At 42.2% G+C, this 131,457-nt stretch overlaps 2 protein-coding genes across 5 annotated transcripts; one reads left to right on the forward strand and one right to left on the reverse strand.

The window, feature by feature from the left end:
• The first annotated feature begins 330 nt into the window (after positions 1-330).
• On the forward strand, positions 331-31,086 carry LANCL2 (LanC like 2). Of its 2 annotated transcripts, none has more exons than XM_042834209.1 (9): positions 331-546; positions 10,213-10,330; positions 15,009-15,216; positions 18,144-18,291; positions 19,141-19,287; positions 22,774-22,956; positions 24,921-25,097; positions 26,852-26,924; positions 27,925-31,086. In XM_042834209.1, exons 1-9 carry the CDS (start codon positions 346-348, stop codon positions 28,038-28,040), a joined length of 1,371 nt encoding a protein of 456 aa, XP_042690143.1. In that variant the 5' UTR covers positions 331-345; the 3' UTR covers positions 28,041-31,086. The 2 variants fall into 2 exon arrangements, with proteins under 2 accessions (XP_042690143.1, XP_042690144.1); XM_042834210.1 differs by lacking the exon at positions 331-546 and adding an exon at positions 1,010-1,145.
• Positions 31,087-34,639: 3,553 nt separating this feature from the next.
• Positions 34,640-99,564, reverse strand: VOPP1 (VOPP1 WW domain binding protein). 3 transcript variants are annotated; one of them, XM_042834251.1, is made up of 5 exons: positions 99,468-99,564; positions 61,101-61,159; positions 44,294-44,371; positions 41,903-42,039; positions 34,642-37,503 (listed from the first exon to the last, which is right to left on the reverse strand). In XM_042834251.1, the coding sequence occupies exons 1-5, from the start codon at positions 99,516-99,518 to the stop codon at positions 37,322-37,324; spliced, it is 507 nt and encodes a 168-aa protein (XP_042690185.1). In that variant the 5' UTR covers positions 99,519-99,564; the 3' UTR covers positions 34,642-37,321. The 3 variants fall into 3 exon arrangements, with proteins under 3 accessions (XP_042690186.1, XP_042690187.1, XP_042690185.1); XM_042834252.1 differs by lacking the exon at positions 61,101-61,159 and having other exon boundaries at positions 34,640-37,503; positions 44,332-44,371; positions 99,468-99,522; XM_042834253.1 differs by lacking the exon at positions 99,468-99,564 and having other exon boundaries at positions 34,640-37,503; positions 44,332-44,371; positions 61,101-61,157.
• Positions 99,565-131,457: the final 31,893 nt, after the last annotated feature.

A 131,457-nucleotide genomic window follows, 5' to 3' on the forward strand; every position in this document is an offset into this window, starting at 1 on the left:
GATGCCGCCGCGCTCGCCGCCCCCTCGCCCCGACTGACGGGGAGGCGAGGCGGCGCCCGCGGTAACGGCGGCCCCCGCTCGCCGCGCCGAGCCGAGTCGCCGCTGCTCGGGGGCGGCGGCTCTTCCGCCCTGAGGCGGCTCGATGTATTGGTGGCCGCTCCTCGCGCCCCCGCCAGTGCCTCGGGGCCGCTGCGGCCCGTCCGACTCCGCGCCTGTCGGGCGGCGGCCGTAGCCGGGAGCCGGCGCCGGCTGCGGAGCCGGCACCGCCGCGATTCGCCGCTCCGCCAGGCGGAGCGCGTCCCCGCCGGCTTGCCGCGCGGGGAGGCGGGCCGGGGGCCGGCCGAGATGGGAGAGAGCGTGTCCAAGAGGCTGAAGCTGCAACTGGGAGGCGAGGCGGAGATGGAGGAGCGGGCTTTCGCCAACCCCTACCCCGACTACCAGCCCCAGGGAACCGCAGCAGCCCACGGCGCGGCGGAGGCCCAGCGGGATCGCGCGCTGCTGCCGCCGGCGGCGGAGGACGCTCTCCCCTTTGGCGCGGACGGGAAGGTGAGGGCCGGCAGGGAGCCGCTCTGCGCGCCTCCGGGCCTGCTGCCCGTCCGGGCCGCCCGCGGCCTGCGTGCGGGGCGGGCCGGGCGCCGTGCCCGGACTCGGGGCTGCTTGCCCCGAAATGGGTGCCGCTTTCCTGCGGTACCGCCTGCGGCCCTCCCAAGTTCGGCTCAGGAAGTGTGTGGACGGGAGAGGAGATACGGAGCGGCTCCCCGCCGGCCTCTCGCGGCCCGGCGGCGTCGCAGCCGCCCTGCGTTGAGCAAGGAGGGGCTGCGCACAGGTGGGCGGCAGCGGTGCTCCCGCTTCGGGTATCGCTGCGCCGTTCCCTTCAGTGGTGACTCTTAAGGCATGTGGTTACGTTCCCGAAAACGCTTTATTTTGGGTGGCCTGCAGGAGGCCTGTGCGGTAACGCTGAGGGCAGTTCTACTCTGCTTGTTTTCTTGACACCGTGTGCTGCTGGTGAGCTGCTCTCCCACATGCATCTCAGGCAAAAAATGCTTGGGGTGTTTGCACACGAGTTGGTGTAAGCTACGGAAGGAATGTCATCTTTCCAATGAAGATACTGCGTGGTGACGCTGCTGGAAGTACAAATGCGTAAGGTGCAGAAGTAACTTTTCTCACTCACCTGTGCTTGGGTGAAGTGCAGTGCATGTGAGCGTGATAAACCTTAGCAAGGCACATGCTAGCTCTTGGTCAGGGTGAGTTAGAGCTTTTACTAATTGTTGGGAGTGGAGTGAATGAAGCTGTGTGGGTGCACAGAAAGGAGCACTCTTGGGGTTTGGTTTCTTACTGTTTGAGCTCGTTCCAGCTGTCAAAAGCAGATCATGGAGCTTGAAAAGGTTTAAAAAGCAAAGGTAGATTTGTGAGTAAAGTCTTGTTTTTGCAGAAATCCTAGACAGTAATACCCAGCATTAATTTTTTTTTTTTCTTTTCCTTTTTTCCTTTTTTCTTTTTTTCTTTTTCCTGGAAAGAACTGTGATTTCTTTTGTATTTGGCTTAAAGTATGAAAAAACCTATGGCATGTTTTGAGTTGGAGTATGAAGACAAAGAGGGGGCTTTGCAATGTTCAAAAGCATGGAACTCCTCTGGAAAAAAAAAAACAAGTCATCTTCTGTGTTGCATTGAAGCAGTGTAGTTACAGCAACTTTCAGCAGGCCTACTAGGAGTTTTTTCAGCTCTGTGTTTTGCTGGAGAGAGTAGATCTGTGCCTACATTTTCTTTTTGTTTCTGTATCTGCAATTTCTGAGTAATGATTCTGTGTATTTCTGGGTTAGAGCATGGCTTGGAGTATGTTTGTGTGTATTTATACTGTTGGCAACATTTGCCTCTAATCAGTCCTTATTCCATACTGCCTTTCTGAGACTTCCTGGTGGGTATTTTAGGGTAGTCATTTTGATTTGCTTTGATTTTTTTTTTTGTGTGTGTTTGTTTGTTTGCTGTATTGAACAGACACTAGTCCTGTCAGAGGAACATCTAAGGCGTCTGTGAGGGTGAAAGGACTTTACACAGGTTGAGAGACTTACTGTTCTGTAAACTGTTTTGTGCACTAGCACAAATTTCCGAAAAATGAAATTAGCCTTCAGAAGCTCTATGTGCATTGTGTCTTTTTTTTTTTTTTTTTTTTCCTGCCATCTGCTGATGTGTGCAATGGTGAGAATTGAGTGACTCACATAATGACAGCGAGAACTGTATGGGGTTCTGCTGTTGTCACAGAAGGCACTGCATTATTATGCCCTCCGTTTGATTTCATAAGCTGCCATATTTGCTATGTAAAGTTAATCCAGTCGATAAAAGGACAAGGAGCTCTTCAAGTCATTGTCCAGAATGTGAGACAATTGGGGCAAAGTGCTGCGTGTGGATGTGTGTGCTTATATGCATAGGGTATATGTAAAGAAGTTAGAGTGTGGGAGGAAGAGAGGAGCAAACAGGATTTTGGCCTGCTGATTTACTTTTTTAAAAATAGTAGCACTAAAAAATGTCTATTTTGATTAAATATGTATATATTCCATAGCCTTTTTCATTTCTATTTGAACTCTATAGCGATGCTTTTCCCTGGAAGTGTACCTATAGATGTCATCTTAGGGTGGTCCAAATGCTTTCAAACTGGAAATGTAAATAGCTAGGGGCAAAGAAATAAATAGCTATAAATTGAAAGCAAAGCATGCTTTGTAGTTCATGGAGGTACAAACAGTTTATCTGTTTAGTTTAATTTAGGTTTTAATTTGGTTTAGTTGCTTTTTTGGGGAAAGTATTAGTAATTGAAAAGCAGACATTTTGGTATTTTCCTTTGCATCGTAGAGAGTTCTATTATGAGTTCTTCTGTTCTTAATGGTGGCTGTAGAAGTGTATGGGCCCCTGCAGTTGGGAGCCAAAACATAACTGTCTCGAGCAGTACAGTGCTTTGCTTTCTCCTTCCACTTGAACTGCAGCAGAAGCAGCTGGGAGAAGTTATCACTTTGCAGGGATAAAGAATATTTACTTAACTTTTGGGTGGTTAATTCAGTATCCCATTCTGAGAATTTAATGGCTTTTCAGTCTTCTTCCTCTTGTGCAATAAAGAGGGGGAATAAGGCCTAAATTTTTTTCCATTGCCTTACTCTTGGTCCCCCTCCTTGCAGTTCTTCCTGTGTTGGTTGAGTTGTCTCACTGAGAATTTCATTTGTTGTGCTGGGAGCAGCAAGGTCTACCTGCTGTGGGACTGACTCTGCAACCACTTGCACTAATGGGGATTGCACCGCTTGTGCAGTGAAGGCCAAATTGAACCTCTAGTGCCAAAAAATGTTTTTTTTTTTTCCCATCTTTTTGTCTGAGTTGTGGGATATTCCCAAGTTGTGGCATCTGCATTTCTTTCAGACTGCTGCTTTGTTTGGCCATTTTCTGGTGTCCAGAAAATGCCAGGTGTGTGATATTGTAATATTTTAATAGGCTTCTGAATATGACAAGTTGTTTTCTTGTTGAAGGAAAGTTTATTTTAATTCTTGTGAGTCTTGGTCAAAATTCAGGCTGAGAATCATTTTTATTGCCCCTCACTGTGCATTACTGAGGACAGCGTCAGTAGTCTGAGAAGAGAAGCTGCTGCTTCTTTCTTACACTGCATATTGGCATCAAATACCATTTAGCACTTCTATGATGCTTTTTGAAGATCTTTCCTAATTTTCAGGACTGGCTTTCATACTTTAATTGGCTTTTAAAACCTGTTTGGCTTTAGCCAGCCAGTTCTGAATAAATACACACTTTCTTAGACTAAAACCAAAGTTCTGATCATATTTTCTTATATCTGTCCTGTCTTTGCCATTTTCTAGTTTCATCTTGCAGACATGTTTGCTAATATTCTCTGACTAGTCACATGAGCAAGTGCAATAGGAGATACTAGTGTTTTTTGGTGAAAATAAATGAAATTGTAATATATATGGTAATTGAATCTGACTACAGGACATTTATGTACTGTCGAATTCACTGTGTGGAAGTTCCTGCGCTCTGTGCACCAAAATAATTTAGACAGTACTGGGAGAAATTTTAGCTTTTTTTACAGCTTGTGGAACACTGGAAAATGTTCGAGCTGAGGTGGAGACTTCTGTGTAGTGAGTAAATTTAAATCCCACTCACAGTAGTTTTTTTATCTTCCTGCCTGTCAAGAAGTAGCACACTGGTATTAGGCTACCTGGAGTACCAGTGGTGTTAGTAGCACTCCTTTGCTTTATCATCCTCCGTTTCCCAGAACATGGGATAGTGTTCTTCAGCATCTGTCAATCATGTTAAATTGCATTTGTTTTTGCTATCAGTAAATAGAAGCTTTTTTATGATGATCTAAAATCGTACTCTTTTTTTCTCCGGTCAGTCACCAGTGAAACATATAGCTTATTTTACATGTAAATGCATTAGATACAGCCTCATTTCTGTCTTGCTTTAAATAATTTGTTGTGTAACATGAATGGACTGCTGGCTTTCCCTCTGTTCTCTGAGGTAGGGTGTTATGTGCATTTAAGGTTTATTCCGAAGTTGACATTTGTAATAGTTTGCCTATAGCTAATGGTTCTCTCTTCCTCCTCCTAGCCCACCACCCTCTTTTTTTTTTCTCACTATCACTTGCATGAAACTAGAGATGGCACTGAAAAATAGGGCAATATGTTCTAAGACAGCAGTGTTTCAAGTAATTTGGTTTTGCAGAAATGGAAGAACGTAATTGAGCAGTAGCAGAGACCCATGTTTAACTGTTTAATGGGCTGAGTTACGAGAAATCGTTACCTGATATTTTCAGAGGTGAAAAAATGTTACTGTTGGAGATGTAAAGGTGTTTTGATTTAGGTAGAAACAAAGTAAATCTCGTTTTTATCTGCAAAAACGTGGGTCACTTCCCAGCTCAACCCTTTGGATTCTGCTCTTGGGCTCTTTGTTTCCGCCCTTGTTTCTGCTCTGCTGTTGCAGGAGCTCTGTGGAGTGAGCACAGGATCTCATTCCACTGCAGTAAGCGTATGCTGCAGCACATGGAGTGTAAGACCTGGCTACCTTAGTGTCACTGGCAGAGTTCCCAATGACTTCACAAGTGCCAGGGTTTCATCTTTCAATGGAATGCTGCCTTTTGATTTTTTTTCTCCTGCTCTTCCTTACCGGTGTCTGTCATGTCTTTTATTATGAAACCTAGGAAATGTGGGATAGGTGAGTGGATGGTGAGGTAGATTGACAATAGGCTGATTGGCAAAGCTCAAAGGGTTGTCATCAGCGGATGACCTGGATGAAAGGATTGAGTCCACCCTCAGCAAGTTAGCTGATGATATAAAGCTAGGAGGAGTGGGTGACACAGCAGTGTCCGCTCAACAGCACCTGGACAGACTGGAAAGTTGGACAGGGAAGAACCTGATGAGGTTTAACAAGAGCAAGTGTGGAGTCTTGGACTTGTGTGGAGTTTCCTTCTATGGAGATATTCAAGACCCATCTGGAGAACTATCTGTGTGACCTATGTAGGGTACTTTCTTTATTGGGGGAATTAGACTCAATGTCTTGAGGTCCCTTCCAACCCCTGTGGTTCTGTGATTCTCAGCAGGCTGATTTTTGAGTGAATCCCTGCTGTGGTGCCAGCTTGAGGTTTATTTTCTTCTTTGTGAAAGACTCTTTGACCTCCTTCCCAAAAAAAAACCCAGCACTGTAGTCTCCTGGTCTTCACCAATATTGAAGTCACTTCTCTCTGAAATGCCTCTGTTCCTAATCTGATTTGAGCTGAGATGAAATAGAGGAGTTTTGCTTGTTTGGTGGATAGTATTCTGGCCATCTCTTTGCTACTTCTGCATAATCATTTGCTTCCTTTTTCAGTCCTCAAAAAGAACTCATAGTGATAGAGAAGAATTAACAGAAAGACAGTTGTTTTGGGAACAGATGGTGACAAGAAAGACTGAGATGTTGGCAGCTATTCAGGAAGCTGAGCTCAGTTCTCTGTTGTCTTGCCATCAGGCTACACAGGTTACTTAGATGCATCGTGATGCAATTAGATGATGAGAGGTGTTCTTGAAAAGCACCCTGATATCTAAATATCTTTGAAAAAATTAAATGAAATAACTCATCCTGTGGCTTTCAAATCAGACTATTACTATCCACAGAAGGAGTGCCATGGGCTGCCAGTTGCTCTGTCAGGTTTACATAAGCAGTGTGGTATGCTTATGTGAATCGTTTGAAGCACAAGGTGTGCAAATATGCGTACTTTATTTTAAAGCTTGGAAGACTTCTAAGCTATGTGCTTCACTTCATTTCCTGAAATCGTAATATAAAGCACGTATATTGCAACTGCATGTTCCTTCATCAGTGATTGGTGCTGCTTTGTTGTAAAGCCACAGCAGTGCAGCTGAATGTAATGAAGAAGTTATTCATTAAGAATTGGTGTGTCAGTGCAAGTGATAATTTTTTAGGAGATTATTATTTGCATCGAGATGTATTTGTGCAACTAAAGTGCCAGGTTTACAAAAAAAAAATCACTGAAGTTCTTTTTAAGAGTTTTGCAAAATAAAAGAATGCAAATAGAGGAAGGAAGTAATGCGGAGAACAGCGTAATTTGTCCAACATGTCATTAGTGCCAAAGCTGAATGGTGGTATGCTTACATTCCTTAAGTTCGTAGTAGCTTTCAGAAGACTTTTTATTGGAGTGTAGCTTTGCTTTCTGGATCCTGACTCAGTGCAGGAGGAAAGGTACTGTGGTTCAAATAAGTCAAAAAACAGTTAATTTGCAAAACAAACATAGCTGTATTTTTCTGCACTAGTTTTGTTTCATGAGCCTTTCTTGTTAGACAGTATAGTTCTGGGTTCTTATGGGTGTTTCTGGCAACTAGCACTCATCATTTGTATTTTGCTGGTCTAAACGTTGAGCAGTGGTTGGTGATATGTTATTCCTTCAGCAGCAGGGGGAGTAACTCAGCAGTTGCATTCCTGGAGTGAAGCATTTCTTGTGAGAGATACTCTTCAGCCCGTGTTATCACTGTGTCTTGTGAACGTGGAGTAAATGTCATACTGGTTAGCGAAGAGCAGGTATCCTGATTTTTGTTTTTTTCCCCAACAAGAATGAGAATAGTGAGTTGCTGGCAGAACAGGCAGAATGCCAGCTGGAATCATCCTCACAAAATGAATATGCTTCTCCTGAAATGAGCTCAGTGCCAATTAGTGTGCCTTATGTGTGACTGTAATGCTTCCATAAGATTCCTTGAAGGAGGTTTATAAACCTTAAAAACCCACCTTTCAACATTAATTTCTTTATGTAATTAATCTCTTGTATGTAGGCATTTCTTATGAGCTTATAGTGGAATTCTATCAAATGAACAGTAACAGTGCTCTGTTGTTACAGCAGCAGCAAGAAAGAAAGTGGTGGAGGAGTAGTTATCTGGGGAAAACTGCTGTCCTTAACCTGTCCACACTGACATAAACTTGTGATTAGCTTTGTTGATAAATGATTATAACCATAATTTAAAAAATCCTTTCGTTTTTGCTTTTCCTAGCACTGAATCAAGATAAATGAGTTACAGTTCACATTCTGGAGAGAGGGAAAGGCCAGCCTTAGCTGAACTACTTCTATGGAACTGGTGTTTCAAAAGAGAACCTAGTTGTCCTGATGTCCTAATTCTTTCCTCCTGCCTCTTAAGTAATTTGATCTGGTGTTTGATTAATAAATAACTCATTTTGGTAACAGCAGGTGTATTGTCAGAACAAGAAGGTAACCAGCCTACTTGTGATGTGCAGTAGGTAAATAAACTTTGTAAAACCTTTGTTCACTCTTGTGAGATAAACGGAACTGTGCCTGCATGCATCAGCTCCTGCTGCTATGCCATATGCCTAGGCTTTGGCACAGCTAGCTTTGGAAGGAGAGAAGCCCTGCCTTTGTGTTTTGTTCAGTGGGCTGGCTGAAAGGGCTGGGGGTGGGTTTTTTTTTGTATGGACAGTATGGTTTCCTAACAGAAAGATGTTTAATGCCATATCAAAGCTGAAAAGCAGATGCCAGCTTCTTACTGTATTTGGTTCTACTTCTCAAGTTATTGGAGAATGCTAAAGAGAGCTCTTGCTGTTTCCTAGGATAGGCTGGAGTGATATTTGTGCAACATGCTGTGTAATGGCACAATTTCCCTCCCCTGTCTCATCACTGTAAAATAGATTTGAACTGTTGACCCTAGACATTTCTGAGTGTGTCAGAGGACTTGAGTGATTCCTGCTATCTTTCTGATTTCTTTATCAAGTGAATGTCAAGAGGACAGGCTGAGAGAACTGGGGCTGTTCAGCTTGGAGAGGAGAAGGCTCCAGGGGCACCAGATAGGAAGCCTTTCAGTATCTAAAGGGGCACTATAAGAAGGAGGGGGACAGACTCTTTAACGGGGTCTGTTGTGACAGGACAGGGGGAAGTGGTTTCAAACTAAGGGGAGATTTAGTTTGAGTAGAAGGAAGAAGGTGTTTTGTTTTGTTTTTTAACAGTAAGGCTGGTGAGGCTCTGGAACAGGTTGCCTGAAGAGGTGGTGGATGCCCCATCCTTGGAGACATTCAAGATCAGGCTGGACTGGGCTCTGAGTGGGCTGATCTAGCTGCAGATGTCTCTGTTCATTGCAGGGGGGTTGGACTAAATGACTTTTAAACTTCAGAGATTCTGTGATTCTGTTTTTGCATTCATTGCTTGAAGCTCCGCTCTGAACAGGATGCAAAATGCGTGTTCTGAGTTATCAGTGGCACAGCAGCACTTGGGATTTGCCTTTTAACTGAACTCCTCTCCTTTTGGAATGTGTTGTAATGGAACAAGAGCTTGCCTTCCTAAATGAGCTAACTTCACTTTCTATAGTGAGAAATCATAGATGTAGACGTGTTTAAATCAAGCAAACCTTCACCAATCTGACTTGTTCTAGCTGTTACTAGGGAGTGTGCTGGGAAGCAAGTGTAGAAGCATGATTCAAGTGTATCAAGCACAATTCAGAATGGAGTGGCTAATTCTGTCTGTGACAAGTAGCAAAACTGTATAATGCTCTTTTTCTGGATGCTGATGACCACTTTGTTGTGGTACCTGGGTTTGGGGGATGAGAGAGCGCTGCTGGCTTTCTTATTCCTAGAGAAGTTCTATTCTTATTGTTCCTGCCTGGGTAACTAAGACAGGGAAGACAAGTGACACATGATTGGATGTTTCTATAGATGGTGAAAAATTAACATTCACGAAATATTTTTTTGCCCTGTGAAATTAGCATAGATCACTATCTTGTCAGAGTGGTGTAGCTATGTGATACTGATAAAGCTTTTCTTACAGCCCAATTAGCAAGGAAATTTTTTATTTCTTCTTCTCGGGTTCTACTTAAATATAATAAATAGTTTTAATAAATGTATTAATAGCAAAAGTTAATTAGCAAGTCATATTGTGTATAATAAAACATTTTTGAGTATTCTTCCTGATGTCTTCACTGCACATGTAAATCTATCCTGTGATGGGACAATTATTTGTTAACTGACTATTTCCATGCTCCATAGTCTTAAGGGAATAATCAGTAATGCGTTGAACCCACACATTATGTTTAACAAGAGGTGGCAAGATAAAGCTATGTAGTATTTAGCATATAATTATCTGTAAACTTTTCTTGCTTGAAAGTAAAAGCAAGGAACGGATAAAAACAAGGGTTTGTTTCTTCAACTTTGTGCCAAAGGGTAAAAAGTATGAGCTAGAGCTGCCAAGCTGCTTTTACATATCTTCGTGCCAAGCTTATTTTTTCAAGTGGTTATTCTTTTATAGCTTGCTGCATTTAACAACCTTCTCTCATGATAGAGTGTGCCAATCCTAATGGTATTTGGTGGAGGAGAGGAGAGCAGAAAGTAAGAGGGAGGGCATTTTATGGCTAGATCACTTGCCTTTTGTATGGTGATCACAGACTGAGCAATCAGTTAGATTTAAAAATAAGATATGAATAAATTATGAATTATATCATTTAAAGTGATGGCTTTGATTTTGACTTGGTCTTAAATACAAGTATTTATTTTCCTTTAGCTATTTCTTTGACATTGCTGATTGCTGTATATAATATTTATTCTGCAGTATTTTTTTTTGTTGTTGTTGTTTGGTGGTTGGGTTTTTTTTGTTTGTTTGTTTTTCCAAACAGAAAAGTGGAACACCTGGCTTCTTGGATTCTTTCCTTTTTGCCTCACTCCTTTTCTCCTTTTTCCTGTTCACAGGTCAGTGCTCAGTTCACAAAACGGATCCAGACAAAAATCAAGGACCTTCTGCAGCAAATGGAGGAAGGGCTGAAGACAGCAGATCCCCACGACTGCTCTGCCTATACCGGCTGGACTGGTGAGAGAGCTAGACAGTGAATGAAGAATGTTTGTTGAATGGCGTGAGTGAGTCTTTTCGCAAAAGGACCTTTAGGTATCCTCATAGGAGCAGTAGCAGAACTCTGATACAGTATGAGTTACTTTCTTTTAACTCTATAACGTTGGTCATTGTTGTCTGCAGTGACTTCCATTGGCTTCAGTGGACCAACAATCTCATTATAGAGAGTTAATAGGCTTTTGTATATTGAGATATTCATTTTGCAAAATGAATGGATTTTTTAAGGCTACTTCTTTTGAATTACCTGTCATTTTTTTTAAGGTTTTATTAAAATTAGTCATTTTCACTTTTTTTGCTCAACTGTCTCAGTTTAAAACCATTCCCCTTGTCCTATCACCATCCACCCTCACAAACAGCCGTTCCCCCTCCTGTTTATCCGCTCCCTCCAAGCACTGAAGGCCACCATGAGGTCTCCCCGCAGCCTTCTCTTCTCCAAGCTGAACAAGCCCAGTTCCCTCAGACTTTCCTCACAGCAGAGCTGCTCCAGCCCTCTGCTCATCTCAGTGCCTCCTCTGGACCCGCTCCCAGAGCTCCACGTCCTTCCTGTGCTGGGGGCCCCAGGCCTGGACGCAGCGCTGCAGATGGGGCCTCACAAGAGCCGAGCAGAGGGGGACGATCACCTCCCTCTCCCTGCTGGCCGCCCCTTTTTCATGCAGCCCAGAACACAGCTGGCCTTGCGGGCTGCAGGCGCACACTGCTGCCTCATGGCCAGCTTCTCGTCCACCAGGACCCCAAGTCCTTCTGCGCAGGGCTGCTCTCAAGGACATCTTCCCCCAGTCTGTATCAATACCTGGGATTGCCCCGATCCAAGTGCAGCACCTTGCACTTGTTCTTATTGAACCTCACTGGGTTCACACAGGCCCACTCCTCCAGCCTGTCCAGGTCCCTCTGGATGCTTCCCTTCCTTCCAATGCATCGACTGCACTGCTCAGCTTGGTGCCATCTGCAAACATGCTGAGGCTGCACCGGAGGGTAGTTTGGCTCTGCTGTTTTGTCTGTACAAAAATGTTAAAATGAGCATGTGGGAAGGAGTGGAATGGAGGTAAGATTGCAAAATTGTGAATTATATGAAGAGAAATATGTGTGTGCAAGTGCTGTTTATCCCTAAACACCACTGTTCTTTTACTTTGCGGTACTAATGCTGTCAAAATATGAGTGAACCCTACTGATCCTTTAGGCAGAGCCTGCAGATGTCAAGCCTGACACAGCCACTGCTCTTCAGGCTGCCAAAACACTTTTCCATCTTGGCCTCTAAAGTGCTGCTTTGCAATCACAATGGCAAATTGTATTCCTGCTCTATCTTATGCTTTAGACATTCTTCTGATTTTAGCATAGCATGTTTGATGTGTGCCATGAGGAGATCTGTTCTGTTATCTCTGTCAGAGAGGGGGAAGCAGCCTGAAAAGGCTTTCCAGGCTTTGCCCATGCTTAGTCTTAATTTTGGCAGTGGAAATGCAAAATTTCTTCACTTTCTTCTTGATATTTCAGCACAGACAGTACTGTGGGTGGGTGAGTGGGGATGTTTTAGACAATTCATGTGTAAACGATAGATATGTTTCAAGGTCTAAGACTGGCTGGTGAGTGAGTGCAGCAGATGTCAAGTGGCCAAGAATGCCCATGATATCTTGGGTACATGAAAAAGATCATGGCCAGCAGGTTGAGGGAGCTTATCATCCCCTTCTACTCCGCGTTAGTGAAGCCTCATCTAGGATACTTAGTCCACAACTGGGCTCTTCAGTTCAAGCAAGACAGGGAACTACTGAAGGGTCACCTGCAGAGGGCCACAAAGATGGGGCCTGGAACATCTCCCTTTTGAGGAAACGCTGAGAGATCTGAGGCTTGTTCAGCCTGGAGGAGGGAAGACTGAGAAAGGATCTGACAAATGTTTATAAGTATCTAATGGGGGGAAATCAAGATGATTTAGACAGACTCTTTCCAGTGGTGCCTAGCAGCAGGACAAAGAGCAGTATGCACAAACTGGGACATAGGAAGTTCCACCTGAACATGAGGAAAAATTTTTTTTACTGTGAGGGCAACAGAGCATTGGAACTGCTCAGAGAGGTTGTGGAGTTTCCTTGTCTGGAGATATTCAAAACCTTCTGTCTCGCTCCAATTTATAGGAGAAAAAGGAGGTTCTTTTAATGTACGTATAGCCGACAGTGAGATTAAGACGCGGCAGGTCAAATGTTAGCCCAGCCAGTTTATTACAAATCCTAGTCGTTTAGGGAGATGGGGAAGGGAAGATGGGCAATAGAAAAGATAGGAAATAAAAGCAAGGAGTCTTTGTAGGAAGCAAGAGGAAGATAGTCACCACCATGGATTCCAGCTTTGCTTGTAGGTTGATCTTCAGTAGAGGTGGGTCATTGGGCGTTGTTGTTCAGTTGACGACGATGATGGCGATGACGGAGACAATGGAGAAACTTTCCAATTGCTGTACAAGCTTATAAATAAGTCTAAAGTGGTTGAGTCAGCTCCTTTTGGAGAGACAGCTTCTGGCTTTTGGATCTCTGCAGGAACTCCTTTTGTTCCCATCTTCTGGGCCTTGCCAGCAGATAAGAGGGAGTATGGAGGTGCCCACTTGTATCTTGCCTTCACAGCATACAATGGTATTATCCCCCAGTCTCCCATAGCAAGCAGGAGTTATTTGGTCACAGGCCAGGTCTTCCACCAGTAAACAGTCCTGAGTACTCTCTTCTGAAGGCAAACAGCTCCAAAGAAATGCTTTTAAATGTAAAATTGTCCACACAGTGATGCTGACTGCCACACAGCAACATCCAACTCTCATCTCCTAGATAAGTCAGTCTTATTGCAAGAAATGTCTCAGAAAGCATACTTTGAGCCAAAAACAAAGAAGGGTTCAAACACTTGCCTGAATGCTTTCCTGTGTTCCTACAGTATGGAGCCTGCTTTAGCCAGGCGGCTTGGATGAGAGATAGCTTTGAACCCCAGCAACTGTGTGATTCTAACACCATGACTGACAGCAGACATTACTGAGCATGTTGAAAGTTAGTTATAAGCTAAAACTAACACAACCATTGTTAGCTGAACAAGTAATGCACTCTAATGAGAATTTTTTTTTTTTCTGTTATATAGAAGGATTGCTAATTACATTTGCTTCAAGCTGTAAAATTCTTGCAAGGTTTCTGTGGAATTGCCTCAATAAAAATACTAAAATGGTCTGGATTTTGAAAAACTTAATGAAAATACTTTCTCCCCAAGCTTGCTTCTTGCAACGTTTTGCTTGAATGTGAAAATGAGAAAGTAAAAGCCAAATCTGAAAAGAACTGCCCTGCTTGCTATGTACCAAGTCTTGACAAATCTTAGTGGAGGTGAGCAGTACTGAATATTGGCTGAGCATGTACTTTGGAAGCATCTTCAAAATCTTGGAGTGCTTATTGTTGTCACATACCAATATTAAAAACCATGGTAGAGTCCATTGTGCTTATATCCTAATACCAATACTGTTTGTATGTGGCAAATGTCTTGGAGCATTTTGCACAAGAAAGGGTTGAATAATCTTGACCTCATGGCTAATTTCTGAACACAGCCTTGATCTGCATATTTGGTGCAATCTGTGAAAGAATTGTAGAAATGCCAGTCAGGCCGACAGCCTCAGAGGCAGTGTTTTCCTGCCATTGCTTTGATGAAGGTGATAGAAAATAGGCTACAATCTCCTGTGCCACTGAGTTGGCCTAAACAAGCTCTGTAGCAGCCTTCTCAGAGTCATCTGTAAATGCCTTTTCAAGGCTGACCCAGAGAACATCTGAGCATGTACCACTGCTCTTATGATTCCATTCTTGTACTCCTCAAAAAGCGTCTCTATGGAACTAAGTGTGTCTAGTTTGTGCTCCACTTTATTCATGGCACAGAAGAATCTCCTCCCTGCTCAAAAAAGAGGAGTTTGAGTTGCAGCATGGTCGGAAGATACATTTATTGCTTCTATGCATGTATACTTCTAGTTGGCCAAGAAACATCTGCTTAGAGTTGTTTCACTTCGTTAAAAGCTGCAATGATATAGATTAAAGGTTGAGTTTTGTTTTGTTTTAAATGAAAACTATATAATCATTGTAATGGAGTAAAGCTTGATTTAACCTTCCAGCATTCTCTTAGGACTTGTTGCTTTCTGGCTTTTACAAGCTAGCTTAAATCTTAAGGTGGTATCATGCCATTGTGAAATTCATTCAGGCGTTATAAACAACTTGGCAACTTGAATCCAAGAACTGCTTAAAATATCCTTTTAAAAATCAAATGGGAAATAGGTCATTTTTTGCCTATAACAGATGAGTATTGTAAAGTGAGTGTGCTTGGTTGTAGGTATACTTGTTACCCTAAGATTTTGAGTTTTAAGTGATTTCTTCTCCAAGCTTTAGTACCTGAGTCATGAATTGTCTTAATTCTGTGCTAATAGTGGATGTTCTGTTGGGCTTCAGTCTAACAAATTTAGATGTTTGTCATGATCCAAATAGAAATGTAATAAAGACAGACTGATGTGTTCCTATTGCAAAGCTAGGACCCTTAGCTGAAGTGCTTTAACTGACCAAATATCTCTTCGATTTACTGTTCAGTGGCTCTAAAGATGGTAATGTGATGTATTCAGAAGGGAAAATTAATTAACCTCTTTCTCGTGTGTTTTTTTCAGGCATTGCCCTCTTGTATCTCCAACTGTACCGTGTCACAAAGAACCAAAGCCATTTGCAGCGATCTCTCGATTATGTGAAGAGAATCCTTCGCAATCTGAATGGCAGACGAGTTACTTTTCTCTGTGGTGATGCTGGGCCGCTGGCAGTGGGTGCAGTAGTTTATCACATGCTGAAAAATGAAAGTGAATCTAAGGAATGTGTTGCTAGGTAAGTGGTAGAAGGTGGGAAAAGCTATGACCTTCTTTTGTGGAGTTCAGTAAAATTAGCAATTTGAGTCATGGAGGACAAGATTAAAACGTGGAGGTACCTTCTGTACTTTCTGTACTGATGTATTTTCAGTAGAATACAGGATTGACTTTTAGCATTATTAAATCTGGCTTACACTTGTATTTAGTGGGTCACTGAGCCTTCTAAGTTGCTCTAAGAACAGAATGTCCTGGACATATCTGTAGTGCATGCACATCTTCATTTTTGTTACAGTAATAGAAGTTGCACACCTTTCATTGACAGAATGTATTGCTTGTGCAGTATGTGATGCTTTCTGTAAAGCACATGTTAGCAGTTTTGCAGCATGCCTTGCCCCATCAGAATTTGCATACTAGCTTCATGTCATCATCTCTAGTTTATGTTTGAGCATATAATCCATCTTTTTGTAACCTAGAATCCTAGTTTGAATAATATCAGTTACTGTTCCTGAATGAATATTTAAGTTTTGAAGTGAATGAAAGGTTTGTTCCTTGCTTTTAGAGTTGATAGTTAGATTAGGCATGTCATTTTAGATGCAGTTAGGAAGGCAGTGTTTCCGTAAGGCATGAAGTATGACTAGAGCAAAATGAGATCAGCAGTAAATCTTTTAATCTTACCTGCGCTTGGGAACTCCTTTCCAGAGGACTGAGAAGGAGGTTAGTTTGAGTATTTGCTTCTTTACATCCTTCCGTTCCCCCCCTCCCCCCCAACTCCCCTTTGTTTCTTTGTTTTTGTTTTTTTTGTTTTTTTGTTTTTTTAGAAATGCCAGGGATGCTCTGAAAGCAATAGCTTCTATTTTATTATGTTGGCTCACAACATAAGAGGCAGATGTTGGTGGCATGGCAATAGAAGATGAACTTCCCTGCCAGTATTCCATTACATTTTGTTGCCACATGACATGCTCACATGGGAACAGAAAGAAAACCATGTGCAAGTTTGTCATGATCCACTGAACCAGTACTAGCTTGAAAGTGGCAGTTTCTTGAATTGCATCATGACAAGATATAGTTACAGTTACATAGTTATGTAGACACCATTACAGGCTGGAATCCAAGTGTCACTCCATGGGGTGATGACATATGAATTCCCCATAGAGTAAAACGTTCAAGATGCAGTCCTTAGTGGCTAAAGTGATGCATCTTGTCTTTTGGGGTAGAAAAGGGCTGATCCTTTTGGACTCCCTGGAACCTGGGCAGACCATCAACTCTTGACTGCTACATTGTAATGCTGACTAAGCTAAAGGCTGGACTTCCACAGTCAGGCCAGAGAAGATAGTTTTTGTCTTGCAGCGTTATAATACCAGCCCCCATTGAAGACAATGGAGTGTATTGCCAGTCTTGACTGGACTGTCCAACCCACCCACTGCATAGTCTGAATGTGGCACCTTCTGACTTCCATTTGTTTGGGTCAATGAAGGATGAACTATGAGGGCAGTGTTTTCCTAGAACAAGACAGTTGTGAAACAGTGGATTTCTCTGCTGGTGAGGATTTTTACAAGCGTGGCATGCAGGCTCTTGTTCATCACTGGCAAAAATGTATAGCTACTGGTGGTGACAGTGTTGAAAAATAGTGTTTTGTAGTTGAGAACTTGCTCTATCAGTTTTATTGTGCTTTTGGTATGTGTTGTAGTTACATGGAAATCAATAGGAGGTGTTACTTTTGGAGTGACCTATATCTATTCAGGATATCAGCAGTGAGAGTTGCATTGTAGATGTCAAAGTGTATATATGATGGCACTTAGAACTTTTTACCTTGAAGCTGTCTAGCTATAGTATGACTTGAAAAATAAAACCTAACAGTGGGCATTTAAAAGAAAGTAATTTAATTGCAAGTCCAAAGAGTAGTTCCATGAAAGGAATAATAACAGAAAGCTCTTTTTTGTGGGTATCTTTTCACAGTTATTAAGCAGTGACAGTGTGAAGAAACCACTGAGGTCTGTGTTTTTGCTCCAGCATGATGCTAACATTTCTGCCAAGTAATTGCTATTAAGGATATCTGGGAATAGATCTTCTTCTTAATCCAGATTATTTTTTCTCCTCCCCAAATTTAAAATGTGATTATCTCCATGGTTTAATCTAATAGCTAGTTTTAGTTAGTGAAAAATAAGAACAGAGAGAGAAAGAATGGGAAGGATAACAATTTCTCTGCTTCTCAGTTTGAAAGCAGACTGGTAGAGTAATAGCAGGAATGCTCAGTGGAGCATGTGAGAGTTGCAGTGCCCAGCCCAAGGTGTTTTTCCGCTACTATAGGCCACCAAACACTTCTGCATAATAGCAACACTCTTTCTAAACTGTATTATTAATCATTTGAAAAAATGCGTATCCAGGGAAGGGGAGTGCAGAGTGTTTTTTTTCTCCCCTCTGAAGCATCTATAATTAAGAGTCCTTGCTCAGGTGAAATTACTAGAGGTTCCAGTTTTCATCATTCTTCCCATTCATTTATAGCTACTTTTACAATTTAACTGACATTTCTTTTGATTGATGTCTGAGATCAGAAGTGATGTAACTGCATCTGTGAATCTTTTTGCTTCAGTGCAAATTAGTTGTCAGATAGCATCTCCAGGTTGGTGTTCCTGGTCTCTCTTGGAATCAGCGTTAGCTCTAGATTGGAGTAAGTTTCCAGCCCATTACCTGTATATGTGTTTCTCTCTGCCTGGAAGCCACTTATTTCACTATACTCACTGGCTCCAAGTTGCCTGTCTGTCAGGGACAGCACATATGTATTACTCTGGTGTGTAGAGCTGGCAGCCAGCTGAGGAGATGATGAAAGGAAGTTATGGGACTTAAGTACTGTAACTGCTTCTGTTTTGATGGTTTGTGCAATGTATAGGCCAGTATAGTGTCTAGAGAAGATGCTTTATCTCACCCTACTGTTCTTGTCTGATGCAGGCTGTTACAGCTGCAAAGGACAGTCATAAGCATGGATGCTGAACTTCCAGATGAGCTGCTTTATGGCAGAGCTGGTTACCTGTATGCCTTGCTCTACCTGAATACAGAAATTGCTCCAGACACTGTTCCGCAGTCCATTATCAAAGAGGTAGGACTTTTCTTCTGCCATACACTGTGGCACTGTGGAGAGAAAAAGGTGATGACAGTTACTTCAAGTGGGATACAGGTACTATAGAGCAGTAACGGGTAATAAAGAAGGAATACTGGCTCACCCCTTCCAACAACCTGTGACTGCTCAAGAGAAGTATAGTCGCTATCTAAGAGATGCTACTTCTTCAGCTGTTAACCCATAAATGAGGGTGAGGAGGAGTGGATCCAGGCTCCACCCCTTTAGCCATGCCTTCTCACCTGATGCTCAGCCATTGCTTCAGGCTGTGACCTGGCAGTTCCACTGCACAGAATACTTGTGCAATTGGACTGGAATCATTCCTCATGTAATTCAAGGGATTAGGAGCATGAGGCTGGAGAGGAGAGAATCTACAACTACAAACTCAGTCTCTTTTCCTGCTGCCTGGCTGGGATTGAAATGGAAGCTAACGTGGCAGGTCTGCAGGTAGCTATGGAAATGGATCTGCTGTGAAACTGGGCTTGGAGCAGTTGAGGGTGAGAAATCGTTATGGAAAACCTGGAAAACCTTAGGAAAGAAGTGTGAAGAGGGAGAATTCAGTGGGGAACGTGCATGTCTTCTTCAGATACCAGAACCAGAGAAGGCAGGCCTGGAAAAAACTGACGAGAAGCTTTTAAGATTCAGTTTCTCTTATAAATCTAAGTGATTCTGTCAGTGAGGCAGAAACTTCCTTCTTACCTCAATACTCAAGTCCAAAGGAATATCATGGTCATTCTGTTTATTGTGGCTTATATTCAGTGTGATTCTAGTCACGACAAAACTCTCTGAATCAAAGCAAATGAGATGGAAGAGATGTGTTTTCTTTCTTAGGTAATAGATGCCATTATTGAATCAGGGAAAAACTTCTCGAAGGAGGAACGTAAAACAGAGCGTTGTCCTCTGTTATATCAGTGGCACAGGAAGCAGTACGTTGGAGCGGCCCACGGCGTGGCTGGGATCTATTACATGCTAATGCAGGTAAGAGTGTCTTCTGTGGGCTGGGATGAAATGCCAGTGATGTCTTGTTTTGCATCAGAAGATCTCCATTTCAGGTTTCAAGCATGCACAGTGCAGTGTTGTGGTAGGTCAGGGATTCAGAATTAGGAGTTAGACCCTGCAGCAAAGAACAGCACTAAAAAAGGCCCCAGTGGCAGAAGAAAACTGTGGCTTGTCTATCCTTGCATTGGTGTGAAATAAGCCTTGCCTCTCAGCATCAAGGCTTCTCTAATGCTCCTGTTAGACCTCCGTCTGGGGGACTCATTTTTGTGCAGTTTACTCCAGGATGTCAACGTTGTGTTGTGCTTGCATGGCAAGACCTATGTCCTTGCCCTGAAGTAAATGAGGTATTTGTGAATGTGTGTGGGTTGCATTTGAGAGCATCAACATTCTGAAATTTTCTATCCTCAAGAAAGAGAGTCAGGTACTCATCCTCATGTTTACTTTTTCTTATACTTGCAGTTAGGCAAGCTAAATATTCATTTAGCTCAGCATCCATCACTCTTCAGTTTTTGCTATTTTACTTTTTGCTATTTTTCAGTGAGTGATCACTGCCTCCTGTCCTTCATGTCCTTTTTTTCTTCTGTGACTTATTTTTTTCCTACCGTGTAGAAGTTTAAGGAAAGTAGTCCTTAATCACATATTCAGTATGGTTTTATTAATTTATGCTCTTCCTTTTCTGCCTCTCTTCTCTCTCTGCCCCCAAAAAATCTGATGTTCCTGATTGTGTTTCTGACCCCTGCTCTTCTCTTCATGTTTTACTGAGATACCTCTCTTTTGTACACCTGTATATCGTACTTAAATCCCTTCTTCCCCCTGCTTTTATATCCTCAAATAGTATTATGTTTTTCAAGACAGACCTGTATGTCTGTTCTTTTGTTGTACAGTCTGGAAGTAGATCCCGTATGTTTCATTACAGAAGTTGGCCATAAAGCTGTATCATACAATTTTCTGGTTTTGAAAGATGCTGCCGGTCTCTGCATCATCGTAAATGGTAATTTTCTGATCGGCTTATGGAAAATGACTGTCCTTCAGGCAAGTGGAAGGAATGTACATCCTCACCTCTCAGCCTAAAGATCTGTACAGATGCTCTTCGCAAAAGTGACTGAGGTAGCATTAACTGTTGCTACTGCTCACCATTCCTCTTTTGCAAAAGATGCTGTGACTTTTCTGCGCCTGCTTCAGATCAGCTCACGCCACTTCTACCAGTAGTTCATGCTAAAGCAGCTGACTTTGATGTGGAAGTGGCTGTTGCTCTGCTGCCTGGGGTCTTCTGTACAGTGGACATCTGCTGATGCCTCGGGATGCTCTAATTTACTGTGTCCTTATCTTCACTTCCTGCTGTCCTTGATGGTTTCTTGGTGGTTCACCCTTTCCAGCTATCTCATCTTACCTGACTTCCCTTTTTTTTCACAGGGTTTTCTGAGAAACATCCATTTCTTTAAAGAAGTCTTTTTAAAGACTCCATCCTTTATTTGCTATTCAAAGTCTGATACCACAAATGCAGTGTGTTCTTGTTTAAGCTCTACTCTATCTACATGGTAAAATCATAAATGTCTTTTCCTTTACATCTAATTGCTGTTTTTAAGAATTACCACAAAGCCATTGTTTATGCAGCATTAGATTACTGTCTTTTCACTGTACATTAGACATTGTGAGTCATACAGAGTTGAGTCATCTGCTGCAGATGAAGATGACGTGTCAAAGTATGTCCTTCCCCCCATCCCTCCTACTCCATGTGAGGAAAATTTGTCTGTATATTCAGCAAAAAAATCATTATATGATTTGCTGGGTGGTTGTTTGGTAACAGAGAAAGCATCCAAATTAGCACCTGAGATACAAAGACCACCAATTACTGCTTCTGTGTAATATCTTTGTGAGGGAATGTGTCTAGGATCTTCTCATAGACAACTACAGTGAGCGTAAGGGCTCAGCAGTGTTAAGTAAGTAATCCAGGAGGCAGAGGAGGTGATTCTATAGCTGGGAAATCTCCAGCTCCTTCACTGATGCTGAGACAAAAATATCTATTTGAGTATCTGTCCTCTTGGCTAGATAATGAGGACACATATCAGTAGGTTACTTTTTTGCTATTGGCAGTTAGGTGCCAGGAACCTCAGCAGTTCAGGAGAAAGGGACTTGCTTGTGCATAGATCTTCGTAGAAGCATAAGGTGAGAAGGTATGTAAAGAATTCTGTTCTTGTGACAGTCATAAGCTCACTTAAACCCTGCTCTGTGCTTGCCTTGAACAGCTCAAAACTGAATAGCACTTATTGCTGGTGCCTGTCTTACCTTTTGCTGCAGGATTCCAATATGAAATCAGAATCCTGAAACAAAGATTTTATGAGACCTTCCATACTCTGGGCTTATTAACTCCACGGTGTTCTTAATGAGTAGCTGATCTATATTCAGGTGTCCTTGCACTCAGAAAAGGACAGAAGGGGAATTTGCTTTAGTGATATGGTGGGCAGGAGTCCAGCATAGCTTTCCTAACTGAGGTTAAGTAGAGATTATTTCAGATTACTGAGAATATAGATACTTGAAGTCATGTAGCTGTAGGACTGTGAATGATAGCAGCATTCTTAGCCCTTGAATGCGAATGTGCTGGTAGGAAACAATAAAATTGTATGACATAATCAGCAAAGACAAGTCATTTATAACCAAAATAGACCAGTTATTAGCTTCTGTAGACTCCCACAGTTGTTCCACCAGTTGCTAGAACTCATTAAATTATCCAGGCTGTGTAAAAATAGAGAGCTTTGTTATGAAAATACTGTGAAGTGGGCCGGTAGAGGAAGGAATATCAACTAAGAACAGCTACAGACCGGCAGACACTGAGGAAGTGCAGTTTGATGGATACATTTGCCTTTTGGGAAGGATGTAAACTAAATGAAAGAAATAGATTATTCTGAATCCTTCTTTCCTAAGGATGAATGCGTAGAAAAAAGATACTTAATTGCTTTGAGAAGTAGCTGTTGCTTCTGACATTAGAGATGCAGTTTTATAATCCATAGCTTCATGGAGTTCTGTTTGCAATGGAAAACTTCAACCTTAAACGTTTGTCAGGTTTGTCCACGTTAGTTATTTTTAAAATGGATAACCCACTGTGTTTTAAGTAAGCATTATAAGCAACTAATCTATAAAACTGTCTTCTTCCTGTGAGCACTCTCTCAGTATTAAGATATAAACAGAAGCATCTTGAAGGCTGCGTTCTGTTCTCAGTTCTTCTGTAGTCTTTCTGTGTCACCTCAAGTAAGACAGGTAACAACTTGGCGTCCCAGTTTCTTTATGTTTGTTGTAACACTCTCTTTGTAAGGATATTGTGAACAGACACTAATTAAATCTGCCTGAAGTGACAAAGGATTTTGGATCAAGGGCGTATATGTAGAGTAATGGAAAATAGGGCACGTAATTGTTGTTACCCAATTTATTACTACTTTGATTTTGTTTTTTTTTCTGTGTTGTCTTTAGCCAATTGCAAATGTGGATCAGGAGACCTTGACAGAGTTGGTGAAGCCAAGCATTGACTATGTGCGCCATAAAAAATTCAGATCTGGGAATTATCCATCGTCATTGAGCAATGAGACTGACAGATTGGTTCACTGGTGCCATGGTGCCCCTGGAGTCATCCACATGCTCATGCAAGCTTATAAGGTGAATCATTCTGTGTTTGTATAAACCCTTTTTTTTTCTTTTTTTCTTTTTTTTTTCAGAAGGACCTGTACGTAGGCCTGTTGGATTCTAAGTCCTGTGTTTTAAGTCTTTCTGGATCTAGGCTTTCAAATGAGAACCCTGGGCTAGGCACCTAGATATCTCAAAGTTCTATGTACGAATGTTTGTAAAGAAGTAATAAATAAAATTGCTTCTTGGGATGTGAGTTGTTAATAGACTTGAGGCTTTCTTGAAAAAGCGCCAACGTAGTTCATCAGCTTGATATCAGAATCCTGGTTTTGAGCAGTTCTGGCCTAAGTTATTTTAATCTTCATCCCAAGCATTTTAAGAATTATGTTGGTTTTTAAAAATGTAGGTTCACGTGTTTTGCTAAAGAATGTCTTTCTGAATTACTCCATTATTTTGTGACGGTACTTCAGAACTTAATGTCAGAACAAAGATGCCAGGCCCATTCTAGGGCATAAATGTAACTCCCTAGGTATCATGAGCCTCCTGCTTGCTCCTTTCCATCCTTAACTAGATTGGCTATCTTGCTTGTGTTGTGCGCTTCTGATTTGCATGACTTTTGAAAGTGTGCCATTTAATTAAATTTATGCAAATTTATTTCTGCATTTGACAGCCCTCTTTGGCAGATTCCTTGGTTGGCTTTTGGGTAAGCTGATAAAAAGCAGGTTTTGTTTATGGAATAATTACTTACGCTGCTACCTGTGAAATGTGAACTCTTACAGCACTGCTAAATGCAGCAGCAGTCACATTTGCTTTTGCTTTGGACTGTAGTAGGAGGCTGGCTTATCACTGCAGACCTTTCCAAGATGAGAGAGGAATAGGACCAAGTTCTGCTTAGCAGTTTTCCTTTGTCCTCTTTTTCTGTGACAAAGTGATGCTTTTTCTCTTTTATCTGCTCTTTGAAAGATTAAGAAAAATTGGAGTATGTTGTGCTGGCTGTGCTTTCACATCAAGCACTGGGACTTCTGATAACAGACAGCAGCATTAATCCTGGAAATCAAATGCTGTTGCCAGACCTTCATTTGAAATGTTACTACTGAGTAGCTGACAGACCTGATCAGAAAGGGAGATCTTCTTTATCAAGGTTATGGATTTACTAGAAACACTTAACATTCAAGATCTTACATTAATAAATAGCATCTTTGTAGAGGATGCCATCTGCAAAAAAACATCTGCAGCAGTGTATAAATTATTCTTCTTACTTTGTCTTGTTAATCTATTGTGTGACTCAGGCACAGGAGAAGAGAGTGTTATGTAGATGGAAGTCTGTGGTGCTGTTCAGCTAAGCTGCTGAACAAAGAAATGCACTTCAGTATATTTTGTAAATCTGATCCTTTGCCCAAATTGGCTTTACCTCTGATTACTTCCCATGCAGGTACTAACCAAGGTAATGGAGTGCTTCTACTTCTGCTTGAGATAGAGAAGAGAGCCCTGTTCTTTGCAAAGTGATACTCTTGCATTTTTTGGTATGGAGTTGAAAGCAGGCAGTGAATAACCAGTGAGAGTTACTCAGAAGCATGAGAACCTAGCTATTCAGGACCAAATTTGATGCCCAGTGTTGTTGCATTTCTTGGAGACAAGAATTATATTTCTCTATTTCAAATCAGATAATGTAGTGATTTGGGACTGGGGGAGGGGAGTATAAGAGGATCATGTACCCTTCAAACTGATTACAGCCTGTGGAACCAAGGGCCATGAACTTGTGAGTTTTTTCTTTGGGATCCTCATTTCAGATACAAAAGCATTAACACTTTCCTTTTTCCATGCAGGGAAAAAAGAAGCGACTTAGAAGAAAGGCAAGTCTGTGATGGATGGAGTCTTAAAATTCAAAAATAAACTGTATATGAAAAACTCCACCCCTACAGCAAAGCGTTTTCCAGGTGCATCATCCTTTTGTTTTTGTTAATACTGCTATTTATATGTTTGTTTTTGTTCCACAGACTTTTAAAGAGGACAAGTACTTGAAAGATGCTATGGAGTGTAGTGATGTCATCTGGCAAAGAGGTTTATTGAGAAAAGGCTATGGGATCTGCCATGGTACTGCTGGCAATGGCTACTCCTTCTTGTCTCTCTACAACCTAACTCAGGACAAAAAGTACCTCTACCGAGCTTGCAAGGTGAGCTTTCTACATCCCAACAAAATTACTGTTCCTTTTCCTGCATTTCATTTCATGTAATTTTCCTTTCATTTCTATGTGGTAAATAGAGTGATCAAACTAAGTTACTGACTGTTGCCTTTGAAGCTAACTCAGTGGGACAAGAGCGTAGCATCACATATTCCTCTTAACTAATGCTTTGACTAGACAACTTCAACTCTGCTTATGTGGACACTTATGTCTTAATATGTAGACTGAAAAAAATACCCTAAATTTTTTACACCACTTTGCTGTGGTGTAAATGTCTGAAAATTAGCTTGCCTGAACAATAAGAGATGAATGTTATGTGGTGCTAATTATTCCCTTGAGAGCTCTACTGTCATCCTCAGCTCCTCAAGCGATGCTGTTTGTAGTCTTTTGTAATTATTTGTTTTCAGACTAGTGTCTGGGGCTTTCAGAGCTCTGAATTGCAGTTATTTAACTGCTCATTTAGATTTTTTTCATTAATACAAATTGTAGAGAAAGACATGCTCAGAATTTTTCTGCCAATCTAGTTTCTGCTGTCAACTGCTATCAGCTCTGATTATGCTAGCAATTCTCAAAGAAGAAAGCTTTTTTTGCCCCTATTTCTTGATCTCAAAAGAGCTTTTTGTTTCGTCTTCTACTTAATTTACTGATACTGAATTTCATATTGCATATACAGCTATTTAATAGAGGTTTGTTTAAAGGTAGTACAATGGGAGATTTGATGAGTTGCATCTTGGGCTCTTATAGGTGAGCCACATTGAAAGCTACTGCTTTCATTTCTACTGTCAGCCTGTCCACAACCAGCAGAGCTTTAAAAAGTTGATATTTGTGTCATCTTATATTCACCTATGTACCAGCCATGAGGTCACCTGTACACATCCTAGAAAATACAATAAACCCCTAACACTGCCATGGTAAATATGTGACATTATTTGTGGACTCATCCACTGCTGAAGTGTGAGCTACACTACTGAGCATGCATGGCTCTCAGCACAGTTTCTGTGTCTTCCTGTCATTCACTGCTGTATATTTTCAGGGAGCTCTGTGCAGTGCTGCCAGTTTCCGTTGCTCTGCATTTCTTGACCGGAGGAGCCCTGTAGTTCTATGATGCTTTGTTTTGTTGGGGTTCTGGGTTTTTGTTTTGTTTGTTTTGTTTGTTGGGTTTTTTTAGATTCAGGACAGAGCTTCCAAGGTCTGAATGGCTCTTTCTTGATGACTTTATTTATGATGATTTTTTTCCTAAGACTTGGGGGGAGAAAATAAATAAAGCTATTAATGGCAGTTGGAGATTTAGTATTCTAAGTCAGTGTATGGAAGTGGAAGAAAACAAAAATGCAGTTAACAGCTCTTTAAGTCCTTAGGAACTGGATGAGTTAAGCACTGAGACATATAAGAACTGATGTTATATTAGAAAATTTCTGACTTAGAAACTGTTTGTATCTGTTCTTGCAGTATTTCTTCACTGGTTTGTTGCACAGGTTATTTAAAAACTGGGAATTAAGTACAGCCCATCTAATTATGTTGTTGCAAAGTTGTAACTCCCACTGTTGAAATACATGTCTTAAAGAATAATTGCATCCTTGTCACGAATGAAGTGGGATTAATTAGTCTTGTACTGTGTTGCGTCTCTGCTTACACTATTTTACATTTAGTACCTGTGAAAATGTCTTCCCATGCAGGTTTCAAACTTGCATTTAACGATCTTAAATTTAAAATTAATCAATAAATACATTTTATGTTTCCCACAGTTTGCTGAATGGTGTTTGGAATATGGTGCACATGGATGTCGTATTCCTGACCGTCCTTATTCTCTTTTTGAAGGTAAAGTGGTTGTATTGCAAATAGTATTGTGTTGTACAGGATAGAAGGGCTACCTTGCAGTTTTGGGACATGCTTGGGAGTTTGGAAATATTTTCCTAGAGCTTTATATGTTTTCTTTATTTGTAACTTTTTTTCTACACCGTATCTCATCGCTAAGTTTTAAAACACAGTAGCAAGAAATCACAGATAAAGTAGGATATAAAACAGTGCTGCTGTTCTGAGAGCAGTGAGCCTAATGTGCCACCTATCACAAGTAAGTGAAATTACAGCACACAAAGCAGGTTTATTTTACAAGTAAACCAACCCCAGGCATAAACACAAGAGAGCAGTAGTTGTATGCATCTCTTACAAATACAGAGTTATTGTGTTGATGTTTATGGGGAAGAAAGGACAGCGTTCTTATCCCTGGGGGATCCCTTGTAGGCATTTGTAGAAGGAAGAGGCAGACAGACAGTATGTAGTAGAAGAGCTTTGATACTTGATGTGGAGCAATGCCAACAGTAGTCAGGATGATTTCTGCTTCAGTGTTGATGCGCATTTTATTGCATTTTTTTAATGTAATTTTTTTTAAAGACCTCCTTGTGTCAAATTTGAGGAAAAAAAATACTAATTTTTTTTTCCTTCCTGCTGCCCCCTTCATGAACAAAGAATGAAGGGGTGTATCACGGGAGTAATAAAATTGCACCTTTGCTTTTGGACTCAGGAAGTGATCAATGAGAGTTGCTCAAAATGTGAGAGATGGTCCAAACTGGGATTTACTTTTTCTTAACTGAAGTAGCACTGAGATTGTGCTGCTAAGAACAGTAGCAGAGATAAGCCTGTTTCTGCCTTTGAGCTTTTCAAGCGGAAGTTAGTTTCCTAGGCAAATACAATAAACTTGCCTTTCTAGAAGTTGTACGTTTACTCAGAAAAGATTTAGCAAGGTGCTAGATTGCCTTTGCTGTCAACAGCGATATTTCAATGTCCCAAGATGCAAAAAATCTGTCTCCTTGCTTTGTAGGTATGGCTGGAGCTATTCACTTCCTCTCAGATATTTCAGTACCAGAAACTTCCCGGTTTCCAGCGTTTGAACTTGGACCTCAAAGGAGGGAAGACAAAATGGAACAGGACAGCTAAAGGGTTCTTTGGAAAGTAAACACATGCCAAAAGAGATGAGACTGTTTAGTGCCTCTGATATAGAGCCAACGTAACCCTAAGCTGATTGATGGATAAACCGTTTCTCACTTCTCCTGCCCCAAGGGACATGAAGTCCTTAGAGCATGAATTGAGAGAAGCTACATTTAAGTTCTGTTAGTGACACCTTCACATGCAGAACGAGGGAAGTCAAATTTGCACTTTCTCTCTTTCATTGTATTTGTCTTCTTCAGGTCTTTGACATGACCTGCATGTTTATTGGTGTTGTCTGTTGATTCGAGTCTGTTGTTGTTAGCAAAGAGCTGTTCTCTGTGTGAAGCTCCATCCTGTACCTTCATGCATGACCTGTAACAACAGTGTTGCTTTCTGCAGTGTGGTTAGCCTGAGAGCTCCACTTTATGCCAGAGAGTTCACTGTAAGAGAGTACTCAGCTTCACTAGTGAGCTGACAACTTCAAAAAGAGATGGAAAACATGCTTTTCTTCATTGCTTTCTACATTTTTCTCCTCTACAGTCCCTAGGTCATGGAGATCAGCCTTGCCTGATGAATTGGTATGAGGCCTTCTCAGTTTTCAGGAGTGTATCAGGTTAGATGTGGCCTGTGGCCTGACTTTTCTTTTCTTTTGCTGTTTTAGGAGCCTTTTTTTTTTTTTTTTTTAATTTTTCAGAGAGAGAGAGTGAGAGAGGCTGCCTGCACCTGGTTTGTGTGCTAGGGGGAGATGCTTATCCCCACCTTTGCATGTTAGGAGCTTACCAAACTGCAGGCAGTCACCTGAAGTAGCCTCCTGCTTCCAACAAGAGAGAAGGGACAGTGTAACTACGCTTTTCCACTGTGGTTCATGGATTTGTAGTAAATCTCTCTTCAACAGCACATAGCATACAGATGAAGTCAGCACTGTATCTCATGCTGGAAAATCAGGATGACTATTACTACTGACTCAAGAAGGTGGATTGTTCCAGGCCTTTCCCTCCCTCTCCTTACCCCATTGCATTTATCCCATGCTGTGTGACAGAAGTGATAAATACCAGCTGCTTGTGGAGGCTGCAGAAGATCAATAAGCAATATATATGCCATTGCTAAGAGCTGTAATTGAAGTTTATTTTGTCTTAAAATCAAGACAGAAAAAGCGTTTTCTCCTTAGTTTTTGACTGAGTTGTTAGTGCTTTGCTTCCCCCTGCTGTGCGGTGGAGTTGTGGAGTATTGAGTCTTCTCTCAGCTGTCAAAGTGTAAGTTCTGCCTCCGTGTGCTCATACAGGGTTCTTTGTCTGGGAGAAGTGGAACATACTCTTAAGTAGGTACATCTACAACGTATTCCTGTTTTCCAGATAAAGAAGTATGCATGCTATTTGAGAAGGGTAAGAGTGGCATTCTCTCATTTGCTCAAATTCTGTTGTCATCCTCACCTTCCTCACAGGCCTTGTTGTGTTCTGCTATCTCAGGTGCTTATTTTAACCAGTACCTTACATCAGGTGAAAATGTGACAGGTGGCTGGGACTCTGACCTTTCAGGTGCCCATTGGGATATCTGCGACCATGGGCAACTGCTGAATCCTCAGCGTTTGTGGTCAGACTTGGAAATGCATGCCTGTACCTGCATGCAGGGAAGCAGGAGGCTTCCCTGAACATTGACCTGTCTGTTGCCAAATCCTTTGGGGTGCTAATGTTTTCTGGATTCAGTTCTGCTAGGCGATAGCAGCAGTGCCAGTGCTGAGAGAGCTTAATGTCTGCTGATTTGTCAGTTAAGATTGGGAGCAGTGAGAGAGACTTTTACGCTCCTCTGAGAGTAGATCTGCTGGGGCACTGGGCCCAGATGCATTTGTGCAGCCAGGCAAGAGGGAAGATTCTGAAAGGCAGCAGGGAGGAGGGTACTGCGTGGCAAACAGCTGTGGTGAAGTGACCCTGGTCAAAGAGGCGGAAAGCAGTGGGATCAGTGAGGGATGGGGAGCTGCTCGCGGGAGGCAGTGTGCAGAGCTGCAGTGTGCATGCTGAGGCAGAACTCTCTATTTTTTCTGTCATCTCCCTGGATTACTGCCTGTAATCCAGGGAGGAAACTAGCTCACAGTGAAGCCTGACAGAAAGCCTAGCAAAAGAAGACGTGGAGGTTTAAAAAAAAAAAAAAAAAAAAAAAAAAAAAAAAAAAAGAAGAAGAAAAACACTACCTGATCCTGTTTCACATCCATTCCCACCCCTTCCTTCTCCTTCGTCTCCTCTACACCTGTAAAGTGCATGAGGTGGGCTAACGGGTGGGATGCATTCCTCTGCCAGGTCTGCAGGAGCTCCTGCAAACGCAGCACAGAAGCCACCCACCTTCCTGGCAGATCCAGGCCTGTCTTTCATGACCAACAAGCTGGGGGCGACAGGGAAAGGCTTTTTCATTCATTTGTTGGGAGCCTTCTTGGCTGCTCTGCTTGGGATGGCACCTGTGAAATATGGTGATGTTGGCTGGCTGGTATTCAGGGAGAATTGAAATTCCTGGCTTGTTTAAAAAATGTGGGTGCACACGCATGAACTGCTTAACAGTGAGTAGAGACCAGAGGTGCATGATTGCCACAGTCAATGGAGTGAGCACGTCCTCTGTGTGCTCCTGCACTGCAGCTCTGCTGTGGGGTGAGGCCCAGCACCAGGTTCTCTGCAGAATTATCTTGGAATTGAGCAAGGCTGGAAATGTGGTATATCACAGAAGGTCTGCGAGTACCTGTGCTTTGTCTTCCTCACATGGCTCTCACTGCAGCTCCTCCCTTTTGTATGTTACACCTTGTGATATCCAGGCAGCTGTTACAAAGTGTATTGTGAGAAGGGGTGGAAAAAATACATTTTAACAAGACACCATTTTCAGAAATCTCATCGAACTAAAATGTGGAAAATCGCTAAATATTCCCTGTTTTGCTTTGTCCATGTGTAGTAGTCCATCTGTTGCAAAAAGCCGTAGTGTTAAAAATGGAGATGTTCTTTGGGCAGAAAAAAGAGGAAAAAATGCTGATGTGTTGTTCTTTGGCTTTATTAGTAAAGATCAAGTTATGTGGTGGTAATCTGTGTGCTGTTCTTTTGTGTGTTGTATGATTTCCTTCCCTTCCACAGTGGTCACTGGGAGCGGTTCTCTGCTCAGATTGCTGAGCTGCTTCCAATTTCAGAGTCCTGCAGGATGAAACAGTGGCCAAAGTATGGGCAGATCTCTTCTTAACCTTCACTTTTTTCTTTTTCTTTACTCAGCTTTACTGAGCTTTTCCCTTTGGTCAGGTCCTGTTGGACAGTTTGCAGCTCGAACTGTATTTAGGACCGGGTGGTTTTTAAGAACAAATATATGAAACATCTGTCTTGCTGACAGCTTTAAGAAAGCTTGACATTTTCCCTTAGCAAGGACTTAACAGAATTAAACTAAGTATTCTGCAAGCAAGAGGCAGTATTTCTACTTTCACAAAGCCAATTCACGGCCCTCTGCTACCGAGAGCAGCTGCTGCTGCTTCCTCCCCCTCCTTATTTAATAGGCTCTAGGTACAAACCTGAAGACAATCTAAAAACACTTTCCTCCATCTTATGGCAGCTGTTGCCAGGTAAATGTGGTGGGACTTCCTAATGCAGCGAGTCATGGGTTCAAAGTGCTGTTTTCAGGCAGGAAGAACTGAGGTGTGTGAGGGCAGAAGCAGGAGGGCTGCCTGCTGCAGCACAGGCTATGGCTGAGCAGCACTGCCTGAGCCCTGTGCTGGTGCGGCGCTCAACAAAGCAGCCACTTTCTCCTAGTGGCATTGCATTGGCATTTTCCTATTTGTTTCACGTTATTTACAGGGGCAGGAGTTCTGTCTGCACCCAGTAGAGCAGCTGCAGTTTGCCAGGAGCATCAGTGACCTGTGTTCAACCACTGCTGCTCCTCCACAGATGTAAATGTGAAAGTAAAAAGAAGTACTTAGCGCTGCTCACCAGTTCTATAAACCATATGTAACATTTCAGCTCGGAAGTAAGTCCCTGTGATGCTCTTTCCTCAAGCTTTTATTATCACCTAATCGTAAGAGAGATGTGTCAGGAAAATGAATACCACATTCCAGGTTCTAAGAATTTTTTGTTCGACTTCCAAAAATTCCGTTATTCCAAAGAGATGTAAAAATGTCCCCTATCTTTTTTCAGAGGTTCTGCTCCACCAACTTGTTTAATATTTTAAAGAGATTATTTATAATTTCTTCATTTATCATTGGTGCTGTTAGAAAAATAAATTCAAAGCTATTTAAAGAGGAAGAAGTTAAAATTTCTACTCTATTTTCATAGAATTACAGAACGTTTTAGGTTGAAAGCATCCATACAGTTCCAACCCCTGTGCTCTGGACGGGGTGCCAACCACTAAATCAGACACTAGAACCAACTGGACCTTCAACGCCTCCAGGGAGGGGACATCCACAATTCCTTTGGGCAGCCTATTCCTGCACATCACCACCCTCGTACTGAACCATTTCCCCTGACATCTAACATAAACCTCCCTTCTTTTAGTGTAAAACTGTTTCCTCTGGCCTCATCACTTCTACTAGTGTGGAAGGTTTATTTCTCCTCCTGTTTATAAGCTTTTAAATATTGAAAGGCCGCAGTGAGATCTCCCTGCAGGCTTCTCCAGGATTTTCCTCCTCCCCTCTCCTCTCCTTCTCCTCCTCTCCTCCTCCCTTTTTCCTTTTAAGTTCAGCAACATATGTTTCCCATTTAAAATGTACTTTTTCTTATACGAGTGTTTTGGCTTGATTTATAACCAAAATAGTTAAAGGAAACAGGTTACCAGTTTCATTAAAGAAGAACTGTTAGGAACACTTCTTCCGAGATACATATACTATTGCATCTGTAAAACCTTGATCTTTATACAGCCGTTAGCTGATTTTTCTCAGTAAAAGTCCTTTGATCCTGCTCTTTTTCTATTAAGTAATAATGCTACCTGCTACTGGAAGTTTAGTTTCGGACATGCAGAATGTAATTAAGAAACTTTACATAATCTCTTTGAAAAAAAAAGGTAGATTAGCATTTCACATATTTTCCTTTTAAGAATATATTTTAACAGACAGTAGCAGGATTCCGAAAGAATGTCTTTCTACATTTTGAAGACTTGTGAATGTCCGCAGGAAATTAAGCTGGATTCTGAGTAACACTAGCAAGCTGCTAATGTGCAGGATGTGTGTCTGGAACTACCTGGGCATACTGTAAGGAAAAAGATGGGAATAAAGGAAAGGTTCATCTGGAATCTGTGGTATTCCAACCTTTACACTTTTTCTTTCATAGAACTTACTGCCAAAAAAAAGGAGCTGCAGGATCAGGCTCCCATGGCCTCTTCTTCCCTCAGAATGTTCGTGTTCTGGGAGAGGATGAAGTAGTTTTAGAACACTAGTATAATGTACGTAAGTATGGTGTGTATCTGATGTGTTCATAACATTCTCTTGTTGCACTAACTCTTTGTAGAGAACTAGGTACAATCTGATGTTAGGCAATTCACTGTTTCTTTTTCCCACTTGGGCTCTTGCAGGGCCCAACTGACAACACCTGGGTTGGAGAGGGATAAAAAAAAATAGAATACCACTCATAGGTACAGGGGGTACAGGCAGAGGTCTGACGAGTAAGTAATCTACTGAAAACCCAGGCGTTACAGTGGATGCCATACTAAATGAGAGCCAGCACCGTGCTCACCTCATGAATAAGGCAGACCATACCATTGGTGCTGGTGAGTCTGCCCCTGGGTTTCTGTGTCCAAATTTGGGGCCTCTCATTTCAGAATGGTTGCTGATAAACTAGTGTGGATCCAAAGAGCTGCCAGGATAACAGCGTGTAAGGGAGAAGGATGGAGCTGGGCTGGTTCAGTCCAGCAGAGGCGGCTGAGGGGAAGTTTCACAGCATCACACCTGCTGGTGGGAAGCTTATCAGCAGCAATGCACGGTCGTGTAAGATGGTCTAGCCCAAGGCTATACCAAGCAAATACCAAGCAAACTTTTTGTTTGTTTGCTAAAACATTAAAAAGAGAGAGCAACAAAGCCATAAAACCAGCGGGATGTCCGACCTTCTTGTTGTGAAACTAATCTCTTAGTGAGTTCTCAAGGTGTTCATCAGAGATTTTTGATGAAATTTTACTTTCCCCGTGCTTCGTTCTTAGGAAAAATTGCTAAGAAATGTATGTACTGCCAAAAGCAATTATATTAATAAAACATGACTTGAAGCAGAGGTTGTTTCTTTCTTGTCCGAGAGGGTTTATGAAGGTCTGGTAAAGAGACACAATCAGATCAGTGAGTGGAGTATCTGATTGTAACTCTATACATTCCATTTGAAAACTTGCAGGTGTATTTATGTCAGCAGAATGCGGAGGTCACAACTGCAGCAAAATGGCACGGTGCAGGGTGAGCACAGGCTGAGCTAGGGGCCTCGTGTGTTCCTGTCCAAAGTCAGCTCTTAGTGCCATGAGGTGGTGCATTTAGCAACCCAAAACAGAGCTCAAGCTGCCTGAACACCTATCTTTGGATAAAGATTGGACCAAGAAATGACTGGGATGATACTCAAGAAATGTGCTAACTCCCATCCTGGGAGCAGCACCTACATGCACGTGTCCAGCAACACAACCCATTTCTCCAGCCAAGCAGCACTGATGAGCAAGATGAGCAAGTTTGTGGCATTGCTCCCTCCATACTGCAAGTAACAGAGCTTCACAGCTCAACACTGACATGCTGTGGTTCTACAGGAAGCACTTCTGCTATGTGATGTGGAGGCTCCTACCAGTTAACTCATGGAAGTTAAAAATAACACCAAAAAGCAGGGATTGTCCAGGTGATGCAGAGCACGAGCCAGCAACCTGGAAACTCAAATGAAAACAGTACCAAAAATGAGACCAGGCCTGTGGCCATGTCTAAGAAATTGTGTTTGCTCATCCTTCAGGAGGAAATGTGATGACTGCGCACCTGGAGGCACGAGCTCTTGCCACTGCTTATGCCCTGGTGCAGTCCCACAGGAGGAAGGCTAGCAGAGCCCAGCCACCATTCAAATCCTTTGCAATACTTCACTGAGGCAGACTGCTACAGCAGTCCAGACTTCACCAACAAGCCTCAGGATGGGCATACCCAGGGCTCTCCTCACTTGAAGCGCTTCCCACACCAGCACAACATGCCAGGTGTAATGAGTTAACTACCAGTGACACCTATTCTCTGGGAGATGTTTCACTGGAGGTTTTCCTGCCAACAGGGACTAGGACCCTCCCACAAGGGCCAAAGCAACACGCCTGCCACCCAGCCTCTGTTGGCAGAGGGAGAAGAAACCAGAGAATGCCACAGAAAAACGAGTGTATGAAGCTGCCTGCCACAAAGAATTTCACAGCTGTGAAGAATGAACATTGGCTCTGTCCTCCTTTGTGCACAGGAGATCACAATTTTAACTCCACTCATTAACAAAAAGAACTTCAAACAAACGCCTCGGTAAAGAGCGAAGAAGATGATCAGAGGTACAACACCATCTAAACTTACTTTAATAAAATCACAGAATCATAGAATCACAAGGTTGGAAAGGACCTACAAGATCATCTAGTCCAAGCGTCCTCCCATCACCATTATTACCACAAGCTACTAAACCATATCTGCATCTCCTACAAAGAATCCTCTCCTACGAAGAAAGGCTGAGGGAGCTTGGTTTGTTCAGTCTGGAGAAGGCTCTGGGGAGATCTCACTGCAGCCTTCCAGTAACGAAAGGGAGCTTATATACAGGAGGGAGATTGACTTTTTATATGAGCCATTGTGACTGGACAAGTGGTTTTGAACTAAAAGAGGGGAAATTTAGGTTTGATGTTAGGAAGAAGTTTTTTACTCGGAGGGTGGTGAGCACTAGAACAGGTTGTGAGTACACCATCCCTGGAGGTTCAAGCCCAGATCTTGGGCAACCTAGTGGCTGGCAACCCTGCCCGCAGCAGAGAGGTTGGAAGTGGGTTGTCTTTAAGCTCCCTTCCAATTCAAACCATTTTGTGATTCTATGAAAAAAAAAAAAAAAAAAGAAAAAGAAAACCTGTCCAAGTTTTACAGGCAATAAAAGCCTGAGACTGTAGAAATACCAAGAAAGCCCATCCTCCAGTCCACCAACCCAGCTTTGAAAAACGTGAATACTTGAATACTTTCATACTGGTGATAAGACCTCGACCAAATTTAGAGGACATCTCTTTTCTTTTTTCCTCACACTTTTTTTTTTTTTGCACATCAGATTAAGGAACTTCTTCAGCACAAGTTCCAAAGAGTTATCTATTTGTCCTAGAGAGGAGAGCATTTCACAGATGTGTCACCCAGAGGCGACAGCTCTACTTCACACTCTTTGTGGCAGCAGCAAGACCGTAATCAAAAGTATTATTTATCAGTGACAAAATTACCATCAATTTCAAAGGGAGCAAACTTGGAAATGTGCTCCCACTCCCTCTTAGTGTAGCTGCTTTCTAATTTAATGAAGAAAACTCTATGTATTTCAGTATTTCTAATCATTTAGTCTAGAGGCACGAGCACAAGTCATTCTGAGATTATAGCACTTGCCTCTCACCACTGATATTTAGGTCATCATCCGTTTCATTCAATCTCACTGCTGGCAAAGCAAGCGTAGCCAGGATGAAGCTCACATAGGCAGAGTCCAGCTTCTGGCCAAGAAACACTCAGCTCACGGTCCTCCACTTTCAAGTGCACCATTTAAAGCACTGAATCCCCAGTCCTAGGGGCACTTGGCAAAGTTTCTTCCATGACCCAGTGAACATCGGTGTCCCAGCCACTCAGCGACTTCTATCACAGAGCCTCTGTGGTGTGCATCAGAACTGAGTTTTACAAGAAAACCGTTGGCAAAAAAGATAGGGCTACCATTTCTGGTAAAAGACCTTTTCTATTTTTACCCTCTTTCTCTGTAATTTTCCCTAAGTGAAGACATTTCCTCCATTTTAGGAGAATGCACATCAATCTGGGGTGGCACAAGGAACTGCTACCGGTTGTCTGCCACAATGTAATTACAACTGTGGGTCAAACAAACAATAAATAAAGAGAAAGACATACAGGTTTTAAATATAGATTTCCATTAAAAGCATTACAAAGACAACTTATTTCATTTTAAAGACAAAGAAAAAATCCACTTCTACTGCAAAAAAATCACCCCTTTGCAAGGAAATTTAATGAGGAAAGGTTCAAGATAGGAAGGGAGAGAGGACATGGAAAGCTAGCAAATGTTCAAAGGGGCAGATGCCCACCATCCTGGTTGTTTTGCAATGGCACCTTCTTCTCCCAGAGTCAGGTCAGAGCCACAGAGTCCTCATGTGGAGGATTTCACCACCTGCTCATACGGAGGAGGTGGTGTGTTGCAGTAGGAAGGTGGAGGAGGGTAAACCGGGTTTCCTTGGGGGGAATTGGGCTGGACATGGAAAGCCATCGCCATGGGATTCATCACAGGTCCGCCTGGGTCTGTGTAATATGGCACTCCAGGTTGCTGTGACCCTGAAATAACAAGAGAGAAAAGGCATCAACAACAGCAGCAGGTAGAAGCCACATTCCTACAGGGCTGAAGAAAGTGTGCCTGTGCTCTGCACACTCAGAGAAGTCTTCTCCACATGTTCATAGGAGTAAGGACAGGAAACTAAATTCCTCCCATCCCAGTGCAGGACCACCTTCACTTACTGAGATTTCACCAAAACGTTTCAGTTTTGCATGCTGTAGAAATAACTTAGCGAAACAAAGGGCACTAATGTCACAACCAAATACCAGCTGAAATGGAGCCCTGCTCTGCTCTCCAGACAGAAGAACTGCTGCAATACAGAAAGGAGAGGCTTGAGATCCCAGATGGACTGCAGCTCCTGACTGAGGTGGAAAGTCTTCTCAGACAAAAAGGACATCACAGCGTGTTCTGTAGCATATTGTATGTTCCTGTACATCAGAATACATCTCAAACAGAACATTTCCCTTTAAGGAGGAATATGGCCACAGAGTAAACTGTACTGAATGAGTTCTTTGCTTCAGTCTTCACTGGTGGCCAGGATTACAGTATTTCTCATGTCCCTGAGCCCTGCATCCCTAAACCTCCAGGTGGGGACCAGGGTGGTAAATCCCTCCCCACTGTGAGGGCAGAGGAAGTCCGAGACCCCCTGATGAGACTGAATGTGTACAAGTCTATGGGCTGGATGGCTGCATCCCAGGGCTCTGAAGGAGCTGGCTGAGGAGTTTCCTGAGCCGCTCTCCATCATATCTGAAAAGTCGCGGCTGTCAGGTGAGGACCTGGATGACTGCAGGAAGGGTCACGTCACTCCCATTTACAAGAAATGGAGCAAGGAGGACCCGGGGAACTACAGGCTTGTGAGTCTCACCTCTGTGCCTAGGAAGATCATGGAACAGATCCTCCTGGATGACATGCTTGATCCCATGAGGAATGAGCGTGTGATCCAAGATAGCCAGCACAGCTTCACCAGGGGAAGATCATGCTTGACCAATCTGGTGGCCTGCTGTGATGGAGTGACAGCATTGGTGGACAAGGGAAAGGCAACCAATGTCATTTAGCTGGACTTGAGCAAGGCCTTTGACATGGTCCCTCACCACATCCTTATCTCCAAATTGGAGGGATGTGGATTTGATGGGTGGACCACCTGATGGATAAGGAATTGGATAAAAGGCCGCAGACATCATCAATGGCTCTGTGTCCAGGTGGAGGCCGGTAACGAGCGGCGTCCCCCAGGGCTCTGTGTTGGGACCAGTGCTCTTCAACATCTTCATCAGTGACAGCGATGGTGGAATTGGGTGCACCCTCAGCAATTTGCTGACAACACCAAGCTGAATGGAAGGAAGGGATGCCATGCAGAGAGACCTCGACAGGCTGGAAAGGTGGGCAGGGTGAACCTGATGAGGTTCAATACAGCAAAGTACAGAGTTTTGCATTTGGGCTGGAGGAATCCCAGGCATCCATACAGACTGGAAGGAGCGGTCCTTGAGAGCAGCCCTGCAGAGAAGGACCTCGGGGTCTTGATGAATGAAAAGCTTAACATGAGCCAGCAGTGTGCATTGCAGCTCAGAAAGCAAATGGGATCCTGAGCTCCATCAGAAGAGGAGTAGCAGCAGGGACAGGGAGGTGATCGTCCCCCTCTGCTCTGCTCTTGTGAGGCCCCATCTGCAGTGCTGTGTCCAGGCCTGGAGCCCCCAGAACAAGAAAGACAGGGAGCTGTTGGAGAGGGTCCAGAGGAGAGCCACAGAGATGATCAGGGTGCTGGAGCACCTCCCCTACGAGGACAGGCTGAGAGAGCTGGGCTTGTTCAACCTGGAGAAGAGAAGGCTGAGGGGTGACCTCATTGCAGCCTTCAGTCCCTAAAGGGAGCCTACAAACAGGAGGGGAGTCAATTCTTGGAAAGGGTAGATAACAGCAGGACAAGGGAAAATGGTTTTAAGTTGAGGGAGGGAGGATTTAGGTTGGATGTCAGGGCGAAATTCTTCACAGAGAGAGTGGTGAGGTGCTGGAACAGGCTGCCCAGAGAGGCTGTGGATGCCCTGTCCATCCCTGGAGGTGTTCAAGGCCAGGTTGGATGGGGCCCTGGGCAGCCTGGGCTGCTGTGAAATGTGGAGGTTCGTGGCCCTGCCTATGGCAGGGGGTTGGAGATTCGTGATCCTTGAGGCCCCTTCTAACCCAGGCCATTCTGTGATTCTGTAAACAAAGCAAAAATCTAAGTTGAAATCAATTATTGCTGGCTAACAAAGTGGGACAAGATTGCTCAGCACAGATTAAATGTTTTTAAGTTAAAAGAAGGGAAATTTAAGTTTGATGTCAGAAGGAAGTGGTAAGGCAGAGGGTGGTAAGGCACTGGGACAGGTTGCCCAGAGAAGCTGTAGATGCCCCATCCTTGAAGGTGTTCAAGGCCAGGTTGGATCAGATCTTGGGCAACTCAAACTAGTGGCTGACAGCCCTGCCCATGGCAAAGGGGCTGGAAGTGGATGTGAGGTCCCTTCCAAATCAAACCATTCTGTGATTCCACGAATGTGGAAAACATCCAGGATTGCTGTGAGACTGATAAAATTTCAGCTAAACAAAGTAGAAGAAAAATTGGTAGGCTCAGCTCAGATTCCAGTAATAACAGTTCAGCAGTAATAACAGCTTGGAAATAGGTGGAGCATGCAGTTTACCTAAGTGTTATATTGTGCTTATTTTATACTTGTCCACAAATTATATTCTGCGAGGTGTTATGAAAAACTAAAATGATGTCCTGAAATTAAATCTGCTTCACCAATTCACCAAACCAGCCAATGACACTCCTTGTTTACTTAATCTTGGAGCTATTTTTCAGGCTTAGGAATATCCTCCAGTTAGTTCAGCTCTCTCCCATCCCTCCACTCCTGAGAACTCTCTATGGAGAAACGTGTGAAATGAGAAAAAAAAAGCTGAATGGATGCTGTAGGATCCTTAGGATTAAGGAAAAAAAAAAAACAAAAAACAACTTGAGATTTTTTTTTATATAAAAGAGTGAGTGGAGTCTTAGTTTGTGTCTGTAACATTTTTATTCACTTAGAGCTGTGACAGAGAGGGAGAAATGCATGTCTATGACCACATGCTTAAGAATGTGCTCTTAAGAAAAGAGCATGCTATGAACAGCATTCCAAAGTCTGTACTCTGCATGCAGGTGTCCAACTGCAGTCATGATGGAGGAAAGAGCCTGAATGCTCCAGTCTCTGTACCATGCTTGTCACAGCTCACTGGAATGGCTTTTACGATAGTTTTCTGTTGAGGTTGTCTAGTATGGCATGGAGATATAATGGTTTAGAAAACAATTCTTTAAAGAGAAGTCTGAAGCACCACGAAGCACCACATTTTCAGAGGGATCTCCTCTTCAAAGAAAAATATTGCCTTTTACTTACACTTCCAAGGCAGTGTAAAACTAGAACAAATCACCAGTTCCTAAAATCTTGTCAGAAAAGGTAGTTACCCTCTGGCTTCAGCACTCTTTAACCCGTCTTGTGACGAAACGACAGCCCAGGGGGAGAAATGTCAGTATACCAACTTTGCCTGCCTATGTGTGTTTTCATGGATGAGTGCTAGCAGAGGCATGTGCCATCAGCAGCGTGGTGATAAGCATCTCATTTTGGCCTTCCTGGGGGGGGGAAGAGACAAATACCCAATTGCCCACTCAGATATGATCCCAATGCCTCACGTATTTCAACTAGAGACAGATGGATTTTAAGTGCTCCCCCAAGGTGCCAACATCTCCTTACAGGTGAGTCTTATTTTGCAGGATTCTCCCAAGTGGGAGACAGCCTAAGTCTAAGAAATAAGAAACTTAAAACAGTATTGCCAGAGGAATCGTCACTATGTGGATCCTCCTGATGCTCGCAGCCATGATGGACCAGCAATCAGACTAACAAAGGGTGAAGGGCAACTATATCTCAGAAAAAACAGCACAGAATACGGAAGACAAATGGAAGAACAGTGTTTGGCTTTCCTTCCCCTCTGTCAAATTTCACCAATTATATTTAATGATACTTAGAGCTCTCTTTTCCAAATTCCTCACATGGAGGAGATATCACTGTTGATTTTGGGTATTCATCATTTCATCTGCACTGCAAAGTGAGCATTCACTATCCTCCTTCCATTTACGGGGACACTACTGTGAAGATGCTAGGAACCACAACAGAAGTCCTGCTATTCTAGGTCTCATACATACTGTTGTGCATTGCTGCTGTACGGTACCATTTGGAAGGCAGAACTTCACTCATCACAGGAGGTGACTGAGTGGGTCAGTGCAGGGCAATTCCTATTCAAAATCCCCCAGTTCTAAAATACAAACACTCTCCCCCCAAAAACATGCTTTTTCAATACCTTGGCAAATGTAAGAAATTAGTGAAATTTGTTTGATGAACATTTTCTGACCTGATGCAGTGTTGACTGGTTGTCTGGTGTAAGACACATTAAAAGTAGGTTCTTCTACAAGTGGAGGAGGGTACATCCGTCTTCGGATAAAGAAACCAGCTCCACAACAGAACAAAACTCCCATCATCAAAAGGAACCTAGGCAAGGAGAAGAAGGAGATCAAAACCCACCTGCATTCAGGGAGCTCTCAAACTGAGACTGTTCAACAAAAGAGTACCGTCTATCAGCCAACAACCTATAACTTTTATCAGGGTTTCTTAAATCACAGAATCACAGAATCATTAAGGTTGGATGGGTTGTCTATGTCACTTGAGATAGCTATAACTTGAGTTGCTTATGTACATACTGTGGACATTTCTTGTCATTTGTATTATTGTTGAATATTTTCTGGCATATAAAACACAAATCCGAAACTGAAGTGCCTTGAACTTTTGGAAAGTTCAGATTCTTATCTGACTTATGACAGTGGATTGTGAAATTGAAATGCTAGGCCCATACAGTTTCAAGCTGCATACCCTAGACCCAAGTCTAGCTCTTAGAGCATCTAAGCTAGTCAGTAGATTTTAGGGGGACTGGCTGTACAAAGAGGAATGCTAATTCTGCTCATCAAAGAAGAGTGCGTTAGACTTAGGTCTAAGTGTGGCACTGAAACAGGCTGCCCAGAGATGTGGTGGATGCCCCATCCCTGGACACATCCAAGGCCAGGCTGGAAGACGCTCTGAGCAGCCTGATCCAGTTGTAGATGTCCCTGTTCGCTGCAGGGGAGCAGGATTAGATTACCTTTAAGAGTCCCTTCCAACTCTAAGGATTCTATGATTCTATGCTCTTAAATGAGTAAAACTGTAATTTTGACTCCCATGGAAAATATGGCAGCTAACACTCAAGCTCAAGCAGAAGCATTCAACAGTGAAAATGACAGAATCACAGCCATGTCATATTTTGCTTTGTACTTCCTAGCCAAGATATATATTTCTAAGGAAAAGGCCATCATTTTGCTTCTGTTCTTGTCTGCTTCTTTTCCAACCTGACTAACCCCTCCTGATGATTGCCCAGCTCAGATGCCCTGCGTCAGGAGATCTTCGTCTTTGAATAGAGACTTTTTCTGAATCTGAGTACTTATCAGACATCATAGCGACTGTGGCCTTGAAGCTAGGGAGGCTATGATAACTGTGCACTTTTGGAAGGGTTGGATGCAAGAAATGGATTTTATTATTCTTTTTTCCTCCTTAAGTTGGCCAGAGGCAAGCCTACACACCATGCTTATCTCCTACAGAGCACTCCCAGGTGCCTGAGAGGAGCCATGGCGCTGAACAACACTAAGATACATTTTATAACAGGATCAAATTTTGTTCTTCTTTCTGCAGTGGACACAAGAGCAGAATGAGGAACTATTTCCCTGAGCCAAAATTAATACATTTCTTTTTGGCAGTGTTCCTGCAACGGATTTGTTCTGAATAGGAAAGCGAATTCACAATTTTACTCTACGGATGCAGATGCAGAACTCCTCAGTTACATCCATAAGGATTGTACTCTGAAATCCCACTGCCAGCTTTCGGAGATCTCTATATTACTTAAGGCTCCTGTTTTTCAGTAGTTACTCATTTCAATTTTTAAGGATTTTTTTAAAGCAGTCTTCAAATTCTACATTAAAAAAATGCCTAAAATCAGGTTTTCTAGGAGAGCTTTTGCTTCCTCTCTACTGTAATGGGAAGGTTTTATTCAAGCGCTTTAAAAAGTTCCTCTCTAAAAGAATTTACCTTATTTTTTTGTTATGCATATAGAAGTTATTAGTTTAAGGTTTATCCACATTACTGAGCTGCTGGTTTCACAAGCTTAAACTTTTCTGCCTTCTTCTCCCTTGTCACCTCCAGTGACATTCTCATTTTAACTGAAGCCTCAATACAGAGAACTGTCATGACATGTTCAAGACATGAAGCACGGAGACTGTCTTAAACCCTGTATGAATGTACAACTCTCCTTACGCAATCTTCTTAAAAAATTTTTAAATTTAGTGCCCAACAAAAATGGACAAATGCTGCCATCTGGAAGTAGCTGGGATGGGTGTAAGGATAAATGTGAGACCACTGGCTGTGTAGACCAACGGGATGCAGAAATGCGAACAGCCAACCTGAAACAAGTATCCTCCTTTTCGAGTGTTTCCTCTACTCATCAGAAAAATTTTTTTTACTGCTTAAGGTATTACAAAATCATGATATAACTGATTATAACTGAAAAAAAGGAGCCCTTTCATTTATGCGTGCACATTACTGCACACTTGTACCTTTTTTACTTTACATCACTAGGGCTGGCGATACCCTGGTTCTGATCCTACAAGCAAGACAAGAACAGGACACTGGAAACATTACAATCCGGAATTTAGTTGCAGCCTACCAAAAATACCATAGTCGCTGGATAGAGAGGGCTCTTACACAGCATCTCGAACCACAGCAGTCCTCATAGGAGCGACATCTGCACAGGAATAGAGAGAAGGTGGTTGTTGTTCACAGTAGAATAAACAGCATCAGAGTAGGGAAGGGAATATAAACTCAACATTTCCAGCAAATTCAGTTGTATTAAATTGACACTACAGAGCCTGAACTTGCACAGCAGTCTACAACACAGATGCTGCTCGCCCAGCCCCAGAGGCTTTATTTACAACCCTGCCCTGAGCCTAGGAGGCAAAATCTGCAGCTTCTGCCTGCTGGCACAGAGCACAGCTGCACTGTTCCTATGTCAGGCACCGCTGTCTATTTCGGGCTGTGAAGGAGCCAGCCCCAGCCTGATCTACTCTGACACACACAACCTGCACCCTGACGATGTCCCCGGAGCTGCTGCTGGTCTAGGAAGTTGCAGAACAAGAAAGAATCAGACTCAGCTATCACTTTGCACTTAAACCTGTACCGTGCTCCTCACGTCTTTATTCTCATACACTCACTTGCTGAGTCTGTCAACCTGTGTCAGATCTCGGAGCTACCACTAGGAACAAGGTCAAACTGAACTGAGTAGCAGCAAACTATGTTTGGCCAGCTGGATGAAGGTTGGGATTCACATGTAGACAACTATGGCCACAATTCAGAAGCTTCGTACCTTACTGAAACTGCCTGTTATTGAAACTGCCTTTCCACACGCTTCTTTTAAAGCCAACTCAAAACAACTGAATTTAGCATTTAATGACACGTAACAGGACAAACTACAAGGATAAGTGCTGCAGACATCAAGCATGAACAATTTTGGGTTTTGTTCACTGCAAAAGACAAGAGTTGCAAGGTAAAAACTGCCAGATCCCTCATTCTCCACAAAGTGGCAGCTTCCCAGCACAGAAAACTCCAAGTGCAGTAAAACTTCAAGTGCACCATTACAGACAATTTTAAAGGCCATTGTTATTTTCCAGAAGTTGCAGCACACAGCAACTGTCAGCAACCCCATTACTTCAGTAGGCTTTCCTACAAGGCTAGTAGGCATTCCCCATTTCATGGGAATGGAACAGCTTTAAAAACATTGTAGCACTGATCTGATAGCAAGCACAAGGTACAGCTTCTTCCTGACCAAAGCCAACACATGGGTTAATTGCAACCTCTGAACAATTTCTACAGAAAGTGCCATTTCTACAAGGAAACATGCCACATGCGCAGCAGTATAAAGGACAGAGGTGAGGCAGAAACCATGTGACAGTCTTAGGTGAAAATATTCAGATTTAGCAAATCACACACCAAAAGGAAAGAGGTGGGTACCACAAGTAGATCTATCTTTTTAACAGTGTTTACTTCTGTATGTTTTGTATGTTAATTAAGTTTCTGGCTTCAGATAAGTTGCTCAACTAAATAACTGTGCTCCCATATTTGTAAGCAAAGCTGAAAAAAGAAGAAATCAATTGGCTAATTGTATGGATAATTACATGTTTGTGTGCTCAATTAATGTGCCTCCACTCACAATATTCATCAAGTTACACAGGCTTCAGCCTGCAGTGGGGGCAGGAGAAGATGCACTATGAACACACAATCACCATTTTGCAAGGGAAAGAAGTGTGTGCTCTTCCAGTGACAAGCAGACAGGATTTCTTGTAATAAGCCTAAGGATCTGACACTCTGATCGGCCCGCCAAGGTCTGCTTGCGTACTCAGACACACTGTTTGGGAACTGAGCACAACTAGCTGCCAAAGCCAGAAGAGAAAATACCCACTTTCCTGAATCTGAACTCTCCAGTCTCCAACACCTCTTCTTTAAAGCTTGCCTTGATCCTAACGGTGGCTGAAATATCACAGAACTACCAGCAAGACTTAGCAAGTCAGCATTAACCTTGGGTCTTATCAGAGCCAAGAAATTAAGCATTGCTCTACACTTCCCCCTGAAGGGATCAACCCAAGAGGAGCTTTCAAGACCAGTCTTAAATACATTAACAAAACCAGGCTGCCCACCAAATTGCCATGCTGATGCAGCATGCATCAGAAAAGCAGAAAGGAAATAGGAGGCTGTAAATCCGGCAGGAAGGAGCTGGAGGTCTATTCTGTGGGCCAAGTGTGCTAGTAAATAAAAACACTTCTCACCAATTCTTGTTGCTATGCATTTTAAAAGAGCAATTTGTGCTCAGATTTGTGAGAGACGGAGCGAGTTTCCCTGCATCACCAGGGGAGAACCTTCTTGCAACCTTTCTTGAGGCAACTGAGGCCAGAAAACAGAAGGATCTGAAGATTCTGTAGCTGTGCCTCCATGTGCAGGGTGCACGCAACTGGGACAGGGAGCAAGTGGATGCTGCACTGTGTAACTCGAAAGCCCCAGTATAATTTCCCAGACCAAGCCTCAAGAATCTGGCTTTATTAGTCTCCAACCAGAGTCTCTCAAGACTGACTACACACATTCCTCCGTGATCCTTACCTTGCTTACTTTGCATCTGTTTTCTCTAGAGCAAGAAGGGATGGGAAAAGGCTATTTTAAAATTTGTAACTATGGTCATTCCAATAACCAAAATTAAAGAAAAAAAATAAAAAATATTTTTTTTTTCTCTGTACGATTCAGCAGAGCACCTGAATTCACTGTTTACTTTTTTCTTTTTTTTAACTCTAAGGTATCTAGGTTACAAGTCAGCATCATTTTTAAAGTCTCAGTAAGTCTCATAAAGTCACATAAAGTCTCCACTGCTGAATGTTTATGAAGCTCCTAAGACCACTGAACGGCAAACAAGCAGACCATCAAGAAGTTCTGTCTCCTACAAAGATGACAGCACTTTCAAATGGCTGAAAATGAGATAAGAAAATTGAACAGTCTCTCCCTGCAGCTAAGTTTAGAGAAACTCCATCTTACTGTAGCCAATAAGCTTTGCACGGTGACTGAGCCAAGTCTGAAAACTGCACCTCCTGGGTCGATCTCTGAAGTTAAACCATCATCATGACTCAAGGGAAATCCCTTTGAAATCTGACACAAGTAAAACTAACACTTTTTACCCATAAAATGAAACAAATGCTCCATTTTTTTCCGTCTTGGTTAAGAAAACATGTATGTAGGAGTCTGGAATCAAGTGTGATATCACGATCCCAGGGTGCTGGCTGCCCAAGCAGACTGAAGAACAAATGGCCATTTGCTGGCAACTGCTGTTCTGGTACTGCTTGAGAGCTCTGCTTTTCTTCTGTTCTTGATTCAGTGTTGCCACGAAAAAAACAACACAGACTCTACCAACACTGATCCTAAATTACAACAAAATTAACTTACCTATAAAGGACATTATTATTTGCAGGCAAAAGAAGATAATAAAATCAGCTTATTAATAGAGCAACATACATACTTAAGCATGATCAATCTCTTGATGTTCTATCTTTTGCTACCAGACAGCAAATCCCAGAGGAATTAAGACCCTAGCCCAGAAGAACGAAGCAGACACATCTATATTTAGTGAACTGATAGGCATATTTTTAAAATTATTATCTTTGAGCATTGGCTCTTCCTAACGGAGAAGAGCTGGCGTTGCACAGTGCTGGTATGTTTTCCACCCAGCAATCTCAACAGCCCCCTACTCAGCCCCCTGGAACATCTGTCTGCCTCACATATGGGATTAAAACTTTCAGGCAGTTTTACCTAAAAAAAAAAAAAAAGAAAAAGAAAAAAGAAAAAAGAAAAAAGAAAAAAGAGCTGCTTGTCAGCTGTGTATTTTGGGTTTTGTCTTCCCTAAATTGAACGTGCAAGTTACAACAGAACTGTGTTCCTGAAGAACGAGCTTTAGAATCAACCTGGTCTGGCCTGTGCTCATCTCCTACAGAAGACTATGCTAAAGCCAGTTTCCTTCTTTCACATATAAATGATGACATCTGTGACATCTTCCTTTCCCAAGGGCAATGCTTGTCTCATTGATCAACATTTAATCCATTATGTAGGATGAGGCACTAGTTGCTGTGCTAACCTGAAACTTGGAAAGCATACATTCTCTCTTTTTAAAATGGCCCTGCCAGTGATTGATGAGCTAGAAGGTACATTTCTTCATTCATAATTCAGAAGAGTGAAATTAATGCATTTCCATCTCTAATTACTGGTATTGCCAGCACATCAAAGATCTGCTGTGTCAGGAATCAAAGTTTCACTCCGATAGATCACAGCAACAATCTTTTTGTACGGATTTGCACTTAAACCACAAAGCCAAATGCTTTTCTTTTCAAAGCATGAATTTTCATGTGAAGGTACGGCCTAAGCCCCTAAAACAAGCCCTGTACTTACATTTGTTCTTCAGATGACAACCACTCAGTGAAACGGTCCAGAATTTCTTTTCAATTTATACCCGCTCCTACACAGATGAACAAGTTCCTTCCCAGCAGAGTTGCTGCGGGAAAGAACTGCATCTAAAAACAATTCCCTGATTGGCACTTGCTGAAAACCAGAGAAGTTAAAAAGGTAAGAAAGGATTACAGTCTGCAGTGCACTGTATGGTCACAGTGGTTCTGACAGCATGTTCCCCATAAAAATAATTCCTTTGAAATGCATGCTGCACTATTCTTGGTTTTTCTCTCTAGACTGTTGGTGTCATACATGCCAAAACCTAATTTAACACTGAAATGTCTGACCAGCAATGTCTTTTGGAAAAGTAAAACAAAACACAAATTATTAATCTACAGGTAGGGGCAGAAAGCTGGCTCAGAATGCAGGGACAGAGGAAGTGAGCAGGAAAGAAAATCACAAAACCTCCACAACAACCAAAAGTCCTTTAGATGCAGTACATTGCGTGGGTTCTAACTAGCGTCCTATACACGAGCCTGACTGTAATTCCAAAGAAGACTGCATGCCAGCGATAAGTTAAATGATTGCTGCTTCATTTAAGACCCCTTGCTGGTAGCAAGAATTAAGTTTACACAATGGATTGTGTAGCAACAGACTGAAACTAAGAAATGAAAGATTTGAGGGAAATGGCTAGTAGCATCAGAAGAAGCTAAGAGAGCCTCATAACACTGGTATAAGCAAACACCAGAAGGGGACCAGAAGTGGAAAGGATGAACTGCTGAGACTGGGCCATGTGCAAGAAGACTGAAGGCTGAGCCCACAAAGCCGCTCAGTCTGCTACTGTTAACAGATCGAGGTGTACAGCTGAAATCTGCATACATTTGCTTGTTCAAGGAACAAATACATTTCGTTTTGTTTTGTTTTTGTCTGCTTGAAACTCAGCTGCCTGTCTTGAAACTCAGCCGGGATACAGTAATGCTGAACTGAGAAAAATCAAGCACGGAAACCAGACAGGAAAACAAAGGAAGCTAACACCACAATCAAACAGAATTCTGATGAAGCCTGGAGGCCTGGTTGTGCTAAGATTAAGGAGTGACACCGCTGAGCTCAATAGGGCCATGCTGACATAAACATTAGAATTGGACCTGACGGAAAAGGAATGAGGATCAACAGAAGGTGTACAGAAAAACTGAAAGAGGGGAAGTTGTTTTTCTATCAAGTTTATTTCACCATCATTAACTCATTTAGGGCTGGGAGGCTGGCTCCACCATTTTGCTGGGGGGAGGAGGGCTGTGTTGCTGCTTTTCAGCATCAGCACGTTAAAGGCCTCCTCGGTAGGAACAAGTTTTCTGCTATAGTAAAAGGCTCTGTGGGCACTCAAAGGGGAATGGGATAACTATTATGTCTCGTAGAGTGGGGCAGAAAATGAGGCAGGTCTGAGCCCTGAGGTGGTTATACTAGGGGAGAGAATGCCATTCTGGATGTAATACAAAATCTTACACCTGAATAAGTTGTTTTTCTGTCTTTTTTTTTTCCTGCTCTGTGTTCTCAGCAAGCATCATTGGGTCTCATTGTAACAACAGAACAAGAGGCAACAGGCAGAAAAAGTAACACAACCAGTTCCATACAAACACTGTCAGAGTGACAGAGCACTGAACAGGTTGCCTAGAGAGGTGGGGGGGCTCCTTCTATGAAGATACCTAAAACCCACCTGCATGCCTCCCTGTCAACCTGCTGCAGGGAATCTACTTCGGGAGGTGAGGGAAGACTCGATGACCTCTTGAGGTCCCTTCTAACCCCTGCAATTCTGTGATGCAATTCTGTGCATGCATTCCCATCTTTCAGTAAAAAAGGAGTTTTCAAAACAAAGCCACTGCCTCTACTTCTACACAAGGAAAGACCTATGTGGTTGACTGAAGATATGGGAAAGACCACCAGATGAGGAGCAATGGAGCATTAAGGAAGGAGCTTAGCATCACAAGTAGGGTGCAGAAGTTATCTCGAGGAATCAATTTTTTCCATAGCAGCCCACTCCATGTGAAAGTTCATGAGTACATTCCTGAAAACACTGAGTCCAATCCAAGTGTCTCAGCTATCCAATCTATTCAGCAGCAAGTGGTTTAATCTCTCAACAGAAAGATGTTACAACACAAATGCCACATCCCTCCATTGATATTCTTTCAAATGCTTAAGGAACTATAGCACATGCAATGTCTCTGGCTGGTGGAGCGAAGTGATGGGCAACATCTGCTTTCCAGCCTCAGTCTTAGAGGTGGTCATGTCTCTGCAATGTCTGCTTATGTGGCCTCATTTCCAGGAAGGACACAACCCTATCATGGCTACCCGCACTTTCAGGTGCTCAGCACCCTAAGGCATCCATGTCGAGCATGCTTACGCACATATACACCACAGACAAGATACCTTGGACTAGGAGAGATCTTTTAAATGGCCATCTTAATGTGGGTGGCTAATTTTCAGAATCAAGAATTTCAAGGAGACCGCAGAAAATCACAGAAGAAAACCTACTGCAACTACTTACGTTTGCTATGCAAAGGTATGCACCTCTCCTGATGAAATTTTGGGCCCCAGAAATTGAAGTAGATTGAAAATCACTGGCTCACTACCTAAGCGCAACAGTCTGTTTATCTCTCTGACAGCCATTGGTTTTGCTTGGGTGAGTCGCTCCTGTTTCTCTTCTTTTCTTATACATAGCAGAGCTAACTTCTGAGTGCATGCAAGAACAGTCCCTTGTAAAATATGGGTCTGATTTTGGCTTATAACTACATAAATATATAAATTACATAAATATATACTGCTTCGTAGATTAATGCAGTTGTGACCTTGGTAGAACACCTGGTACTTGAGAGTAAAATGCTGCTCCTGGTAACCAGCAGAAGCACAGTTAGTCAGGTACATCATAAATCACCCAGCTTTTAACTACTTCAGGCAATGTAAGGCTAGAAGGCCAAGAGGAGGAAAGGGGCTTTTCGGTAATTTATTTTTTTTTTCTCCACAGAGTGGAAACAGAGACAGAACTGGTTATTTGCTCAGACTTGATTTTGACACAAAATTTTCACAAGACAAGATACTTGACCCCTGCCTTTCATACAAATACGAAAAATACGAGCAGGCAACAGCTGTATAATGGATTATTTCTCATTCTTTAGGTGAAGGGCTTATAAACACTGTATTTATGCAGGAACTCAGAAGAGTATGGTAAAACCTTGTCTGATTGAATGAGCAGTATTTCTCGGCTGTTCCTATCACACCAGCCATCCCACAAACCCTCTACCCTGTGGCTTACTGTATCCTCAGCTCACTCTTCTCAGACCCAAAGTGGAAAGCCACTCTGCAAAGGTAGCAAGTCTCCTGTTGTTCCAGCCTGAAATTTTCTCTGTTCCTCCTGTGGTTTTGGGCTTTATCTACTGATATACAACTCCTCAAATGGCCTTTTTTTCTTTTTATAACATGGGCTGCAGGCCTCTCTTTAGCAGAAGAAAGCAGAGAAACAGCCTGATTTAAGGCTCCAGAAAAAGGAAGACATAGATAAACTGTATCATGACTGTATCAGTTCTTACTTTTCTGGAGAAGACAGTGTAAATTTCTCATACCAGGAGGAATATGGACTTCTGATTAATCTAGCCCCCTATTAAACACAACATCAGTTCTTTGTATCTCAAAGTGCTCCCAATGGTCAAGCTTCCCTACTGCATCTAACTCCGTATCTGCTTTCGGAAACTGTAAGCAGCTTGCTGGTAGCAGGCAGGGGGCGTGCAAGAATTTGCTATCTGCCTAACTTTAATATGCTTATGTATAGAAAATCTTTTTCTCCATGAGGCCACCACAGGACCAAATACAGAAAAGTACATGGGTACTAATGACAAGTAGTAGGGCACTCATCTGTTCTAGTTAGGTACATCAAGTCTTTCACACTTTTCATTCAAGGTCTCCCTGTGCAGAAAGGCTTAGAAGCATCAAGGTGACTTTAGGGTTGAGTGATCCTTGATGCAGTTCACTGGAGCTCAAATCACCTATAAGCCTTCCCATCCCACAAATAGGAAGACAGAAGAAATTACCTTGCACCAGGATTCTTAACTGGAGCATGGAAAAGTTCGTGCTCTGATGAATATTTCAAGGCAAATGGCTATGTCTGGAAAAGCTGAGGCTCACTCATGGGAAGTCACAACTGTGGAGGTAAGGCGGAGTAGGACTGCATTTCCTGCTCCACCGTGAGCAGAGGAGAGCTGGGTTTCAGTGTTCTCATCTCCTAGATAAGCATATCAAAAAGAGACCTTTCCCTTTCCCTCCTTCACACTAAACTGCCTATATCTGCTCAGCCCCCACTTCTGAGAGATCAGAGCTTCAGACCTTAAGCAGGGCAAGTCACCTGCTTGACAGCCTGTGAAAGCTGAGATACAAAACTCCTTTCCCTTTGTCAAGAGCCATTCTTATTAAGGCGAGTTGGTTCCCAGTTTGGTAGTCTGACTGTCCCCGGGCTGCACAGACTACAGACATCAGAGAAAATTCAGCTGTGTGGCAAGGCATCCAGAAGCTGGGTGATTATGATGTTCATGACTGCAACATCAACAGATCCATCAACATTGAGGGATCCTAGCCCTTTATTTCAAGTGAGGAACACACTCCTGCAAGGCACAGATCTAATGAAGCTAGCTGTGATGTTCTGTACCTGTTTAGAACTACACAGGAATGAATAAAGGTGGTGGGGCTTTATTGCCTTTATATACAGATGGCCTGATAATTACTGTCTTCTCTCAGTACATAAGCCACGTACTTTCATTCTGGAGTTGAATGTACACAAGCAAACAAGTCCTTTCTCTAAATGTTCACTCCTACATGATAACCCTGGCCCAAATCCAGGTCTCTGTTTCCATACTCTGCCAGCCATTCAAGGTGTCTGGAATCATACAAAACTGCAGAGGTGGTCCCTTCTTCCTTCCGATGCTGGTTTCAAGTCAAATGGAAGAATAAATCAACAACTGGCTTACTGCCCTAACAGCGCACCTGCTGACATTTTATTGCAACTGTAATTGCAATTGGAAAGCAGAGTGTATCATCAGAAAAGCTTACTTAATTAAAAGCAGTAAACATAGCAGGATGTGGAGCACAGAAATTAACTCCCACAATGCAACATCCCCATATCTAAACTGTGGTGTTTCCTCTGTTCTCCTGTATACTTTCGACAAAAGAGCTGTTTCCTGAGCACTTGGAGCAACAATGAGGGAGGACATCTATTCTACTGTTATCTGGAACATTTCTCAGATTCTTGGTAACACAAAAATATTGTTATAGACTGGCAAGCAACCAAAGAGGACTTCTAAACCCAAATGAATATGACCATGTAACAAATGCAACAAAAATTAATCAGCAAAGGAAGAGAAATCAGTGGAAATGCACAATAGATTTATTTCAAAAGCCGCAGCAAAAACAATACAATCTGCATTCTCCAAAACAACAAAAAGAATTGGCTGCTCCTGAACACTGCAGATGCTTGCTAATATTCATAGAATCAAACAATCATAGAATCATAGAATGGCCTGGGTTGCAAAGGAGCACAGTGCCCATCCAGTTCAACCCCCTGCTGTGTGCAGGTCACCAACCAACAGCCCAGGCTGCCCAGAGCCACATCCAGCCTGGCCTTGAATGCCTGCAGGGATGGGGCATCACAGCCTCCTTGGGCAACCTGTTCCAGTGCCTCACCACCCTCTGATGAAAAACTTCCTCCTCATATCCAACCTAAACCTCCCCTGTCTCACTTTAAAACCATTCCCCTTGTCCTATCACCATCCACCCTCACAAACAGCCGTTCCCCCTCCTGTTTATCCGCTCCCTCCAAGCACTGAAGGCCACCATGAGGTCTCCCCGCAGCCTTCTCTTCTCCAAGCTGAACAGGCCCAGTTCCCTCAGCCTTTCCTCACACAGAGCTGCTCCAGCCCTCTGCTCATCTCAGTGCCTCCTCTGGACCCGCTCCCAGAGCTCCATGTCCTTCCTGTGCTGGGGGCCCCAGGCCTGGACGCAGCGCTGCAGATGGGGCCTCACAAGAGCCGAGCAGAGGGGGACGATCACCTCCCTGTTCTTCATGTTCAAAACACTTTTTGTTTAAGATTTATATTAAAGTTCTTATACTACTTCCAAAAGGAAAATTAAACAGTATTTAACATAAGTTAAATATAGTATTTAACATAAGTATTTAACATAAGTTAAATTAACATTTCCAGTTGTCTGCTGTATGCAGTAAGCTATTTTCTATGGCAGAATCATTTAAGCCTAAAAATACTGCACCTCCGTCTTCCCATGTTTTTAGCATTAATTCAGGTCCCATGTCAGATAAGAACTAGAAGAGGTTACAAGATGACACACCTCTATGCTGCATCTGTCCTTCCCATCAATTATAGCATTTTTTTCCAAATAAAGGTTCCTTGTTTCTTTTTGAAGATCTTTCATGTCGAAGCCCACCAGTAACCCTCCAAAACATACTCACACAGACTTGGTTAGCTCCAGTGTAAAGAGTCAGTGCTCAGGAGGTGGAACAAGGGCTACAAAGGAAACAGGCTACAAAGGAGTTTAGAAAACATCACATGCACAAACAGTGATAGCTTTAAGAAAGCCAAATGTCCCCTACGACTGATAACTGCAAGGGACACCAAAGTGCAGCAAAAAGAGCTTCCACACCTACACGAGCAGCGGAAGAAAAAGCTGAAAGGAAACACAGACCCTCTGTTGTTGCTGAGTGATTTAGTGACAGCAGAAGCAGATAAGGCTGAAGTATTTAATGCCTTTTTCAACTCACTAGCAACATCTCCTAAGTCTCTGTGGTTATAGGTAGTGTTGGAGATGATGAATTGCCAGCTTGGGCAACCTGTTCCACCTGGGCAATGATGAGGATCACGTCACAGGTTACTTACATAAACATACAAGACCGTTGGACTAGAGAAGCTTCACCCAAAGACACAGAGAGAGTTAGCAAACGTCCTAACACTTTTTAGCATCTTCAAAAAGTCAGAGACTTCTTGGGGGGAGATCCCCAGACACTGGAAAATGCAAATTTTTTCCCATCTTTAACCTAGGCCAAAAGGACAATCTGGAGATCCATAAGCCAATCATACTTACATCAGCTGCTGGCAAAATAATAATAATTTTAAAAAATCAAAGACCAAGTTCTCCTGAGACACATTTATGGGCATATGAAGGAGAAGAAAGGTACTAAGAACAGATGGCATGAATTTACTAAGGGTAAATCGCTCCTATTCAGACTGAGGGGCTCTGGACAAGCCAGAGAGCTGGACGGGTTTAAAAAAACCCTAAACAACTAGTAGGACAGCAGGACTCAAAGGACAGTGGCCTATAGGTCACACTCTCCCCAGAGAGAATGAAAAACCACTGGTAGTGCTGCAGAGATCAGAAGTCATCCTGTTGACAAACGTGTCAATGGAATTAAGATACACTCACCAAGTGCATGAGATAAAAGTAAACTTCGGGATGATCAGCTAGTGAGCTCAACAGCCTGAGAGGAACCTCATAAAAGAGAACAAAGACAAATGCAAAAGCTTTGCTTGTGGGAAGGACAAACATCTTGCACAGAGCAGCTCTGCTGGAAAGGCCCTTGGGGTTACATTAAATAGCCAGCTAAACACAAGCCAGGAGTGTGCCATGGCAGCAATAAAGGCCAACCGAAGCCTAGTGAGTTAATCAAGCAAAGTAATTATCATCTTTCACCAAGCACTTGCTGGACCGTATCTAAAATAATATATTTGACTTTGCGGCCCTGGTAAAAAGAATGACATTGATCACCTGCAGTAAGCTTAGCAGAGGGCCACAAAGAGGTTCAGAGGCCTCATCTGTTCTGTGAGGAGGCTGAGGAACGTGAGCTTGTTCAATCTAGGAAAAAATGGCTTCAAAGAGACCCAAGAGCAACCTGTGAGGAGCCAGGAGGTTATTGAGAAGATGGAGTCAGGCTCTTCCTGGTGGTGCAGTGTGGGACACAGATAATGGATGCAAACTGAAGCAAAGGAGGTTCTGACTTGATACGCAGCAAAAAAATGTATCTACCATGAGGACAGAGCATACTGTCCAGAGAGGCTGTGTCATTTCTTTCCTTTCAAGTTTTCCAAGACCCAACTGGATAAAACCCTGAGAAACCCTGACCTGTTCTGAGCAGGAGGTTGGACTGGAGATATCCTGAGAACCTTTCCCTCTTTTCCTGACTATTCTCTTAGCATATCACATCATTAAGAACTTCAACACACCATTATTCAACAGGATGATTTGAAATAATAAAACTATGCTGGATAATGCCAAAATTCTTTTCTCCCTCGAAGTTACCCAAACCCCTTACTGCATGCAACTACCTCACTGACCCAGAAACATTACCCATGGTATTTCCATATCTCCGGACACGTACTTACACTCAGAAACATTTGTGTTGCTTTATTAAAATGCCACCAAGTCTGGAAAGGAAAGGTTTAGAGAAATGCAGGGCCTAGCATCTGGAATTTATCACGTTGTTAAATGCAAAGGTAGCTAACAACAGGAGGAAAAATAAACCGTGAAGATCTATGGGAACAGTCAGTCCTATCTGGAACATACTTCACCCTGCAATACACAGGGTACACTGTGTACATCCACAAGCTGAAAGTTGTAGGCCTTACAATAGCGCTGAGGCGATGCGTGCTGTAGGTTGAGCAGCAGGGAAGAGAGACAAAAAAAAGAAAGGGAAGGTCTCATAACCTTGCCAGGGGTTATATCTTGTTTCTGAACACAGAGTGTTCTAGGGAATGTAGTTCTTCTCTTCCAGACCAGTGCATGGAACTGGAACATTAACTCTTTTTACTCCCAGTGCACTACATGTTACGGTGTGGAATACCGATAATCAAAATCATAAAACCATGACACAGCTTCAATTCTGAATTGCCTTTGGTGCATCTAAACAAGTATGTTCTAATTTTTTTCAGCACAGGAGTGGATTTTTGACTAATATTTTTCTGAGTTTATTTTATATTCACTTCTTTTTCCTGGTCTTAGAAATAAATATTTTGCTAAAGTAAAACAAAAGTAACCAAGTGACAATATCTCATGACTCAGACAACCAGTTGGTTTGGTTAGAGAAGTAAACTAAGAATTCTCTTGGAAATTCACTTCATCAATAGCCAGACAGCAATGTGTCTCTAAAAATCCTTGCAAGTTTTCATAGTGGTTTCCACTCTGAAATAAGCTATGTCTTAAGCTTAAACAGATTCACACAGAAAACGTAGAAAAGTTTAGAAAATGAGAGAAACATCACAGAATCATTGGGGTAAGAAAGCACCTCTGGAGATCATCCTGTTCAACCCCCCTGCTCAAGTAGGCTCCCTATAGTAGGTTACACAAGTAAGTGTCCAGGTGTGATATGAATCTCCAGAGAAGGAAACTGCACAGCCTGTCTGCGCAGCTTACTCCAGTGCTGTGTCACACTCAAAGTAAGCAAGTTCCTTCTCATGCTCATGTGGAACGTTTGTGTGTTCATTTGTGCTGCCCTTGTACTGTCACTGTGCTCCACTTTTCAGAGTTTGGTCCCACCAGCACTTCAGATGTTTATGAGCATTGATAAAATTCCAGTTTCTATGGCATGAGTGAGTTGACTTAACTCAGTCATGGGTAAAACAAATGTCAAAGCAACAGGGCACTGTCCTAGGACACTAAGGTTGGTGTTGTGTATCTCCTTCACAATGCAGACATGAAAAGATAGCACAAGTAGGAAGTAGCAAGGGATCCTATCTAGCAAGAAATGAAATTGCAGAAGCAATAAATCAGGAAACTCCAGGCATTGATTCCCTATAGTTTCGGTGCAAGCTCCCCCTTTAATCCTACAGGGTTTATACACACTCAAACAGCCTCGCCCTGCTTCTTCCCAAATTTACCCTCATCTACCCTCTGAGCTTTATCATCCCCAAATTCTTACCGCCTTTCTTTAGAGTTTCTTCTTCCTCACTTAAACTCATAATCACAGTAAAAATAATGGCGTCAATAAGATGCTCATCACCATCACAATAACCACTGAGCACATACATCCCACCACTTTCCCCTTCCTTTTTCCATTTACTTAAACTGTCCAGCACTGGACAGTGTCACACCTTTATGCAATACCTTGGAAAACGGGATGCTAAGTGAGATAGTAGAGGCTTGCAAATTTGTCCATGCAGACAAATTATGCACAGGCTTGCAAACTCCTCTCTGTTTGATGTCTGTAAACTCTCACCAAATAAGGCCTCAGTTACAAAGGTCAATCTATAACCTGAACTTAGGAATTTGAAATTTACTACACAGGCTTAATAGGCCAATTAACTTCTCTGCCCTGGGTGGCATAAAGTTAACTGCACATGCAACGTATGATACACATACAAGGGGGAACATGTATTAGGCAGATCAGGAAGCTGTAATCTCCAAGTACTTCAGCCAATGAAGAAAGGAGAAGGAACAATGTAGTCAGGAAGAGGGGATAAAAAAGAAGCTGCAACCTCTGGTGGGTTGAGAGACATGCCTACAGAAAAATGCCCCCAGTAGTCTCTCTCTTTATTTGAATAAAGAAAGCTGAAGACTCTCCTCTGGCTCTTTTTGGGATTAAGATAATTGAGCAAGCCTATCAGAGCAAAAGAAAAAATTCCCAACGTGTAGTAACTATCACAACAAACATAACTACAGTTTGCATTCTTCTGACTTGCCTGACAGCCAATATACAACAGATTTCTTTCCATGCTAAAAAACAAAATAAAATCTCTCAAATCTTTGTAACAACAACATATATATATATATATATATATATATATATATATATAAAATCCCTTTCTCAGTTCTCTGTTTAATTCACAACTGTCTTCCTTCCCATCTTCAAAGCTGTGTGCAGTTTCAGTTAGCCTCTTTGATGGACTAGAAAATAAACACTGTTTTTCAGCAAAGTAATCCATTTCAGTGCACAAAAAAAACCCACAGTAAACTGGTAATCAGATGGAAACCAATTAAGAAGCAACCTTGCGTGCATCAGATCTATTGCAGAGACTGAGCCTCCCCTTTACACTTCCTCTTCCACAAGACTCAGTATCTGTTTACTTGTGGCACAAAGAGTTTGAGCTAACAACCAAAATCCAAGCAGCTTCCCCTTTATATTTACAAGGAAAACAAACACTACAAAAATACATGGGCAGCAATGTAAGCAGAACACCAAGGGGAAGATGAATAATGCACTCCTGAACGTCAAGTTACTGAGGGATATTCATAACATCCCAGCTTCTTTCCCACATTGCAACAAAATAAAATGTAGGTGGAACCAAAGCCCTGCTGTCATTAGAATGCAAAGAAAATCATTTCATTTAAATTCACTCATATGTTCTAGCCAACCATTTATGCAGAAACATTTTATGTCTTGTACATACAGTTCAGGTCATTCTCAACATTTCAGTCAGATGAAAAATAGACAGTAAATTGCAGGCAAAAACACTTCCTCAGCAGTTAATATTCAGGATCACAGATAATTAAACCACAGAGTGGTTCTGTCTTTCAGGGAGCTTTATTTCTTGCCTGGCTTCCTGGCTGTTTTTTGTCTCTAGCGCTTCTCTCCTGCTTCTGGCAGATGAAGTGGAGGTGGAGAAGAAAAAGGAGGAAGGCTCCTGGGGAGATCAGGAAATTACAGTAATTTCCTACCTGTGAGCGGGGAACAGTTTGCTCAGGTAACACTGACCTGTTGCTGCTACATACTCCTCACCCCATTTATTTTTTTTTAAACTTAGGTTTAAAAGATGTTTGTAATTATAAAGTTACATAACCCCAAGTCTAGTGCATTTATCTCCTTTCTGCCCCCAAACACACAAGAACAATAACCGCCCACTCATACATTTCATCCACCTCTTTACTGTTGCTGTGAGCAATTTAAAACAAAAAACTGCAATTTAGAAAGATCCTCAATCATGCACCTACAGTTCATTGGCATTTAGTTAACACCCAAACCTGATATGAATATAGATACCACCCATCAAAATGACAGTTAATGCCACAGACAATAAATCATCTCAAATCCCTAAATTAAGCAGCAGTATTACCATAGGGACAAAGATACTCTTGGTATGCTCCTTGATTACCTTCCCTTGTTCAAAACAAAGAGAGAACTGTCCTCACACAGCTCCACTTATGTTTCCTTTCATCATTCTGAAAAGAGAGCTGTTTAATATCCAACATTGTGTTTTCATCTGGAAAGATCATCTGAATGCATGGGGAAATGAGTCTGTATACTTTTTTTTTCTTTTTTTAATAACTAGAGGGGAAATAGATCAGAATAGATGGGGAAAGTGAGGAAATAAAATTTCTTGCACATTCATTTTTAAATTAGACGGGGAAAAGATCTCAAAAAAGTTATGGAAAAAGTATAATCCATGAAAGAATAACATTCTAAGAGCTGAAAGAATCTAGTTATCTCTTGTTCACTAGAAATCACAAAAAGGAAAGTGATGACTACTTACATATAATAGGTAGGATATAACCCTTCAAAGTACCAGCAATGCTTTTTGGCCTCTGTACACTACAAAGAAAGAAAAATACCTTATTAATATTTACACAGAACAAGGTGCAATTATAAACACAAGCACTGAGTGTTTATAAATACTGTTATTTTGAGCAATTTGAAAAGGTGTCTTTTCCCAAAGACTTTGCAATCTTGAAACATACATCTGGGAATTCAGTGAATCTGAACTGTGACATGCCCTGTTCAGGTTCAGATCCTTCACGGTGGGCTTTGTCTATGGGGCCTCAAAGGTTAACATGATTCATGACTATAGTTAATAGACTCTGTGCACTGCATGCATTGCCTGATAAAGTGGTCTCTTAAAAGAATATGCAGAATTTAAGAGCTCACTGTGGCTGTAGTCACTTAAGAGATCTCCATCATATGCTGAGTTTAAAATGCAAGGCATAAGATTGCACAGTGAAATGCAGGAAATTATCCATCTTCACGGAATTCTCTACATGCAGAGCCAAGCTTGGAAAGGAACAAAACAGAGATCCAACTTCACCTTCCTACATCTTGGAAATGTTTCAAGTGTTCATTTAATGACCTGGGAAAGGAAACTGCTTTCTGCAGCGAAGGCCCATTGTTGTCTTTTGCAAACTGTCAGCATATCCTTGCTAAGGGATGGTGACAGGCATTTTCTCGGGGGGAGGGGATGGTGATGCAGGCGGTGTGAGAAATGCTATCACCACAGGCACCACTGGAGTGCAGACAGCAGCTCAGAACAATAGCGACGCTTAAAAAAGAAAAACAAATGTCAAGCCCAAACTATATATACAAGGCAGAAAATACTTCTGCATATCCTGCTGACAGTGCTAGCATAAAGTGGTGCCTCCCTTGCACATATAGTTTCAGAAGCTCCACCACAAACTGCATTATCTGATCACATACAGACTGGGGATTCTGGGACACCTCCACAGAGCAGCAAGAAATCTCTCCTGGGATTTTAACAATAATTCTCCACGCTGCTCACACCTGACACCCAAGGTCAGAAAGCACTTGCACATCAGCAGCACTTGGATCATTCTTCATGTTCACTTGGCAACTCACCTTTAGATCATAACTCATGTAAGCTTACTAGCCTCCCCGAATCCCAGAATACTAAGTGAATCCAGTTAAGATTAAGTGGTTTTAGATCACTGATTCTTACTCCTCACGAATAAGAAAGGCTACAAGCTATCTAATGAGCATTTGATGAGCTAAATCACAGATGGATCAATTGTAGCCCCTAAAGACAAACTGCTATGGATTAAATTGTTAAGACAAGTACAGAGAGGGGAGTAGGAGAAGAGAATGCTGATGCGTACGATCAGGTCTGACTACCAATCCTATGACAGGCTCCCACCAGCTCCAAGAAGCACACCTTTTGGTTCTGACGGAAGAACTAGAACTTTTTCCTTCAGGGAAATCTTTGTTCCCTTCTCAAATCTATGCTGCAATGAATGCAGGGATTTGAAGGAGGGCTCTGTGGTTTCTGTTGGAGATGCTGGCGTTCAGAGAGCTGTCTTCAAATTTTATAGAATCACAGAATTACCAAGTTTGGAAAAGACTTCTAAAATCATCCAATCCAACTGTTCACATAACACCAATAATTCCCACTAAATAATGTCCTTCAGTACTAAACATTTCTTCCACATCTTCAGGTATGGTGACTCTACCACCTCCCTGGGCAGCTCATTCCAGCACCTGACCACTCTTTTGGAGAAATCTCCTAACTTCCAACCTGAATCTCCCCTGACACAACTTGAGGCCATTCCCTCTAGTCCTATCTCTAGTTATGAGTGAACAGGCCCACCACCACTTCACCACAACCTCCTTTCAGGAAGTTATAGAGTGCAATGAGGTCTCCCCTGAGCCTCCTCTTCTCCAGACTGAACAATCCCAGCTCCCTCAGCTGCTCCTCATAAGACTTGTGCTCCAGACCTCTCACCAGCTTTGCTGACCTTCTCTGAACAGGCTTCAGAGCCTCAATCTCTTTCTTATACTGAGGGCCCCAAAACTAAACACAGTACCCAAGGGGCAGCCTCACCAATGCCGAGTGCAGACAGATGATGACTTCCTTGCTTCTGCTGGCAACACTATTTCTGATAATGCATCAGGATGCCATTGGCCTTCTTGGCCACCTGGGCACACCGCTGGCTCATGTTCAGCCAAACGTCAGCCAACATCCCAGGTCCATTTCTTCCACACAGTCTTCCAGCTATGCTGCCCCAAGCCTGAAATGTTGCCTGGGGGTACTGGGAACAAAGTGCAGGACCCAGCAATTGGTCTTGTTGAATTTCATCTCATTGGCCTCACCCCAGCTATCCAGCCTGTCCAGATCCCTCTGTAGGAACTTCCTACTCCCAGGAAGATCAACAGTTCCTCTCAGATTGGTGTCATCTGCAAACATACTGAGGGTGCACTTAATCCCCTCATTCAGGTCATCAGTAAGGATATTGAAGAGGACAGGCACCAATACTGACCCCTGGGGAGCACCACTCATGGCTGGTCAACAGCTGGATTTAATTCCATTCACCACCACTCTCTGGCTATGGCCATCTGGTCATTTATATACCCAGCAAAGAGTGTAGCTGTCTAAGCCATGAGTTGCCAGCTTTTCCAGAAGAATTCCGTGGGAGACAGTGTCAAAGGCTTTGCTGAAGTCTAGGTAGACTACTCAACAGCCTTTCCCTTTTATGACCACAAGTTGCTCTTGGGGAGATTTAAATGAGATATAAGGTATTTTTCTCTCAAAGTGTGGTCAGGCACTGAAATGGCCTGACCAGGGAGGTGGTGGAGTCACTGTCCCTGGCAGGATTCAAGAGGCATCTGGATGATGTGCTAAGAGATGGTTTACTAGCTTAGTGGTAGCAATGGTGATACGAGGACAGTTGGACTAGATGATCTTGTAGGTCTTTTCCAACCTTGTGATTCTATGATTCCTTCATCTACGAGGCAGGTCTCTTGATCACATAAGGAAATCAGCTTGGTCAAGCAGGACCTGCCTTTCATGAATCCATGTTGGCTGAGCCTGATCCTCCAGTTGTCCAGCACATGTACTGTGATCTCCCTCAAGACAGTCTGCTCCATAACCTCTCCTGGCACCAAAGTCAGGCTGACAGGTTCCCTGGATCCTCCTTACGGCCCTTGTAGATGGGAGTCACGCTGGCAAGCCTCCAGTCCTCTGGGACCTCTCCGGTTATCAGGAACACTGATCGATGGTGGAAGGCAGCTTGGCAATAACCTCTGTCAGCTCCCTCAGCACCCTTGGCTGAATCCCATCTGGCCCCATGGACTTGTGGCAGTCCAGAGCAGTAGGTCTCTAACTGTTTCCCCCTGAATAGCACGGGGTTTATTCTGCTCCCCATCTGAGATGTCCGGGTCAGGGGGCAGAGTATCTCGAGGACGACTGGTCTGACTTTTAAAGATAGATGTAAAGAAGGCATTGAGAATCACAGCCTTTTCCTTATCCTCAGTGGTCATGTTCCCCAACAAATCTAGTTAAGGACAGAGATTCTTCTTAGGCCTCCTCATACTGTTAATATATTTGTAAAAAAGTTTCTTGTTCTCCTTTACCCCAGAGTCCAAGTTGAGTTCAACCTGGGCTTTTGCCTTTCTTTTGCCCTGCAGTCTGTAAAAGACTACCATCAGGATGTCAGCCTTGTTGGCCCTCCCCTGATCTTTACCTGTAGAGATTCAACCTCATCATCCCCAGCACTGAGCTCAACAACACTGAAGTACTCTATAACATAGAGAGCCACATCACTACCCCTCCTTCTTTGCCTGTCCCTTCTGAAGAGCATACAGTCATCCATTGCACCACACCAGCTGTGGCAGTGATCCCACCATGTTTCCGTGATGGCAACTAAGTCATAATTTATCTGCCACACAGTGGCTTCCAGCTTCTCCTGTTTCTTGCCTACGCAGCATGTATTGGTGTAGATGCACTTCAGCTGAGCCCCTTGCATAGCTCCCCAGTCTGTCATCATTCCTCTAGGCTTATTTCTAGCAGGTCTGGTTTTATCCCTTGCCCCCTTCATATCTACTTTAAAGCCCCTCAATGAGCCCTGACAGCTCCTGGGCTAAGATCCATTGCCCCCTTTGAGAAAGGTGAGAACCATCAGTAGCCATCAGGTTGAGCTCAAACCAACCCATGGTCGAAAACACCTGAATTCTTGCAATTGCACCAGCTTCTCAGCCATGTATTTGTGAGAGGTGTTTTCCTGCTCAACTCAGTATGCCCCCCTACCACTGAACAGATAGAGGAAAATATGACCCGCTCCATTCACTAACCACCCCAAGTCCCCTGAAGTCCTTTTTGATAGTCCTCAGGATTTTATTAGTGACCTCATTGCTGCCAGCCTGAATTATCAATAAATGATAATAACCAGAGGGGAGAGTCAGACTATGAAGCTTCCTAGAAATATCCCAGACCTGCGCCCCAGGGAGGCAGCACACTTCTATATGGGTAGGCCCTGGCTGACATGCAGGGCCCTCTGTTCCTCTCAGAAAGGAGTGCCTATGACAATCACCCTTCTTTCCTTCTAGGCAGAGGCAGCCCTTGACAACCTTGTGGGTGAACCTCCTGCTGCATCCTCACTCACCTCTCCCTCAAGTTCCAGAGCCTCAAACCTATTACAAAGGAGAACCTGGGGAACCGAGGTAGGTTGGGATGGGGATTGCCTGTGATGCTGAGCTGGAACCTGTTTCTACGCCTCCTCTTTTCTTAAATTACCTCCCTCTGCTTAACAATGATAGGGCATGGGGCCCATCAATGGAAAATTTGTTTTATTCCCCTCTATTATCCCACCCCTTCTAAGCTTCCAACTTCTGAAAGCCTTCTTCTGAATCTAATTATCAGCATGCTGTTTCCTATTACTCTGAATTTAGAAGTACAAGTTTCTCTTGGCATCACTCTGCAAACACATATCCATTGCAAATTCAGCAGGCCTGCTGCTGATACAGGGCAAAACACTTTGGCTCTTCTCCTTCGAAAGTGGCAAAGCAGCAAGCCCTGGCTGAAATCCCAGTCATGCCCTTGGGAAGCCTCATTTCAGTCCAGTGCCTGGTCTGGAGCATACATTGCAAAATGTTTTTCTTCCTGCTAATGAACGAACATGATTCACTGTTTACCTCAACATCCTCAAAGCCTTTGTCAGTCTAAAGCATTTTAATTGACATTTTCTCAGCAATGTGTCTGAGCACATGGAGCCTGCATACCCTTTACAAAGGTAAAGAAGGCGTTTGCATTCAGTATTCATTCTGCTGCCCTCCTACCCACATTTCAATTTCTAAAACAAACTGGGAAGATTCCACTTTTCCATGCTGTAAGAAATCTGTAGTGCCTCTTATTTTATTTTGACTTACCTGTTTCAGACAGAGAATATGCTTACTGCTATCACAGAAATGGACGTTTTGCAAATATTTCCTTCTAGCTTACAGGGCTTAGATATGCACGCTAAAAAATCTGGTGCACAGACCTTGTTTCTATACGGGACCTAGAACAGCAGGCACCAATCCTGATTCTGCATTTTTTAATACCATAACAATATGAATAACGCACGGAAGCTCTCAGCTCTCCTACAGAAGAATGAGGAAAACAAACAAGCAGACCTCAAATGTAAGCAGCAAGGCAGAATCTGGTATATGTTACATGTATGTACATAAGACCAAGTGCTGCAGCTCCTGCATTTAGAGCTCCTCCTGATCTCCATGGCAACATTGATAAGCAAATCCCAACATAAAGCAGTAGGCTACTAACCACAGTCTCTATGGCTAGCTAGCAGATCTCACGGGAATTCACTGATAATAAAACAATAACACTGGTGGTGCCTCTAAGGATCTCAATACATCCTCGGAAGCAGACTGTGATCACCAGTCTCATGCTAAGTACAAACATTCTGGCAAGCTGTACAAGCTCATGGGAGACATCTGCCCGCAGCACTGGGCTCTGATCCTCACTCAGTCTTTGCAGTCTTGTGCCTGTGCAGTTGTCAGAGAGAAGGCAATTAGGAAACATCAGCTGGCAGCAATCAATTCCAGTCCACACACACATAAAGGAAAGATCAGTCTTATTACTGCAATTGGAATGGATCTCAGACAGCAGGCTTGGTGCCCACTCTGAAACCTCCTGCCACCTCCTGCCACCTCAGAGTTTTATGACATTCTCTCTGAAAAGACCATTTACCCATTCACTAATAGCAAAACAAGTGTGTGCATGGTTTTTAAACTGGACGTAGGTAGAGCTCTGTGGAAGCTATCCACTTTTGCAGAAGAACTTAGCACATTTTGCTTATAAAATTCCTCCTCTTATGCTGTTTAACAATTTGGTACTGCTATAAAATATAAAAACAAGACAGTGTGTCAATTTTTAAATGAATGAGACAGGTCTAATTGGGTGTGCATATGTAATTTTTAAAGAATAAAAGGCATGTGAATTAGCCAGATGCTCGAAAACCTGCCTTAAGATTGTGTATTTGAAGAGGAAAAAACGTAAGACTTATTTATTCATTTATTTTAATAAATCAGCATCTCTTGTAACCTGTTTTTTTTTTCTGATAGATTGCAGCAACAGGAGCTGCAAGCCATGCTTTTCTGTGGCTTCTAAATTCATTCGCATTTCCTCTAAGAAAGGAAATGTGCTTTCTGCCACAGATTGAAATTGCAAATGCTGCTGCTGCTAGTAAGAACAATGAAAAAGAGAAGTTACTAAAACATGAAGCAAAAATTGGCCTTGATCACACCATAAAATACAGTGTGAGCACACAGGCATGCACACGATGTGGAGGAAGACAAACCAGGTAGACTGCTCATTAAATGTCGGAAAGTGTTCCACAGATCATTAGTTATGCTTTGTAGGGCTTGCAGGAACACTGTCTAGCAGAAATATCCTCTAAATTGTAGATAATTATCTCTCTGTTCACAGGACAATAAAAGAGAATGGGTCAATTAATTAGTCTTTGCAGTCAAGGGAGCCATGGATTTATGCATTTTGCTTTTACTGGAGATTTAAATTATGACAAGGCAACAACAATTACAGCCTTATCTGTAAATAGTAAATACTCTGCAATACAAGTAGAATCATTTTTTGTGACAGGTAGCAATGAAAAAAAGCAGCTTGCTATTGACAGACATGTTTGTGAAGGGCAGGGTGGGATGATGATCGTCTGTATTCTGAAAGAATGCTGAGGCTGGGCTGGTAACATCTGTTCAAAGCCAGATTCTGCAAAAGGCACAGGTCTGCTATTGATCTCAGTCAATGAAATATATCAGCTCCGAGTAGCTGAGGGCACCATTCCTTCTTTTTATCCAGAGAAAGATGCTACACACCATTTCCCTTAAGGGTTGAAATAAACAAAATAGACAAATTCTGGAAAAAAAGTAGAAATTTAAGTGAGTGACCTGCCATCCTGATAGGACAGGAATGGCTCCCAGTGTTCTAGCACGGCACATCAGTGAGCTGCTGCCTCACATTCAGCTGGGTACACGCTGTGCACTAATAGGGGCCAGGTGATCCAAACTTCATTCTCATGGCTACAGTCTCTGCAGTTTTGCTAGGATTAATTCATTTGTATATGAACAGGAAGAAAGAAATAAAAGCATCTAAGAAATGGAAGAAGACCTCTTTGATTCTGAGCATCACATGACATGTTGTTAGAAAAGGATTTCCTATTCCAGCATATAGTGAGACCTCCATCTTTCACATAGCCAGACCAAAACCAGTCACTGAGGAAGTGGGAAGGACAAGACATTCATGAACACATATCCCCATTGCATCTGACACACAACCAGCTTTGCCTGAGTACAGAATCACAGAATGGCCAGAGTTGGAAGTGACCTCATGGATCATCAAGCTCCACCCCCCACTCTCCCCTACAGGAACCAACATCCACATTTAATACCAGACCAGGCTGCCCAGGGCCCCATCCAACCTGGCCTTGAACACCTCCAGGGAGCAACCTCTCTGGGCAGCCTGTTGCCTGCCGCCTATCTTGCACAAGATTTGTCACAGGAGCCACTTGCCGTAAATGCCTGCAGGTTTACTGGTCACATCACTTGGCAGCTGTTCAGTGGAGCCCAAAGTACAGGGCTGTCTACAGTGTGGCTCCAGACTAAATAATTGGTTCTAGAAGGTCCATTATTGGATAGGAATCACAATGCTTTATAAGATTTGACCTTTAGAATTTTATCAGTTTTCAGAGTGCTATCCATTTCAGTGCCTAGACGAGAGCTGAAAGAAGAGATACAAGCTGCTCATTAGATATAGTGCACTAAAATCAGAGAGCCTTCTCCATGCTGAGTTTGAAAGATTGGATTTACAGAGACAAGATGAACATACTGCACTTCCACAGCCAATAAAAGAGCAAAATGTCATCCATTAAGAGTACATACAGAAAAGTGAAGACTAAGGGTGAAAACAATTTACTACAGAAAATACATTCTGATTTAGCCTTGTCTGAATACATCAAAATTCATCCCCACTTTTTCCCTGGTAGCACTAACAGATGAGAGTAAAAGTAGCCCATCTCCAATCTAAGATAAACTGAGCTTGCAAGCCAGGTCACTTGCAATTGCAAGAAACCCACTTGTGACTCAAGACAAAGCAACTCATTCCAAAAATCAGGATTACAATAAGTTATTTTTATCTCCTAAGCTAATGAGAAAACAGGAGGAAAAGCTGTGTATAATACGATGCTGACTCTTCTGTCCTTCACTTTCTACTCTATGTAGCACTGAACAGAACAGATACTACACCAGATATACAGTTGTTCATTCAAAACTCCACGTTATGTAACTCACAGCATAAAGAATAAATTTTCCTATTTTTCAGGAGTTGTTTCTGTCCTCTGAGAAAAAAAAGGAATATTTTCCAAAAAAAATTCTTAATAGAAGCAACTTGTCTGTCCTTTGCAACAGTAAAATTTCAGCACAATAAGCTAATTTGTTAGTTCTTCTAGTGCTAAGAACACATGCATTAATCATTGTATTTTTTGCACAGAATCAAAAAACTCCACTTTACATTTAGATCGATGAACATTTCCCACAAAAGAAATATAAATATCCCTCATATTAAATTTCATTTCAACTTTTTTTGTTGTTGTTCATTATGCAGCACAGTGCAAATGCACTTCAGTCCTAGAATTATGCAGTCTCACCTGAATGCAATCATTTCATAAGTGAGCGAGGGGAAAAAAATAGTAACGAGGAAGAAAGGGCAAGAATCTTCAGCACCGCGGACAGCGCCCCGCAAAAGGCCGCCCGGCTGCTGGAGCACGAAATAATTGAACGGAGTAACCGTGCCGAGTCTTCTTCAGACTGCCTGCGAAACCAGCTATGATACTTACTGCAGCAACGTGAAGTATCCAACTTGGCCGGAAGGATGTCGAGACAAAAACTGCCAAGAGATCCTCTATACCAGGACTTGCTTTGTTTTCCTATTTCTACATCCACTGACTCTGCAGCTCTTAGACATGCATAAAAGCTCAGAGGGGCTAAACCCTCCTGATGGAACTGACCTTACAAAGGAAGTTCTAATGGCAGATCTGTAAAAAAGCATGAGATATACCACATATTGAAAGCATTTTCACTTAAGAAAAGCAAAAAAGATTCAACATCACACTGGAACCTCACAACGTCAAAGGGGGAAATGGTAGCCTTTTCTGTTCCAACTAGAAGAAAACATATAATACCTATTCTGCCCTCATGAGGCCCCAACTGGAGTACTGCTTCAAAGTCTGGGGTCCCCAGCACAGAAAATGTAGGTAATGCATTCAGTTTTACCATCAGATACGCCCATCTAACACGTTTTCCTTCAGCATGGGACCGGATGCTTATTTCACTTCCAGTCCTAACCCTAGAAACACACTTCTCTCTGGAACTTGTACTGCTTAGAATTTTATTCAGAGGAAAGTTTAGATTTAGCTTCCACTCTCTATTTTATTTTTAAATCTAAATCCATGCTATAATTCAAATCCCTTCAGTTCATGCTGAATTGGCACATTTGCTTGTTTCCTATGTACATTTTATTCTTACAATTTACCATCCCCAAAATGAAAACAACCTTTAAATTGCCTTGTACTGAAATTCTTAGGGGGGCACCTTCCATCTTCCATAATAATAAAAGTAAAGCACGGAAAGACTGAGTATAAAAAGATGGATTCAGAGCTCAATTTTCTCAGTCATTTGCGGAGTGGACAAGATTGAGGCAGTAACGGAAGCGTGCTACGGATGCTGGTTAGTTAAACGATGACAGGCCATCAGAGACTGCAGGAGAGCACATCCCTTTGATGGCTATGACAACCCAGTGAAGTTGCCCTGGGAGTTGGTGGGCTTTGTTCTGACTGTATTATGCATCCCCTGCACGTTCGCTTCTTTTCCACAGCAAGAGCTGACAGGACCCAGCTCCTCTTCCCACCACTCTTTCATTCTTGATATTTAATCCATTGATGGACACATTCCTCTTCTTATGCAAAGTTTTTGGAAAACCAACAATTAACATTGGTTAATAAACATTCAGCGTGGACTTTTCCCTTCAAGACTTTGAGATATTTATTTCAAAACTGCAAATACTGGATCAAAATCATTTTTACTTTGAAGTCCAAAAACACCTGAATCACTGAAAGTAACAACTCCTCAGTCTCAAGAAACAAGAGTTCATGGCCAACTGCACACTCAGTGCAGGGAACAAAAGAAACTGGTAATAATGAGATACCACTTAAGTGCTATTTCCCTGTAGGGTTTGCAAGGCCGAAACTTGGTAATACTGAAATATCAGGTAAGTGCTGTTCTCCTGTAAAATATGCAAGGCCAAGGCAAGTTCTCTTCAAGTGCTTATTCCAGAAACCCATCATGCTTAATGATATATTATTGGTATAAGCACCTGTTCATTTTAAAGTAAATTACATACGTCATGCATGTATTAAGCAAGTGAGCACCTGAATACAGTTAAGATTGAAGAGGTTACCTTGCAAGCATTTTTATATTAGAAAAGCAGTTTTTGAAGAAACGTGAGTAGAAAAATCTACTTCAATATTCTGCTGGGGAGGCTTTGCTCTTGGTCAGCGTCCAGCTGCATAGCAGTGAATTGTAAGCCCTACCATCATACGCTTACCTACAGCTGCTTCATTAACAGTCATTGTTATTGTGGCATTCGTATGCTCACAAGCTGTCTCAGTCTCCCCAAAGAAAAACATTGATGTCTGATTTGTAATGCAGGTTCAATCTGCCTTAATGACAGAAAGAGTTTTAAAGGAAACTTAAGTTTTCTTGGACCAACTACTAACTACTTTGCATAAACACACACATGCATCCTCAAACAGTAACAACCTTGAATACCTGACCAACTTCACATTTGATATCTCAGAAAACAAGGCTGTGTTAGCTGAAGGCTAAAGTACAGTTATCTCCACGTTGCAATCCAGAAAGCATTTTTGTTTCAGGATTTAGTTCCTAGAAGACTGGAGGAAATTCGTGGGTTTGAGTTAATCAATGTTAATAATCAAGCCTCTATTCTTGCACACATTCTGTTAAGGTTTCTAATAACTGTCAGCAAACATCCCTTTTTCAGGGCAAACTCTCCTCAAAGAAAACCAGCAAAAGAGTTTGATCTAGTATAATTTGTTTAAAAAGTAAATTCAAGCTTTCAGAGAGATGCTTTTTTGTGCCTTTTGCATAGACACCAAGGAGACCAAAATATCGGTGCCTTTTAAATTAAACTAAGAACATAAATTAACTCCTGCTTTGACTGTCACTACCATAGTGACAGTATACTATTATCAAATTCCAGTACAAACACAATCCAACAGCTGTACCTCACTTCTTATTCTAACAGAAGAAATACTATGCATCTGTCCTTGGAGTACTTCCCGTGAAAAGTCTGCTTAACTCCTTCTGGCAGGTAACAGTGCCTACCTACTAATGGCAAGGCAATTTTCAAAATGAACTAACTTCCTACATAAAACCTATCGGTTTTCCTTCCACTAGAAGCCTGAACGTACTTAAACAATAACTTCTAGTGTCCCAATTTGTCAAACTTCAATATAATCAAGTAGAAGTATTGACAAATCTCTTCAATTAAATCAAAAGCTCAATAGCATTCAGCACTTTTTAACAGCATTATTTCCTCAGAGTGAGTGATCATCTGAGTTTTTCTGCTTTTAAAATGTCTCACTGGAAGAAAATGGGGGGTGGAGGGGAGCAACAATGGAGGGAAACAAACAAGCAAACAAACCCCACCTGGAACTTGCAGTATATTCTCCATCTTCTTGTGGGTACTGGATACTGAAAACCAGACAAATTCAAAAAATCTCTTGATATTGCAGTCACCTCTCGGCTCATCCTGCAGTTTAACTCTCTCCACACAATTCACAGCTTGATGAAGGCTAGGCTGGATGGTGAGAACTTTTTACATGACTTCTCACCTGTTCAACTAGTGCACGCTCCTTGCCCTAGAATCTCTCCCCCATACATACCTTGAGTTTTCTTGGACCCAATCAAGCTTTTGGTTTTCTCTAGTGACAGTTACGATGCAATTCTAGCAATCGCTATTGGACCACTGGTAATCACTCTGGTGGTCTGTGGTTTGCTTGATGTTAAACTCTTCAGCTTGCATTTAATGAAATACATTCATGAAAAGGGAAAGGTTACTTGATGAGACTCAAAAAAAGTGAGGATGTTGCAATGAACTTCCCTCTCTTTCATACACACTACACAGATATCACAAATCTCTTCACTAAGTTTATTTTCCTCACAAAGAGTATCTGAATGTTCCTTAGAGACACTCTGCAACTGATAACTGCAAGAGTGAGATGAGGTATAAATGAAACATCAGCCCTCCATTAACGTCATCTACATTCCAAAAAAGTTCAAGATTTCAGCCTGAAGGTATTGCTATGGATGGATAATAGCATGAGATGTGGTCATACATGTTTAATTCATAAACCTAGTAGCTAAAAATTATTCAACTGAACTGAAAGTGTGAAGAACTTCAATAGCGCTCAGAACAAAGTACAGATGCACTTGCAAAGTTGGTCAACGTTGTCACTGTAAATCTAAGTTCTGGAGAAAATTAAATCCGTGTGAAAGCAGTGGGAAGCTCCCAAGGCATCAAGGGTAGCGCTTCTGTTTGCATGGGTCGCACTTTGGTTCTCTGCATCTCTTCACTCCTCCCTGCACTACAGGGTGCTCTTCAGACAGAAAAAGCACTACAAAATGAAGCCACTAAGGCAACATCATGATAAACAGTACTGTGCAAGAAAATAAGCACTTATTCTGTAGCCAAAAATGTAAACTCATAGATGAGAGAAAGAAGTAAAGCAGAGCAGAGAAGCAAATGAGGAATTGAAGCGCCAAAGTCAGCAGGCAAGATGAGAAGTGAAGACAAGGCCTGTGAGAAAGGAGAAGAAAAAGCAGAAAGGAAGGAAAGGGAGACGGCAATCAGAGACCAGAATGTCATTTGAGAAAGGAATAAGTTCTTATTTCTGATATGTATTATCTACTATGGCACTCTCTCACTGCAACATATCATCTTTCACTTCTTTCCTCATTTAAGTCAGGAAATGGGAAAAGAAGAACCTATAAAATTTGGGGCTTATTCTTCTTTCACCTGAGTATGTGCCAGCTGGAGTTAGCAGGTAACAAGCGAAGAATCAAATCAGAATCATGCTTAACAATCTCCAGTGACCCCACAAGTGACACCTGCAGGATGTGGATTGTACAGAACAATTTCAGATCTCAGTCAGTCTACTTCCCCTCCTCCTTTCTGCTCCTCAGAAACAAAACTGACAGGCAGTGGAAAAAGAGGCTAATTGGAACAAATGGCACAAGTTCCAAGCCGCAGACAAGGCTTCTTCACTTTTCCAAACAGGCTGTTCACATCAGAGGTCAGAAACCAAAAGGATGGCAGGCAAAGAAACTGCAAAGGCAGACATGTAGTAGTAGGACCACTATACTGGATTGAAAGCATTTTGTGAAGGCTATTGATGAAAAGCAGCAGATTCCAGTGTCATAGTCAGTTTTACACCATAACAGATGTGTGGTGCTGCCAACTAGCTGCATTTTTCCTCTGTGAGGCACCAGTTCCCATCTTCAGATTAAAAGGTTTCAGACTAGGAGCCCAGCTGACAGAGACAAGCATGACATCATGAATCAGCTGTGGGTCCTCATTCCAGCCATCTGAAGGAATATGGAAATCCTGGTATCATCTTCATGCATTGCAAGGCAAACAAACAAACAAACAAATAAAAACCACATCTACATTTTTTTATTGTGCTTAGCCTTTAATTTATGAGTGAAAGAGCCTGCCACTTCACCATGGACAGGCTGCTCAGCCTCAGCTCATGATGCTGTTCATTTTCAATTAAAAGATGAACACTTCTAGAATCACAAAACTCAAGTTAAAAGGGACCTTAAAGACCATCTAGTCCCAGCCTCCTGCCATGGCCAGAGATACTTTCCACTAGATCAGGTTGCTCCAAGCCTCATCCAATCTAGCCTTGAACAGCTCCAGGGATGGGACACCCAGCTTCCCTGGGCAAACCTATGCCAGAGCCTCATCACCCTCTGAGTAAAGAATTTCTTGCTGATACTTAACTTTAACCTTCCCTCTTTCAGCTTAGAGCCATTATCCATCAACCATGATAGGGCACACACTCCTTGACAAAGAGTCCCTCTCCATCTGTCCTGTAGGCCCCTTTAGACACTGGAAAGACGCAATGAGGTCTCCCCAGAGCCTTCTCTTTTCCAGACTAGATAAGCCTATCTCCTTCAGCCTTTCCTCACAGGAGAGGTGCTTCAGCCTCCTTTTGGGACTCCTCCAGACCCACTCCAACAGCTTCACATCTTTCTTGTGCTGGGAGCTCCAGACCTGGACACAGAATTACAGGTGAGGCCTCATAAGGGCAGAGTAGAGAGGGACAATCCTCTCCCTTGCCCTGTTGATCACCCTTCTTTTGATGCTGTCCAGAATGCAGATGGCTGCAGGTACACACTGATTGGTCATACCTGTTCCTGGGACTGACCCGAACTAGGTACCTAATAGGTACCAAATACAAAACCTAGGACTTTGTATTTGGCCCTGCTGAACTCCACGAGATTCACACAGAGCTAATCTCTATCCTCTCCAGGTCCCTCAGGATGATATCCAGTCCCTCCTGTGTGCTGATTGCAGTTTGATGTCTGATGATTTAAATGCTGGTCTGTCACCTCACATCAATAAAGCCACATCTCAAAGAAGTCTACCTCAGTTTATTGATTCTTAAGTCATAAGACACCAAACAATGCTTCAACTCATGAGAGGGCTTACAGATGGGAAGGAGACTAACTTGTTACACAAAAGTCTTAGTGACAGGACGAGAGGGAATGATTTTAAACTAAAAGAGGGGAAGATTTAGATTAGATATTAGGGGAAGTTTTTTTACATGGAGAGGTGGTGAGGCACTGGCACAAGTTGTTCAGAGGAATTGTGGATGCCCCATCCCTGGAGGTATTCAAGGCCAGGTTGGATGGGGCCCAAGGCAACCTGGTCTGGTGGGTGGCAACTTTGTCCATTGCAAGAGGGGCTGCGACCAGATGGTCTTCAAGGTGTCTTTCCAAACCAAACCCTTCCGTGATTCTATGATCCAATCTTTGAAACATGTGAGGAGCACTGCGTATACAAACAACACAAACAAATGTGTTACTAACTCATGGCAGTGAAGCACATGCACAAGTATTAATGGGAACAGGTTTGAGTTTGTCCTTAAAGTTTTAGGAAACTGAGAATAACAGAAAACTGCCTCCCTTATCATTTCCACACAAATGCAGAAATGTAACAATGTATTTTCAACATGTAAAATAATGACTACAAATTCTCACAGAAGTGTGTCTTTTTCAAAATTGATGTCCAGTTTAAGCAATGGATGTTTTGACACGAGTTGTGCCACACAAAGGCTGAAGAATTGGACCTCCCACTTCCTCAACTAAAGGAGATTATTCATTGCTAAGCTGCTTTGCAAATAAACCACCAGTGCACCTGCTGCCGGTTCCTGTTCAACGGCAATACTTCTGAGTAGCATCTTTTTATACTGGTGGAAAAGATAAAGCTTCAGCATAGGCTTCCTCCTGTTCATTCTGCATTCACTGAGTCTTCAGTTGCAATACTGAAAAGGCCACAGACTAAATTAAAACTTTGTTCTTCTTCCCAGCTGTTTTCTTGCTATGGTCCAGATTTCAAGACAATATCCTAGCTCCCTGGAAAGAACACTGACCTCAAGTGCTTCAGAAAGCACAAAGAGTGAACTTTGATACTAGATTCTCCCCCACATTGCCTCCCCACCACCGCTCTGTGAGCTGCCTGATACTAGCGCAAGGAGCAGATGGGGAACCTGAACCCTTTAGGACCAGAACAAGCAGCTAACTCACAGATTCATGCTGACCTTTCCTTTGGAAGCACTGGCTCTGCCTCATCATTCCTGACATATGAGGACACAATTCCTGGGAAAAAAAAAATTCTGAAGTTAGCTGGACTATTTATTCAAGGATATTTGAGAAATCCTGTTTTACCATCATCATCATAAGATTTCACGGCTTGATTTTAGGGCTTCATCCAAAGACTGTTGAAGGGAGCAGCTGCCGTGGGTTTTGACTTGTATCTAGGCTAGGACTACAAAACATAAAACAGAATTCCTTTGCTGTTGTTAATCTTTATGAAGACTAAGACAGATGATCTGTCTATAGGGCTTTTAGTGGTGCAGACTGCCTGAAGAAGTTGCCAATTACCAAACCATGTGCCCAGGTAACTACAAAGTCATTTATACCAAAAACAGACTAAAAGACTCATGTAATTATGATTAAATTTCTGTGCTGCCTTCTGTGCTATTATGGATGCTTTTGTTAGGCACGATCCTTTTTATTTTTAATTAAAAACAAAAAGTCAGTCTCTTGGGGGTCCTATTTATATTTTCACTTCTAACTTAAGTACAAACACATCAGAAAAATTATAGCCACAGTCAAATAAAAATAGCTGAAGAACTTGCAGCTGTTGATAATTTTCCAAGTATTCAACATTGCTCATTTAATGATGGAATAGCATGCTCCAGTTTCAGACCTTGCACAATGCTACACAAACAGGAGGCAGTTATTTGAGTTGGTGTGATTGCCAAAGGCGAGTAAACTGTTAAAGCAGCAAGAGAAGGGGCAAGAGAACAATACAATGTAGACCACTGGGTATCCACACAAAACATTTCTCCCTGCTTATTCTTTCTCATTTGAAACCATTAGTCAGTTCACCAGTTGGTCAGATCAAGCTCAGAGTACAGCTGGAAAAAAAAAAAAAAGTACGCAATACAAATTCACAATTTGGAAAAAAACAAAAACTATCCACAGTTGCTAAGTATTTTCTCAAACTTATCTGCTTGCAATTGAGACCACGCAAATTAGCAGACAGTTGATGCTTATAAATTCACAACACTCAAGGGTACCAATGAAATAAAAAAGAAAATCTAAGACTTGGGTACAAAACTAAAATTCAAAGGCTCAGAAACAACAAAAAAAATCAGGAAACTTCATTATAATTGGAAATTCGGACCTTCTTCTGTTAGGCTCCATTTGCCTCATTCATATGCGTAAGGGCACAGTTAGAGGTCATAAAGTCAGAGCATTCAGCGGGTTATATTTAAGGGAAAAAAAACTTATCTTGTTAAGGGCCCATTGCAACAGCAAAATCTGAAGCATGACAACCAAGGAACAGTTTCAAAGAGAGGGGAAAGTTAAAAGAGCTGAAAGTCAAAGTTGACGGTAGTTTCCCTAAAGAGAAGGAAACAAAATCACCAAATGGATTTTGTTCAGCTTTTGTATTTCATATTAGAGATACTAATAAAGTAACCTGTGCCACAAAGCACCTGTAGAAATAGCTATAACAAAAAACAAGGAAAACAGAAAATATCCTCACAAACAGATAATCCCAAATCACAGCAACACTCCTGCATGTCCTCCCTGTAGGAAGAGGCTTATCCAGTAGCAACCTGAGCCTCTTCCTGGGCACTGATTTAAAGCTCTCGGTTACTTCCAAAAGGAGTTCAAATTTTGGATAGCAGGTGCAGGCTCCTCCAGGGTAAATACCCAAGAACTATGTCTATTTTTGAAATAAATTTTTGCCCGGTGGCAGTCCTTGCTTCCCCGCGGGCATTCCAGCAAAGCCTTTAGTCTCCTCACTTGAGAGGTCATATTTAGGAAACTCGCCCCCAGAAAAGCACAGGAAATGTCTGAGTGCATTTTTCTCTCTTGTGGAAAGACACTGACGGGAAAAGACTGATGACTGGTCTGTTTCAAAGGTGTGTTCTGAGGAGTTGCAGCGTCGGCCAAGAGTGCTGGAGAAGGGGTTGCGGGGGGATCACACTAATCTGACAGTCGTATTCTCAATCCAGCAAACGGCAACGATGACAACCAAGAAGACAAAGGAGGAAGAAGACAACTCCCTGGGTTCCATCTCAGGTATCCTTTTGTGCCTGCTGGGCTTGCAGGTGCACTGTCCCAAGGTCATAAACAAGCAAGGTCTCAATAACAAGTTTGTGGAAAATAAGTTTCTATCAAAACTTTCTTGCAGGAAAGGTAATGTCAGGTTGTCAGCAAAGCAAGACTATCCCGTGAGAGAACAGGATCCAATACCTCCCTAATAACCTCCTCTGACTGGTTGTCATGGTGATGGCCTGGTTCTGCAAATGTTTGAGACAGACCAAGCACACCCCAGAAAGTCAGAAAGTAATTTTTATTGGACCTTCATAGGCACTGAGGACATGGTTTAGTGAGCATGGTGGTGATGGGTAGACAATTGGACTAAATGATCTTATTAATCTTTTCCAACCTTAATTATTCTATGACTATATGAAGGTAACGCATGGAAGGGATCAAAGAAGCCCCTGGTCATCACAGAGCTCTAACAGCCCACTAAGTGCAGAGATTTTAGGATGAGGCCTTACCCAGTATGATACTGACATGCGCAGATCCTTCACATGCATACCGACAGCTTCTGCATCCACCTGAACTAGCCCATATGCCATCAGGGCACCCACAGCACACTTTGCAAATCTTTCTGCTGGAGTAAGCTCTTCACACTTCAATCCCAGTCCAGCCAATTGTGTTCAGAGAAGCTTCAAAGCTTGCAACTATGGTGTCACCCAGCTAAGCTAAGGGCCTACTATGTTCTCCTTCCACTAGGAGGAGAGAAAAAGAAAACTCTACACCATACAGCTGTTTTATCATGGCAAAGTGCAATTCTGCATGTTCATTCAAATTAAAAGAAAGGAAAGGAAGCATCACCAGGAAAGACTCTTAAAATCAGAAGTGGAATACGTTTGTGGGGCTAATGACTGACAACTGAAAGGCAAAGATCACTGAAATTAACAATTCTACAATGCACCAAGAGTCTAAGGAGGATTGACTGGAAATTCTTGTCCTATTTCAGAACAGCACTACAAAAAAAGAAGAAAATCTTGCCTCTTCAAAAAAAATAAAAATCAAGTAAAACAAAATAAAAAGCAAACTAGCATAGTAATGGCATTCTTCATAGGCTAGAAATACCTCCTTTAAACCACTGAACACATCAGGAGACAGGAAAGAAAAGGATGAGCATTCTTCAAAAGACCACAACTACAAAGGTGAGTAAAAAGAAACAAAGAGAGAAAACACAAGGAATCAGGATGCCAGACTGTGAACTCTAAAATTGTTGCAAAGAAGAGACTGCTGAACACAAGTGACACACAGAATAATATAAATTTAAGGATATAAGCAATAGATGACTGGCAGATGTTGTATAAGGACAGCAGAACACAACGTTGCAAACAAACGAGACCTGGATGAGAGGGAAAGACGATGATGTGCTGTTCACTCAGCTCTGTAAGAACGAGGAGACAAAAGGGAAGACTACACTAATGCACTGACTGCTTTCCAAGGCTGGTAGGAGAACAGGTAGAAGTCTCAATTGCATTCTTTGTGCCTAATGCACAACCAACTAAACTGGAACATACTGAATGATTAAAAAACAATTTTTTCTTCAATAAATTAATTTTTTTTTTTTTTTTTTTTTTTTGGAGGGGGGGATAGTTTTACCCTTTACTACCTCCTCACCCTCCCCAATATCATCTGCATCTATCCTCCAGCACCTGTCTTGTGCTAGCTGATACTCCACTTCTAAATTGCTCCAACTGAAGAGCTGTTTTTGGGAATGCTTGTACTCAGTGGACATCTTCAGACAGTCTGAAATGTAAAAGCTTTTCCTGGAAAGAAAAATCATGACATCTTTTAACTTTGCTGAATTTAAATTTTCAGCATGGAAGGAGAATGAAGGGAAGTGGGCATTAAACCTCTCAAAACCATATCCTGCCTTTGCAGCAGGCTTAGGCAAGGCCTAATTACAAGCCATGTAAAAAGAGTTTCAGCAAAGCTGAAGCCTCTAGACCTCCCTGATAAGAATTTTAACATTTGTAGGAAAGCACCCAGATACTACTACTACTACTCTGCTACTGCTACTCTGGCAGGCAGCATGTCTGAATTTGGAATCCGTGAGTACCAGCACATCAGCAGTGCTTTTGCTTCTTAAAGCAGATGGCATTGGTTTACATTAAATGAGGGTTAATTGGTAGTTTTACAGTTTCTGTGTACTTGAAATACACAATACATCAGTTGTATAGGCACACTTAGCAAACATTAGGTAAATGGTGCATAGCCAGGACTATTTTTGCTGTTGCCCTGGACTGAGGGCTGGGTGCCATGAGATAGGCACATTTCTTTTCCTCCTTCCATGTTATCAGCAAGGTAACTGATGCCTGGTGGGGATATGCATAACCTTCAAAGACAAGCCACTGTACCTGGTATGTGGGTATAACTGCACAGGGGCAGAGGAAAAGCAGAGGCCAGACCAGCTGCTCTCATGTATAAAATGCAAAATCTGCCAGGTCTCTGTGCATACAAGTTAACTGGAAAAGCTCCACAGGCTCCTGGGAAGTTGCCAGCGTTGCTGGAAACGCTGCAAAGGATACTTACAGAAGACAAAGAAAAAAAGAGAATATAAAACAAATTATTAGAAGGCACTGACTTCTCAGCCTCAAACAAAGAGCTCGCAGCAGCCAGCACGCATAAGAGCAGGTCTCTGCATTCACTGGCAATTATTCTTGGAGCCAATTCTCATTTTCATCACCTCTGTTTTTCTTTGTGTAGAGCCAGTAATGTTGTTTTGCTAATGGCTTATGCAGAAGTACTGGAGCCAGCAGCACACACACTGGTTGCTTTTATTAGTCTATTAAGATGAAATGAAGCTGGTGTTAAAGTTTTTATAAGCATTTAGGATATATCATTATTTGCTCAGGGCACAAAAGCAAGCAACAGCCTGTTATACAACTGTGCAGGCACTGAGCATCTCTCCCCAGGTCTAAGGAGGAATCTGGACGGACTGAAGGGAAAAAGAACAGAGGAAAAGTCAGTCCTCCTGAGTTTCTGCTGGGAGAAGCAGCTGTTTGATGTGCTTACATTGCAAAAAGAAATAAAGCAGAAATAAATTCACCAGAAGTATAGTTTGGCAGAAAGTATGATAGGATAATTGTTATTTAATACTTACTGTGTAATCTACGAGTTATAATCAGGAACCAGGACAGTACTGCACAATCGCTACACAACATGGGAGCAGGGAGTATCAAAGTACAAAAAAAATCAACCAAAAGGACCAGAAAGTTGGATGCAAACAGAGAGTAAAAACCATGGAAGCGAGACTTAATGAGAAAGGAAAAAGGCAATTTGAATGTGCCTTACTGAGCCACGTTTATGTTGCCTCATTGGTTTATTTGAAGATTAGAGTGGGCTCGGAAAAAGAGAACAAGGACCAGAACAGGACAAGTCCTACGTAAAGAGTCTTATTCTGACTACCTCGTTTACGCAAGTAGCAGTTGAACAGGAATATCTTGTAACATGAACAACCTCAAGGAACGACCCACCATACTTCTTTCTGTTCACATCCCAAGTCTTTCTCAAAGCATAGCAGCAGCAAATACCAAGCACTCACAGGGAGTATACAAGCCTAGCAAGCCTACAAATATTTTCACTTTGATTTAGATCTCAACATGTCACCACCATCAATGTTATTACAGAAACAGCAATTTTGCAATCCCGCCCATGCTGAGGAGTTTACTACCTGACTTTCTGGCCAAACACAATCAAACAAAACTTTTCTGGTATTAGACTGTCACTTTTACTACTCTAACAGCTCTAACAAGATGGTCACAGTGACGAGCAGCCTTCTCTCAGATGTTCAAAACACAAGAGAACTGAGAGCTTGCTGGAGAAGCACTATGTGCTTTCCAAGTGTCTGTTCTCAGCAGAGCGTATCCACAGTCCTTTAGGCTAAAACGTGTCTCTCTTCCTACAGGCACACTCAAGCACATTTCTGAGCACTGAATTTGGAAAATCATGCTAGCCTACGTCCCCTGCTTTTCAGTATCTGCACAGGAGACAAACACATACTGTGCAGACCTATCTCCTGTCCAGACCTATCAAAAGCAACGAAGTTTCATGAGGCACAACTCAATGAATGCATTTCAAGGCCTTTAGGATCTTCAGCTCTGTGCCGAAGAGTTCTTTATCCACCAATAACCACTTGCAGAGAAAATTAAAATCTGAAGTCTGCAGTCCAGCTCAATTTCTTGCAAGGAACTGTAACAAAATAATGATTACCCTTACGAGCTTAGAAGTTTAGGTTAGCTTTATTTAAGTCACTTTGAGAAGCGGAGCAATCTCAACTTTTCAGCAGACACCAGTAACATATTTCTCCCTAGTTGCTCTTCCTGAAACTGTTAAGAACACTTCAGGAATGCAACGTGCACCTTCAAACCCCTACTTCTGCTTTCCACTTACACTTAGGAATTTAGAGTACAGAGAAGGGCAGCTGTAAGGAATACTGAGAGTGTAAAGAAAAAGCCCAAAAGGTTTGAGAGACATCAATTTAGAGATGCCTGGGTGATGGGCAAGAGCAAGGCTGGATGAACAGCAGAATGAAACTGGATGCAGAAACTGTTACTTCTCAAAGCCCCTAACACTAGTTTCAATGAAAACCTCTTGTCCCAGCTGGAAATTAGCTGTGAAAGTACTTACTGACATGGTAGCTTGATAAAATCTAGATTTGACAAAGTTCTTTAAAATGAAATCAATACAGCAGTAACATATTTTATTTCCTATTTCAAAGAATATAAATGAAATAGTAATCATTCAGCATAATCACCACTTGATTTTTAATCACTACTACATATCTCAGAGACAAGCATAAAATATTAATTCCCTAAGACCTATACAACACACAACATATTTCAGATACATGATCTCTAGCCCTATCGAGAACTTGAGAAATAAACACAGTAACCCACTAGAAGACCTTCTCCAAGTTCATATATGGCTCTGCTGAACGTTAAGATTTTCCCATAGCTGCATGAAAGAATATATAACCCACAATCCTGCAGATTTAAAATCCATAAACAGACAAAGGTGAGCTTGTGCTTGCAAGATACAGGCCATACACTTTAACACAAAGCTTTTCTAATGGGAAGAACAGCTCCTGCACAAGCCCTCTTGTGCAAGTGTTGAGGTTGAACATGGCAGGTGACCACACAGTCGAGTGCCAATCCTATATGCTGGCACAAGGAACTGTGCAAGGAACAAGGAACTTTATCATTTTCTTATATTAGTTTCACTGCAAAGAGTCCTTTAATACCCTCTGCTGACAAAACATTATCAGTGCTAAATCAATCCTGATTTAACAGCACCATCACGAGAAACAGAAACATAATGATGGAAGTTTGGGCTACCCCAGAAAAAGGTAAGCTGCTGTCACTGGATTATTTCTAATCATTTCAGGGGAAAAACAAAAACAACAACAAAAGAACAACAACAATTACAGCATTATAATGGTCTAAGGTGGGATGCTGCCTTCTTTCAACCCACCTGCACCACGTTTCCCAACCTCCAGTAACTGCAGAGGAAGAGTGAATATCTGAAACATCTCTCCAGTACCGCCAACACTCACTGTCTGAATGTGCAAGAGCATTCATAATGGCAATATAAGACACTCTTTGTTTAAAAGGAGGAGACAGATTTTTGATTTTTTTATTAGATATAAATATTTCACATCAGCACATGAATTATGAATTAATTACATAGTGACACATAAACTCCAGATGGTGCCACCTTGAAATCCTAACAGAAATCTTAGGGACTTAGGCACATATCTGTTTTTTTTGGATCTGAAATGATTTGTTTCTTGCACTCCTAAAATAAACTTACAGAATCTTTGTTTTCTTAGCATCTGTTAAGTATCTCAAAGCACAGATCTGCAGCGCCTGGAGGTAAGGGAAAAGAGGAGGTGATGATGTCCGATTTCAGTCAAGACCCATCTAAACTGTGAGCAGCTTCTGTTGAGACGTGTCAAATTGTGTTCAAGTCTCCTGCACTTCAGGGAACCTGAGCCTCCTTCCTATCACGGCCAGGTAGAATCCCCCATACATACGATTTCCCACATCAAGGCCATGCTGTTAAATAGCAGCCAAAAGACCTAGCCATCATGAACATTATTTTTTTTAGTCTTTAACTTGTATGTTCTTCTACTTGAAGCAAGTACTACAAACACAGGTACCACCCCCTCTTCAAGAGGCCATCTAAACCACTGACCTTTCCATCTGGCTTAAGGCACATTACCTTTGCATTTCATATCATGCAGAGTGGGATAGCAACAACAACTAATGCAGATTAACTCCAGTATACTCCACCTCCTATAGGAACTCCTCCAGGAGATGCGTGATAAACATTCACAAAATCCTGAGACATATAGAAAATAGAACTGGCCTCGGTGAGCACCGAGTTCTTCCGAAAAAAAAGCTCCGCTCTTCTCTGGCCACATTCTGTAAACCTGTGCTTTCAATTCCTTAGCTTTTGGACACATACAAACAAATTCAGCTTTTTTAAGTGCTAGAAAAGTTTTAACAGGCTTTTATTTTCATTTTGACTAAAACTACTCTGCTGCATTGACACAATTTTGCAAAACTTTAATCTCTGAAAAACGCAGTCCTGGGACATTTTGATTAAAAACAAACCCATGAACAAACAAAAATAAGAACAGAAATCCTCATTTGGTCAGTGATTCTGAGGGGTGTGATGCAGGTGAAGACTTTTACCAGTTCTAGTCATCACTATAGTCTGACACTAGATACATCAGCAGAAAGTCATGAAAACAAGCACAAATACAATCCCAATGCAAGTACAGTTTGGTGTTAGGTGTCCAATACATAATCAAAAGACTGGGTTAAAAATGCACAGAATAAGAATCAGGATGCATTTACTGACGTCAGATTCAGTACCAGCAAGATTCATTGGACAAGCATTAGGGTCACAATTTGGTAATCACATGAGCAAGAGAGGTCAACTGCAAGAAATTTTCTTCTACACCGTTCAAGAGGAATGATTCACCCCATCTACAAAGATGTCTAGCCTGGGGTATCAAAAAATGTTCACATTTAGATGCCCCTGAAAAGGAAGCACTCAGTTGTCATTTTGCATTGCAAAGCATGTGCTTACCTCACCCAATCAAGCATTTACTCTGAGGTTGCAGCAGAATTGTCGGGTCACAGCCTGAACCAAGTGAGAAGTCATGGCTAACCCAGGGAGCTCAAGTTCAAGCAGTGCATCTGAGCGACTGGAAGGAGTGAAGGCTGAATTCACCCCTCCTCAACCTCATTTAAAGGTTAGCAGCTAAGAGAGAAGCATCTCTCTGGATACGGACTGTATGTCTCTTGAGCCATCCCAGGTCATTTGAAGGGGTGAACTAGTTTTTCTTCTTTATTACCTGCTATTGCTCCGCAGTGCTTGTATTGTACTAGAAGGCACTGTCATCACCTTCTGTAGCTATACATAGGTCAAAGAAGTTTTTGTGTCATGCACTGGATTGAGAAACCTGTAGTCAAAAACAGGAAGATCCTAACTCTGATGCTAATGCTGCACATGGCACCTTCACTCCTTTCCGCCCACTCACCCATCTGTACAATGGGTACGCATCTGGTCTGCTTGTGACAGGAACAAGACACAGTGTATTTCTAAAGTGCTGTGAAATCCCTTCTGAGAAGTGCCTGAGAAGTACGCTTAAAGTCACTACAATGGTTGCAAAATTCTGGTTTCCCATTGTCACAGTTATCTCTAGATCTGTGTCCATGACAGGGGACAGCAGGTCCACAGGTCCAGAAAAAAAAAAGGAAAAAAAAAATGCGTCAAGGGTTTACAGGCCAATCCAACCCAGCCCTGTGACTCATGAGGCAGGGGACTCACAGGCCCGAGCCTAGGAGAGGGAAAAAGGGAAATGGGTAGGGAGACAGTAGATGGGTCGAAGAAAACACAAAAAAAAAAAAAACAGAGCAACGGCAACGATCTGAGGAAAAACATTCCTTTACTAAATATGATCTCAGAATGCAAGATAATATAATACAACACAATACAACTGGAATTGAGGCCAACAAATCAAACAAAAATGAGAGAGAGAGAGTGTCCAAAACCGATGCCTTACTCTACAGACTGCAGGGGGACCATGTGCTGCTGTGATGTGAACAAAGAGAGAGAGACTGCTGACCTGCCAGCACTTCCACCTTTCTTCCTCTGGACTCCAACTTCTCTGGGAAAACACCGCTCCTCCCCTCCCCTCTGAGAACCAAACACCCAAAAAAAAGGCAATCCAATGAACCAGAACATTAACTCTTTAACTCCCACTGCTTTATATGATGTTATCACGTGAAATAACAACAACAACAAAATCACAAAACCATGACACCCATGCAAATCTAAGTGCTAACTGTCAGGGACACATGAAGCCTAACAGTGCAAATTACTCTTTATTTCATTACTGCTATTCGAATACAGCATGAAGGAATATCCAGAACATACAAATAGGTTCAATTTGATTTGGAAGATGGGTATTTGGAGGAGTTACCAAGACCCATGCATTCACAGTGCTTACAGTCACCTTTGAGATGTCCAGGGAATCATTACTGGTGCTAGAATAACACTTGCACATGTGATAGTGGAATTGCAAGTGCCCTTCCTACTGCTGTAAACAAGGCTTACGGAGCGTTCCCTAAGAGGCATCAGAAAGTCTGGCAACAATTGTTCCTTTATAACCTTCCTTCTTCATGCTTAAGTGTTCTTGCTTGGAAGAAGAAAGCCTTTTTATGACAGATCCCTGTTTCCAAGCTTCTCTAGACTTATTTAAAAGCTTGCTACAGAAACATTTCAAAAGGAAGCTTTTACACATTATTAATTTGGTTCCATCAGGCATTTCCAGACAGCAGGGTATTTGCAGGCACCACTAATTTTCATCTTCAGAGGACTTGCATTTGGAACTCTATTTAACTGAATTTTCTTAAGAAGCCTATTTTCCTAGAAGTTAGCATATCACCAACTAAGACCGGAGCTAAAACTCCAAAACATGTAACCAATTGTCCCACCCCCACCACAGCCACCAAATTCAACACGATGAGCTCTGTTGCAGGTTTCCTGCTGGGGACCAGCAATCTGTGCTATCAAAGCTGCATCTGGAATCCCAGACTGCAAAGGAACACAACACACCTTCTATAGTTAATAACATTATACACTCTATATGTGACATTGGCAATGTAGACAATTTACCAAGAAAAGACTGAACACGGCCTTTGCTACAGATGAAAAAATTGCACTGGTACCTGTTTGCACTGCATTTCTATACTTAAGTCCTTGCATCCATCTGTAACAAGAACATCATGCTACTCTTTGATCCTAGGTAGGAGTTTACAGACATATATCATAAATGCTATGGAATTTGCATCAACCCCAGGTTCACAGGGCAGGTCAATACAGTGGGTGAATTCTGTCGTCCCTCTTTTCACTACTGGCTGTTTGCATATCAGTTCCATTGGGATTATTCTTATTCTTACTTTGTCAGCATAGATGCATATTAAACAGTTTTCATGTTACAGTCTCTTACAACAGCTTTTCCACACCTTTTCATGCTCTTGCACTAAAACCTCCACCTGAACTCACACCTCTGCTCAGATGAGATGTTTGAGGCTGAGAAGATAAATCCATTAAAATTCTGTGAATTGACATACTACAGTATTTTCATAACACCCATGACTCATTCCCAGACCAAAGCAAAATATCTGCAGGTCTGCTGTGTTCTTTGCAGTGGGTCGCAGGAAGCTTATTAGCTGTACACACAGTCTCCTCTTCCTAGCTCCCATCCACATTGTGCCTATTAAAAACATTCCCCTAATACTCTTTTGCCTTGACAGCAGAAGTTGTATGCTTCAGCAGCAGTATCCTATTAAAAAGAGGAGGAACAAATATGAAGGAAAAGGGATCTGTACATGGGGCAGTCCTCCGTACCGAGGGGTCACATGTGCTATTAAGAAAACTCTAGGGGTAAACATCAAATGGAACCCTCAAGTCTCTACTCTAACAGCAAAATAAGCTGGGGAAAAAGAAATATTTGGTAAAATGTGAAAGCAAAAAGGAATATTATTCTCTACCTGTATCAAACAGATAATTGCAATACAGTAAAAATGTATTTACATATTTATAGATATATTAAAAATTGATTTACAGCACACTCATAAGTGCAGATGGTACTGATTCAGGAACAGACCTCTGCACACAAAGGAAAGAAATAATGGAAGAAGCACAATCCATGCAGGATGTGAATATGCCAGGGCTGAATTGCAGGCACAAAAGAAATCCCAGAAAAGAGAGAGGTGGGGAGAGCAGATAAAATGTTAAAGGGAAGAATTTTAAAAGGAGATGAGGGTTCAGCAGCCAGGGAAGTAGAAACATCTGCAAACAGCATTGGTGGCAGTCATTAAATCAATAATGCACACAAAGGGAGAAGGAAACCAATGCCAAGAGAAGCAGAACAAATGTCCAGAACAATCCTGGGAGGAGGAGGGGGAAATGGCATCAGAGCTTACGTGGCAGCTTGAAGATAAACATCTTGAGCTTCAGGCAGCATGAGATTCAGCACCTATAAGGTAACTGGAGGTAGAGAGGACATCCTACTGGCTGGAGCAATGAGAAAGGGTGACAACAATGCGGTCAGGACAGTGTATAAGAGGCAAACGAAAAAAAAATGCATACAAAAAGAGGAGTAGGGGAAGCCAGAAATAAAACAGGCAGCTGCCCAGACTCCAGCAGTTAAACTAGGATCCATGGCAGCAGTTCAGGGGCTGGGATTCATGCACCAAGATGAATCACTGATGCTAAGAAAACTCCTTTTGCTTGTTTCCTTTCCTTGCCAGCCTCTCGCCTCCTCCTGAGCTATCCTTGGCTTGTCCCCACACAGCTACCTCAGGGCTGAGAGAATTTAAGAACAGCATATAGTTCCTCCCCAGATTTTTTTTTTTTTTTTTTTCCCCCAAAGATCGCACTTAGCACTACATGAGCTCTCCCCAGCCCTGGCTGCATCTGCTTTTGGTGAGTCACACCCTGCTCTGCTCCGCCAGGGCAGTGGACAGGGACAGATTGGGCAGTGAGAGGCAGGCAGCAGCTGAGCTGGAGCACACACGATTTCCTCCGCTGTTTCAGAGCAGCCTGGCAGGCTTCTTGCTGCTGCCAGCACCTTGAGCATGGTCCAGCCTAGATATCTCATGTGGGGTATGTGAGACACCCTGGGAAGAAGGAAAGGGTAAAAAGTTTCACTGAGAAACAACACGTTCCCTGTACCACCAGCTGCTCTGCCTGTCATCTTAACCATGTACCTGACAGCTAGCAGCACTGTATGGGTTTACTGAAGAGCTAAGAGCAACTCGCTATTCAAACAGCTTTGAAACTTTACTGTACCTCAAGAGCAGGAGGCACAGAGCTAAAGGGAAAAGAGAAAAGTTGTGGAGGGGCCTTGCTGGAGCAGCACGCATGTCACTAAGCCTGCACGCTGCCCAGCACGTGGCTTAGTGCACTTCGTTACTGTGGCCAGCCATCAAGGAGATATACACATTCTGAGGCTCACCAGAGAAGGGATTACAGAATTAGTGGGTTACATAATCTTTTATATAATCACTATGAGGCGCTTCACTTACGCAACACAAGTCAGCCAAAATAACCCCTTTCCCGAATGCGAGCAGCACCAGCAGCACATCAGACTTATGGCCGCCTAAGGTGCATGAGGGGCAAAGGCAAGATCCAACTTGAGGCAACCAGGCTTCCTGGAGACAGCACTGTACAGACACGTGCTTTTGGCCTGGGGAAGACAGAAGCATCCAGAAAGCAGAGGGAGCAGGGACAACCTGCATCTCAGTGTGTTGAGGTGCCAGAGTCAGTGGGATTTTACAAGGTGCAGAGCGGCCTCCAAGCAGCTGGACCAGCACTTGCTGAGATCAAGCGGGGCGTCCCCGCTGACTTTAAATGGGCTTTAGATAGGGCCCGGGATTAGGGCTTCAATGAAAACAGGAGGTCAAGATTACTGCAGAATTAGAATAAACTTAATCCAAATGCCCTTGGATTTACACCACAGCCGTGCCTGCAGTTCCTGTGTGCAGCAAAAAAACAGGCAAAGCCACAGCAGAGACCGGCTCCTGCTTATTCTTGAAGACCCAACGTGAGTCAATGTAGGCACTCAGGGAAATTTACCTCTTCAAAGGTCTGAGGTACACTCCAGTGAATCCACCAATTTGTTTTCAAGATCTCACTTGATGCCTTCTAGTTAACAGCAGACATCTACATAGACTGTTGTCATGTATAGGATATAAAACCTAATCTTATCATTTTTGCCCAGTGTTTTAAGAAACCAGCATGAAGTGCTATCCTCAGGAAAAGGACAGTGTAAATCCTGGATGATGAAAGTGCAGGATGTTTCTTAAAATGCAAGATCTGAGATCCTCAGATTTCACCACCAAGTCCTAGAATATTTACCATTACCATAATCGGTGCTGGGCATTAAACTGAAGTTTAATTATAGCTGTGGATTGCTGCAGTTGAAGAAAAAAAACCAACAGATTTGATCTCAGCCTACCTCCTTCGAATGACACTCAGATCCAAAGCTCTCTCCCTACAGCTCTTTCTCAAGTTATGCAACTAGTAGTATTTGACTATTAGGCTCCTCACTGCTACCTCTGCTTGCTGGTTTCCCTAGTGGAATTGCAGATCATCCCCTGCAACACAAAGTAAATCCCTGGTCTCAGTGCAGCACAAGGTGCCTCCAGTTCCTGCAGGGACACAGATACCAGTTTGGGAATGGAGAGAACCATAATTCCAGCCACACCGATAAATGAAGCATATGATTGTCATCTTATGCCATCTTAACACAAAGGATGACCCAGTTCTGAGGAGGTTTAAGCCAATCCTATACATGCAATTCCTTCTGCATAAATGGGAGAAACGAGCTGCCTTACTCAATTAGCAGGTCAAAGGTCACGCATAATAGACCCTGCTGATACAGGTTTGCGTCTGACAAGACAGCACTGCTGAAAGCACAGCATGGATAGGTGCACTCAGCACTGCTACACCCCTAACCATGGGAAATCCCTGTTCTTTCAAGGGATATTTATTTGGAATCAACAAGGCAGCGCTCAGGATAGAAACAGCTTATGCCAGCCTTGAAAAGAAAAGCCAGCCATGTAAAAGTGGATATAAGACTTTGCACATCTCTTTCCCCCCTGAAAGCAGGATTTTCAGAGCAGAAGTATTCTCCTCTGTTCTGAACTGAAATTCTGACAAGCTTTATAGCACTGAACAGATGCAGGAGGAATTTTAAATCTTCCCTGTACTGGTTTGAACTTCAGGCTCCAAATGTAGCGGGGAAGTGCAGCTCTGAGCTGGGAATTCAAATTGTAGGAGAGCCAACAGTGAATTTCTGGATCTCACTTACACCAGTATTGAGATAATTATCTGCAGCGATGAGCAATACATCTTTCCCCCAAGGAGTGCAAATGAAAGAAAACACTTGCTTGACTCATCCCTACCGGTTTTTCTATCAACAGATAAAAGCATGCTTTATGCTACCCACAGCACCAAGAGGCACCTTGCTGACTTTCCATGCATAGAAATATCACAGAAAAGCCAGCAGGAATTTGCAGGCCACATTAATATTTTTTTCTATCCACTAATAAATCTAATAACATATTAAAAAGCAAAACGAGTCACACCTGGACAATTACTCTGTGGAGATGATTATGCTGCCTGCTTTATTGTGCTGTCATTCTCACACTGTAGTCACTGTGCAGTACAAGCACTAAATGGATTGTACTAAAACCACTGTGGCATAAACAACTAAACATTTCTGCTTAGGTAAGGATGCTCTCCTATCACAAAAGTAGAAACAGGTGCAGGTCAGCATACGCAAGAGAATTTTGTTGGCCTACCTACACTCATCATTTAAGTAAAATGACAACCACGGCAGCAAAACAAGTTCGAAACAACATAAGACAAGCATGCTTTTGCTACTACAGCTCTTTGTATTTTTTTGTTTAATTTTTTTTTTTTCCTTTTGCTAGCAAACATATTCTGACGAAGCTCCTGTATCACAGGTACCCTAAGAGCTCTCAGCTGCATGATAGCAAAAGCCTATCATTCCACCCACATCGCTGGCAACCCCAAGCTCAGCAGAGCAGGCCTGCAAAAGCAGCAACCATCTTTGGGTCATGCTGCAGTGGAATGCCAAGAAGACAATGAGGATCCAACAAAATACAAAGACTGCTCTGAAAGTAAAGCCTCCTATTTTATTATGTTGGCCCATGACATCAGAGGCAGATGGTGGTGGTACAGCAGTAGAGGTTGAATCTTCCCACCAATATTCCATTGAACTTTCTTACCATGTGACAGACTGCTGAAAAGGGGCCAAAGGTGTGTCACTGAATTTCTCCTTGAGGAAAATACGTCACCCACTGATATTCATGGATCCCCTCCTGGATGTTTATGGAGAGAAAACAGTGGATGTGAGCCCAACGAGGTGGTGGGTGGTGCATTTCAGCAGTAGAGAATCACAGAGTCATAGATGACAGTGGGTCATCACAGCTGTGCAGATCTTTACAAGCATGGCATGAAGACTTGCTCATTGCTGGTAAAAAAAAAGGCATTGCTAAGAGTCAGCACTATGCTGAAAAAATAGTGTTTTGTAGCTGAGTTTTATAGTGGTCTTTATATCTGTTGTAGTTTCCACGCAAATAAATACATGGCTTTACTTCTGGAGCAACCTACATACTTCTCTTACATCGGGGTGGAAGGCCTTCGGTAGGGCAGAGTGTTGAAATGCACACTGCCCATGATCTTTGGTCTGCCCTTTCACGCAGTAATTTCATTTCAGAGTTCTCTGGTTCTTCCTTATGTGAATAATAATGCAGACAGGAAATATACTTCAGTAGAGAGTTGCAAAGGTGTGATAGATGTGCTTGCTTTAACCTAGTGTACTTGAACATAAGACTTGTGCAGATATGATCTGCATGCTTGGTGATCATAATCTCTAACTCCACTCTAACTGAGAAGGAAGGATTCACCCTCAGAACAAATGCCAGCTAAGGCAAAAGAGGAACACTGAAGGAAGGCTGGGCATGCCATCACCCGCCAGCTGGACTCGAGATGTACAGCCCTGCCTGTGCTGATGCTCTGGGAAAATGCTCTCCAGCCACAACCCCTTGCCTGCCCCTCAGAAAAAGAAAGGTCAGGAAGATCATCAGCTCCGCGTTGAGCGTTTCTGCTCCAACAGACACTTGGCAAGTAGCGTGGGAAAACAAAAGAATAGCTTCTAGAAAAGCTTGTCTCAACTAATAGCATCTTTCAATGGAAAATAAAAAAGACTCCGCCAGTTCTCCCTTTAAGCTGTGCACATAGAAGATCCACTGTTTTCTGCTCCTTACAGATCATTATGAATGCAGGTAACTTTGTCCAAAGGTGACATCTAACATACAGAAATAAGCATACTACCAAAATGGGCAGCCTTGCTCCCAGCCGTGTATTCCCCCTCTACTCTTGCAGCAAGTTTGGCGATGATGCTGCTGTACCAACCTCTCTAGAAGCAAAGGAAACTCCTTCCTTCGCTTTTTTTCCCCTCAGCTTTTTCTTGGTGGCTGTTTCCCACTGCTGATGAGGGCCAATCCAATTCATCTGCAGTTGCACAGTAAAGAGACCTGAAGAAGCTGGCAGCTAGCACAGGAGCTAGAAGCACACAGCATTAGATCCGATATAGAAGAAAAAAAAAAAGCACTTTTTCCTCATTTCTCTTGCTTCCCCAAATCTGCCAGACTGACAGTTGAGTCACAGGGAAAGAGGAAAAGATTTTTCATCAAGTTATTTAAAACCTGGATTTAGTTAACACTCATTCAGCAGAGAGCTGAAGACACACTTGAGAAAGAAATACATTTTTAACTTCAGAGTGCAAACTTTTCCACTTAATATGCAAGAAAGCTGTCAAGACACGTCGTTCTCAAAAAACAAAAATAAAAAAACTTTTTTTTTTTTGGTAGTACTTTACCAATGTCAAGAACGCAATAAAATCCACTGCTTGAGACTTTGTCTTGTCCCTCGCTTTGCAGGGCTCTTTTAACATCCCCCAATTCTGGATCATGCCCTCACCTTTTGATAAAGCTAGTATTGTTGCCCAAAAGGCACTACTCAAGCAAAGAAAAAAAACATGGTTTTAGAACGGTTTCACCTCTTTCTACTCAGAATAAAGTTTTTATTTACCACAATAAACTATAAAGAGATTACAACAACAAAGATTTCAGCAAAACACAAAAACTGGAAAGAGGTACACTTAAGGACACAAAACAATGACACATTTTCACAAACAAGGATGGCAACTGCATGGAGGTTTTCTGTATGTTTTATTTAAATGGATATTACTTTAAATCACAACAGATTAGAAGTGCATCTCGTTTTAGCAAGAAATCAGAATTTTTTAATGCAATAGTATAAGCTCAAGCATTACTGTGTTCCTGTTCATAGACTCAACCTACACAATTGAGCAGGGCAAACTTGTATGAGGGCATATTTTTTCCAGCTTTTCCTAAGCCTCTTCCATTTGGAGTAAGCCAAAATAATTCTGCAATAAACCAAAGTTCCTTGGGGCCTTCCCCTCCCCCCGCCAGTTCACTCTAGCTAAATTCCAGAAGAGCAGCTTAATTCTAAAGGCATACTTTGATCAAGTTGAAGGATGGGACTTTTGTTCTCACCACTCACTGATGCAAAGCCCAGAGTAGCTAAACTTCAGCACTCCATCAACAGGACAACATCAGGGGGCTTTCACAGAGAGGAACATTGTAGAGATAACCTGGGAGTGCGCACACACTCCTGTAACATAAAGGAAAACGCCAACAGTCAGCTGCTAAAACAGCATCAGAACCTGGAGTGCTGTTGTGAAAGGATGCTCACAACTCCTTGAGCCTTACCTATGCCTGCTACCATCAGAAGTTGGTGCACTTTTGCTCTTTTTCTTTAAGATTTGCATTCTTAGTCATTTACTGTGCTTGTTCCCTTACTGGTGGGCAGAGATTCTAGCTTAACTTTATATGCTAGAATCTGCCCCATTGAACTCCATTTACAAAGATAATAAAGAGACAGTGCTTACCCAGTTGGGAAGAAACTAACCAACTTTGCTTTTATTTAAATAAATCTTGCATGACAGACTGTCAGAAGTGTTTGAATTTTATTTAAAGCATTTTGCTGTTCACGTTACATCCATTCCTCATTCAAAAAATAAAAACAAAAAACAACCTTGACTCTTTTGCAGCATCTTCCATCTGGTAAACTAACAAGAAGACAACTACACTGATCATAGTTTTTCCCAGCCAACCAATTATCAATACTTCTATCAGCATACACGTAGTAATTGCTAATAAGGAGAAACTGTGTGCCAAAATCCCAGTTCCAGTATTTCCAGAAGAGATCATCTAAATGTTGTATTGCCACATTTAAATTTCTCCAGCTGACATTATATACCATTTACAACAGCTTCCATGGGTATTTCTTCAAGTAGAGCACTAAAAAGCTTGACTAAAAATAAAAACTGACTTAATAAAAAAAGTTCAGGCTTTTACCAGTTCCTAGGCCACTTTGGATGCAACAGCCAACCAGAAGCTTATGCACTTAAAGTTACATGACACCTTTGTGAAGCAAGGCTACCCAGCAAGCCACCATCGGGGCTGTTCTTGGCACAACTACCTCCCCATCCTTGATTACCACCATGCTGTGTGCAGTGTCCTGGTGAAGGCTGCGACTTGTGCAGCTCAGTTCTGCACTTCCATCCATGAGTTCAGCATCAGACACCCACTCGCAGCCCAGCACACCCACAGCTGCAGGAGAGAAAAAGGCACCATCCTGACAAACAACTCAGCAGGAGATACTGCTGTGCACACTTGGAGGCTGATAACAACCTCATTGAATCATACAGGCAGAGGCTATTTTTTTTTCCTATCCAAAAGGCAGTGCTACCCATTAAAGCCAAATGCGTACAAGCCTTGAGATGTCTGAAGAAATAAAAGCAGAAAATCTTGTTATACAGCCCAGACTGCCAAACTGACATACTTTAAGGCATTCCTCAAATTATTCCAAAGAACTGAGAGCCCTGGACTCGTACAGAAAGTCCTGCCAGGGCAACCATGAGCTGCACCAGAGAGCAGGACTACCAGCTGAATACATATCCTGGTAAATACTGAATGCACAACAGTCCACCGGAACCCCAGGCTCCTGATGAAAAAGGGTGTTCCAGGCAACTCTACTTAATAACACACTGCTACCTCCAGGTAGCTGAAACAGTTTGCAAAAGAAAGACGGATGAATACTTAGCAGCATTCATTCTCTCCAGCAAGAGCCAAAATTACCTATCAAGTAATCCATCTTTAAAAGTTCCTTAATTCAGCTCACATGTTCAGTAAGTCAGCGACTAAACTGTGAGCAAAGCTTATGGCATCTACAGCTTCTCTCTCCTAACAGCATGTCTTCTCATCTTCTCAGCATCAATACTCAGGTTAGAAAAGCAAGGGTTTTCTTTATTGAGGGGTTGGGAAAGAAAAAAAAGTGCTGTAAAAGACAAAGGTAGAAAATTCTTGTTAAAACTCTGAATTAATCACTCTTTACTACCAATACAGCCCTCCAAGTGGTCCTGTAATCAGTATATTCCAAGCTCTCAAAGGATCAGGAACCAGGAATTCCTTATGTGTAAATCCTGCTCCAGTAACAACTGTCTCAGTGCAATAACTCAGCAGCTGATGCAGGCTCCCCAGCCTGTCTTTCCCATTTTCTCTCCTTTCACAGACTTCACAGCATACAAGACATGATTCCCCAGAGCAGCGCAGCACAGCTACTTAATGACCGAGCTCAGCATGGAAGTCACAGGGAAGCACTCCACATTCCTGAGCCTGCATGTGTCTTCATCAGTGTGAACACGCATCCAACTGGAGCTCACTCTCTTTACTGGTATAAGGAGAACTCCTGGTTCAGAAAACGCATTGACAGAAAGAGCATCTTCACCTTACAACAAGCATTTTAAGTCCCTTAATGAGGAGAACTTCAACTACCAGTAAACTACTGTGAACTGCTCCGAATGGCTACGCATCTTCCTCCCCAGCTATCTGAACGATAATCAAAGCCTTCTGCAAAACGTTCAGTTAAAAGCATACATCTCAACTCATGCTGCGTTAAATATTAACTAAGACCATGTGGAAGCCGCAAATGGATTTGAAAAAAAAAAACAACAAACAGCAATGCAATTTCAGTTAACAGCCAGTGTGGAAGTGAGCACAGAGTGCAGCAGAAGTTTCAGATGCCAGACACCCTTGGGAACAGCCAAATGTCTCTGATCAGTTATCTGAACTCGCAGTGCTCAGTTTCTGGGTGTTCTTGTCCTGCAGAACACAACTTCAACCGTTTTAAGTTGTAATTTCTTATTTACATCTTATCTAACAGCCTACCTTAAGCTTCCGAAAATAGACACATAACACTAATCCACAGACACATACGGCAAAACAAACATTCTAGATTAAAAGAAAAGAAGAAAAAAAACCCAAAACACACCACCACAAAAGACTCCATTAAAATCAGAATTAAAAACTCGAGTAACCAGGCTCCGCGCAAAGAGGACCGCAAAGCTCAATGCTGGCACTGACAATTACAGAGCAGATCGGTAGCCGGCCGCGCACTTCCCCTTTGGGCGCCCGCAGCTCCTCTCCACGGGTCCAGAGCCCTCAGGTCACGGCCCGACCCCCGGCCCCGCGGGCTCCTCGAGGGCTGCCGGCGCCTCCCGCCTCGGCCTCCAGCCCCGCGCCGCGAACAGGCGCGCGATGCCTCCTTCGTGCCCGCCGCACCGCGCCCCGGCGGCCGCGGGGTCTCGGAACCTCACCTCCCATAGCAGCGACAGCAGCAACGCGGCTCCGGGCTGCAGGCGCCTCATCTCGCCTCGTCCTCGCCACCCCCGCCGCCTCAGACGCGTACGGGCGCGGTCAACGGCGCCATGCCCGCCGCCGGGGAGGACGCAGCCGGCGGCTCGGGAACGCGAACACCGCGCGGAAGAACAGCAAGACGAACGGGCGGCACAGGGGCAGGGCCGGCAAGCCCTGGGACCGGCGGGGCAGGAAATGGGGAAGCTCCGCAGCAGAACACGGGCAGGGGCGGGCCGACCCGCGCCTCCACCCAGAGGCGGCTCCCGGCCGCAGTCGAAGCCGGGCGGGCAGTGCTGCGGAGAAGCGAGGCGGCAAACGGCGTGCTGACCGGCCGGCGGTACAAAGAGGGCCGGCGTCGCCGAGGCGGCTGAGGGCGGGGAGAGGCGGTGCCCGTCACGGCGCCGCCCCGCTGTCCGGCTGCTCGACCCTATCTCTGCCGTGGGCGGATGGGCCGTGGGGTTACGGCCGTGGGGTTACGGCGGTGGAGTCTGTGAAGCACATAACAACGACGCGCTTCTCGGAGGAGATCAGCCCCTGCACAGGTGGAGGCTGTGTCCTGCGTGTTAGCGAGAGCGGCTGGGGGCTGCGGTCGCTGAACAACAGAATCACAGAATGCCTGGGTTGGAAGGGACCTCAAGGATCATGAATCTCCAACCCCCTGCCACATGCAGGGCCATCAACCTCCACATTTGATACCAGCCCAGGCTACTCAGCTCCCCATCCAACCTGGCCTTGAACACCTCCAGGGGTGGACAGGGCATCCACAGCCTCTCTGGGCAGCCTGTTCCAGCACCTCACCACTCTCTCTGTGAAGAATTTCCCCCTGACGTCCAACCTAAACAGACCAGGCATCCAACCAGGCAGAGTAGAGAGGGGCGATCACCTCCCTGTCCCTGCTGCCGCTCCTCTTCTGATGGTTGCTGCCATGATGTGAGTGGTGTGGTGAGCAGAACAGGGGAAGGCAGCTCCTGGAATTCAAGTACTGGGAGGTGTCACGGAGTTGCTGAAATTCCAGGATTTCTGGAATCTGTGCTGAAATGCACAGCCGCACACAGGGGCCCTGAGGAAGAGGAGGAGGAAGGGGGCTATGCCAACTTATGAATAGGGAACAGGATCTATGTGAATGGGCTTTGCACCCACATGATTATGGAATGTGCCTTTGGCTCATCGGAGAGGCTGTGTCCCCATCGTCATCTTTCATGTACTCAATTAGTTACCAACAGCCCTGGCCACCGTCTCAAGAAAATCTCAGGAACTGCCTTGGGCACTGTCAGGTGCACTCAGCCCCGTAATACACGGCCAGTGTAGTTATGTCATGGATGTTTATTTCACTGACAACTTGTTGAGGTGCTTGGAAGCTCCTTTCCCAAGCCCATTCCCACCCTTACCACAGCTAGTCCTGGCACTGCCTCAGGGATGAGCAGCTGTTCTTCACATTCAAGTATCTTAGTGTTGCAGAAGAACTAGCATATCCCTTGGGAGGATATGAAAGGGTATGAAGAGGGACCTCCTGTTGCCATCTGAATAACAGACCTTTACCAACAGCATTTCTGAAGGGAGGTCTTTTTGTGGGCTGGCTATACAGAGATGATTAGCATGTCCTTGCAAGGCACAGCTCCTTCATTCAGCACTTCCTCATTACAGACTTGAAGGAACTTGCCACCTCCTGATGCCAGGTGGCTCAGCAAAATATTATCAGGTGAGTATTTTTTTCTGTTTAGTCAACTTTCAGGCAGTTTGCAGAGGCTTCCAGTTGGCCCATGTTAATCATACATGGGTCACACCTATTTATTTCCATGGAAGTACAACAGATAAAGAGTACAATACCACTATTTGACAGAGCAAATTCTCTGCTTATTTATTTATTTATTTATTTATTTATTTTTCTAGCAGAATCACCACCATTAGCTATGCATTTTCAGCAGTGATGAACAAGAGCCTGCGTGTTGTGCTCATAAAAATCCACATGGCCATGTGCAACACGGCTTGTCTTCCATGCCACTGTTGCTACTGCTGAAATACACTGCCCACCACCTTGTTGTGTTCAAATCCACTGTTTGGTCTCCATAAAGTTCAGTAAGTGTCAATGAATGTTATTTTTTCCACATGAAGGAATTAAATTCCACACTTTTGTTTCAAAATGCAGTTCACAGAATCACAGAATCACAGAATTGTAGTTCCATGTCAGATGCTGTATAGTCAGTCTGCCTCTCTGCTGCCATCTGTGACATGGCAACAAAATGCAACAGAATGTTGGTGGAAAGGTTCAACCTCAACTGCCCTACCACCATCTGCCTCTGATGTCGAGGGCCACCATAATAAAATAGTAGACATAACTTTCCAGGCAGCCATCATACATCCTCTATACGCTGTATATAACAAATGCCTGTAGACTAAGGACCTCCCACGCACTGCATGACATTGTGCACTCACAGGCAGCCTGTGCACATTTTACCTAAATGACCACTGATTCTGATATTTCCATTGAGACATTTGTTTATCTCTACTTGATGCCATTCAGTCCAAAGCTGTGAGGTGCATTTTTCAGATGAATACATACATCTCAAACTGAATTTGCTAGAAGATATTTAAGAAGATATGACAGCCATCACTTTGCCCAACGATAAAGGCTTGGTGAAATAACTTTTGAGTGGTACACACAAATCTCTATAATGTCTGATGAGTTGGAAAGTTCCACTTTATTTAACCTGTGCTATAGAGAAAGACACACTGTGTTTCAGCTATCATCTAAGATAAGTCAGCTCACGTTGTCATGACCAACAAACACAAAGTTGGGAATCACTTCAAAAATGTTACCCTGCGTGGAAGTTTGATAAGGACATAAGCATCATTTATTTTCAGGTCTCTACCCTGACATACAGCTTTAACACTAACTCCCTTTCCACCCCTATTTTCTGTGTTTTGTGATCTAAGTAGCAGTCTTCTGGGGTCACACAGTACTTGATGATACCTCACGCAGAAACCAGCCTGATCCATCTAGAGGCACCAAATGAATCTGAACAGCTGTGCTGAATGTGAGTGCCCTGTGCTGATGCTGCTGGCACAAATTCTTGCAGGACTTTGGAAACATGAAGGCAGGAAGTAAAGTCAGGAGAGGAATCTGGGATCTTGTCGCTGTAGGCACTGTGGTCCCTAAAGGCCAACTCTGCCTGCACTTTCAGCTGATGGCCCCAAGTATGCTTAGGCAAGAGCCAGGTATCAGATACATATCAGTTAATTATGAACACGTATAACCCTTCTGAGACCCAATAAAGCATTAATTAATTAATTATTTTTTTCATAGGAAAAGGATGGTTTCAGTTGAGGCAAAAAAGAAAGAAATGAAGACTGTTGGGTTTCTTTGTTTGTTTGTTTTTGGTTTTTTTTGTTTTTTTCTTTTTCCCCAATGGGGAGATTAGTTACAGTGAGATAGAGGTAACAGAAAGGAGAAAGAGAAAGCCACACAGGCTGGAAGCATGTTTTCCTGTGCATATATTATCCAGCCTAGATAAGGGCATGGATATCCTAACTACAGAATTCTTTCTAGGCCAAGAGATAAACTGAAACAAGAAAAGCACCTCATGGTTTCAGATTTCATTTTGGCCACATCTCTGCTCCCTTAAGTGATGTCTTCTCTCATTTGTGCCTAAATTCGGGGAATCATCTTCATCTCTGAGGAAAGACCATTAGCTTTAGTGGAGTTAGAGTACAATAGGACTTAGCCCAGTGTGTGACATTCCTCAGCTCAAGTGCAAGTTGTAGCAGAACCCCTTGGAGTTCATGTAGGCTCTAACGAACACTTTCCATCTGCCATGGACAGCTAGTCAGCAAAGAAGAGAGGGTCCACACTGCGTTGTTTTGATGGAACAGGAAAATGAGATAAGGTTTTTATTGGAGACCAGGTTTCTGGGTGAAAAAAAGCTCCTCATTCCCAGTCTGATTTTAGCCTTTCCTCTGGTACGCTGTTCAGATAGTAATACACCTAAGTGCACAGGAGTGAATGCATGGAAATAAGTAATCTAAATCCATGATCAGCAACATTAATGAAGCTTTATTCTATCTCATCAAGGCTTACACTCCTTTTCTTCATGGATTCTTACGCATTCCTTAAAAGTACTGCAATCCTTTGTTCAGTGGATGTACCAGTATTAACATATTTCTTTTATTCAGCCATTTCTATTCCTGAAACTTGAAAGAATATGTTATTTTTGAGACTGCCACTTCTCTACCAATTCTTTTTCTAGTGGAGTAACAGATGCTGATGAACTTAGAACACATAAGCATGAAGATATTTTCTAGGTCTTATTTATTCTGAAACCAGACAGGTGAATATTTTTTGCAGTGTACAATGCTTCTAAACTGCTTTTTATTGAGTGTTTTCTTGTTCATGTTGGGACAGTTGTTCCTAATACTGCTGAGAAGCATTTGATTCCACAAGAGCTGTGAGTGAAGCAGGTAACAACTTTATATAAACAAATACAATATTCTTGTTTACTTCTTCACATGAATCGTAAACAACTATGATTTTGAATTTATTTTATTATTTACTGCTATTACTTCCTTCACATGTGCTATTAGAATTTGTCAAATTATGTTTGTTCTCTAAACTGTGATTTAAATGTAAGACAACATGCAATATATTTTGAGATTCCCCTTTGTAATTACTTAAATGGAAATAGCCTTTATCAGTAGCACTTTTCAGCAAAAGAAAGCCCCTTTGAATTGTACAAAATATGTATAAGTATCTTCTTAAATTCTCACTGTTTTCTTTTGAGGAATCATATTAGCATTATTCATTTAAAAAGATAGAAAAATATTGTATTCACAAATACAGTAGCCCACCAATGCAAACACGCTTATTTTTGCAGCTTCTGTATCTTGTTCAAAGCACTTTTTTTTTAATATCCTATGCATCTCATAAGATGTGAGCCATTTCCTGAAAAAAATGTGCCTTTTCTTTTTTCTAACTGTCTGGCAGAGGGAGAAGTTTACATAAAGATGTGGTCTCTTGGTAGAATAATAGTTAAATTTAAATTAGAATCCAACTTCCCAGAATAAAGGCTTCTTTTTCTGTCACTACTTTCACCAATATCTATCCATCAAAAATTACTTCAAATAGAACATTAGAGGAAGTCTGACTGAGAGACTTGTTTAAGCGTTAGCAATCTGCTCCAAATATTAACCCAGTGCCCCTATCTTCAGTGCTTACATCTTGAGGAAAAGTCTACGGAATTTCAGTGAGATGATATGGATATATTTGCCTTTCTTGAAATGGAAATGCAAATTTCCATTTATACATCCTACAACTCAGTTTTAATATGGAAAGATATTATTGATCTGATCAGCATGAGTAAAAAAACTACTAATCAGTATTGCAATACATTCATATACTGTTTTTTTTAGTGCAATGCCAGCAACATCATTAACATTTGCATGGGAGGGTCAGAATTCCTGCTGTTTTCCATAACTACTGAAATTAAATAAAAATCATTAAACTGGAAGAAGATTACTTCTGACTAGACTGTATTCTGAGATTTTCAAATGAGAGCCCACAGTAGTCATAGTTACTAAATACTACCACAGTTGGCACTTCTTGCACCCATAAAGCATACCATGTTTAGCTGACTTGCTAGGAAACAAAGGCTGGAAGAATTGCACACAAACTGCCATGCCTAGGCTCCAGAACACTGCTGTTCACATTCTGTGCCTTTGAGACTCCTTGCACAGTCAGGTATTTGTCCATCATATTAAATAAGTAGCTCTATAATGAGCAGTATCTTGAGGAGCACCAAGCATGAGATAGGCATTAGTGATCAGGAGGATGAAGTTTATTGATTGGACATACTATAAAATGCAACCAGAATAGCTGTATCAATTAAATCAAATGGTTTTTTTTTTGTTCTGTTTTCTTGATATAGAATGAAATTTATCCTCTCAGCAGAGATATTAATGCTTTGTGTTAAAGAATTCAGGATCTAAAAGTGGTTATTTTTTTCCTGAGAGATGGATCATTTGTAAATTCAAACTCTTTGTTGACAGTCTATGGTGAAAGGAAGGATTAAAGAAGGATATGTTAGTTCATGGTACTGTTATAGGGACGTAATCTTGAGTCAATGAAACATCTAGTCTGCAAAGAATTACTGTTGGGGTCAGTGGATAATTAGAGGACTAAACACGTTCTTTTGGATCCAGATGTATTCTGGACTACCTCAGACCCAAGCAATGTAAGTACAAAACCTTGTCAAGTTACAATGGGAACTTTTCATGCTGCCTTCCTATCAATGAATCCCAAGCAGAAGGTGACATAGTGGAAATGCAAAGCTATGCCTTGTGGCTCATGAGAACACCCATCTGGAATGAAACAGTCTGGAGCACTTCATTTTTGCTTTATCTTGTCTTCCTGTCGGCACCACAAACAGTCTTTTAAACCATTACAGCATCTTCATATCCAAATAATAAAAAGCTCTACGAGGGTTTTGGTTATAGATGGGAATAATGAGCCCTGGTGATCCCATTCTTCTCAGACCAATGTAAATTAGGATTAATTCCACTGCAGCCAATAGGAACAAATCTAAAGCCTGTGCAAGTGGGGAATAAAATTTGAGATTTCAGATCTAAGTTAAACAAAATGTTCAAGTGCTTAATAGGGATTTTTCCTTATCCATTTAAAGTAGTAATCATTTCCTGTTTATCTTAATTTTTTTTTTTTTCCCCTTACTGTGAATCTATCTGATTTGCAGCATACTGTGAATACAAACAGCATACTGAGAATTTCTCTACCATGATAGCCTTGCTATTTCAATGTGAGAAATAATGTCTCATTAAATATAGATGGGAAAAAACACATCGGTTGTCTGGGAACTACAGAGAATGGGTTCATTAGCTAATATTCCCCCACTACTCTCAATTTTCTCACATAGTTATGAGATAGAAAGAGAACTAAGCTGTCGCTGGATTGAAAAATTAAAAAAAATCAGCACTACATTTATTCTAGAAATCACAAGGGATAAAATTCAACTACTGTCAGAATAACTAGAAAACGTAACAGGGATAATGGGGCATCTGGTCTGTAAAACAAAACATTTTTAATAAAGGAAAATATGCAGGACTACAGAAAGAACCATGCAGTGATGCTACTCACTTGTTCTGTTGTAGCAGCCTTCAAGAGCCTCATGGAAGAAGGAAGATTACTTAAGCTTTAGTCAATCTTATTTGGGATGCAGTGTCTCTGCATACATTTACATGCACACAACACTGTTAGGCAGGGAATATTTGCCTCAGTGGTAACCCCACTGGCAACTCCACCCACCTATTCTCCAAAGTTTTCCTGCTACAACTGCTACCACCTCTGTGCACTGAAGATATTAGTGGGTTTATTCCCCTTGAAAACAACTATTTCCAGCCATCAGGTAGACCTTCCTCAAGAGACCTGAGAACAAAGAATTTCTCCCTGGCACTAGCACAAAAATGAGCATGAGCATAGGCACTGAAGCATGTAAGGCCCTACATGAGGAAACCACCTTGATTTTCTTGGTGCATTTATGCTGCTTGTCATGAAAATCAAGATAAGTCCTTCAACTGAGGAGTATCAGTTCTCTATACTAACTAAAAATGCATTCTATCAGCCTAGCTTATTGTGTAAATCTCAATGTAGGGACTTGGTAAGCAGTGAAGTCAGATGAAGTCTGTGATTTACTGTTTATTTGGCCTTAAGAAGCTGATAATGCTATTCAGCACGGCCAACATTTCACACCTACCTAAACTGCACTACAGATTTTTTTTATCTAAGACACTTATCACCGGTGTTCCTAACCTGCTGCAGTGTGCTGTGCACTGTTAAATGGCTTCTAGGCAGCTCTGTTTTGACTATGCTAGATTTTATCACCACCGTGTCTTAGTTTAGCACATATTTGCCTGCTCATCAGTCAATTTCAAGTCCTATCATTAAAATCATTCATACACATTCATGTACTCCCATGCCCATTTCTTTGTTCCACCTGGCCCAGAAAACATATGAACAAGATCCAGGATCTCCTTACTTTTTGGGAAAGAGGGTATGGATTTTCTAGGCTTACCAATGCAGAAGAGAGGATATGTGCCCAACTGTAGATACAAGGCTGTCTTTGGGCACAGGAGACAGGATGTAGCAGAGGATAAAAGTTACTGGGACAGCAAACATTGATAAAATGAATCCAGAAAAGTCAGTTTGGGCTGCTTGAGAAGACAGGGTTGTGCTCTGATACATAATTGTGGAGAACTGCTTCCACAATATGGGAGTGCTGGTATCCTGCAGTTCAGTCTGCAGGGTTAAATAGCGGAGTGAGGGACAGCCAGGCATCAACAAAGCAATGCAGCTTTTACCAGTGAAGATAAACATTCAGCTCACTATGTACACAGCAGTTAGATACAGCAGCAAGTGGCAATGTCAACATCAATTATTCACTAATTATTATCTATTTATTAGCATTAATAAAGCTCCCTTTGATGTTTACATGGATTCTGCCTGTGAAGAATGATGCATTTCCCAAGGTAAAGTGCTTCTGGACTCCATTCAGTGTAAATACCCATTATCCTCTTGTCCCTTTTTAGTGGTTGGAAGGGGTATTTACATGAAAAACAGGACTGATGGGAGAATAGCCTTCATAAACAAGATAGTTGTCTGGCTTCTTTGCTTAAACAAACAAACAAATAAATAAAATGAAAAAAATAAAAATAAAAAAAATTTTAAAAGCCTGAGCCAGAGGCTTTTGCAGCTCAGCCTCCAAGTATTTATACTGTGGCTACAGAGAGTAAAGCTTTAGATACATATTAGTGGATGAAGCTGATAAGAGGCATAATCCATTTTACGTCTGTTCATGAAAGGAGCCTGTGCTGGGGTATGAAGTGTTAGGATAGATGCTTTCTGCAATCTCCAAAGCTTAGAATATGGTGCTCTTTTTATCTCAGGCTTGAGGGCTTACAATGTAGATAGTCTTAATGTAGACGTACCCTTGCTGTCAGTAAAGTGCATTCCTTTATTACTAACTAGATTCACACACGTTTCAAATGGAAGGTGAAACTTTACAGCTGAAAGTAAAGCAGTGAAATTATTATGTTTCCAAATGAAATGACTGATCACTTTGTTCTGTTGCATGCTAACAGAGGTCTATCAGACTTGTAACAGGGTACACGAAGTAGCTCTAATAGCTGCCCTTTCATCCAGACACTCTTGCTTATAGAAATAAAGACAAACACAGCATGTTACAGCTCTTTTTCAGATCACTAGGCCAACCTAATCTAATTTATGCTGGCAGCCTTTAATTTTAACTAGGTCAATTTACTCTATGAAACCACAGAGAAAACTATCCTGACAATGTAAAATTACAAAGTATTGGGAACAATACAAGAGTGAAATTGAACATACAAGAACAGCAGTATTCAAAACAGAAAATATTGTCTGAAGCTGCTGCAGGAAAAAAAGAAATGTACTTTAGAGCAATGTCATTTACTCACACTGGGTAAGATCCAGCAAGCTGTTGAAGTCAGCAGGGGATCTCCTTAATTTCAGTGGGCTTTGGCTCACAGCCACTGTTTCTCATAGTTCAGAAAACCGATTTGCTTCTTTGTCAAGGCTGAACTGAACAAACAATACTAATTTTGATAATGTGAAGGCCAGCTTGACTAATTCAAGAGTGTTTTGAATGGCTGTGTGCACACAGGCTCTATTGCCAGTGTGCTGAGCGTTACTGAGCCAGGACCCCAGGAACACCTCATGCCCCTGTTGCCTTCAGCTGTCTGAGCAGCTGGGTGCACTGAGGAGTAGGATACCTGGAATGCAGCTTTTGGAGATATTCAAGAGTTGATATGTGTTTTAATATTCCTAACTTAGAGATTTTAATTAAATCAAATGTCAGTGGAATCATATTATTTTCTACTGGTTACATTTTAATGAAGTTTTAAACTGATCCTTCACTGTAATAAAATAATTATATAATGCAGGGATGTGTTCTGCTGGTCTGAATTAATAACATGATTGCTTTGTATGCTGTCATTTAATTCCAAGGAATTCTTATTCTAAGTCTGCAGCTAAATGGAACAGAATTCTCCCCGTTTGTGTTTACTGATACAAGATATGAGCTCTTCCCTGTAGCCCATTTCTTACTTACATTTCCTCCTTCACCTTCTCCTACTCCCAAAACTCATGGAGTTTATTTTGCCCCTAGCTCAAGAAGCCAAGCTAACTCTCTGAGGCCTGATAACCTTTGCGTGGTTGCTTGAAGCAATGTAAGCAGAGTACACAGAGCTTGCTCAGTTACAAAAAATGAAGAATTAAAGCCTTCTGACACAGGCAGGCAACAAAAATAAGTCCAAGCAGCTTTGAGAATTAGGAGGATGGGTTAGGATAAAAAGCTATTTAAAGGAAGTGGGTAGTTAATGCTGAGTTAAAACGACAGGTCATTAGGAATAAAGGAGGAGATGGCAGCAGTGTTTGACCTGGTGCCTCTGTACTTCATCCTTTCATCCTTCTATAATTATTCTGTATGCAGTGGAGGAATTAAAAAGTTGCTTGGCGCTCTGGTGAGCCTCTGTAACTCATTCATTTTCTGCAATAGTTCCGCCTTCACAAGAGACACAAATTCAGGAAAAAGTTGTAGAAATCGCATGAGTGCACCCCAGTGAAAGTCCCTCTTTGTCTCAGCATCCACATTCACTGCACTTTTTAAATTTTCACCTCTAACAAGTGAACAAAGTCCTCAAAAAGATGCAGCTTTATTTTCTAGATATACAGAAAAAAACAGTTTTCACCCGAACATGGTTAGTTTAAAAGATCTCACATGTATCTTCCCTGAAGGATAAAATTTCTGTGCAAAACCAAGCAGGTGAAGTCTTAGTATAGTCTTGTCTCATTGTACTGCTGTACACAAAAACTGCTCCTGAGCATACGAGGAAATTGCTGCCTGCAGAGTGCTCTGATTCACAACTGATTAGCTCTCCAGCAGTACCACATCCAAGACACTGTTCATACCTTCTCAAGGCCATGCCTTCCTCATATTTCATGCTCAAACACACTCATCCTCAATCTCAAGCAGCTTCAGGTTACTCTAGTTTTAGCCCCAAATCTGTTTTCCCAGCCTCTCATGCTTTATTGCATAAAATGGCTTGAATTGTAATTCTGTTTGACCTGGAGGAGAAGAATTACCAAGGACTGTGACTATCTCTGGACCTAAATTTCACCAAAAGTTTATAAAAAAATGGATCTTGCCACTAATCCATTTCTGTTGAAAACTGAAGAAAAATCAGCAATTAAAAAAAAAAAAAACCTGTGTGAACTCATTACTCCATGTTTGCATGTTGGGAAAGTAATCCAAGAATAGAATCATAGAATAGAATATCCCCAATTGAAAAAGACCCACAAGGATCATCAAATCCAACTCTTCGTGCCACGCAGGATGACCCAGAAATCAAACATTATGTCTGAGAGAGTTGTCCAAACGCTTTCTGAGCTCCTTGGTGCCCTGGGGAGACCAAACTCAAATCTAAATTAACTTCCAAAATAAATATCCTTTTATCTTCTTTACAGTTTGCCTGCTTATCATTCAACCAAGGTGAAGACTAACTGGCCACAGTTCAGAGACCAACATGCTCTGCTATTAGCATTACCTGATGTGTTGCAGTAACACCACAGCTACATTTAACCTTGTTCTCATAGCTTTCTAGGGTTCATTATACCCTGTCCACTGCTTTTGGGTGGACATATTTGTTATTATGCTAACCCCAGATCTGATCTGCCATCACTGCATTATCAATTACAGTAGCAGGATGTGAAAATGTTTTTCTTTCCCAGATAATATTTGTGTCAAGACTTTCTGAACTCTGCTAACCCCTTTTCTCTTTTCTCTGCTAACCCCTTTTTTCTTTTCTCTTTTTATCCTCTCTCAGGAGGTTGAAATGTGAGTAGGTTAAAATGAGAACAGTCTCAAGAGGTTTTTTTTGCAGTCCGGTAAATTCTGGGTTCCCCTTTTTCATAAACTGTCACAATCTTTTTGCCATATTGGTAAAGCTCCCCTGATAACATCAGAGGTCTGTATATATCTATCTTCTGTGAGTACTTGGGGAGTTTGCCCAATTTGAACAGTTTTGCACTCATTTCTGATGGTGGAAATTCCCTTTTTACTGATTGTGTGATAAGCAGCTTTTAAAATAACAACTCTCATTTCTCCAATTTCTTTTTCATAAGAGCGTCATTACTTTTTTTTTTCCCCTACAATTTGAAAATATTTCTGTTTCTATTCCCAGCTCTAGCATGTGCTAGGATAGGTAGAAAGATTTTCAGCACTGCTGTGGAGCTGTTGCTAATATCCCCTTAGGGACCAGGCTTGGTCCACTGTCAGGGGTTGAGCTTGAATCTTACAGGCAGAACCGAAATCCTTTCTGGCTGCTGGAAGTGAGAACCGTGGGAAGTGCCAAAGAACGAGGAGGGGAAAGCAGGGAGAAGCAGGAGAACTTGCAGAAGCTTTCTCTTGATAGGCAGAGAAAGGTGGAGGAGTAACAGAGCAGGAGGAGGCTGTTTTCCAGGAAACCAAGCGTAGCCCCTTGTAAGTGCATTTTAAATGTGTATGTATGGTCCCAGATACAAGCATCATAAAGGTATATCCTTCAAACCACTATAGTAGAGAATAAGTGCTAAGAGTGCTCATTACTTCTCTTTTCTGCTTCCTGTGTGACAGCCATTTACTGTCTGATTCTCATCTGTCATTTATTCTCTTTCTCACATTTGTCCAGCAATGCTGCAAAAGGAGGAGCACAACTAGCATAAGACATTTTTAAAGCTGACTTTTCCAATCATTTCACTTTAGCTAGCAAACAAGAAATAGGCATAAGTATACAACATCACCTAGTGACCCAAGCTGAACTCCATGACAGATGATGAAAAGTTCAGAGGCTCAATAAAGCACTTTGCATTTCTGAACATTTCAAAAGTGGTGACATCAGCCAAAGAAGTCCCTAAATTAAACTCTTTTTTTTTTCCTTTTTCAGGTCCTGGTAACCAGAAATGGTTATTTTCTACAGAGATGATCCAGGCATCTGTCTGCCCTCGTCTGACTGAGCAGCATTTTAGCACTTATAGCCTGTCTTAAGCTATGTTGGCTGGTTAAACTACACTGCAATGCCTTGAACACTCCTTGGTCCAAGGCACATGGGATTAGGCTGGCCTGATCCTGAACCTTCACCCCACTTCTGAAAAGAGCCAGCTGTGTTGCACCATGAGGTTTGATTCAGAAGTAATAGACAAACAGCTAAGCAAGTCTCATAAGAGGGCAGTTTCCCCATCTGGATCCTCTTGGCTATGGGCTCGGCAATATCAGGGATAAGCACTGCTGCCCAAACAAGCCCCACAGGAAAGTACTCCCTAAACCTGGGCTGGCTCTTCACACATCAAGGAAGAATGTGTTGCTAATGCTTAAATTCTTATATACATGGGTACGTGATGAGCTCCAGGCTGCGCATGTTCTCTATCATTCTCTGTGAGTCTCCATTCTCTCCCAGCAAATAGCTGAAGTTGGTCAGGATAACAGGATGTTACTAATCTATCTTATCCATCTTCAGCACTCAGCCTGTGATGATGCAGATAAGCAAACATTTTCAAAGAATGGAAAGAAAGTGACATTGATTTTCTAATCAAGTATTGATTGCCCAATGCCACTAACACTGACTATAAGGTATTTTTTTAACTATCAAGTTCTTTCTTTCTTGAGCAGACAATTCTAGTCAACAGATGAAAAACAAGGAATGGCAAGTTTATACCAGGAAAAAAAAAGAGAAGAACAAAACTACATGTCTTCCATGTTCTACAAATATATATATATTTTTAATTAGGTGCAAACTTTACTTGACAGAGGATTTTGGATTTTGTCCTTGTATGAGTTAGGATTGATTTTCTTGTCCTAGGAATCCTTTCCACGTGGGGTTAAACAACTAACTACACAATTTGTCTTCTCTTTGATCAAAGTTTAATCAAACAGTAACCATGGAGATACAAAGATGTAAAGGCAGAAAAAATCAAATACCATGCATAACACCTCTTAATAGACGTTCAGCAACCGTTAAAATAAATAGACTATCACTGTTTCTATGTTCCTCAATCCGAACAGATGAACACATGAGATTTTATCTTCATTGCTAAAGTCACAAGACTAGACAAATAGCTGGGTGTGTGTTGTTCTATCTAGACAATTGCCTTTGACTCATTGCAGTGTTTCCTGAAGGAAAGGCACTCCTCATTTTTAAATTCATCTCCCAGGTCCATCAAATATAAATGTAACTGTGAACTAAAGGACAGAGGTTTGAATTACAAACTCATGTTGGCTCAAACTGTGGAGTTTTGAGGGACAAATCCTGCAGACCTTATTCAAAGAAAGTACGTTCTTACCACTTTAAGAGCTGAGACAAAGTAGCTTCACTTTCAACTCACCAACATATGTAGAAATACAGAAACTTGCAAGCTTCATTCTGACAAGATAACCACAGACTCAGCAAATAAACAGCGCATAATTATTCTCTCAGTTATTCCTGGAGCATGACATTCATTTCTGCTAGAGTTAAGAGTTGAGGTATGGTGCTCAACAAAGAATTTTCTGATATTTTTCATAGAACCATTTGAGTTGGGAGAGACCCTTAAAGGTCATCTAATCCAACTCCCCTGCAGTGAACAGGGATATCTACAGATAGGTCAGGTTGCTCCAAGCCTTGTTTTGCCTGATCTTGAATGCCTCCAGGGATGAGCCATCCACCACATCTCCAGGTAACCTGCTCCAGTACTTCACTACTCTTATCATATTTTTTTTCTAATATCGAATCTAAATCTCCCCTGTTTTAATTTGAAACAATTTCTCCTTGGCCTATCACAAAAGGGTCTGCTAAAGAGTCTGTCTCCTTCTTTCTTATAGCCCCTTTTGAGATACTGAAAGGCCACTATCAGGTCTCCCCAAAGCCTCTGTTTCTCAGGCTGAACAGACCCAGCTCACTCAGCCTGTCCTCATAGGGGAGGCTTTCCACCCCTTAGATCATCTTTATGTCCTTCTAGATACAATCCAGCATCTCCACGTCTCTCCTGCACCAAGGGCTCCTATACTGAGGACTTTTTCTGTATGTTTATAGTATTGCCAAGTCTTGGTGCATCATGATGGGGACTGCAAGTGCTATGTTGTCACTTTAAACTACTAGAAATATGTTAGAGCTTTACCATGGACAAAATGCGTATTCTTTAAGTAATGCCTCAAAAAAAGCCTTCGAACCAGAATGTGTGAAAATTTTCCAAAACTAGTTATGTTGAGCCAGGTGTCTGGTGTGGAAAATTACAGCCCAAACGTTTATGAATTCTTACAAGCAGTTGAAAACAGCTTTTCGCAAACGGAAGTGTTGGACAATGCTACGGATAGCAGTGCAACAAGTTCTGTGTGAAACAGTGATGAGATGAGAGCTGGGACTGCTCATCTTGCTCTGGGTGCCCCTGCTTGAGCAGGGGTTGGACCAGATGGACCTAAAGGTCCCTGCCAGCCTCAGCCATTCTGAAATTCTGTGACAAAAAGAACAGAAAATGAATAACACTCTCACCTGCATTGTTCCAACATCCAGCCGTGCTGATCAGTGGTAACTGCATAGCCACTCGCCACAGCTACTACTTAATGGCTTTCTCTTACAGAAGGTTTTGGGATTTTTACATAGCCCACCATCTATAATTCCACTCTCCTGCACACAGCAGAGGGTAAACTAGCCATGCCACTGCATAGCTCAGTTTCATTAGCAGCTGTAGCCTGACAGCAGATTAGATACTTGCTTTCCAACAGGGCAGTAGATAATAGAGCCAGGCAATTTGGTTTAATTGCATCAGGTGCAGGTCTGAGCTGTCAAAACTGGTGTGGGTGTACCCTCCTGCCCCAACACTCCTCTTCCCCTGTCAGCACAGAAGCAGCCTGCTCTTTTCTGCAGATCTGATGACAAGGACCTCTACAGATTGCACTTAGCCAGCTCTTCTCCCTTTATTCTGTGGTTTATTAGCTGACGCCTGAAGATATTTCCAATGTACTCTGGCCTCATTATGAAAAGACAAGCACTCAGTTCAGTAATCTCCCAAGATAAAAGACAACAAGAAAAGAAGAGGATAAAGTATTTTATGTACTTCAGGCCCTGCTCTCAAGCCTGTTCCCCAGCCTTGACCATGCTGCACCTCAGCATGTCTTAGGTACTGCCTCAGTGGTAGCATACACATTGTTTTCTCTTCCCTGCAGAGATGGGCACTTTTACCCACTTAAGAATCTTAAAAGTAAAAAATAGAAAAGGGATACTCTTCCTGGAAAAGCAGCAGCCTTTAACAGTTAATCTTCAACTGTTCATATCCAGACTGATAACTTCCAACACATGCAAAAATAAAGCCCCCTCCCCCCAAAAAAAGAGCAGAGTGAGACCTGCCACATTCCCAGTAGCTGAGCTCACAGCAGGGGCTAAAACCCAGTCCCACAGCCCTGACTTGAGGTAGTTGAAACCATGCCCTGCCCAGCAACATGCAGCCCTCCCACTGATGCCTTGCTGGCTCTATCAGGTTGTCCTGCTAAGCATGAATAATGAACTGATCTGGGTTAAAAATAACCACCTTTTCCCTCGTCATTCATCTGGCAGAAGGGCTTCTACTGAAGCGCAAAGGCAGAATGGGTAATCCTGGGCTTAATGCAGCATTTGCTGATGGTCCTCTCTCAAAACAAACCATTCCAAAACCAAACCCCACAGCCTTGCCTTAAAGAACTGTGTGGTACCTGGTCAGATGATAATCTGTTCTCTGTCACTTGCTGCTGCTTCTTTATTGAGTTTGATGCCCCCAGAAACCATCACCTTCATCCAATTCTTCATTGAAGTAAAAGGTAGCCTCCACCCATTATTTTTCAATATCACCAGGTGGTTCCCTCTTGCAGCTTATGTAGCCTTATAACTATTTTTCATTCATGTCAGAGTATGTATTCTGTGACTGAACTTTGACTTTATTTGCATGCAGTTATTAAACTACCTTTCTTATCTCTCCTTTCCTCCACTATCAAATATGTCACCCAACTCAGTATCTGCACTGCCATTCCTGCCTACTGCCTCTCTCCTCCTTTTCTGTCATGTATCTACTCTGTGTAGAAAAACTAAGGGAGTTACAGACTGTGAGGCTCTTTTTTCTTTTATTTGCCATTTTCACCTTGAGCCCTTTGCTGAGACAACCTTCAGTAAATCAAATCTTCCAGCACTGTACATGCAACCCTTTGTTGGAATAGTCTGGAACTAATGGATTCCCTATCACTTTTGCACAATGCCCATCTCAGAGCCTGTACAAAGAGTTTTGCCATCTTACATGAGGCCAGTTTAAAAACCTCCTGTCGTACAAGCATCAGTTGCACTTCAAAGCTGTACTGCAGACCTTCACCCAAATGCAGCTGCTCCAGCAACTCCTAACTGACACCACTTCAGCTAATTTTACAGGAAAGATTGGTTTGTAATGCACATCCATTTCGGACAGAAATCATTCCCAATAACCACCTCTCAGTACAATTGCTTTTTCTTCCCTTCAATAACATCATGCTTCAGAAATCTCATTTTCCTTTTTTATCCACACTCATTTTATATTTTTCTGAAGTGGGAGAGAACACAGACCTTCTTCTCAGTTTCCCAAACATCCCACCATCTTTTTTCTTTTTCTTTACTCCAATGCCATTAAACACCAGGCAGCAAATTTCTGTCCTGGAAGTTATTGACCCATTCTTCTTAGATATACAGCAAACACACTCACTGTGCTTTACCCTAATTTCTCACACTGAAACACTGCTTCTTGTGCATTCATTCTTAGAAATGAATATAATGAATAATGAATATGTTCAGCTCCAACACTCACTACCAAGAGAACATAGTTTCTTAAGCTCTCCACAGACTAAAATTTTTGCAAATAAATAAATTTAGGATTTATACTGACTTTACTAGACCTGCAGCTCCCTATACTGCCATGAGTCTTTGGAGTACCTGCAGTCAGTGCAGTCCTTCTGCAGTGAAATATTGCTCTGTTTTTATAATTTAACCAGGTATGTGCTTCTTGCCAGGCTTTTGCAATGCACAGAGCTAGATCTGAAGAGTTCAGAAATGAGTTTGTCAGTATGTATGGGGCTGCTGAATCACGGCCTGAACCTCTGATTGATCACCTGAGGCGAGCACTGAGTCAGCCATGAGAACACAGGTGAAGGCAACTCAGCTGTGCTGCTGGAAAGGTGGAGCCTGGCTGCACCTCTCCTAGAACCATTTAAAAGTTGGCTACCAGTGGGGAAGGGTCTCTTCTGGAGATCTGCTTCACTGGAGTTTCCTAGTCAAGCCCAGGATAGGGTGAGTGTCCTTTTCTGCTCTAGTGTTGTAATTACTTAAGCTAAGCTCTCAAATATACTATATCATCTGTAGATTCATTAATTGTGCAGTATATGATTATACTAAATACAGCTCAGCATTTTTTTTCTGAATGTTCCTTGTGCCCAGCATATTCAGAACCAATTTTTGTGTAATTACCATTAGCTCTATTTTGAGTGTGTCACCATACCAAGAAGACTGTTTCAATTTAGCTTTTTGGTTTGCTGATGTGAAAGTGTGCAGATCTACCTTAAGCTTGGCCCAGGGCATCTTTGTTATTTGCTGCCTCCTTGACTCTGAGAAGTCAAGAGCTATGCTACTTCCTACATCTGCCTCCACTTTCAGTGACATGCAGTGAATCCTCACACTCATGACATGCATGCCTACCATCTCTCTTTGATAAAGGAACAGTCCTGGGGAGCAGTGTAATATCTCCTCAGCTGTGAGACACTTCTCTGCCCAGCTTGCCTTTTGCACAAGCCTCTCTATTTTTCCTTCTTAGCTTGGGGTCCATCAGGGAACACCATTGGTCTGTGGTGGTGATAGCTGCTGCTGCTGCAACCCTGTCCCTAGAGGAAGTGCTGCCCAAGTGTGGTGGGAGCAAGGCCAAGGAGCTGGAGGATGAATTGGAGGATGACAATGACATAACATTTACAATGAATTTATGTGCTGAATCTGTATGGAGCTTGTTCAAATGTCCTGAAGCAAGAAATGCCATTTATATTCACATCCCAGAAGGGAGGGAAAAATTACTCCAGAAGAACTGCAGGCTGCCAAGCATGATGGAATGCCAGGCTTTCAGACAAAATCTGTGTTGTGTTATATAGGCATAAGGTGTTGTTCTCCTTTGGAAAGCCACTTATTTACGGATGATGTTTGTCATCAATACTTTTAGGTTTCAGGATCCTGCACAATCACAGTATAATTGTGCTTTAACTTCTAATGAAATACTGCATGGCATGGGAGGAGTAGGAAGGATTAGTGCGCTGTTGGCTTTTTCTCACTGCATCCCTTAGCCATGGCATTTGTCTTCGTGGCCTGCTCTGGACTAGCTGGTGGTTCTCTGGATGGTGGACCAGCTTGTGCCTGGAGCGTGGTGCCACCAAGAGGGACCATGCTTGCTGCAGAGCCAGGCCCCAACAAGGCCACTGTCCTTTCAACTCTCTCTCCTCTCAGCAGAAATCTCTTTACATATTTTTCAGAGATGATCACACCAGAGTTTTCTTTTAGCCTGCATCATTCATTATTTGCCTCATACATCTTTCCCTTCTTTGAGTTACACCATTCACTAGCAGACATCTGAATAACTGAGAGTTATAAGATCTGAGAGCATGAAATTGTGTAAATAATTCCTTACTAAACTGATAGATTAAGTTTTGGTCTTTGACTCACAGAACAATGCAGGGTGAAGCCCCCTGAGATCAGCCCTACTCTGCTTGACACCTCCTGAGAGGACTGTGGACCATGTATGTGATTTCCTAACATCCAGGCTGCTGTTCTGAAACAGTGGGACACAGAGGAACAGGCCTACGTGTGTGTGTGCAAGTCTTGAACAAATAAGGACTCGCTTTGTGTTGTGATCAATGGTCCTATGTCTGGAATAGGTTGCCAAGGAGGCTGCAGATGCTCCATCCTTGCAGGCATTCAAGGCCAGGCTGGATGTGGCTCTGGGCAGCCTGGTCTGGTGCTTGGTGACCCTGCACATAGTGGGGAGTTGAAACTAGATGAGCATTGTGCCCCTTTTCCACCCAGGCCATTCTATAATTCTATGAGTCTATGATTGTTAGGCTGAATTTTACCATCCTACGTTACATCCATTTCTAGATCCTGCAAAGCCACTATCACTGCTTTGTGACCTCCAACTTCCCTTCCACAGTTTTGGAGAAGCATATAAGGTAATCCATATGCTAGAAGCAAGCTATGCAAGTGTGACTCTCCCTGGACTGTGCTGGCTACTCTCAGAGCCAAGAAGCTGTAATTGGTGGGATTTAGAAGTCTTGCTCATTTCAGTGATTCTACACAAGTGCATAGCAAAGCCCATTCAGCAGTCCTCAAAAACAACTCCTAGAAAACAAGTGACCAGTAATATGAAAATTCAACTGGTCTGTTCTACAGTCAATAGTTTGCCATAGACTGTACACACAGAGCTAGTAAAAAGAGTTGGTATTCTTTGCTTAGACGTTTCCCACACTGCCAAATGCCAACAAGCTTAAAGATTGATTTTGCTGTCTGCTGGGAAGTCTCAATAATATATCCTTTCTGTTTTCCTTCCTTCCGGAGACCAGACACTGACCTGCATGTGTGACAAGCCAAGCTGAGAGAGCAAAGGGATCTTCTTCCAAACATGTTTCTTCTCCTCTATAGCATGATCATTAAGTGGCAACACACAGCAGAGAAAAGGAGACAAGAGAGACAAAGGAAGAGACATAGGTGAGACCATTGCTGATTTCAAAGCAGTTTGCCATACTTTTGAAATACACCATTGATATAGATGACAGTGAGGAAACACTTAAGCACTTGGCACACTAGTTGTTTTTCAAAAAAGTTTTCTCCCTAATTCTTATACTCAACTAATGAGCACCTTGAAAGGAAAAAGTGCGCCAGTAAAACCTTGCATATGGCAAGGAGGAAAAGCTGCTGGTTTCCACTACTTCATGCAAACTGTTTTCTGTAGGAAAAAGAAATGGGCTACCAGAGCTAATTCTACGCAGCCAGAATATCACAGGATTCAGGAATGTTTGTCTGGGGAAAATATTCAGCCCCGACACAGCTGAATAGAAGAGGACCAGATGTCATTCTCTTTCCATTCCAGGGAAGGGGGAAAGGTTTCCTACAACAGCGTATTTTCCCTCCATCTCAAGAAAAGCTGGATTAATAAATAAGCATCACAGTGTGGATCTCTGCCCTGCCTCCATCTGTTAAGCCACTCCAGTGCTCCAGAGAGTCTTCATACAAATAACACTATCTATAAATTTCAGGCTGCTCTTCATTTCTTTCTCAGAATTGTGAAATCAAGAACAGATAAACCCATCTCACCAGGCTGAAGGACACGCTGCCCTGTTGCATTGGTCTAGGTTCCTGCACTGGCAGCTGCTAGTACACAGTTGGACCTACTGAGTCCTGGTTGGAATTTGTACTAATTGGCTCATGTTGGTTTTTTTGGGTGTTTTTTTTTTTTTTTTTCCCTTATTACATGACACACTGAGAAACTGCCAGGCAGCTCCTTCTTGTCCCAGAGATGCAAAATGATTATCTTGAGGCTTGCTCTCCCATGGTACATGGTAAGACAGAGAGCATGAATGAGATCCAAGCCTGATAAAGCTTCTCTAGGGAAATTTCTCTCCATTCTTACCTGGGAAAGGGTTCCCTTCCAATATCCAAGCATTCTTCCAGTTAGATTTTCTGTAGAACTCCCTTAATGAACTAAGGTTTTGCGGAGTTAGATGTAAACATCACAGATAAAGGATAGGAGAGTAGTGAGTGATAATAAGCTGATACTGACACACTGATCTTTGAAGATGAAACTGCTAATGGTAACCAGGGGATAAACTTGGATGAACTTGGCCTTAGAAAATAAACAACTCCTTGGCAAGGCTACAGATTCCTATTTCAGATGCAGGAAGAAACAGTGTTTGGAATAAAGTTCACTACATAGATGGGTTATGGGCAACATTTTAACTGAAATGAGAAGAGACCAGCCCCGCTCTGCTGCAATCACCTTTCAGATGCTGGAAGAGAGCAGTAAGGTCTCCTCTCAGCCTCCTCTTCCCCATACTGAACAGCCTCAGTTCCTTCAGTCTCTCCTCATAGGCCATATTCTCCAAGCCCTTCCCCAGCCTTGTTGCCCTTCTTTGCACCTGCTCCAGCACCTCATTGTCCTTTCTGTGCTGAGGGGCCCAAAACTGAGCACAGCACTCAAGGTGAGGCCTCACCAGTGCTGAGTGCAGGGCAGGATGACTTCCCTGGTCCTGCTCACCATTCCTGATCCAAGCCAGGATGCCATTGACCTTCTTGGCCTCATAGGCACACTGCTGGCTCATGTTCAGCCCGCTGTCCATCACTACACCAAGGTCCCTTTCCATCAGGCAGCTTTCTCAGCCGCTCTTCCCCAAACCTGTAGGGTTGTCTGGGGCAAGCAAGCTTTCTTTAAACTGAAGTGCTTACTTTATTTTCCTGATTTCCTTCTTTTGTTAATGTAGTCCTTGCTAGTTCACTTCAGTTTCAGCTAACTTTTAGCATTGCCTTTTTTTATCTGCATTTTCTTCTTTTTCTGCAGTCTCATATCTGTAGTGCACTTTCTCTATAGTGCACTTTCTTGGCACACATCAGTCTTCTGAAACATTATTCACACTCATTTGTGTTTCCTCAAAAACTATCCAAAAAGACCTCATAACAATATCTCAATATTTTGGAATTTCTAAATCCTTTCCAGAGATTTGAAATCTGTGCTTCCCGTGCATTTCTTCAAGTGTCCTGCTCAGTCTTTAGCTTTGTGCATGAGAATGATCAGCACTATAATAAAGTAACTTCATTAGAAAAAGCTCACTGAATTCCTGCACGCAACGGATACTCTGATTATGCATGGAGCAACTCCAACCAAGCAGAATTTCCTAGCAATTCTATGTATCTTTGGACATGTAAACTATCCACTCCTTTAGCTGTCTGTTCATTAGCTCGTCATGCCTGACTAGAGAGGAATTAGGATTCAGTTATGCTGATTTGCATCTTCCAGAGTGTTAATAGCAAAAGATCAACAGCTCAATGTCTGTGACTTGTGGGCAAGTGTCTTCTGCTTGTGCTACTTGCTTGATTGCTAATTAAAACTTCCAGCAGTGTCAGTGGGTTTGTGGCACACACAGGACTCTGACTACCTCAGATGTTAACCAGTACATGCTTTCTTCAACCCCCAGGTTTCATCTTTCCCCCAGCAGCTGCCTTGACTGCAATATGCAGTCCAGGGGCACTTCATCCCAGGGCAATCACTTGCCAGCAATGCACTCACAGCATCTCAAAGCAGCATCTCCAGCCACCATCTCCCTGTAAACATAAGGCATCTAGGACTTCCTGAACTCACTGTGCATTCCTACCTGTATCTACAGAGGGCAAGCACCTATGTGACACAGCCATCTCCATGGCTCATGCAGGCTATCCAACTCTACCATATGGTGAGGAGTCCCATCCTTCAGAATGAGAGTGGGCCCAAGCACAGCGGACCCCAATTTCTCCTTTCCCTCCCTCACCTAACAGTCCACATTCATTACTTTCCCTGTTCCCCCACTTTGTGATATATGAATCCAAATACCTTCCACTCTACATCCTACTTGCAACCTCAGAACTAAGTAGGGTGCTGTGTAAACAGAGATCTGTTTTGCATGTATTGGCCTGGCACATAATGCTCTAGCTGATATTTTTATCCTTGTTAACAGACATCTTTTTACTCACATTCTGAACAGCTTTTAAGTCTTTTTCTTTTTTTTTTTTTTTTCCCTGAGAACTGTTTATGTCCATCAATAACCTCTGCTCCTGGGCCCTCACTCTCTGCTTCTCCTCCCACCAGTCTCAATTGTCCACAGGGGCTGACATCCCTAAGTTCGCATTTCTCCCCACATGGTAATGTTTTCCCTGCTGGAATGCTGTGAATTTCCTCCCTGCCTCAATACTAGCTCATCTACTGGTTACTTAAAAATCAGGCATCACTTCTGTCACCATTTCCATATAAAAGTACACACAGTTTTTGTAACAAAGCTGCCATGGCAACTTAAAGTTTGTCATATTTTTGCATTATGCATAATCTGCGAAACTGCACATTTATTAAACATGTTCTGATGCTCCCAATTACTTGCAAATTATTCCATTACCAGTTCCCACTGCTATATTCAGTCAACATCTGTCATCCTGAAGAAGACTTCCAGATTAACTTATCATTGCTGCAGGGCATCAAGGAGGGAGGGTGCTTTTTCATCGTGCTTGGAGCAGAAATAGACGAGATCAAAATCTCTAACACATTTCTGTCTCTACTGTTGGATGGACTTAAGAGCTTCAGGAGGGTGGGCTTCTAGGGAATGCGATTACCTCTGCACACACCACTGAGCCTTAAGAATGTGAAACAACAGCTGATGTCATCTGCTTCCAAGCACAATCTGCATTGATACTCACACTTTTGTCAACTAGAGTAAAGTATCTATGCTAGTAGGTGCAAACTGCATAATCCACTACATTATGCTGAAACCCTAGGAGGTACTTAACAGCCCTGACTTTCCTGCTTGTCTTTGGCTGGCAAAGCTGGACATTTCGTAAAAATCTACACTACATTTAATTTACTAATTTCATTTCCTATTTTATTTGACTTATTCTGGGCCTGGCTTAGCCTGCAGTTTGTGGCAAATTGATAACTATTTATTTTTTATTAAGGGTCAGTGTGTGGAGACCACTTTATTTCCTTTCATTTAACATTAAATGTAGCTGCATGCAAGTATTTTTCCATCTGTTACCTGATTTTCTTCTTAATAGGAAACAGACTGAAATTACTGGAACTAATTCACCTTGTAAAAAATCCTCGCTTACGAAGACTGCTTCTCCCTGTGGAAATCAGGATTTAATCAGGAGAAACGTCTTGTCTGATTTCTAATTTGTAAAAATCCCATTTTTCAATTCCCAATAAACTTTTTGTACTTTCCAAAACTGTCTTAATAAATCAATAATTACTGAACTCGTTACCAAGAATTAAAATAATGAATTGCTTAATAAGTAATAAAGTAATACATGAACTTCCTTTTTTTTTCTCTCTATATGCAGAGTGACCTCTGTGTTATTCACTTCTTTGATGACAAATTACATTTTCCCTGTATCCTCTGACAAACTTCACTTTTTTTTTTTTTTTTTTTTTTTTTAATGTTTTAACCACTAAGAACATGTTAAGATGTTAATAATATGTGTTGTCACTGCTTCTGGAGATACATCAGGCAGAACTGCACACATTGCCTTCCCACAGACCCTCACTATGTGTTTTGCACAGCAGCATCCCAGTGTTATTCTCCAGCATCTCTGAGGAGAACACTCTTACGGTTTCTGCCAGCATTTCTCAGGAGCTGCTGTTATCACATGCTTTATGCAGATGTCCACTGTGAAGTGCTACAAATTCATTCCCATGTTAATGGATACAAGAGAGGCTATTGATAGTTTAATTTAAAGTCAGGATTATCTGTAATCTATCCCTTTAATCAAGTTAGGAACACTGTTGCTTTCTATGCTTTCTCAAACACTCAAAGACATGCTCTGTTGCCTTGTGCCAGTCCCAATACTTTTCCTCCTCTGCATAAGAATTTCCTGATTTTGCTAGAGGAAGAAGGGGAATAACAGTGGGAATTCTGGCTTGCTACCTAGGGAGGGATCTCTTGTGAAACATCCATTTTCGAGGTGAATGCCTTTATATCCTACCACTTCTCTCTTGTAGTATCCTTTTTCCATCTTCCACATTCATTCCAGTAACTACCAAACTACCAATCTGGTTCTTTGATATGTCACAGCATTTCTTGGCTTTTTCTACTAGGGCATCAGATGCGACAGTGCTCATCAGCTTCCAACTCTGTGACCTTCTGCTCAAGTTTGTGGTTTTCACCTTCATCTATTTCTTGATTAATGCGTTGAATTTTTCACATCCTCTTTCAAGGCCCCATTTTGCTCTGCTATAACAGTAGTTGGTATCTGTAAAACCCTGAATGTCTGAAGCCATGTCCTATTCTTGTCAATATTCTGTTTGTTTAAAAAAAAAAAGAAAAAAAAAGAAAAAAGGAGAGATGTAGAGATTTTCACTACCTGTTTCAGACACATTCTGACTTATTTGTATAACAACGTTTCTGAGGGTTTCAATACCAGATGCTGCTGAATAATTACCAGCACATCTTTCCAGAATACCTCATATGCCATATCTCTTACCTACTGATTTCAGCCCCTGATTCTCCTTCTTACAGGTCCCTTTTTCCTCTCTCTGAGACTTGCTCCAAGGCCTACTCTCAACAGATTTTCTGCCAGATGTTTTTCTGTCTTTGCCTAAACCCTAATTTGACCTGCAAATCTCATCTTGCTTGAGGTCGCTTGGCCTTCCTCACCTGCACCCAGCTCTCTTCAAGGCTTTTGCTGGTGTGAAGCCAGCCAGGCCATTTAGTAGCTCGTATAAAGAAGCTTCCACTTCATAAATCTCCAAATGATGTCAACAAAGGCTTCTCAAAGGATAAGTGAGTCAGCGTTTCTCCGAAACTACTTTATCTCTAGCTCTTCTGGAACAGCTGGATTGGCTCATTTAGCAAATGTAAGAAACCATGGAGAGGATTTGTTCCACTGACACCAACCGCTTTAACACATGACCAACAGTAAAGGAGATACTCCAGTAGTAACATCAGTTCCATCCAGCATTTTGCAGACTCTTTTTTTTTTTTTTTTTAGAAGCTCCATACATTTTAATAACATTGAATATTTCATGGGTTTTCATTGTCTTGAATTGACTCTCAGCCCTTCTAGGCAAACTGTACACATTGTGCTCAACAAACCACATTAAATAGACTAATAAAATCTGGTTCTGCTTAAATTTACTCAGTGTCACAGCATTTATAAGGGATCCTGCACAAATTAGGCAACGTACTCCAAATTTTACAGTGGGACAAAGATAACAAGCAAATACAACCAGCAATAGGAGGCAGTAAGCTTGTATTAACTATAATTATATTCAGAGGATTTCTCTGTATTCAAAAGAAAATGGATTCACATCTATAAAAAAAAAAAAAAAGAAGCTGATTAAAATAATCCCAGCCCAGTTGATTTATACTGATCTAATAGTATTCTTAAGTTGTCTTCATTCAGCCTAGGTGTTTAATCCAATTGTACTCCGTGTATGCACAAATAGAGGCATTACCTGTTTATCGTTGCAGCGAAAATCCACAGGTGCCCATAGCACTTACCTCTAGCAAGTACTAGTCAAAAGCAGGATGAGCACTAGATTTGTATACAAGAGAAAATGGTCAATAATTTCAGAATCGCATACTGTGGGGGAAGCATGCTGGGCTGCAGAAAAAATGTCCTTTTGTGTGATAGGTGCAGAAGACTCAATTTGCCAAGCCAGGAGGTACTTGTTTTGTGTAGAGCTTTGAGGTACCATTTTTGCAGCCAGTTGTGATCAAGACAGACTGTCACTATGCCTCTGAATTCAGAAGATCTGACTGAGGGCTGCATTTTCCACGTCAATAAACTCAAATCAAGACAATGGGCAGGAAAAAGGGCTACCAGACCTCAATTCTGACATTGTCTAAAGCCAGCATAGTACAATTCATGAGGTGAGGACTGTTCAGTAACTTTGGACACATCTAATTTCCTAAGAGAAATAACTTAGCATCAGCTGGGTTTACCTAGTTGTGGAGAGCACTCGCACTGTTAATGATTCCTGATCAAAACCAATGATATCATTCCCAGGGACTGTTTCAAGGGAAACTTTATTCTCCTCTAGTTTCTGTGTCTTCTCTGAGTCCCCATAGGACATGATGACCCTTGGCTCCACTAATCTCTCCCCAGCCATGAGCTCTTGCAGCTCCTCTGAAGCTCTGATTTGGAACAGCAATGCAGATGGGGAAACATTTCCTTGGGGAAAAAGCCAGCTTCCAGTTTGGATATAGAGATAATTTTCAGATGTCCTGCTTTTCCCACAGGACAAAAGTAAATCCTTTCTGTCCCTTCTTCCTTCCTCTGAGAATATTGGTTTTTTCCGTGTCAGAAAATAAGCATTAGTAAATAAATATAATCAACTCAATCCTTGGCCTGGCAGAATCTTCTCACAAAACATAACAAAGAGGTGCCTCTCGGGGAGTGAAATCTCTGATAACTTGTAATTCAAGTAATACTCTACATGCTAATCCTGCTATGGTTTGTTTTCCATTTATTTGTTGAAGCTTTGTTGTTTTTGTTTTTCATAAAATGAACCACACATCCTTGAGACTTAGGAAGAAATACATCATTTCGTACCTTTTTTCCCGATATTTTTTTCCACAGACATCACCTCAGTACCAGAGCTGCAGTTAGAACATTGCTAAAATTCAGAAGTTAGCTTGGCAGCTACTTGTGCCAGATGTAATCTTGTACAAGGTGCCTGGTTGGTACATGTGATCAGGGGGCTGCTATGGGGGTATAAGAGGTTGTAAGCACCTACAATAAAAGTCAGTCCTGCATCAGCAACAGTGCATCACTTGCCACAAATGGCCACAAATGGCAGCCAAACAGGGACCCTGTACCAGGGTCAGCCTTGGGAGATAATCGGCTATCACAACGATGGGTGGCAAGGAATTAAGGCTGCTGAAAGGAAGCAGAACCCAAAAAATTGCTGAAAGGAAGCACGAATCAGGGCTGCTGAGAGGAAGCTGGACCCAAAAACTTCTGAAAGGAAGCAGGATCAGCTGCACAGCCACAAACACTTTTGCAGGACAGAGGTGAGCAACGGGCAACTGTGGGAACAAGCGTAACAAAGGAGCAGAAGGCGGTCTGCAAAATAAGGGAAACAATTTTGCAGAAGCACCAGGCTAAAGTGAAAAGCTTTGATCTAAGTGACTTTTTGTGTGGGTCTCCAGTAACATAGAGGGAGTAGATGGGGCTATGACCTGTGACACAGAAATGTGGGACAGAGCCGGAGTGAGGCTGTGGGACGCAGCTACGCGCTCTGACCTGTGGCTAAAGACCTTCTGGGGCCCCGGAGACTTGTGGAACAAACTCTATAACCATGAAGTAGTTGTAAAGTAGGTATGTTTTATTTGGCCAGCCGGGTGCAGGGGGGACAACTCCTTCCTAGCCTGCGCTCCAAAAGCAGGTAAACATCTATATTTATAGAGGGAATACATGCATATTCATGGTACAAGAAGTGGTTATTACAATTAATTCTAGAAATTCATTACAATATTCCATGCCTATTCTGCATCCACCCCTAACTAATGACTCCATATCATTCCCACTGTTTATGCTCAACTACTCTTACATTTTAACTACCCCTTTAATCACAAAGAATCTTATTTAAGATGGGATACTTGTAGGAATCCAAACAAAGATTCTCTTATTTAATGTAATGTGTACAAACATATTCACAACTGATATCTTACCTGCACCTGCCTGGCTTTCCTAATTCTGGTTTGGAATATGTAATTTCAGTGATTAAAAAGAAATAAAATAAATCCCTATTAAAACAATAGGGGGGGAAGGGGGCGAAGAGATGATGGTTGTGTTTCCACAGGTGCTGGACCGCAATGGGTTCCAGCCAGAGTCATAAAGCCATGTTTGACTGTACTGTACCATCAGCACCTCCTGCTGCTTCTTCAGATCCATGACAACCTTCTGGGTATCCTCCCAGCTGAAGCCTACTGAAGCAACTGGGTAGTGGATACTACAGCCAATATCTCAGCGTCAACAATGTGACAACTACCTCACAAGATTTTCGATGTTGAAAACTCATGGGGTTGATTTGATGGGTGGATTAATGTGTTTTTCAGCTTTTGACCCATGTCAGTGCCTGCCATTTTGTTGTTGTTGTTGTTGTTGATATATATTCTTTATATTAATAAGGCGATCAACCGAGTGCTTGTTGTTCAAACTAGTAAAGAAGAGGGATATGCTGGACAAAGAAAGACATTATGAACAAATGGCCCTGCAAATGAGTAAGCCAGCTCTGCAGCTACTTGTGTCAGACAAGTACAGTACAAGGTGCCTGGCTAGTACCTGTGATCAAGGGGTTGTTAAGGGGGTATAAGAGCTTGTATGCATCTACAATAAATGTCTTCATTCTAGACTTGCAATGGAGTCCAAGCCTCTCTTGCCACAGCTGAGACTTCTTTTTTTTACTTAGCTCAAACCCACAAGAATGAGGAAATATGGATATTTCAGCATCACTCCTACATCTCGTGTATCTCCTTACCAAACATCTGGAAGGTATTAAGCAGATCCAGTCCTCTTGATCCTACAAAGGGAAGTTTTTTTTCTCACAGATCCCAGAGGACTTTGTCTTGCTCAATCTTAGCCTGCACCACTTACAATCTGTTACAATCTTTTTCTACAAGTTAAAAAATAAAAAAATAAAAATAAAAAAAAATTAGGAAAAAAGAAAAGGAAAAAAATGAAAAAGGAAAAAAACAAACAAACAAAAATCCCCACATGTCCTCAGCAAGGTCCAAATGGCTCTGGATTCTTCAGGGTTTGGAGAAATGGCAGAGGACATAGTTGGAGTAAGGGAGAGGACAGAGTTTGCCCAGCTGCCCGTCACCTCAGCACACAAAATGCTCCTCAACAAGTGAAGATTAAGAAAAAAACAACCATGCCCAGACTGAAGAGGTGAAGAGGAGATAGGTCTTTCCTTCAGTATCTGAGCACTTTCCAGGATACTGGACATTGGAGGAAAAGCATTTTTCTGGCATTGTCCGTGTCATCCAGGGCAGAGGGCACAGCCCTAATGACGCCTGCTGTGATGGGCTGGAGTACAAGTCTTCTACCTTTTGTCTTCCCTGGGCTGTATTGAGTGAAGAGGAATTGTCTTGGGCCACCAAGGTCACTCTGAAAGTAATGCCTCCCTTATTTCCATGGAACTACAACAGATACAAAGAACAGAATAACACTACTTGATAGAGCAAAATCTCAGCAGCAAAACGCTGTTTTTTGACATATTCAACACCATTAGCTATGCATTTCCTCCAGCAATGAACTAGAACCTGCATGCCAATGCTCATAATAATCTACATCACTAGAGGTGGCTGATTCTTGCTGTCACCACTGTTGAAATGTACCACCCTCCACTACACTCTGCTCACATCCACTATTTGATCTCCATAAATATTCAGCAAGTGTCAAAGAACGTCAGTGGGTGCCATTTTTTTCAGCATGGAGGTATTCAGTCCCAAACCTTTGCTTCATACACACTTCCATCTAAGATGCTATTCTGTCAGACTGCCCCTCTGCTGCCATCTGTCACACGGCAACAACATGTAGTGGAATATTGTCAGGAGGGTTCAACCTCTGTAGCCATACTTCCAACATCCACCTCTGATATCGTGGGCCACCAGAATAAGATAAGAGGCATTACTTCTATTGTTAAATATATCAGCCATGTGATGGTAGGGGTGGGTTCTGGGTCTCCTCCAGTATTGCCTGAGAGCAATGGTTCTGTGAAGGTTCTGCCCTGATGGAGGTGGATCTGCTTTCAACACAAAATTGCAGCTTGGACTATAGTCTGGAGTATTTGGAAACAAGCACTAGAAAAGAAAGGTGATCCATGTTTTTTGAGTTATTGTCCACACACATACAAAAAAAAAAAAAAAAAAAAAAAAAAAAAAAAGTTTCCTTTTCCTACTTCTTTCTTCCTTGTGAGAATGTCAGTGAAGTGCCAACCAAGAGTTACAGTTTGGTCTCTTGACTCCTCTGTCCGTACTAGACTCCATCCCTTCAGATGCTGGCCAGATTTTGAGCATCCTCCCTCTCAGCTCTCCTCAGCCCATTGTTTCAATCACCCCACTGGTCATCAGGACGATGCATCTTGAG

The sequence above is a fragment of the Centrocercus urophasianus genome, unplaced genomic scaffold (genome assembly GCF_019232065.1).
Source record: "Centrocercus urophasianus isolate 14NV4802_14NV808 unplaced genomic scaffold, USGS_Curo_1.0 seq_44, whole genome shotgun sequence".
Classification (NCBI taxonomy): domain Eukaryota; kingdom Metazoa; phylum Chordata; class Aves; order Galliformes; family Phasianidae; genus Centrocercus; species Centrocercus urophasianus.

What these genes read in the sequence shown, in the direction of transcription:
- VOPP1 (XM_042834251.1), bottom strand. Translation starts at nt 99,518, where the DNA reads ATGAGGCGCCTGCAGCCCGGAGCCGCGTTGCTGCTGTCGCTGCTATGG. An exon ending in CAGCGACTATGGTATTTTTG is followed by an intron (nt 42,040 to 44,293) that starts GTAGGCTGCAAC and finishes CTCCTTGCCTAG; the next exon opens with GTTCCTTTTGATGATGGGAG. An exon ending in ACCAGTCAACACTGCATCAG is followed by an intron (nt 37,504 to 41,902) that starts GTCAGAAAATGT and finishes TTGTTATTTCAG; the next exon opens with GGTCACAGCAACCTGGAGTG.
- LANCL2 (XM_042834209.1), top strand. Translation starts at nt 346, where the DNA reads ATGGGAGAGAGCGTGTCCAAGAGGCTGAAGCTGCAACTGGGAGGCGAG. An exon ending in CGCAGTCCATTATCAAAGAG is followed by an intron (nt 18,292 to 19,140) that starts GTAGGACTTTTC and finishes TTTCTTTCTTAG; the next exon opens with GTAATAGATGCCATTATTGA. An exon ending in TCCTTATTCTCTTTTTGAAG is followed by an intron (nt 26,925 to 27,924) that starts GTAAAGTGGTTG and finishes CTTGCTTTGTAG; the next exon opens with GTATGGCTGGAGCTATTCAC.